Below are 144,179 nucleotides of genomic sequence, written 5' to 3' on the forward strand. Positions count from 1 at the left end.
ACTCTCTCTCGTCTGTGCAGTGGATAAATAAACATACATATATTAGGCTCCAGGACCGCGCGCGACACACACACACACACACACACACACACACACACACACACACACACACACACACACACACACACACACACACACACACACACACACACACACACACACACACACACACACACACACACACACACACACACACACACACACACACACACACACACACACACACACACACACACACACACACACACACACACACACACACACACACACACACACACACACACACACACACACACACACACACACACACACACACACACACACACACACACACACACACACACACACACACACACACACACACACACACACACACACACACACACACACACACACACACACACACACACACACACACACACACACACACACACACACACACACACACACACACACACACACACACACACACACACACACACACACACACACACACACACACACACACACACACACACACACACACACACACACACACACACACACACACACACACACACACACACACACACACACACACACACACACACACACACACACACACACACACACACACACACACACACACACACACACACACACACACACACACACACACACACACACACACACACACACACACACACACACACACACACACACACACACACACACACACACACACACACACACACACACACACACACACACACACACACACACACACACACACACACACACACACACACACACACACACACACACACACACACACACACACACACACACACACACACACACACACACACACACACACACACACACACACACACACACACACACACACACACACACACACACACACACACACACACACACACACACACACACACACACACACACACACACACACACACACACACACACACACACACACACACACACACACACACACACACACACACACACACACACACACACACACACACACACACACACACACACACACACACACACACACACACACACACACACACACACACACACACACACACACACACACACACACACACACACACACACACACACACACACACACACACAGATACGTGCGATGCCGAAAGCTAAATATCTAAATACAGTGGACTGCGGAGACGTCTCCGGCGAGGGAAAATACACCAGTCAGGAATAGCAGGACTCAAGATAGAAGAAAGCACTCCCGTCCGGCAAAAAAGGCGCCAAAACTACGCCCGAGGTTATTTAAAAGGGCCTGACTCCTTTGTTCGCTTATTCCTGCATGTGATAGTCTCCCATTCCGTGCCGTTGTTTCTGCACCATCTCGGAGCTCGAGCCACAACATTTGAGACTCTCAAGGATATTGCTACATTGCCTGACATAAGCTGCATTTGCTGTGTAAACCGTGAGCATATTTATATTTAAAATACGTCAACCTTTGCTGACTGATTTTCTTTGCTAACCGACGAGAAGATTGCCTTCCTTTTTTTTTCTTAAAGCATTGCTTCCCTCATGTGTCCTGTCTCTTGTGAAATGTTTTTAGCTACATTCATATTATAGTGACATCTGTAGCGGACTGTTCAGTTTGTATAGGTAACAGCAATATACATTCTAATGACGCGGTGTTCTGACTGCACAAATTTTGTTTCCGAATGTTGCGTATGGCAGTGTGTAATAAAATATTTTATGTTCGCATTATTGCCCTTTTCAAAACGAACTGCCTTTATTTTTTTTTTTTTTTTTTCAGTAAAGCTAGCAGCTAGCGTAACCGGGGGCGATGCGGTTGACTGCGATAGCATGAAAAGAGACCTATTCCACAGCTTCGAGTGCCTCCTGTAAAAGGTATACAGTAGAATGAAACGTAACTTTCAGAGCTTGAAATGTGTGTAAATCAAAATTATGCGCGTTTTATTTATAATAAATAATCTATATGTGCACTAATTCTAAACATGCTTATTTTTTGTGCATGAAAAAGTTTAAAAGTTGTGCGTCAAGAACTTTAATTTTCACAAATTTGATTGTGCGGCTAGGTTTCGCTTTGTTTGCGAACAGCGGCCACGTTGGAAAGTGTTTTTCCGCTAAAATAAGGCCAGAATAATATTCATCATCGTAGTGCAAAATGCCATAATTTTGTAAAACGAAATTGAAGATGGTCGAGTGCAAAGTCTGGATGAGTTGGCTTGGAATGACCCCGTAGACTCTACAACCCGCATTGCGCACTGAGCCTTGCGCAGGGAGTGCAATGAAATTAGGCAATACGTTTTTTAGTTAATATGGAAGCTGATGTATAGGAGAATATGTGGAGAAATGTTAAGAAATACAAAGTATTTTTATTGTTGTCCGAATTTTTCATTGCGCAGCGTTTGTTGAAGTTAACACGATCATAACGCTTAATCGGAAACGTTAGATAGGAGCGCTGGCAGTTTGATAGATAAGTTTCAAGGGAACATAATGCGCATTACTGCTTCTTTGTAGTAACCTTTTTTTTATTTAGATACGCAAAATAGCAAAAAAAGACGTTTCCTTGGGATGATTTTTTTTTAAGATTTCGCTATAAAACAAAACAAATATAAAAATAACTTAGTGGAAATAAAAGCATTTTGATATGTAGTCGAACGATTTTCATTTACATATCTCTAACATTTTATGTCATTCATAAAAACTTGGCCAAACAGCAGAGCATTTAATCTTGACGCTAGACCTCTTGGCCATTAATTATACCTGGTCCTTATAGAAAACAAAAATGGATTAAAACCAGTTGCAGATCTTTTTTTTTATTTAAATATCAGGAAACATCACATAAAAATTTCGACCAGCCACGCTTCGATCCATCTGATGTGGAATCACCCAACCATCTCTTCTGCGTAACTACCCACTGCAGGCGCGCTGTTTCATATGCGAGTCGACTCAGGTTACACATAAAACGACCCCAGGAAGCTGCATGATTAAATCTATGCCAGATCGACGCAAACCATTTTAATCAGCATATGTTAGGGTACCTAAAACCGGGAATCATTTTCGATATCTATCCGCGTTACGGCGCTATACTGCTTCAAAGTCTGAAAAAGAGGGAAATTTTGGTGCCTTGCCATAGGAAGCAATGCATAATATTCAGACGCGTTGGGAAGCTCGTGTAATAAGAGCACAGAGCTGAAACTTCGGCTTACTGTATATTATATAAATCCCGGAATCAATTTGCGTACGTGCTTTTGTCCACATTTTAAGTATTTTTTGTACACGTAACGGTAACGCACCCTATCGCCGCCACCTGCCGGTAGATGGCGTGAGTAGTCATGTCCCAGAAAGCTAGGCATAGTTTCCGGAAAAACATGGTTACGATATGGTGTAAGCATGTTAGCTGAGAGGATAAATGAGGCCCTTTGAGAGTATATTTTGACCGCTGTATGCTTAGCGTAGGGCAGTTAAATGCTCTGCAATGTGTTCAGTTAGGCTTATGGTATTAGTGCTTCTGCCCTTAACTTTATTGTTCATATTTCCTCAGGTCGTGCAAAGTTTACAAATTTGCAGCAGTGCTCTAGTCGCACTACTCTTTAGATACCAGTTTCCATGCCGATGCAAAGGCTTTATATAAATAGATTATTTTTTCACTTTAGCGGTATAGGCGCACATACGGAAGTGACAAAGAGAGCCACTGCCGACGGCGGACTTGATCCCCTGTTCGCTCCTAGCGCGCACAGGAACTTCCAGAGTGCTTCGCGATGAGCGAATGCAGCGGTCGACTGACGCTGCGATGGCTGCGACTGCCCGGCGAGGGCGAGGAGTTACTGGCCGAGAACAGATCTCGGACAGCACCGTCAGTGGATATGCGTTTGTTCGCGCGCCGTAAGAAGAGTCGGCTGACACATAAGCGGCGTTTACATGGACCTGACAGGAGTGGGTTGAGTTGAGTTATCGGGTGGAAAACTGGTTACTGCGTTCATGTAAACTCCGTCTGGTCGGGTCGACAAGACGACGGGTAGAGTCCAGTCAAATCGCGCGGCGCGCGGTTGGGTTGACTTGACTCGAGCCTGCTGCAGGAAGCTTGCAAACGCTGTCGGGTTGAGTGGGGGCGCAGTGGGAGCGGAGAACAGTACAGAAAACGCTACAATGAGCAGGGGAAAAAACCGGAATCAGGTGCTTTCTGCTAGTTCTTGGCCTCGACGCGAGGTGCTGCCGTAATCGCCGATCGCCCAGATCCGGTTCTGCTCTCGTCGGGTCGGGTTCATGTAAACCCGGTAGGAAAGTCCACTCAACTCAGCTCACCAAATCAACTCTTTGCTGTAGAGTTCATAGCCCTATTTACATGGACCCGTTAGCGGAGGGTCGAGTTCGGGAGTTGAGTTGGGGAGTTGGGGAACTGTCAACGCTGAATAAATCTCAATTCCATTTCATTGAAGTAGAAGACCATTCGCATAGAAAACGTTCTAATGTTGGCCCTTCCGGCAGAAAGAAAACTAGCAGCAAAATCGATTCAAGAATGACATCACTTCTGAAGTCGGCCTTAGATGCACTTGTTACGAACTCAATCTGCCTCACGCGTAGCGTAGGTTCCTTTTTGCCCATTAACTAGCACGCGATCTTTGCGATTAGGTTCGGCAACCTAAAAATAAAAGAAAAATATAATTGGTATTCATAAAGAGTTCAAAGACCAAGGCATCGGTATAAGTGACTACGAACTCAGCCTGTACCTACTTCACTCGCAAAAATCATTGGTTGTATTGGCACAGCCAAGAAAACTCTTCCAAGTTTATGCTACGGTAGAATATGCTGCTTTAAAATCATAGGTACTATGCTTATGGTTCTATTTCTCAAAGCGTTAAGTACAGCAAGGTTTACGACAGTGGCGTATATACCGATGCTAGTTTGCATAATGACGCCTGTATGGAAGAGAGAGAATGGCAGTGATTCTTAAACAAAAGTTCAGTCACTTTATAATATAACAGGCGTGATTATTAGTGATTAATAACTATCTCTCCACAGCATCACCAGTCGACTGTTCAATTTCAAGTTAAACTTTATTGCCTTTCTTACAAAGGAGGAGTCGGGACTGAAAGCTTTTGTACAAGCTTGAATAAAAGTCCCGGCACCTAGAGACAGCGGCAGTACAGAAGGAAGGCACCTTTCCCATCATTTCATACCATCATTGTTAGCTCATACAGAGCTACACTTAGGCTAAGCGCGAACACACTTGCAAGAAACAACACAAAAAGAGAAACCACATGTAGCGAAATCAACTAGAATATAAACAGTACAGGTCTCACAGGAACAATCAACAAGGATTTTATGTCTGCTTCCTTCACATACGGAAATCGTCACGGCAGTAACCACGGATTTTGTTTTTTGAATTGCTGGTGATATCAAAATTATCCTGGCCTAAATTGTTTAGCAAGACGAGAAGGTTGTAACTTAAGGACTGATTCATAAAGTAAGTTCTGGGTGCTGGTGTGATCCAAGTTTCTCTGTGTCTAGTGTTACATCAGCTTATGTTTTCTTTTAGTTGTCCAAGTACAGTGAATGGACTATCGCCTTGCTGGGAATGGTATTTATAGGATAACATGAACCTGTAAAAGTATAATGCAAAGATCGGAAGGATATCGTACTTTATAAATATATCTTGTGTGGGGAAAAGATATGGAACATTCGCTATAGACCGGACAGCTTTTTCCTGAAGTACATGCAACCTATGCAGATTCGTTACCCCTGTTGTTGCTCACACCAAGCTGCAGTATTGAATATGAGTTTGTACTAAGGCATTGTAGAGCAACATCTTTACTCTTACTGGAAAAATATGTCTAGAGCGCGAAAGCATCTAGAGCTGAGGAAAATTTCGAACAAATGTGTTCTATGTGCGCATTCTAGGTTAGATTGGTTGAAAAGATTTCTGCTAACGTTATTACAGAAGAAACAAGCTCTATTTGATGGCTATTTAACAAGTGCAGTTGATTAAGTGTATCACTTGTTTTGCGTTCAACGTCGGCTTCAGAAGTACCTGTTACTAACAAGATTCCGTCATCCGCAAATGACACAACCTGAGCATCACTCGCGGTCTGGACGATATAAGTTATATAAACTATAAGAACAGTAACGGCCCGAGAATTCTTCCTTGGGTCACTCCATATGATATATGGAGGGTAGAAGAGGTTGCTGTGCTTATATCTACATATTGTGTTGTGTGAGATAAGTAAGATTGTAATAAAGTTAGCGCTAAGCCCCGGACACCATACCAGTGTAACTTAAAAAGTAGAATCTGATGATTAATGAGGTCAAAGGCCTTAGTGAAACCTACGAAAATATCCACGGTGGCTTATTCTACTAAATGCCGTAATTATATATTCTTTTTGAGTTAGAAGCGCTGTTCTCCGTTGATTGTTTTTTCCTAAATTTATGTTGAAAATCTAGAAATAAGTGGTTTTTATCAAAATAAGAATTTACTCTTTCATGTATTATTGTCTCGATACCTGCTACACACACACACACACACACACACACACACACACACACACACACACACACACACACACACACACACACACACACACACACACACACACACACACACACACACACACACACACACACACACACACACACACACACACACACACACACACACACACACACACACACACACACACACACACACACACACACACACACACACACACACACACACACACACACACACACACACACACACACACACACACACACACACACACACACACACACACACACACACACACACACACACACACACACACACACACACACACACACACACACACACACACACACACACACACACACACACACACACACACACACACACACACACACACACACACACACACACACACACACACACACACACACACACACACACACACACACACACACACACACACACACACACACACACACACACACACACACACACACACACACACACACACACACACACACACACACACACACACACACACACACACACACACACACACACACACACACACACACACACACACACACACACACACACACACACACACACACACACACACACACACACACACACACACACACACACACACACACACACACACACACACACACACACACACACACACACACACACACACACACACACACACACACACACACACACACACACACGCACACACACACACACACACACACACACACACACACACACACACACACACACACACACACACACACACACACACACACACAGATACGTGCGATGCCGAAAGCTAAATATCTAAATACAGTGGACTGCGGAGACGTCTCCGGCGAGGGAAAATACACCAGTCAGGAATAGCAGGACTCAATATAGAAGAAAGCACTCCCGTCCGGCAAAAAAGGCGCCAAAACTACGCCCGAGGTTATTTAAAAGGGCCTGACTCCTTTGTTCGCTTATTCCTGCATGTGATAGTCTCCCATTCCGTGCCGTTGTTTCTGCACCATCTGGGAGCTCGAGCCACAACATTTGAGACTCTCAAGGATATTGCTACATTGCCTGACATAAGCTGCATTTGCTGTGTAAACCGTGAGCATATTTATATTTAAAATACGTCAACCTTTGCTGACTGATTTTCTTTGCTAACCGACGAGAAGATTGCCTTCCTTTTTTTTTCTTAAAGCATTGCTTCCCTCATGTGTCCTGTCTGTTGTGAAATGTTTTTAGCTACATTCATATTATAGTGACATCTGTAGCGGACTTTTCAGTTTGTATAGGTAACAGCAATATACATTGTAATGACGCGGTGATTCTGACTGCACAAATTTTATTTCCGAATGTTGCGTATGGCAGTGTGTAATAAAATATTTTATGTTCGCATTATATTGCCCTTTTCAAAACGAACTGCCTTTATTTTATTTTTTTTTCAGTAAAGCTAGCAGCTAGCGTACCTGGGGGCGATGCGGTTGACTGCGATAGCATGAAAAGAGACCTATTCCACAACTTCGAGTGCCTCCTGTAAAAGGTATACAGTAGAACGAAACGTAACTTTCAGAGCTTCAAATGTGTGTAAATCAAAATTCAGTTCAGTTCAGGCGTTCAGTCGTGTCCGACTTTTCGTGACCCTATGGACCATGTCACGCCACGCTTTCCGGTCTCTCACTATCTTCTTAACATCACATAGCTTCATCTGCAATGCCTCGAGAATGCCATCTAACCATCGCGTTCGCTGCCTACCCCTTCTCCGGCGACCCTCAACCTTTCCCAACATCAAATCTTTCTCCAGCGACTCCTCTCTTCTCATCAGATGACCAAAGTAGCTGAGCTTTAACTTTAGAATTTGACCCTCCAATGAGCAGTCAGGGTTTATGGTCGACAATATCGACTGATTTGATCTTCTGGCAGTCCAAGGAACTCTTAAGAGTCTTCGCCAGCACCACAATTCAAACGCGTCAATTCTTCGGCGGTCAGCCTTTTTCACAGTCCAACTCTCGCATCCATACATCACAACTGGAAAGACCATAGCACGGGTTATACGGATCTTGGTTGGCAGACTAATGTCTCTGCTCTTTACTAGGCGGTCAAGGCTAACCATTGCTCTCTTTCCCAGAAGCAGGCGTCTCCTAATTTCATGGCTGCAGTCTCCTTCCGAGGTAATCTTGGCGCCCAAGAACAGAAAATCTGTCACAGCTTCCACTTCTTGTCCATTGATGCTCCAGGACTTGATAGGGCAAGACGCCATGATCTTCGTCTTTTTAATGTTCAGTTTAAGCCCAAACTTCTCACTCTCTTCTTGTACGCGCATCAGAAGTCTCTTGAGTTCCACTTCACTTTCTGCCATTAAAGTGGTATCATCCGCATATCTAAGGTTGTTGATACGTTTTCCAGCAATCTTCACTCCAGCTGAAGACTCGTCCAGACCGGCCTTCCTCATGATGCACTCTGCATATAGGTTAAATAGGCAGGGCGACAGTATGCAGCCTTGCCTCACCCCTTTCTCAATCGGAAACCAATCAGTAAGACCATGCCCAGTTCTGACTGTGGCCTCTTGCCCTTCATACAGGTTCCTGAGGAGACAGATTTTCTCATAGGAGACTGGAATGCTAAGGTCGGGAGTGAAGAAATATCCGGAATTACAGGCAAGTTCGGTCTTGGTGAGCCAAATGAAGCTGGGCAGAGGCTAGTAGAGTTCTGTCAAGAACAGAGTTCTGTCTGAGAACAGAAAATTATGCGCGTTTTATTTATAATAAATAATCTATATGTGCACTAATTCTAAACATGCTTATTTTTTGTGCATGAAAAAGTTTAAAAGTTGTGCGTCAAGAACTTTAATTTTCACAAATTTGATTGTGCGGCTAGGTTTCGCTTTTTTTGCGAACAGCGGCCACGTTGGAAAGTGTTTTTCCGCTAAAATAAGGCCAGAATAATATTCATCATCGTAGTGCAAAAGGCCATAATTTTGTAAAACGAAATTGAAGATGGTCGAGTGCAAAGTCTGGATGAGTTGGCTTGGAATGACCCCGTAGACTCTACAGCCCGCATTGCGCACAGAGCCTTGCGCAGGGAGTGCAATGAAATTAGGCAATACGTTTTTTAGTTAATATGGAAGCTGATGTATAGGAGAATATGTGGAGAAATGTTAAGAAATACAAAGTAATTTTATTGTTGTCCGAATTTTTCATTGCGCAGCGTTTGTGTAAGTTAACACGATCATAACGCTTAATCGGAAACGTTAGATAGGAGCGCTGGCAGTTTGATAGATAAGTTTCAATGGAACATAATGCGCATTACTGCTGCTTTGTAGTAACCTTTTTTTTTATTTAGATACGCAAAATAGCAAAAAAAGACGTTTCCTTGGGATGATTTTTTTTAAAGATTTCGCTATAAAACAAAACAAATATAAAAATAACTTAGTGGAAATAAAAGCATTTTGATATGTAGTCGAACGATTTTCATTTACATAACTTTAACATTTTATGTCATTCATAAAAACTTGGCCAAACAGCAGAGCATTTAATCTTGACGCTAGACCTCTTGGCCATTAATTATACCTGGTCCTTATAGAAAACAAAAATGGATTAAAACCAGTTGCAGATCTTTTTTTTTTTATTTAAATATCAGGAAACATCACATAAAAATTTCGACCAGCCACGCTTCGATCCGTCTGATGAGGAATCACCCAACCATCTCTTCTGCGTAACTACCCACTGCAGGCGCGCTGTTTCATATGCGAGTCGACTCAGGTTACACATAAAACGACCCCAGGAAGCTGCATGATTAAATCTATGCCAGATCGACGGAAACCATTTTAATCAGCATATGTTAGGGTACCTAAAACCGGGAATCATTTTCGATATCTATCCGCGTTACGGCGCTATACTGCTTCAAAGTCTGAAAAAGAGGGAAATTTTGGTGCCTTGCCATAGGAAGCAATGCATAATATTCAGACGCGTTGGGAAGCTAGTGTAATAAGAGCACAGAGCTGAAACTTCGGCTTACTGTATATTATATAAATCCCGGAATCAATTTGCGTACGTGCTTTTGTCCACATTTTAAGTATTTTTTGTACACGTAACGGTAACGCACCCTATCGCCGCCACCTGCCGGTAGATGGCGTGAGTAGTCATGTCCCAGAAAGCTAGGCATAGTTTCCGGAAAAACATGGTTACGATATGGTGTAAGCATGTTAGCTGAGAGGATAAATGAGGCCCTTTGAGAGTACATTTTGACCGCTGTATGCTTAGCGTAGGGCAGTTAAATGCTCTGCAATGTGTTCAGTTAGGCTTATGGTATTAGTGCTTCTGCCCTTAACTTTATTGTTCATATTTCCTCAGGTCGTGCAAAGTTTACAAATTTGCAGCAGTGCTCTAGTCGCACTACTCTTTAGATACCAGTTTCCATGCCGATGCAAAGGCTTTATATAAATAGATTATTTTTTCACTTTAGCGGTATAGGCGCACATACGGAAGTGACAAAGAGAGCCACTGCCGACGGCGGACTTGATCCCCTGTTCGCTCCTAGCGCGCACAGGAACTTCCAGAGTGCTTCGCGTTGAGCGAATGCAGCGGTCGACTGACGCTGCGATGGCTGCGACTGCCCGGCGAGGGCGAGGAGTTACTGGCCGAGAACAGATCTCGGACAGCACCGTCAGTGGATATGCGTTTGTTCGCGCGCCGTAAGAAGAGTCGGCTGACACATAAGCGGCGTTTACATGGACCTGACAGGAGTGGGTTGAGTTGAGTTATCGGGTGGAAAACTGGTTACTGCGTTCATGTAAACTCCGTCTGGTCGGGTCGACAAGACGACGGGTAGAGTCCAGTCAAATCGCGCGGCGCGCGGTTGGGTTGACTTGACTCGAGCCTGCTGCAGGAAGCTTGCAAACGCTGTCGGGTTGAGTGGGGGCGCAGTGGGAGCGGAGAACAGTACAGAAAACGCTACAATGAGCAGGGGAAAAAACCGGAATCAGGTGCTTTCTGCTAGTTCTTGGCCTCGACGCGAGGTGCTGCCGTAATCGCCGATCGCCCAGATCCGGTTCTGCTCTCGTCGGGTCGGGTTCATGTAAACCCGGTAGGGTCAAGTCCACTCAACTCAACTCACCAAATCAACTCTTTGCTGTAGAGTTCATAGCCCTATTTACATGGACCCGTTAGCGGAGGGTCGAGTTCGGGAGATGAGTTGGGGAGTTGGGGAACTGTCAACGCCGAATAAATCTCAATTCCATTTCATTGAAGTAGAAGACCATTCGCATAGAAAACATTCTAATGTTGGCCCTTCCGGCAGGGAAGAAAACTAGCAGCAAAATCGATTCAAGAATGACATCACTTCTGAAGTCGGCCTTAGATGCACTCGTTACGAACTCAATCTGCCTCACGCGTAGCGTAGGTTCCTTTTTGCCCATTAACTAGCACGCGATCTTTGCGATTAGGTTCGGCAACTTAAAAATAAAAGAAAAATATAATTGGCATTCATAAAGATTTCAAAGACCAAGGCATCGGTATAAGTGACTACGAACTCAGCCTGTACCTACCTCACTCGCAAAAATCATTGGTTGTATTGGCACAGCCAAGAAAACTCTTCCAAGTTTATGCTACGGTAGAATATGCTGCTTTAAAATCATAGGTACTATGCTTATGGTTCTATTTCTCAAAGCGTTAAGTACAGCAAGGTTTACGACAGTGGCGTATATACCAATGCTAGTTTGCATAATGACGCCTGTATGGAAGAGAGAGAATGGCAGTGATTCTTAAACAAAAGTTCAGTCACTTTATAATATAACAGGCGTGATTATTAGTGATCAATAACTATCTCTCCACAGCATCACCAGTCGACTGTTCAATTTCAAGTTAAACTTTATTGCCTTTCTTACAAAGGAGGAGTCGGGACTGAAAGCTTTTGTACCAGCTTGAATAAAAGTCCCGACACCTTGAGACAGCGGCAGTACAGAAGGAAGGCACCTTTCCCATCATTTCATACCATCATTGGTAGGTCATACAGAGCTACACTTAGGCTAAGCGAACACACACCCCGCCGGGGTGGCGCAGTGGTTACGGCGCTCGACTACTGTTCCCAAGGGCGCGGGATCGAATCCCGGCCTCGGCGGCCGCTTTTCGGTGGAGGCGAAAAGCAAGGCGCCCGTGTGCTGTGCGATGTCAGTGCACGTTAAAGAACCCCAGGTGGTCGAAATTTCCGGAGTCCTCCACTACGGCGTCTCTCATAGCCTGAGTCGCTTTGGGACGTTAAACCCCACAAAACCAACCAACCAACCAACTTGCAAGAAACAACACAAAAAGAGAAACCACATGTAGCGAAATCAACTAGAATATAAACAGTACAGGTCTCACAGGAACAATCAAAAAGGATTTTATGTCTGCTTCCTTCACATACGGAAATCGTCACGGCAGTAACCACGGATTTTGTTTTTTGAATTGCTGGTGATATCAAAATTATCCTGGCCTAAATTGTTTAGCAAGACGAGAAGGTTGTAACTTAAGGACTGATTCATAAAGTAAGTTCTGGGTGCTGGTGTGATCCAAGTTTCTCTGTGTCTAGTGTTACATCAGCTTATGTTTTCTTTTAGTTGTCCAAGTACAGTGAATGGACTATCGCCTTGTTGGGAATGGTATTTATAGCATAACATGAACCTGTAAAAGTATAATGCAAAGATCGGAAGGATATCGTACTTTATAAATATATCTTGTGTGGGGAAAAGATATGGAACATTCGCTATAGACCGGACAGCTTTTTCCTGAAGTACATGCAACCTATGCAGATTCGTTACCCCTGTTGTTGCTCACACCAAGCTGCAGTATTGAATATGAGTTTGTACTAAGGCATTGTAGAGCAACATCTTTACTCTTACTGGAAAAATATGTCTAGAGCGCGAAAGCATCTAGAGCTGAGGAAAATTTCGAACAAATGTGTTCTATGTGCGCATTCTAGGTTAGATTGGTTGAAAAGATTCAGCTAACGTTATTACAGAAGAAACAAGCTCTATTTGATGGCTATTTAACAAGTGCAGTTGATTAAGTGTATCACTTGTTTTGCGTTCAACGTCGGCTTCAGAAGTACCTGTTACTAACAAGATTCCGTCATCCGCAAATGACACAACCTGAGCATCACTCGCGGTCTGGACGATATAAGTTATATAAACTATAAGAACAGTAACGGCCCGAGAATTCTTCCTTGGGTCACTCCATATGATATATGGAGGGTAGAAGAGGTTGCTGTGCTTATATCTACATATTGTGTTGTGTGAGATAAGTAAGATTGTAATAAAGTTAGCGCTAAGCCCCGGACACCATACCAGTGTAACTTAAAAAGTAGAATCTGATGATTAATGAGGTCAAAGGCCTTAGTGAAACCTACGAAAATATCCACGGTGGCTTATTCTACTAAATGCCGTAATTATATATTCTTTTTGAGTTAGAAGCGCTATTCTCCGTTGATTGTTTTTTCCTAAATTTATGTTGAAAATCTAGAAATAAGTGGTTTTTATCAAAATAAGAATTTACTCTTTCATGTATTATTGTCTCGATACCTGCTACACACACGCACACACACACACACACACACACACACACACACACACACACACACACACACACACACACACACACACACACACACACACACACACACACACACACACACACACACACACACACACACACACACACACACACACACACACACACACACACACACACACACACACACACACACACACACACACACACACACACACACACACACACACACACACACACACACACACACACACACACACACACACACACACACACACACACACACACACACACACACACACACACACACACACACACACACACACACACACACACACACACACACACACACACACACACACACACACACACACACACACACACACACACACACACACACACACACACACACACACACACACACACACACACACACACACGCACGCACACACACACACACACACACACACACACACACACACACACACACACACACACACACACACACACACACATTTTTGACACAGGTGGTCGAAAATCTCCGAGCCCTCCAACACAGCGTCTCTCATAGCCTGAGTCGCTTTGGGACGGTAAATCCTAAAACCAAACCACACCAAATATATTCGAGGAGGTCTACAACTTTACAACTTTTGTAATGGCTATTTTGTCTCAAGTAAAATTAAAAAAGCTAATTAGTTTACTAACAATGAACTTTAGTGAACAAAAAACCTGCAGGTTAGCATAGCCGACTAAGAACAGCGCTGACCGTATATTTTGAAACCTTGACTGCATTTAGCTGGGACACCCAGTATATAGAGTTATCTATAGTTTTAGAGAGTGCGCGGGCGTTCGTTATCTAACGTTTTGGAGTGTGTGCGCGTGGTCATGGTAACGCTGTGGTCGAAATTGCCGCCGTTATTAGGGCGTCCTTATTGATATCCAGTTCGATACAAATCTAGAAATTGTGCGGGTACTGTTATAATAGGCCATCTAAATAGGATCTTCAATGTACGTTATCGGTCTTGTTCACATCCCTCCGCATCCAATAAGGACCCTTATGAGTTATTTAACACGATTTGTACGTTACACGATTTGTACGGCGGCAGCGGTGGCGTAGCCGTAGAATATCCGCCTCGCATGCAAGAGGACCGGGGTTCAAATCCCGGTGCCGCGCAATTCTCCACCGGATGAAAAAAAAAAAAAAAATCCGCGTGTCGATGGAATTGCATATACAGGTTTGGGGTGCGACCTGATGCCGGTGAACACATCCGGCAACGCACTCCCTCACCAGAACAGGATTTGGCCACCCTGGTGCAGTAATTGGCCACAACCTCCTATGATAAGCTCCATAAAACCCCGGCCCTCAGTCAACAGCGGCTGCGGAACAACTGACCACGGCGGCGGTCAGACCTGTGACGCAGCAGGGGGTGCTAGGAAAGCCTGGCTCCGCTGGACAGGCCGCCATTGGAAACTGACCCTGCCAACGTTTAATGCTAGAACTCTAGCTAGTGAAGCTAGTTTAGCAGTGCTGTTAGAGGAACTAGAGGGCATGAAATGGGATGTCATAGGGCTTAGTGAGGTTAGGAGGCCGAATGAGGCATATACTGTACTGAAAGATGGGCATGTACTGTGTTATCGAGGTTTACCAGAAAGGCGACAACTAGGAGTAGGTTTCCTTGTCAATAAGTATATAGCGGGTAATATAGATGAATTCTATAGTATTAATGAGAGGGTTGCAGGCATCGTAATTAGGCTTAATAAGCGGTATAAACTGAAGGTTGTACAGGCCTATGCACCTACATGTAGTTATGATGACCAGGCAGTTGAAAGCTTCTATGAAGATGTAGAATCCGCAATGCGAAAAGTAAAAACGCAGTATACTGTACTAATGGGCGACTTCAATGCCAAGGTAGGGAAAAAACAGGCAGGAGACAAGGCAGTAGGTGACTATGGCATTGGTTCTAGGAATAGCAGAGGGGAGTTACTAGTTGAGTTTGCAGAGCGCAATAACTTACGAATCATGAATACCTTCTTCAGCAAACGGAAGAACCGAAAATGGACATGGAAAAGTCCTAACGGAGAGACTAAAAATGAAATCGACTTCTTAATGTGTTCAACCCCCGCCATTATGCAGGATGTAGAGGTAATCGGGAAAGTTCGATGTAGTGACCACAGGATGGTGAGGTCCCGAATTAACCTAAATCTGAAGAAGGAACGCAATAGATTAGTAAGAAAGAAACCCATCAACGAATTAGCGGTGAGGGGGAGGGCAGAAGAGTTCAGGATCTCGCTACAGAATAGGTATTCAGCTCTAACTGAGGATGGCGACACTACCCTAGAGGCAAGGAACAATAATTTCAGAGATATCATTACTGAGTGCGCGATAGAAGTAGGCGGTAGGATAGTTAGAGAGGATACCGGTAAGCTGTCTAAGGAGACGAAAGATTTGATTAAGAAACGGCAGAGTATGAAAGCTTCCAATCTAACAGACCAGATCGAATTGGCCGAGATATCAAAGCTAATCAATAGGCGCAAGGTGGCCGATATAAGGAAGTATAACATGGAGAAAATTGAGCATGCTGTAAAGAACGGGGGAAGCCTTAAAGCGGTAAAGAAGAAATTGGGCATAGGCAAAAACCAGATGTATGCGATAAGGGACAAGGCGGGCAACGTCATCACTAATATGGACAAGATAGTCAAAGTAGCCGAGGAGTTCTATACAGATCTCTACAGTAGCCAAAGTAGTCAGGACCGTAATGAGATTGGCGGTAGGGAAAAACAGTCAGACGTTCCACCAGTGACGAAGGACGAGGTCAAGAAAGCACTAGAAACTATGAAAAGGGGGAAATCAGCTGGAGAGGATCAGATAACTACAGATTTGCTGAAGGACGGGGGGGATATCGTGCTAGAAAAACTAGCCGCCCTGTATACGCAGTGCCTGGTGTCATCGACGGTACCGGAAGCATGGAAGAATGCAAACATTATCCTCATTCACAAGAAAGGGGACTCTAAGGACCTTAAAAATTACAGACCAATCAGCTTACTGCCTGTTACGTATAAGGTATTTACTAAGGTAATCGCTAATAAAATCAGGAAAACCTTAGACTGCAATCAAGCAAAGGATCAAGCAGGGTTTCGGAAACGGTACTCTACTATCGATCATATCCATACCATCAATCAGGTGATAGAAAAATGCTCGGAATATAACCAGCCCTTATACATAGCATTCATTGATTACGAAAAAGCATTTGACTCAGTTGAAACCTCGGCGGTGATGCAGGCATTGCGAAATCAGGGGGTAGACGAGCCGTACGTGAAAGTGCTGGAAGATATATATAGTGGCTGCACAGCAACCATAGTTCTACATAAAGAAAGCAACAAAATTCCCATAAAGAAAGGTGTTAGGCAAGGAGACACAATCTCCCCAGTACTATTCACAGCTTGTTTAGAGTAAGTATTCTGAGACTTGGAATGGGAGCAGTTAGGGATAAGGGTAGATGGAGAATACCTCAGTAATCTTCGATTGGCTGATGACATTGCCTTGCTAAGCAACTCGGGAGATGAACTGCAAATAATGATTGATGACCTAGACAGGAAAAGTAGAAAGGTAGGCTTGAAAATCAATATGCAGAAGACTAAGGTAATGTTCAACAGCCTCGGGAAGGAACAGGAGTTTACATTAGGTAGCGAAATACTGGAAGTAGTAGGCGAATATATCTACTTAGGACAGGTAGTAACCGCAGATCCGGATCATGAAAAGGAAATAACAAGAAGAATAAGATTGGGATGGAGCGCATTTGGCAAGCACTCGCAGATTATGACTAGCAGCTTACCGGTATCGCTCAAGAGGAAAGTATACAACAGTTGCATCTTGCCTGTACTCACCTATGGGGCTGAAACGTGGAGGCTAACCAAGAGAGTTCTACTTAAGTTGAGGACAACCCAGAGGGCTATGGAACGAAAAATGGTAGGGGTAACATTAAGAGATAGAAAGCGTGCAGAGTGGGTCAGAGAAATAACTCAAGTTAACGACATTCTAGTGGAAATTAAGAAGAAATGGACATGGGCAGGACATGTAGCGCGAAGAGAGGATAACCGATGGTCGCTGAGGGTAACAAACTGGATTCCAAGGGAAGGAAAGCGTAGCAGGGGGCGGCAGAAAGTTAGGTGGGTGGATGAGATTAAGAACTTCGCAGGGGTCAAGTGGATGCAGCTAGCACAGAACCGGGTTAAGTGGAGAGATATGGGAGAGGCCTTCGCCCTGCAGTGGGTATAACCAGGCTGATGATGATGATGATGATGATGTACGTTATATTATATGCCACCTGCCTTCTTACCGGACGATTCCAACTAACAACATAGAACAGAACGCTTTCAATCTTGTTACCCCTTTAAACCCAAGTCAAAGACTTTTAACGTGGGCTTTGTTATTTGCTTAACACGGTTGGTATCCCGCTCAAATGTTGCAGACACCCTGCATTTAATTCTAACTAATCAACTGATAAAAATCGCTTCAGATGTCACTATTGTATCCGGTATAAGTAACCACTTCTTACCTAGCTTTTCTGGAGTGGAACAAAACAAAAAAGAGAGAATTAATCGCATGGTTTCAAAAACGCCAGCGTTGAGGTATATCAATGGAAAATAATTTTCTGCCCTTTCGGAAACTTTTATAACTAATTTTCACCATCGTATAGTTCAGGCTTGAAGGGATACCTTCGCAACCAAAGTAAAACATGTAACGAACAGATACGTTTCGAACCGAACCTTAACATAGAATTCTCCCGCCCCGTTGTACAGCACTCTACAGACACCTTTATAATAGCTATAGTACAAAACGCTCCTATAGTGAAGGTAAAGCATCGCCTACTAACGTACGCTGGACGATATAAGGCCAGCTTGCTCCGGTTACGTAAACGGTTAAGAACGCTCAGCTTCGTTTTCTTTTCAATAATTTGTCACTCATGGTTCAAGCTAACCTGTGTAAATTCTGGTTCATAATTCCCCTTCCTCTCAAAAACTTAATTATATTACAAAAGTCCTTTGATCAACAGGTTTCGAGCTATCTGTGTGTATCTTTTTCAAAACGATATATTTTGAATATTTGTTTATTCGAGACAAAGTTCTTACCTAGAGGGAGGAAAGAATTATAAATCGTCGACCTAGTTCCCAATTTTTGTGGACATAGCTGGTGTTTTTATACTGATCGAAAACTATTATACTTCTTCCAGGTTTGACTCTGTTCTTACAAAATGTTTGAAAAGCACTTCCACGTATATATTTTCCGCATAGATTCCTTCAGCAAGTTCTTAACGCATGTACAGACTTTGACAAAAATGTACAACCTAAGCGCATTGCTTCTATGTCCCGTAACGAGGCTCGTGTCGCATCTCCAGCATTCGAAATCTCGTAGATGGCAAATCCCGTACTCTCTCTCCTCTAAACTATTGCTTCCTGCAGCGCAGTAACAGAGCTTAGAAGCGAGCCCGTTGGATCGTCGATTAATATTTGACAAATACTGCATCTTCCCTACGCAATGGGGGATTGCGGCTGGGGTTCTTCTACACTATTCGCGAAGCAAAAACACTAGCAAAGAATACAGCTCCTCTACTCTAGGAAATACGTGCTCTAAGCTACTAGAGCGCTGACAACATTACTCAAACTCGGTCTTTGAACTGGCACAATACGGTTTCCGTAGGTCGAACTACCTTGTAATTCTGTTCGTATCTTGCAATCTTGAACTCCACTGCATTCTTGACCGATCGTCACTCGCTCATTGCATATGTTTTTTATTTTTGAACACTTTCGACATGATTTGTAATACGCTGCCACTCCGCAAGTTCAGTCATCCTAAGATTCAGGCAACGTTTTAGAAACGAATTGAATGATTTGTTACTAACGATTCCAAACTCGTCTCAGTTATTTGCCATATAGCTCTCCGCTTTTGATGCATACTTCTGTGTACCTTAAGAATCTATATTATGTACTCCATTCCTTTTCATTTATATTATATTACCTCGAATCTCAGATATATTCTACATTGTTTCCCAATGATCGGTTTACTTTCAGCGAAATTTGATGTTTTAATGATAAAAGCAATCTTAAGATGAGTCTCTTTGAGATTGTTGACTTTGTCAAAATTGCCTTAAGCGACTCAACCTTAGTGAGGCTACATTCGTGCCAACAGATTGAAGTAAACTGCCCCGCGTATTTTCTTCTTGAATACGTTCTATTAGGACTATTAAATTTATAACAAAATATGAACAGATTTTTTGAAATAATCTCAGGATTATACTAATGACGTAATTCTTGCAGATCTCCATCGTCGTTAACGTTCTTGAGGCATAAAACACTAATGCACCGAAAATTAGGGTGTGCATCGCCCCTATGCGATACAGGTTATTAAAAACTTAACATTGCCATTGAAGGCTTTTAAAGTGATCTTTCGTTTCACTTATTCCGGTTAAATTCGCACTGAAAGTACTGCAGACAAGAAATCTGACCTTCAGCTTCCATCAGCAACGAATTGTGTTTTCAACCTCATTAAGGATTCCATCCTGCGGAAGGGCAGAAATTCGTTTTGTTGCTCTCGGTGGTCAGCTTCTCATTAGTGTATCCTAATAAACTATCATATTCCATACATATTCATTATACATTCGGCCTTCGTAGGTATAATACACTCGCCTCCCAGCAATATTTCATACCTCGAATATTGAGTCAATGTAAGCACCTTCCAAATATTGTTCCCATTAACAGTAATTGGCATTCTCTTATTGTTTTAGCTATTTGTATATATTGACAGGACTATAGCGCTTCTTTTTACTTCATATATAATTGTGTATATATCGTATTTAAGTTACTATTATTGAAATAATGCCCCTGTAAATATACAGTTATGTATTTATTTGTTTATTTCTTGTAACCAACTCTCTTCTTGAATGCTTTTAATGACCCTGAAGGTATTCCAGCAAAAATAAAAAAGCTAACAAAAAGCAAATGTTAGAAATGAAGACTGCAAGATTCAATTACTCTTAGACATGCTCAGAAATGCTGCTTTGAAGCTTGGTGCTTTGCCTTATCCCAGCACAATGCTGGGATATGGCAAGGGCGCCATTAGCCGAAAATATGCTAAAAGCGATCACAAGAATGACGAGTCCTGTCACCCTAAAAATGCACGAGCACAGAATTTACGCAACAAACCAAAACCATGAAGCGTGGTCGCAATGCCGCAAGCCTCTTAGTGTTACAGAGCGACAGGCGAGCAGTCGGGGCCGCTACGCCGCTACAGGGACTGCGTTAATGGCAAAAAAAAAGAAAAAAAAAAAAGAAGAGGCTCGTCACGGCATAGCCACCGACATCCGCAGCCCCGTGAGAAAATCACGTTAGGCATAGAGATGAAGAAAGAAAAAACAGCTTACCTCCTTTCTCACGAGGACCAGCACTTGTTGCATGCAGTCAGGGAACTTGTATAAAAGCTGGCTGCAGCGTAGTGGACGTCGCATTTCCAGCTCGGATTCAGTGGGCTCCAGTTTGTGGTTACACGTCCCATGGATATGATATCTAAGGTAAGAAGTCAACCGGACATCAGTTCCGGAATGCGGTCACTATCTAAAAAATATGGCTGTTATATAACTGTGTGTTACTGTATCGTTAAATAACGAAGTACTGTAACATATTACTCGGATATAAGAATAAAGGTGTTGAAACACAAATAACATTGCTAAGAATCACTTTTGAGAAAAAGAGTTTATTTTCGCGAGCTAACACATTTACAGTGAGCTTAAGCGCCACCGATTCCGCCATAGCTTTATCTTCTGATTCAATATTCCTCACTTGTTTGAGGAAAGGAATAGTTCGAATATGCATTAGTATAAACATCTAGGTACTTGATGGATTCCAGTATTACTATGCCAGGAATAACTTGTAGAGCGTCGATTTCACGTATCTACGAAGACAGAAATGTGGGTCACTAACAAAAGGCACAAAATCATGTTAAAACACAACAATGTAATTAGCATGCTAACCGTTCATTTAGCCCAAAGGTTTTTGATCGCAGCTTGTGTCCGTGGCTCGTTCAGAAGAGTGAATGATCCTCAAATGATCGTCCAAGAGGTGTTGAAGTTATCTTCATTCTCATAGGGTCAGCAAAAATTTAATATATACAGATTTCTGGCTGAATCCACGATCTCTTAGCAGCACATTAGAGATGCATTGGCGATAAATGTATTTCAAGATTTTCCTGCCGGTATATTTGAACTGCGCAAGTCATTAACTAATACGATTGGATGTAACCTGTTTAAGTGAATGATCGTGCAACGTTACGTATGGAAACTGTGTCGAAAATTGTTTGTCAATGACTCGGCGCATTGACTGTACTGGCGTAGTATGTGTCGCCGATGTCAGAGTTCGTATTTTGTATTCTTGTCCTTTATAGCTGGTAAACCCGGATGGTTCGCCATACCGGTCGTCCTTTCGTGATTAGAGCACTGCCTGTACAGTCCAACTGCTATTAAGTCTCAAGCTCCATAAACAAAACACCAATTATTGTCTGAAATCAGGTTGCGCAATCTATATTCGCCTGCTATATGTAGTGGAAATCAAGAAAAAGAAATGGGCATGGCCATATAGTGCGAAAAGAGGATAAGCGATGGTCACTGAGGGTAACAAACTAGATTCCAAGTAAAGGAAAGCCTAGCAGGGGGCGGCAGAAAGTTAGGTGTGCGAATGAAGTTAAGCAGTTCGCAGGGGTGAAGTGGATGCAGCTAGCGCAGGACAGGGTTAATTGGAGAAACATGGAAGAGGCCTTCCCCTTGCAGTAGCCGTATAGTGAGGATGCTGCTGCTGATGATGATGATATTTCTTACAGCATTGCTTTCAATGTGAGATAATTTATTTGCTTTCGAAATCAAATTTTTCTTCCTCAGGGGATATGAGCATGTTGTCATCCAAGAATGCTTTGTCCTTATGGTAACCGCTGTGATGTAATATTGAGAAAAAAAAACATATATGTTTTACCAATGAAACTGTACGTAGCGCTGCATGCGGTAGAAAATGATGTGCTAACTGCTTCCGACGTCCACAATAGAGGCGAAACTCAGATGCTGGTAGCTAAATGCGGTAAGTAATGGAGTTTTGACCACAGTCACGTTATCGCATGAGCGGCGAGTTGACGCAGAGGCTGGGAAAAGGCAACCCAGCCAAGCTGAAGCATAGCCTGCTATATTTTCCACGGCTAGTCATAGGCGCCAAGAGCCCAGAACGCTGACCGTTGCCTTAAGCCGCGAAGCGGCGAGATGGCAGCCACTCGTGTGCGTGGCTAGTGGCGGTATATTGTTGGGTGTGTTGTTGGGGGGGGGGGGGGGGGGGATGGGAGGCTGCACTTTCTACCGATGCTGCTTGCATTCTTGCAGAGAAACGGCATGTACGAAATCACGTCATCTGTTCCGACAATATAAATGCTGAAACATTGCAATACGCCACTTATGCTAAAATGTCTATTGCCAAGAAAGTAGAAGCTCTCCTGCCTCTTAGTGCTTTGCCAATTGTTTATTTTTCTAACGCAGAGAGATGCAGAGAGATGCGTACTCTCTTCGAAAAGCGCTGTAGAAGGCACCAGTGGCAGGCTGGTGAGGTCTAGTAACTGTTTAGTAACTTCCTGTCGCCAAGCACAAGTAGTCGTTGCTTAATCGGCCACTCATGTGACAGGGGTATTGTGATATGCAGGCCTGACTCGGTATTCTCTTCAACTGGAACTGCCGATACGTGCCTTGATCCCTTTTGTTGAATACGGTGCATATTTATACACTGAAAGAAGTGCATAATTATGCGCTCACTGCAAAAGTGCTTCCTACGTTGCTGCAGTCGCGGCTAAGTGCCGCGTAGAGAGAGGGTATTTGTTGCCAGCGCTCCTGAAGACAGAATTCGAAACCCAAGGCTAAAAGCGCACTTGCCTCGAGCCTTAAAAATGTCGTTAAAAACACTCGAACAAAACATATGCATAAAACATAAGCGCATGTGGCAAGCGCCGCCACTGAAAACACTCTCTCCAGTACTGGTACTTGCCCCTCACTGCCGCAGAGTACAGAGGTACTGGGAGAACGAGAGTCGCGGCGCTTTCGGACCGCCTCTTCCAATGAGCGTTAGGCAGTCCGAATGTTTGTAGTAGTCGGGTGGTCGAGTGGCAAGCGCCACTTTGCGTACAGCGGTAAAACTAGCCGTTCGCCTCTATGAATGAACGATTAAGATGCTTCTTTGCCATATGGCTAACGCATCGGATGCCGAGAACAGCAAGCGCAGATCGCAGCGCATGAAACGAGAGTCCTGCAGTGCGAACGCGGCTTTGCTGAAAATTGCTTCATCGAGGAGAACACGTTGTCGCAGACCTCATGAAGCGGCGCTAAAAAGCCGAGGTTTAAATAACAATCTTGAACGGCTGCACTGCAGCGAATGACCAGGCCATGACTCTGAAGAGGAATGACATCATTTGTTGTCTCATCATGTTAACCCAAGTTTGCCCAAAATGTGGGCATAGAAAATGACGTTAACAACCCACGACATCACCAACACAAGTGTCATAACAACGTTGTGATGACACGGCACAGGGCCAGAAAATTCCGGAATTGAGCAAAATATTTCAAAAATCAATCATGATCCGCAAAAAATTTGGACAGACGTCGCTATTTCAACAGTCTGTATGGCCAACAACTCATGTGACCGACACACAACATTGAATCACAGCATGCAATCGTCCTAAGTGATCCCCGTACGTTTCGGATCAATGCTTTCGATTGCCAACAAAGGACACTATTTCCGGGTCTCAGCATTCTCACGATATCCCATGGAAACAATTTATGGGTTCATACCAGGACCTTGTAGCAGGCATTCGAATGAACTCCTTTATTTGCGAAGGACAGACTTTCACGTCATGGCACCAGGTAGACACGAAAAGGGAGTGATTACATGTGCAATTAAAATTAGTCGTAGTGAACAGGCAATCTTCATTTATTTGAAATGTTTATCGCTCTTTCTCCAGGCTACCCTACTACTCCCCATGGTCGCCTATGTGGGCGCGGGGAATGTGTTCGGCGGCGGTGGACGATATGGATTCCAAGGCGCAGGTTTCCAGGGCCCTATCTTTGCGGCGGCAGCTACTCCTGGCTTCTCCACTGCTGGACCCTCTTTCGTGCGTAAAACCCAGTCATATGGTCCTTGTGCTCCTTTGATCAAACTGTTGTCAAGCTTGCTTACATTACATGCAGCCTAGTAAATTGCCATAGTTTATAGGCAGAACGCAATTAGTGCAGTTTTATCACACGTTTCCTCAAGCGACAGTTTTTTTTACGCATTCGGTAAGCTAGCAATAAATGGGAAGCCCATGTGCTATTTTCGAATTCGGCCAACTACGAATGAAAGTACTTCCTCTCCTCTCATAGTAACATTATCCGTAGAATGTCAGCGGTGCCTGCATTGCAGGTTGATAAGTCCCCATGTGCAAATGATTCAAATATTTATCACTCGATCCCCGAAATTCTAGCCTTCTATAAAGACTGCTGTGTTCTAACCTGGCAGACCCTTTCTGCTCTGTTACCAGAACTGAATATTCTGAATTTATGACTGAGCTAAGCAAGAACGCGTTAATCCTCAACGCTGAATGCACCAATCAGCGGCCACGCTTTTGCTTGCACAGGGCTTTCAAGAGAAAATGTTGACCTTATTCTATACCGGACATTTCAATAAATCAACCTTCACATTAAACATTTTGTAAAAAGAAGAAAACGAGTGATTGGAGCGAGCTCTGCGCAGTTGTTTGGCTTGGTTTATGGAGTCTTTCTTCCCAAAATTACTCAGACCTTCACAGGCGTTGTAGTGGAGGGTTACGGATATTTCGGCCACCTGGGGTGTTTTAGCGTACGCTGACATCACACACCACACGGGCGCCTTGCCTTTTGACACCATCGAGAAGCGATCGCAAAGGCCGCGATTCGATCCCGCATCCTTGGACATAGCAGTGGAGTGCCCTAACCACTGCACCACCGTGCCGGGTATTTGAGGTTCTCTTGGTCAAGTAAAACTGATGTCAATGGAAGTACCTAGTAAGCCACTATGGCGATTACACAAATAGGTTCTGCTCACGTTCGTTTCTTTTCGTTTTGGGAATGTACTCCGATATTTCTTGCGCAAAATTTGTTCAAGATAACCCTCTTGCTCATCCAAGTGAAGGCAGTTATGGATCGGTGCGATTTGCGCACACTACCACCGTGAAACTAGAGCACATTTGTGAGATTATTGCACCGTTTCGTTTGCTCTTTTTCAAAAAATAAAAAGCTGTTTCAGTAAATGAAGCACTGACCAACTGCAGACGAAAGAGAGAACATTTAGGATTTGAAAAGCGCAGCTCATGCGTGCTTGTAATTGTACTGGTGGGAAGTCCCGAAGGAAAAACATTTTTTGTACTCCTGTCTGTCTGAAATCAATGAATGAATTGATAGAATAGCCGCCAAACCGAGGTGTCGACTCAACTTATACAGCAGTGATAGGTTAATGAAGCTAAAGATGTGCACTGTTCTGTACTGATATTTCGTCTGTTAGGCTCACTTTAAATGGGCGCTCCACACAGCTCCAGCAGCGTCTCAAAGCCTTACAAGCGGGCGCTGAGATGCCACTATTCTTGTATTGTACCACTTGTGGACCTCCTTGTCGCATCCGATAACAAGACCCGCAAACTAGATGGATAGGGCACTCGATTCCTGAGCACGAGGGCGCGGTTTCGATCCCCATCGCGGCAGTAGCTTTCAACTCGACTCGAAACTCTAGCCTTCCATGCATGGCGTGAAAGCAGTGCACGTAAAAAAAAGCTTGTAGTCGATAATACTGATGAAACCTCTAATGTGGCGTTTTTCATAACGAATACAGTTTGGAACTCTAACTCTAATGTACAACACAATACCACGCAATAGAGTATATGATGATTGGATGATCTCAGTGTTCACAACAGACTACATTCAGTGTTGTGGCATAATACTATAGGAAGCCTCTCTTGTCGTTTCTCCAGCCTCCCCAACCGTACAGCTTCGGATACGACACCACTGACGAGTTCGGGACCCGTCTGTATCAAAAGGAGCAGGGAGACGCCAGCAACGAAAAGACCGGCACGTATGGCTACCGGGACGCCAACGGCCTTTACCGCACCGTGAGCTACGTGGCTGACGCCGGAGGCTTCCGTGCCACAGTGGACACCAACGAGCCGGGAACTGCGCCTGGTGCCAGCGCCGACGCCGTCTTCAACGCCAAACCCATCGCGGCTCCAGCCGTAGCTCCGGGTGCGGGCAGATATGCAGCCGGTCGCTACGGGGGAGCCGGACCGTGGGCTTCCGCTTCTGCAACCATTGCACGCGGATTCGGAGCCGGTGGTTCCTGGGCAGGATAGTCAAACTCCCCGTATGAAGCGCGAGCATGCTGTCCGGAGTTGCATCCTCTAGTCCAAGCTGGATGCAAGTGGAGTGCAGAAATTCTTAAACTTCGTTATAATAAAGAATGTTTTGTTCTGTTATGACCGGCGGTAGCGTGCTCTGTGCTTATTGCCCACTCTCAAACGTCGTTATTGAAGGATGTGTTGAGGTGAATTGCAATACTGAATTGCCACAGAAAGTTGAAAATAACTCGTACATTGCGTCACATAACTAAAAAGAAAAACGGATGATTAGCCAACATTCGTGAAAAAATAGATTAATATCAGTGATAGAAAGCACAGATGTTCTGCCGGAACCAACATTCTTTAATAAATCGCCTTGTGTAGGTTAGAAAGCAGAATATTCGACACAGAAACATGCTGTTGGGGCTCGAAGGCACTTGTTTGTCGGCAACAACGAAGACACGCTGAAACTACTAACACAGGAGAGAAAGTCTCGGGCTAAACCAAGCTGTTATGGATCAAATTGACAGCTTCAAAAGGGTGTAATGGATCAAATAAGGGCCAATATTTGCTAACTACTTGTGAAGTGCAGGGAGAAAAAATTATAAAAAAAATGAAATTGATAAACTACATGCCATCTGCACAAGTGTTCCCCTAAGAAGCCGCAGATATGAGAGCCAAGGAGCCCATTCCAGAAAAAGCCATCAGGCTGCCCAGATTCTAAAACGTTACAGGGGTAGTTAAGTGTTCATTGCCTAGTTTCGTTAAACGTTCTGCAGTTCTTTGGTCAAATATGTTGCTTAGTTGCCATTGCTTGCGGTCATATTCCGACGTATTCAGATTTTGAGTTTCATGGGACCAAAATTGTTGGGTAACCCGCAAAAAATATAGGGGCCGCTTTAAAATGAGCAATACCAAGATTATGTTAGACACCAATCTTAAACAAATTCGGCGAAGTCCACTTTCGGGCGTTGAGGGGGCCACATTTTGGAAGTGGCTCATCGCAATTTCATTTCATTTATTTTACCCTCTGTGTAATGGCTACATTAGAGAGGGGAGGGTCAATGCAACACAAAATATCAGAAATAGCTCACACGAATAAACGACGCAAATGAAAGAGAATGCAAGAGATTGAGCCGAAAATGATGACAATACGCATAAAAATCCATAATGCAGAGTGCCCAATGAGAAGTTTGCATATGTAGCGAATAAGTAGGTCAACAGTTCTGTGAAACTTGTTGCTTATATAATTAAAACACAACCAAAATGTTAAAGAAAAACAGTGAAGAGAAACTAACACTCGATATAGATGAACGAAAAGCATGTTAAAACGCGGGTATAAACATATCAGGGTTAGTTACCGCTATAAGTAAAGGCGACAACTTGTTCCAGGTCTTGCTCGATTAGGAAAAAATTGAGTTAGAACGAGTGACGCAGTTAAAATTCGTTCTACTAACCTTCTGAATATCATCTTGGCGAAAATAAAGAAACGGTGTCGGCACGATATAAAGATTGTGTAAAATACTGCATCAACAATAAATTCTGTGCAAAAGACAAATGCGGGAGAGCTTTTCACGATCTTATTAGGATCTCGCTACAGAATAGATATTCAGTTTTAAGCGAGGATGGCGACCTTATTGAAAAAGCGATAAATGATACAATCAAAGGCATCAATGCTGAATGGCGGGAAAAATAGGCGGTAGGATAGCTAGAGAGGAAACCGACAAATTATCTGAAAAGACGAAAGGTTTTGGTAAGAAAAAAGAAAGCATGAAAGTCTCGTGCGCAACCGACAGAATAGAATTGGCAGAGCTATCAAATGTAATTAATGGCTGCAAATTGTCCGATTTAAGGAAGTACAACGTGGAGAAAATCGAGCATTCTCTAAACAACGGCGGCAGCCTTAAAGCGGTCAAGAGGAATTTAGGCATAGGCAAAAAATCAGGTGTATGCGCTAAAGCACAAGGAGAGCATAGCCATCAAGAAAATGGACAAGATAGTCTAAGTAGACAAGGAATCCTGTACTGATCTATACAACAGCTGATGTAGTCAGGACAATAATGAAATCGGAAATAGTGAATAGCAGCCAGTGATGAAGGACAACGTTGAAAGCTTTTGAAGCTCGTAGCGATCGTAGCCGATTTCTCAGGGTCAGGACGAACACCTTCCTTGCTAAAAAAAAAAGACCCGGAAACCCCTGTTCCTATCACGCAAAGTTGCACTTCTCTATTATCAAAGTTAACCCGGATGACGTGATACCCTCTAGCACTGTCCGAAGCATTTCTAGGCGGCCTTCAATGTTAGAGGAGAAGACAAGTACATCATACAAGTATGCCAGAGAAATCTGCCACTTCATGCCCACCAGCAGAGTTTCCATTACTCGATGAAATGTCGCTGGTGAGGAGCAGAATCCACATGGCATCACCTTGAGCTCAAAAAGGCCTTCCGGTGTGATGAATGCGGCCTTCTCGCGGTCGCTTTCTTCTACCTCAATTAGCCAATAGCCGCTGTTCAGGTAAATCGAAGAAACGCACCTTGCATTACAGAGCCGGTCGAGTTTGTTGTGGATGTGAGGAAGAGAATAAATATCTTTGTTCGTTATGCTGTTTAGGTGGCGGTTATCTATGCTGGAGCGAAGTGCCCCGTCTTCTTCACCAGAACGACAGATGCCGCCCAGGTTTTCTTTGATGGCTGGATAACGTCGTCACGAAGCATTGCATCGACTTGCTCGCGGGTGGCTTGGCGTTCTAGCGGCGATACACGATAGGGGCTTTGTCGCACAGGTCGGGAGTGTTCGTCGACTATAAGGCGTTGATTGGCCAGTGGTGTTGGTCGTCCGTTGATGATGACGAGAAGCATACACTGAAGCTTCGAAGAAGACTGCGAATCTGGTCTTTTCTGCGGGGGTTAATGCCGGGTTGATGTCAAATGTCGGCTCACGAAATTGGTCAGGTGCGTATTACAGAGATTCGTCGTGGAGACCGAATCCATCTCGGAGGTCCGATAATTCGTCGAGAAAAGCAATCGTCGTGCCCTTTTTGAGATGCCGGCATTCTTCGGTAAAGTTTGCTACCATCACCTGAGCTTGTTCTTTCTGCAATTTCGCGATGCCCATTTAGATACCGACACGTCGTTCCAAGAGCAATTGGATATTTCCTTCGCCGATGCCTTCAGCGGTTTCGATGTCTGCGCTTCCCACGCAGACTACGACGCTTGATTGGGGCGGTACGGTCAATTCTCTGCTGAGGACGTTCAGCGCGACGTGTTGCGTCGAAGTCGTCGTAGCAGGTGTGGTTTTGCCTGCAGAGAGCTTGATGAGCTTGCATCGCAGGTCAATGCTCATTTTAGAAGTCTATGCCTGAAATCAGGTCGCGGGAACGCTGCTGCAGGACTACAAAGCTGGTGAGATCGGTACGCTCATTTGCGGGTACTCTTGCAGTGCGTCGTGCCGATGGAGTAATCAGGTTACCAAACTCGGTACGAATCAGCCGGCCATCCCAAGCGGTTGTAACTTTCCTGAGCTGGAAGGCTAACGGTTCACTAATGACTGAATAATCAGCTCCGGTGTCTACTAAGGCGGTGACTCTGTGACTGTTGACACCAACTTAAAGGTCGGATGTTCGCGGCCTCGTATTGCATGTTGGCTTGGGTGTTTGATCTGTGCTTCGTCCAGTATTGAGGTCGCGGCCGGGGCACGCCATTGTCACTTCGCTGGGCAGTGGTGGCAGCTTGGAGTCTGGTCGCGTCGTCTTGGATGTTCATGTCGTACGTAGCGGTGGTGTCACTTTGAAATATGGGCGTGTCGAAGGAGTCTTCAGATGTAATGTCGGCGTCGTAGCGGCATCGTCGTTACTCGTTATCGACGGCGGAGGATGTTCGTTATTTCGCCGTATAGCAACCTCACCACCCAAGGTTGCTACCTTTAGTTTACCATACGTGTCAATTGTGGACCTTCCTCTCACAGTGTCATTGTAGCAGTTGCCTGACGACGAAGACCGGACCCTGTACGGCGATGGGGACATGAACCGACGGCTTGGTTGCGCAAACTTACCCATACGCAGGTAGTTGTAGATTTTTTGCGGTCGTTGAACGGGGCGGAGTCGTGGAGCGTCTACTGCAAATCCGCGGAGGCGATTCGTCAGTACGAGCCATGGCGTCGAACATGGCCGGCCGCTCCGCAGTGAAAGAATAATGGCCGGTTGTTTGCAGACCTCCAGGCGTCGCACTTCCTGGGGCTTGAGAGACGTTGATAAGCATGGCGGGTGGGGGCCGAGGAGCGGCTTTAGGAACAGGATGCAGCGTCGAGGGCTTGGAAAGTCATGTCGGGGCGTATGATGGCGAAATACAATAGCGTAACTCATCGCTATCATTTCTTGTGCTGATGCCGTCGGAGCTGTAGCTTGAGGAACACCCAGCGCCTGCTGCAATTCTTCACGGATGACGTCCTCGAGCGTCGCCACCTGTGGTTTCTGAAATGATGGCGGCAACCAGCGAATTTGCTCTCCGAAGATCTCACGAATGAGGTCCCAAAATCTTTCCCCGCTCCTAAATGCACTGCTGTAGGGGCTTGCGCTGAGGGGTTGCAGTGTTCGATCATATTGGCGCATCCAGGTGTGCATCGTCTTCTTGAGGGTCGACGCTACACTTTCGATTTCGTCCAAAGTGTTCAGCCGATTCCGGACATGTTCTGCAAAAAAGCGACTCTTTAACGCCTCGCATTAAAAATTTCACTCATGTTAGTGTCGGCGCGGCGAAACAGGCACTTCACCTATTCAACGTAAACAAGCACAGGTTCATTTGGGAGTTGAAGTTCTGATTGAAAGATGGCCTTGGCTCTTTCCTTCTGAACGACACTTGCAAAGGCAGTCAAAAACTCTTTCTTGAAAATCTCCTAACCCTCCAAACCAGCGTCGTGATTTTCGAACCATATACGGGCAGATCTTTTCAAGAGCAAAACAGACATGCCTTACTTTCGCTTCGCGCTTCCAGACGTTGAATTCTGCCACATGGTCGAAAAGGACCATCCAGTCTTCCACATCTTCAGCGGGCCGTCCTTGGAAAATGAGGGGGGGGGGTGATGCCTTCCGGGGTCGAAAGGCGTCCGGCAGCAGCTCATATTCTGGTTCGAGCCCTTGAAGTCGGCCGCTGGCTCGGTGACCTGTAGATTCCCCAGGGTGACAGGAACAAGGTTGGGGTAATCGCTTGATGGGTCAAGGGCAGCACCTCTATCAGATGTCACGTGGTGGCGAAAAGGTCGATGACACAATTGAAGAGGCTGTGAGTGCATTGAAGAAACTTCTTATTGGGCTGAGCTGAGCCCGCAAAAGAACTAAGCATTTCGGCGACGGCGGTAGCAACAATCGTGCTCGGCGGTTGTCGAAAAAGGAATGGCTGTCACACACGTCAACACTCAATTTAAAGGAGGCTGAAAATCATCTAGATAAAGACGCAAACTCTTTCTAGCACAACCTGGAACACTGTAGAAACATAAGCGAGTGGCTGGAATCTTCGAAACAGATCTCGGCGCATCTCGCGCGACAAATAAACTGATGAAGATGCGTCTCGTGACATCAATCATCAACACAGATTGCATGCCGCAATCAGAGTGATAAGGCCGCACGCCGTCGGCTGCTAAAAGCCAACAAATACAGTTTTGAAGCTTTCGCGGTAATACGATTTCGATGGAGCGTATATAGCAAGTACTCGTAGGTTACGACTAGTAGCGTACCAGTATCGCTCAAGAGGAAAGAATATAACAGCTGCATCTTACCTGTGTATACCAATGGAGCCGAAACCTCGAGGCTAATGAAAAGACTTCTACTTAAATTGAAGACAACGCAGAGGGCTATGGAGCGCAGAATGGTAGGTATAATGTTAGGAGATAGGAGGCGTCCAGAGTGGCTCAGAAAAATGACTAGAGTGATTGATATTGTAGTGGAAATAAAGAAAAATAAATGGACATGGGCATGCATGTAATGCGAAGACAGGACAATGGATGGTCGCTTAGTGTTACTAATTAAATTTCAAGGGAAGGAAAGCGTGGCAGGGGGTGGCCGAAAGTTCGATGGGCCGATGAGGTTAAGATGTTCGTAGTGGTGAAATGTATGCTGCTACCACATGACCGGGCTAATTTGAGAAATGTGGGAGAGGACTTCCCCTTCCTGTGGGTATAGTCAGGCCGGTGAGGATGATTCATTTGCCACTCATGGCACCACTCAGTTTATTTAGATCCAACTACGTTTTGGTGAATAACACTGAATCAGAGAACAAAAATATCTTCGAGGAAATAGTAGTAGAGTCGCTAATATATACCAAAAACCAAAGTGGGCCCATGACACACCCTTGAGGGACACCTGAGCTAACTGTGGCTGAGGAGGAGTTAGATTCATTAGCAAAAACAAATTGTACGCGAGACAAGAGAAAGCTCCGGATGCAGTTAGTTATCGTAAGGTTTATATTTAACATGCTCAGCTTGAGCATGAATAGTGACTGACACACAGCAGTGAATGAAACACAGAAACACAGAGTCCGTCAGAAAACCTGCGCCGAGATTAGCGAGTAAGTCACATTTAAACGTGAAAAGCATGTTTCTGTAGAGTAACCCTTTCCTATATACATGCTGGTTTGTAGCTAATAAGTAGTTTCGATAAGTAAAATAGGAGATGAGTGTAGATTATATGGTTACCTGGAAACGCGGGACCAAAGTGAAGTGCTCAATGACGAAGACGACGACCGAGGAACACGGGCACGACAAAGCGTTGAGAAAGAGAACGACGCAGACAGAGTGGACACTGCACGGCTACTGAAGTCTCAGCGTAGAGTTCAGCCCATCGCAGTGCTGTTACATTAAGTACATCCCCGTAACGTCGTGGTGGAGGTGCGGGGTAGCGAGGCCCATACACATGCCGGGCATCAAGGGTGGACTCGAGCGAGGAGTGGAAGGCACCGAGTCGCCACCGCTCAAACGTCCTCCGCTGTTACTCCCCCTCCGGTGCGGCGCGTGGTCCCTCTGGCGTCTGTTCATGAACCAGTTGCTGACTTGGGTGAGCGTGAGGCCCGTCTTATTGGCGAGCGTGCGCTTCTCATCAGGTTTCGGGTGACGGTTCACTTTGTAGCACTCCTTGAGCGCGATGCGGAACTTCTCCTTGAAGCAGTACACCGTGTCCTCGCCGTCCCAGATCGGAACCGTCACGATGACAACCGACGCGGCTCCATCTACCTCCGCAACTCCAACTGTCGTCGTAGCCGACCCCCGTGACCCTGGCCCATTCTGCGGTACAGATGAGGTCGATGTCGAGGACTGGCTTTCGCTTTATGAGCGTGTTAGCCAGCACAACAGGTGGGAGGCCACGCTGATGCTGGCCAATGTCATCTTCTACCTTACTGGCACGGCACGCGTTTGGTTCGAAACGCATGAAGCAGAGATACCCTCCTGGGATATTTGCAAACAAAAACTCCGTGACCTGTTGGGAAAACCGGTTGGCCGTCAACTCGCCGCCAAGAGGGATCTCGCCAAACGTGCCCAGACGTCTACCGAGCCTTATATTACGTATATACAAGACGTTCTGGCCCTCTGCCGAAAAGTTGATAAAGACATGCCAGAACCTGATAAGGTGGGGCACATCCTCAAAGGCATAGCCGATGATGCCTTCAATCTTCTACTCTGTCGGGACTGTGCTACGGTTGACTCCGTTTTGCAGGTTTGTCGACATTTCGAGCAGGCCAAACACAGACGTATTGCACATCGCTTCGATCGGCTCCCCAACACTGCCCCTACCTCCACGTGCGAGGATCTGCCGACCCTGAGGCAACCTTCCAATACTGAAAATGTGACACGCATCGTGCGTCGTGAACTCGAAGCGCTCGCTCCTGCTGCATCCAACCTGCCCTCCTCAGACAGCAACCTAGCGACGATATCCCTCATTCAAGCCGTCGTTCGTCAAGAGATTGCCAACTTGGGCGTCCCCTGTAGCCACACCGCGGAACACCACAGTTCGAGCCCCATCCCTCCCATGGTCGCCACCGCTACACCCCGCAACACCTACACGCCACGCTACCGATACCGCAATCCTGATGAGTGGCGCACCCCTGACGACAGGCCGATCTGTTTCACGTGCTCGCGTATTGGCTATATCGCTCGCACCGCCGCAGCCGCTGGGCATCACCACACCGACGTTTTCCTTACGTTGACCGCTACTCCGATTACGGTCACCGCCGTTTCACGCCTCGTTATGAGCCGCCCCGCACCGATACCACTCCGCCTCCTCCCGTGTCCAGTCGCTCTCCTTCCCCGCCAGCCCACCGTTCCCGTTCACCTCTTCCTGGCCGCAGTTCCTCGCCGTCCTCTGCCGGCCGCTTCACGGGAAACTAGCCAATGCAGCTCCCGGAGGTGACGCTGCATTGGTACCCCGACCTGGAAATCCTCTACTGCCCATTTCTTCGCCCTGTAACCTCCTCTCCCTGTTCGTGGATGGTATTCTCGTCTCCGCCCTCATTGACACTGGTGCCCAAGTCTCGATCATGAGCTCATCGTTTTGCCGCCGCCTCAAAAAAGTACAGACCCCCGCCGCTTCACCCACCGTTCGTGTTGCCGATGGCAGTACTGCTGCCGTCACTGGGCAGTGCACTGCCCGAGTCATCCTTGCCGGTCATCACATCCCTGTTTTGTTCACTGTCCTCAACCAGTGCCCTCACAATGTGATCCTCGGCCTTGACTTTTTAACGGCCCACTCTGCCCTTATCGACTGCTCCAGCGGCCTTCTTCGTTTGGACCTACCTGTCTGCTAAGAACATCCTCCATCTGCACCCCACCTTAGCTCCACTGAGTTCGCTCGCCTGCCCCCTGACACTGCTGTTTACCTACCCCTGTCACCTTTCCCGCCTGTGCCTGACGGTGACTATCTTGCTTGCCCTATCACCGAGGTCTTTCTTGACCGCAACGTCGTTCTTCTTCATCTCATCGTACGCGTTACACAGAACAGCACCTACCTTCCTATCCTGAACTTCAGTCTGTCACCCCAAGTTCTCCCCGAAGGAATACCCCTTCCTACCTTGTCCCCTCTCACAGACTGCACCATTTGTGTACTCACTCGTGGCCCACATTCAAGCGTCCTTCCAACACCCGTACTCTCCACCACAACTACCGACCCTATTTCCGCAATGATTGCCTCTGACCTCAGCCCCGAACATGCTCAGGACCTGCACAACCTTTTGTTATCCTTCTCCGACATTTTTTACTTTGCCGCCGGTTCTCTGGGCCAGACATCAGTTGTGACTCACCGCATTGACACCCGGCGATGCAAAGCCTGTACATCGGAGACCATATCGTGTGTCCCTTTCTGAGCGCCAAGTCATCCAGCAGGAGGTCGACAAGATGTTGGGCAACGATATCATCGAACCTTCGAACAGCCCCTGGGCATCTCCTGTCGTGCTCGTTAGAAAGAAAGACAACAGTTGGCGCTTTTGTGTCGACTATCGACATCTGAACAAGATTACAAGGAAAGATGTTTGCCCACTGCCGCGAATAGACGATGCCTTGGACTGTTTACATGGAGCCCGCTACTTTTCCTCCATCGACCTTCGTAGCGGCTACTGGCAGATCTCTGTTGACGAACAAGACCGCGAGAAGACAGCTTTTGTCACACCCGATGGACTTTACCAATTTAAGGTTATGCCTTTTGGACTTTGCAACGCCCCTGCCACGTTCGACCGAATGATGGACTCCTTACTCCGCGGCTTCAAATGGACGACTTATCTATGTTACTTGGATGACGTGATTGTCTTCTCGCCCTCATTCTAAAGCCATCTTGGTCGCCTTTCTTCCATCTTGGCACTTTTCCGCCGTGCCGGACTTCAACTGAACTCAAAGAAATGCAGTTTTGGTCGCCGCGAACTTAAAGTGCTTGGCCATTTGGTGAATGCCACCGGCGTGCAACCCGATCCCGACAAAGTTCGCGCTGTCAGTGCGTTTCCATGTCCCCGTTCACCCCGTGATGTCCGCAGCTTTATAGGACTGTGTTCTTATTTTCGCCGGTTCGTCCCAAACTTTGCCGCTGTTGCTCCTCCTCTCACCAATCTGCTGAAGAAAGGCGTTCCTTTCTCATGGGGACCAGAGCAGGCTAAGGCATTCCCCACCCTCATCGCTATTCTCACCAATCCTCCTGTGTTGGCCCATTTCAACCCGTCAGCCCCGACGGAACTTCCCACCGACGCCAGTGGCCACGGGATTGGTGCCATCCTTGCACAGCGACAACGCGGCCAACATTGCGTTATTGCTTACGCCAGTCGTCTCCTGTCATCAGCAGAACAGAACTATTCTATTACGGAACGGGAGTGCCTGGCTGTCGTTTGGGCCGTTGGAAAATTCAGACCCTACTTGTTTGGCCGACCTTTCACTGTAATTACCGATCACCACGCCTTATGTTGGCTCTCTTCTCTCAAGGATCCTGCTGGCCGCACGGCCGCTGGGCACTGCGCTTGCAGGAGTATACCTTTTCCGTTGTATACAAATCCGGTCGGCTTCACCAGGATGCGGACTGTCTGTCCCGTTATCCCGTCGATCCCCCCTTCCTCTACTGACCATGAGTCGGACCCCTGTGCCTTCTCTATATCGGAATTTTCCCACATAGCCGACGAACAGCGGTTGGACCCAACCCTCAGTTCTCTTATCGACCGCCTCCGCACACACAGCCGTGACTCTTCCCTCGCCCTGTTCTTCCTTCATGGGAATACGCTATACCGCCGCAACATGCGACCTGATGGCGCTGAGCACTTGCTGGTCGTTCCCCAACACCTACGCCCTGCCGTTCTAGAACAAATGCACGACGCCCCTACAGCTGGTCATCTTGGCCTCTCACGCACATACGACCACGTGCGCCGGCGTTTCTTCTGGCCTGGACTCTACCACTCTGTCCAACGTTATGTAGCCGCTTGCGACCTCTGTCAACGCCGGAAGAAACCCCATGTGCTACCACCAGGACACCTGCAGCCGGTTGCTATCCCGACTGAGCCATTTTCTCGTGTTGGTCTTGACCTCCTAGGGCCCTTCTCCGAGCCCTTGTCAGGAAACAAATGGATCGCTCTGGCCACCGATTATGCCACGCGGTACGTGATCACTCGCGCCATTCCAACCAGCTGCGCCACAGACGTTGCTGACTTCCTTTTGTACGACGTCATACTACACCATGGTGCTCCCCGTCAACTACTTACCGACCGTGGCCACTGTTTCCTTTCCCGAGTTGTTGAGGAAATACTTCGTTCTTGCTCCGTTCGGCACAAGTTCACCACTGCGTATCACCCTCAGACGAACGGCCTTACGGAGCGTTTTAACCGCACACTCACCGACATGCTCGCAATGTACGTATCCGACAGTCATCGCGACTGGGATATTAGTCTGCCATTTGTCACCTTTGCATATAACTCTTTGCGTCATGACACTGCTGGGCACTCTCCATTCTATCTTCTCTTTAGAAGAGACCCCTTACTGCCCTTCGACACTTTGCTTCCCGCCGCTGGCTCCGTCACAACCTATGCCCGCCATACCATCGCCCGAGCCGACGCTGCTCGCCAGATTGCTCGTCACAATCTCACCATCTCTCAAGAAGCTATAAAACGCAGTACGACGCTCACCACCGCGATGTGCACTATCCTCCCGGATCTCTGGTGTTGCTCTGGCTTCCGTGCCGTCGTGTGGGGTTGTGTCCAAAACTTCTGCCCCACTACACAGGTCCTTACCGTGTACTACGCCCAGTGACCGACGTGACCTATGATATTTCACCGCTCCACCCACTTCCGAAATCGTACATGTCGGCCGCCTAAAGCCATATTACCCCCCCCTCCACATCGCATGCCTAATACGCACCGGGACGTTGCCTTTTGCCGAGGGGGGTAGTGTTACCTGGAAACGCGGGACCAAAGTGAAGTGCTCAATGACGAAGACGACGACCGAGGAACACGGGCACGACAAAGCGTTGAGAAAGAGAACGACGCAGACAGAGTGGACACTGCACGGCTACTAAAGTCTCAGCGTCGAGTTCAGCCCGTCGCAGTGCTGTTACATTAAGTACATCCCCGTAACAATATGTTAAATTATTTTGCACATTGGTGTATAAACAAAATGAATCTGAGGATAACCGTATTTGTGTATTGGTATTATTTTCCCCCATTTCCAATCGTAGGGAAGCAACCCAGAATTATATTGTAACGGCGCGGCAAGCCGATGAACACAGGAGGCGGAGAGGAGAAAAACATAGGAGGATTGCAAAAATAGGGGAATTGATAGAAGAATATTAAACCGTATTGAGTAAATACTATATAATGGCTGCTAAAGGATGCAATTTTCAGGTTTTTGATTGAAGTTTTATTACTTGGTGCTTCAAAAATAATGGAATCCATATTTTAAATGTTAGTGCACGGTAGAATGGGCAGGTTGCTGTTAGACACGACTGAAGAAGATTGTGAAAATGTGGTCCTTAGGACGCCTGCTCAAAGATTCTTTGGCACCCAATCACTAGCCCGCGTTAATGAAATCTCATTTTCACTGTTCGGTTTAACTACACTCCAAAAACGTTTGTGGTTTGTTTTGAGCAGGGAATTAGGAGTTTTATAAAAATATGTGCATTTGGTATTTTTCCAGCGAATGCCACCTACAGCCAACAACTCCACTCCAGACTTCCATCTCCTGCCAGGTCATCCCTCAATTGACCGTACTCCAGTTAGGTTAGATATCAATTCTGGTCAAATTGTGACGAGGTAAGACTTTGGGTGTTAAGATGGACTAAATATTTACGGTGCACTTCTTGCCAATACGGTGTGTCACAGGCCCTGAATGGGCGCTCTGTCCAAGCCACTAGGGAGTGAAGAAACATCTTCGCAATAAATAGAAAACAACAAATAAGAGGAGCACTAAAATGGACGAGAAAATCCGCATAGTACGAGTACTTCAAATAGTGTAATTCAATTGTTACAATAAAAAGTGGTATCGAACATCGAGAACATCTGTGTTCCGAACGGCCACACCATGCACAGGTCACGAATTCTAGAGGAAAGCCTAGAAAAAGCAATGCGAACTTTTGTGACGTATTGGCTTGAATATATCTTGCATAAAACATAAGTGCACACAAAAAAGAAATAAAACGCTATTGTCTTTCACTCTCAGATCGAAGGTGCCACAACTTCCAGCTTATCGAGGAAAATGATTAAGCATGGGAAGGATTTTAAATATGTCTTGAACTTCAACTGCTTCAACCACTACAAATGCATGACTAAGCGCTCATTCTACATGCTGATGCCAAAGTTGCTTTCGGCAAGATGCGACGTAAAAACAGTACCGGTAGTGAATGCTCACGCAAGAAAAACATGTTATTGGCTGCCGAAAAGTCCTCTGATGCGAAGCGTGAACCTGATGATGGGAAGGTAGGAGGCGGCGGCCAGTACCTGCACCTCGCGCAGCGAGTCTCAACCAATAGTGGCACGATCACATAACCCCCGTTCACAGAGCCTGTGCCTCGCATTTTCGGACAGTTTACCATAACCCACAGGTGCATGAACGCTCAGATGAGAACACAAATATATAAAATAAATAATTGAATACTGCCGGGTATGCTTTTGACCACAATGGAAAGAATAAGGACTGGAAAGTTGTAAAAGGGCTTCTGAACGGCGACCAGTGTTTATAAAAGAGTACTACAATATCCTAAGCCTTTCCCCATAGCATTTTACGTTTACAAAACGTACGGTGAGAAGATAGAGTGAGTGCGAGCTTTTTATAATGTCGAAGGAAGTAAGATAGTTTACCTTGGAGGACTACTTATAACATATTATTAACCTCATGGTTCACCGCTTGTTTACTAAAGATATCCAGAAAGACGATAGAAAAAGTCGGGGTGAGAGCTAATAAAGAATTTACCTTAAATATCTCCGGTTCATGGGTGGCATTGCCTGACTGCACATGTGAGATGATTGATAACAAAACATGGCTCTATGAAATAGGCAGGCATAAGGGTACATCTGGTAAATATTATGCAAAAAACTAAATTAAGAACAGCAGCTTCAGCAATGAATAGCAGTTTGCCAGTTTTAGCGAATCGGGAATGCGCTGAAAGAATACATATGCTTGGGAGTGCTATTACCCGCAGACCCATTGCACTAGGTTGAAATAAAGAGAAATGAATGGGATGAAGAGCACTTAACAAGTACTCTCTGATTATGAATGGCAGCTTACCAGGAGCCCTAAAAAAATGCACTGCAGCTATATTTTACCTCCACTCAATTATGTGGCTGATACGGGGCGGCTAACGACTACTGTTCTACTTAAGTGGAGGACAACGAAATAACTATTGAACGAAAAATGGTAGGTACAACGTTAAGAGACCGAAAGTGCGCACATGAGATCTGGCAACAAGCGCGAGTCACTGACAAGTTTCTCAGATTGAAAAAAATAAATAAATGGTCATTGGCAGGGCAAGTAATGCGAATGAAGAATAACTGATGGTCCCTAACGAAACATGACCGAATTTCAGGAAAAACATGGTTACGATATGGTGTAAGCATGTTAGCAGAGAGGATAAATGAGTCCATTTGAGAGTATATCTTGACCTCTGTAAGGTTAGCGTAGGACAGCTAAATGCCCTGAAATGTTTTCAGTTAGGCTTATGGTATTAGTGCTTCTGCCCTTAATTTTATTGTTCATATTTCCTCAGGGCGTGCAAAGTTTACAAATTTGCAGCAGTGCTTCAGTCGCACTGCTCTTTAGATACCAGTTTGCATGCCGATGCAAAGGCTTTATATAAACAGTTTATTTTTTCACTTTTGCGGTATAGGCGCACATACGGAAGTGAGAAAGAGAGTCACTGCCGACGCCGGACTTGATCCCTTGTTCGTGCCTAGCGCGCAAAGGAACTTCCAGAGTGCTTCGCGACGAGAGGAGTGCAGCGGTCGACTGAAGCTGCGATGGCTGCGACTGCCCGGCGAGGGCGAGGAGTTACTTGGAGAGAACAGGAGATCTCGGACGGTGCCGTCAGTGGATATGCGCCTGTTCGCGCGCCGTAAGAAGAGTCGGCTGACACATGGACCCGACAGGATTGGGTTGAGTTCAGTTATAGGGTGGAAAACTGGTTACCGTGTTCATGTAAACTGTGGCTGGTCGGGTCGAGAAGACTACATATACAGACAAGTCAAATCGCTCGCCGGGTGTGTGATTGACTTGACTCGAGCCCGCTGCAAGAAGCTTGCAAACGCTGTCGGGTTGAGAGGGGCCCAGTGGGAGCAGAGAACTGTACTGAAAACGCTAGCAATGGGAACGGGAAAAAAACGGAATCGGGTGCTTTCTGGTAGTTCTTGGCCATGAAGAGAGGTGCCGCCGTAATTGCCGCTCGTCCAGAGCCGGCTCTGTGCTCGTCGGGTCGGGTTCATGTAAACCCGGTGGGCTCAAGTCCACTCAACTCAACTCCCCAACTCAACCCTTTGCTGTCGAGTTCATAGCGCTGAGGCTGAATGAGGCTGATAAAACTTTATTCACAATAAGTGGGAGCAATAGGGGAAGTCAGCTAGCGTGCCGCAGGCCGTGGAGACTTTTGGCAACGCCGGCCCATTCGACGGTCTTGAACTGAATGCCAGGGTCATCGCTGGACCTTAGCTTGTCCCAAGCTTCCTTAGAGGGATCAGGCAAGAGTTCTGAGAAAGGCTTATAGGCTTTGCACGCTTAGATCATATGCTCGAAGTTGTCTTTCTTCCCGCCAAACCGGCATAAGGGATTCATATCCTTATTTATGAATTTTGACATGTAGTTTGGATTGCGGAGGGTCCCCGTCTGTAGCTGTCTCCATATTACTTGTTGTCTGGTCAGTGTTTTATGGGGTGGTGGGAGTGTTCTTCTCATTGCTTTGTAATGTGCAGTGAGTTCGTGGTATGATACGGCTGGCTCACCGAAGGGTTCCGGTTCCTGATTTTGCGCCACCGCTCCGCCGGCTAATTCTCGAGCGTATTGGTGGGCAGCCTCATTTCCCGGATTCCCCGCATGAGCTGCGGTCCATATTAATTCGATATCTCTCTCGAGAGGAGATTCTCTCATTTCACCGAGTGTTTGTGAGGCGACTTTGGAGACTCTACCTCTAGCAAAGCTACTGATTGCCAGTTTGGAGTCGCTTACTATGGTCGTTGCATTAGTAAAAGCGACGGCCGCGGCGATGGCGGCCTCCTCCGCCACTAGGGGTCTGGATGTGCAAACACTCTCCGCCCTAACGAGTCTCGCTGGGTTATAGTGTTGGGCTGTGTGACTCCACACATAAAATATTTGTTAGGGTCTTCCGCGTCTTCTGCGGCGTCGACGTAGAATACATCTTGTAGCCGGCTCAGGGTTTTTATGCGGGCTCTTAGCTCGTGCTTTTCTTCGGCCTTGATGGGCGTGGGGGTTCATGTTCCGAGGAAGATTTTTGATGGTGATCCTCTTTCGGATATCGCGTGGAATAGTTTGAGGGAGGTCTTGTAGGGGTTCGCCCTCAATACCTAATCTTTCAAGTATTGTCCTACCGGCGGGCGTGCTGGATAGGCGCCTTATTTAGGCAGTTCGTTGTGCTTCTTTGAGTTTCTCGTAGGTATTGTGGACCCCGAGCTTGAGAAGCTCTTCTTTGGGAGTCGAGCAAACCAGGCCCATTGCTTTTTATTAAGCCATTCTAATGATGGCGTCGATTCTCTCAACTTCGTTTCTTTGGAGTTTTAAGTACGGGAGGGAGTATGTAATTCTGCTTATGATGAAGGCGTCTATGAGTTTGAAGAGGTCGGTTCTTTCATGCCTTGTTTTCTATTAGTGATTCTTTGTATTAATCTGGCTGTTTGGTGAACCGCCCATTTCAGTTTGTTGATTGCTGGCGCGTTTCCAGAGTTTTTGTAGCCTGAGCCTCAGAATCGTGATCTCTTGAACCTCTGTTACTTCCACACCCTTTATAATGACTGTCGTCAAGAGCGCATTTAATTTGCCTTTATGAAACACTATAAGCTCCGATATTTCAGGGGAGCATTCTAGGCTCGCTCTCCTGGCCTCTTCATCGATGACGTCTGCAGCTGCTTGAAGCGCGGCCTCGATTTCACCATGAGAGCCCTTAGTTGCCCACATCGTAATATCGTCCACGTATAGGCTTTGCTGTACTCCTTGTATTTTGACGAGTTTATCCGGGATCTTGGTTAATGCCAGATTAAAGAGGAACGGAGAGAACAGCCCCCTGATGGGTGCCTCCGTTTCCCAGCTTTATCAAGTCCGATTTCAAATTGCCTACGTGCAAATCCGCCGAGCGCTCACTCAGAAAGGCCTTGAGGTAGTTGTAAGCCTTTCGTCCAGGGTTAATTTTGTTTAGGTGCTCTAGTATAGTATAATAGGAGACATTGTCTAATGCTTTCTTTAGGTCGATAGCCAGGATAGCCTGCGTATTTACCTTTTTAGATTTTTTAATGATGTCATGTGACAGTTGAAGCATCACATCCTTTGTAGAAAGTCTCCTTCTGAAGCGCACCATGGTGTGTGGTAGAAGCGAGTATTCTTCGGCATAGTCCTGCAGTCTATTAAGCGCAACATGCTCCATTAGCTTACCTAATGACGAGGTAAGCGAGATTGGCCTTAGGTTTTCGAGGTTTACCATCTTGTTAGGTTTTGGAATAAAAATCATCTTGGGGTGCTTCCAGGATTGGGGTATGCTACCACTTTCCCAGCACTAATTCAAGTAATCCATGAGCGCTGTGACCGACTTTAGATCTAGGTTCCGCAGCTTATTACTATTGATTTTATCTGGTCCAGGCACAGATTTCGTCTTGAGTTGAGACAGTATGGCCCAAATCTCTGCGTCCGAGAAAGGCTCGTCAAGATTTCGGTTGTCGCGTTCCGTGTAGTCCGGGTACAAATCTCCATCTTTGATGGAGTACATATTTATCTTGCAGTGATGATAAGAATTGTTCACCGCTTCCGGGATATGCATGGTTGATCTGGTTTATAGCATTTCTGCTGACTGTCTTGGACTGGGCTGGCGGAAGAAGATGGCGGAGAAGGTTCCATGTGCTCTTGTTTCCAAGCTGCCCGTTAAGTTCGTCGCATGCCTGATACCAGTTCTTGCATGTAAGGTTAATGGCTTGTTCTTCAATTTCCTTCTCAAGCCGTGCAATGTGTAACTTGAGCTTCCGATTAATTCTCTGCTTTTTCCATTTCTTCATGAGCAGGTGTCTGGCTTCCCACATGTGCGCTAGCCTGGAGTCTATGATGGTTTGCCCCCGTCCGTTTCCATGCTACTGGTGCGCTTAAGGGCGTCTACGCATCCCACTTCCTACGCATCCTACGCATCCCTGGACCCACTTCTCTAAGTCCGAGATGCTACAGCCATCGGCCCAATATTGGGGATTGATTTAGGATTACTGGCCCACAAGTGGCCCAATGGTGCCAATGAGCTACCAATAATGCGCAGCCATGCTATGACATAAGCATTATTGGCCCAGTGAACTTCACCCATATCCGTTATTGGCATTCAACCAGCTAACAGCGGTCAATAATGCCCACGCATATTGAACCGCTTGCCAATTATTGTATACACAATGAGACAATCTGGTCATTATTGTCCAACCAGCAACAATGGTTTGCCAATATCTTCCACTCCATGGTATAACCTGGTAAATATTGTCCGGTCAATAACAACGCCTTCGAAATATTGAATATATCTAGGCATACAGTGGTCAATAATGTCCAACCAACTCTGGCGGCTTCCTAACATTGTAATATTTTGGTTTCTACTGGTCGATATTGTCTATTGTGCCTTGATGGCTGGCCAGTATTGCACATATCATGGCATAGGTTGGGCAATAATGTTTTGCCAATATGTCTGCCTTGTCAACATTGAATATATATTGGCATGCATTGGTCAGTATTGTTCTGACAGTCATGGTGGCCTGCCAACAATGTATACAGATTGGCTTATGGGGGTCAATATTGTTTGATGGACTTTGATGGCTAACCAGCATTGGACATATCATGGCATAGCTTGGTAATATTGCCCGTCCATTATGGTTGTCTTGTTAACATTGAATATGTCTTGACATGCGTTGGTCAATATTACCCCCACCAGCTTTGGTGGCATACCAACATTGCATATATCCTGGGTTATAATGGTCAATATTGTCTAATGAGCTTTGATGGCTGGCCAGCATTGCACATATAATGGCATAAATTGGTTACTATTGTCCGGACATTATGATTGTCTTGTCAACTATAAATAAATCTTGGCATATATTGGTCAATAGTGACCCGCCTGTCATGTCGGCCTGCCAGCATTGTATACATATTGCAATATATTGTTCAATATTGTTCGATGGACCGGGATGGCTAGCCAGCATTGCACTCTAATGGCATAGGTCGGACAATAATGTTCTGCCAACATGGATGGCTTGTCAACATGGAATATATCTTGACATACATTGGTCAATATTGTCCCATCAGATATAGTGGCATCCTAATATTGTATATATCGTGGTTTCTAGTAGTCAATATTGTCTAGCGAGGTTTTATGGCTGGTCACCATTGCACATTTCAGGCTGCGGTGGCGCTAAAAAAAACAGTAGAAGCAGGTCTGACCGACACAGCCATTTTTCAATATGCATGTATCCCAATATGACAGTGTTTTTGGGCTAATTTCGTCCCAACTAAATTTTTCGCTGGCCCGGACATCAGTTTACGTTCAACTGTAGAAGATATTCATATGCCATACGTAATTTGGGCCACTATATATATAATGTTTTTTGGGATTAATGTACAGATTGTCTTAGAATTGTTTGACTGAGCTGACCACACAAAATGTACAGAGGCGCCTATCACGAAAATGTAGAATCTATTTTTCTGAATATATTTTCCTTGATTTACTAATTGTTGCGGATGACCTGTGATTATATTTGACGATTTTGGTAGAGTACTCTTTTACTTACGATTTTAGGCACGATTAATTGTTATGTAAAATTCTGCATATAATACCTTCGAGACAATTCCTGCAGACTAGAGGGCCGGATGTCGATCACGCGTGGATGTAGCTAACACAGATAGTGTTCCAAACTTTAGCCAAGTACTGAAAAAATTCTGACAGCATGTGGAATCTACACTGCAGAAATTTGCGAAGGCGAGATTAATGATGCTGCATACTGTGCATCACGTATCATTATCGTTATCAACTAAACACAGCGTCATTACCATTGATACTGTCATCATTGTCATTACCACTAATTTCGGCGTCATTCTCGTCGCTATCATCACGGTAGACAAGGAGAATTATATATGCTGCTTGTTTCGCGATCCAGGGTTTAGCGCAGTTTGTTAAAGCGCTAGCTAGGCTAGGAGTCCGATTTCCTGTGGAGACAATTTGTTTTTTCTCATCTCGTCCAACCAGGATAATTGAAAGTGATAGAGACATCAGTGCACAGATCCTGAACACATCTCGGCAACAACTCTCGCGCATGGAATTTCGTTCCATGGGCCTCTATATATGCATACGGGTGCACAAGCAGGCGCACACGCTCGAGCACACATCTGACAAGCAAAATTTTAATATATGTGTGTCCGCGAAAAAACTCCTGCGCAGTCAAGAAACGCAAGGTACTCGAATTTAAAAGAACGCAACAGAACGTGTGAGTCGCTTGAGCAAACACCAGTGGCTACGTTTCGATAGTAAACGCAAAAACGATCGAATATATCGGTGAATCCACATCCTGTAAACGTTTGCCTATGATTGAAAACATGCACGCGTAGCGTCATTATTTCCGTCTTTTTTTACGCGATAGAAAGAAACCTTACATATGTTCAAGCGATAGCAGAGGTGGGAGAGATCGATCGTGCTAGCCAATCAAACACTCACTGCATGATTCGCCATTACGCTAGCTATTTTCCGGCATACAGCATCAGCGCCGACTATATCACGCCTCAGCACTAGCTGTTCTTATAGGCAGATATGTTTGGCTGCTTTCAAGGCCTTCGAGTTCTAATATCTACTAAACACAAATTCGCATCTTATTCTTGTACTCGTTAGCGCTCTGCTGTGGGCTTCAGCAACAGACAGATAAAGACTGAACGACTTTGGCCATCGGTGTAGCAACGCATAAAATATTTCAGCTCAAAGAAAAAAATACAAGCAACATATATTCTACGCTATGTCTAGCTAATTCACTTGACAAGAAAAGAAATCTTAACTGTACTGGAATGGTTTGTATTCTAATGCGACGTAAATCGCACACTGCCGAAACGCTGTGTGCATGTGGAAGATAAAAAAAATCAACAGCACTACATTTGGCAAGGCAAACGAAAAAAAATAAAAATTTATAACAATTACCTACAGTGCAATGAATGCGAGCTCATGTGTCGCCAGCATATATGGTAACAAAATTGAAATTGCATAATAACGATGCTCTCTATGGAAGGTATTTTTATTCAAAAGCTGCAATACATGGCTTATAATGATGCATTTGACAACAGCTTTCGACAGCGTTCTCCTAAGCACTGATCAGAAACTATTCTTCAGGCATTCTATGCCTTATTATCCAACCATATAATCACCGCACCGAAGGCGTTTCCCTCCAGAGAACTAAACAATTCTATCCCATCGTGTCAACCAGGTAGCTAATGGAAATTCCTATATATTAAAAGTAATGCGAGTGCGTTATTTAGGCAGTTTTGGGGCATTTTTAGAGAACACCACTCTCGAAGAATTTAACACATGATTGAGAATTATGTTTCCTCTCTGTAATATTCTGCCGCTTTGACAAGCGCAGCTTCCGCGGGCTGAAAGATGATTTTACCGCGCTTCTTCCTGAGGACTACACCTTGTCCCAAGTTCATAGATATAGTTTCAATGTGGACCCTTGCTTTCTTTCTATTCTTTCTTTACTGCCAATTTAGTTCTTCAGAGCTTAGCTCGTCGAGTATTTTGTATTTCTTGCTGCTTCATATGCCCACGCTTAGTTCTATGCGGATTTTTTCTTGTTAAACGTCGACCTTATTTGAAAAATAAACTAAAAATTAATAACATGGGAATTTTAACCTTCAAGTACTCGTAGTTATGGTCGTTTTCGCTTTTCTTTTCCTTAATAGGAATACAGCGAGTATACGGGCTGCTGCATCGCTGAGGTGCGCGTCATGACGTTTCAAGAGCACTCCGTCATGAACGTGTGGGCCATCGTTAGTAAAAAAATATGTGCATTTGTTCGAACCGAGAATGATTCCGTGAAAACTGAAGATTGTTTTACGTATGCGATTATTACTGAAACACATAGGTAAAACGCATTTTGCATTAACAATAAAAGTGTAGCGAAATTATCGTGCCACTGAAAACGTTACCGAGCCAACAGTCGAGGCGACCAAAGAGCTCCGAACGCACTTCTCGTTGTTTTAGCGAAGCCGAGGGCAAACCTCTGCGCATTCCTCCTCACAAGCTTGGCGCAAAGAACATATGGTTTCCATTCTCTCGTCCTTTCGTCGCCTCTCCGCCCGAGGACCTTGACTAAAGCAATTATCCAAACCGCTTTCAACTTCACACCTTGTAGCCTTTTCTCCCCGTGAAGCAGTCATCGCGGAAGGACAGCGACTTTCGCTGCCCTTTCTTCCCGGCTAGGCATGCGTTGCTCACAATGCCCCCCCTCTACTCCCCCGCACTCTTCCCTTCCTTCCCGCCAAATTCTTCTTCTTTTATGATCTGTGGGATATTCTTGGGGGGGGGGGGGGAGATACCGGACGCTGGTTATACTGGCCTAATGTCGCGGCGGCACTCTTGGCGTCCGAGGGAAGGGGAGATGGGACGTGGGGAAAGGGGGGGGAGCCAACTTTCTTGGCCGGCAGCCTTCTGGGCTCGCGGGGTCCTACGGGACCTCTTTCATTTCTCTCACCGCCTTTCGAGCTTTATGCCTTCTCTTTCGACAGATCTCAAGCAAACAAAAAGAGAGAGAGAGAGTGAAAACATCCCGACCCTTCTGCCCTCTTCCAACCGTGCCTCGAAACTCGACACAAGCGGCTGATTCAGAGGCATCCGGTCGGCCACACAATCCCCACCCGCTCGAGCTGCTCGAGGACAGCAGAACCGAAAAACCAAGCATTGTGAAAGTTCCAATTCGTTTTAATGACCATGCCTGAAAGAGGATATCCGTGAGTACCACCAGCAGTTTAAGTTGCGCTCTGTCTGCGCTCTGTCTGTCTCCTTGGCTTTTTCCTGTGGCTGTCTTTTTATAGCGCATCTTGGTTCCTTTAAAGCAGTTTAAGTTGTTTGCTCATAACTGAGCTTTTTGAGATTATTTCTTGCTTTGTCTCGTCGTAAGATCGCTACTTTTTCTTACCAGGTGTAATAAAGCATCAGATCACTGGGATGTGCTTTGCGTGGCAACATTCATTTTGGATTGTTGCAACTGAGGTCTGGGAAAATGCGGTAGCCGTACGGTAAGATACCTTTTTTTGCATATTTGGTGCTGTATGTTGCAAGCCTTGATCATCATGTCAATAAGCGATATGCTTGCGAGAACAGAAAGCCATTTATTTCGACCACACCACGCCAGTCAGTTCTGAACTGTATTTTCAGCGCACTATTTGCAATGCATAAACCCTGGTCACAAAGACAAACTTTACGGCGCAGAGGTGGCCAATTTGTATTGCAAAAGAAAAATTGGCCCTGTAAAACATGATGCGTGTTTTGAGTGATTTTCAGGTTAACACTTCATCGCGCATGTTGTGTGTCTGAAGTGATCAATTTCTTTTACATACTATATTCAAAGCTCATGGTTAAGTTGAGCTTTCTGGAACACGATTTTAGTTGCGAGCGAATATTTATTATTGTAATTTGCCGTTATGAATGCGCGTTTGGAATGGTCTAAACGACGTGTAGCTTATTCACGTGTTTGATATTTCTCCTGCGCTAATCCCGAGTAGTAGAAGTGTCATATAATAGCCACCAGGTGCAATTTTTCTATCAATTGTAGAAATCTAAAAGCGTCCGGAAAGAAGATCTGCCGACGCACTTATTCTTACTGCTAAATTTATTTTTTCGCAGAAAAAAGGAAAAAATAATTCGTTAAAAAATGTACTTATCCACAATTATTGATTCTTATATCGAGCAGAAAACAGGGGCTTGCCTGAAACATGACACATTATCTTCTACGTTCAAGAGCTTCTACTGTCCGTGCGAAGAACTCTATGAAAAAAAAAATTCTGAAAAGGGGATTCTTATTTACAGTTGCTAACATAGGTCTTATACTTTGCCACACGTACAAACTTGTTTCTACAACAAACGTGATGCTAAGCTACGGATTTCTTTATTTTTTCAATTTGAGTATATCATACAAACCCCAAAGCATCTGTGTAGTACGTTGTTTTGGCTGCAGCTTTGACAAATTTTAAAATGTCCTGTTTGCAGTAATGATGCGGTGTACACTATTTTAGCAGCCGCGATCGGAGTGCGGCTGCCATTTTTTTGCGTCTCTTTTTTCTTTGTAGTTTCTTTTAGTTCTTGCGGCAACCTACCCTAACGAAAACTATTAAAAAAAAAGCCATTGATCTGAAGCATGCAGTTATGGCGACGTCTTTCTTCTACCGGTGTTCGATCACAAAGGCACTACAAGTAGAAGGGGGAAAGCACTGACTACCGTTTAACGAATAGATAACGGAATCATTTGTTTTAGTTTTCAGCGTCAACAACACATCCACATGGGCAGCCGTGCACTGCCAGATGTCGAAACCAATGTAACCAAGTTAATATGGCCGGCCTCACCGAGTATGCAGCTTATTTCAACCTGAGTAAACAAGACAAGAAAGTTGTCTGAGGGCCAACAGGTGGTGCTTTATTTTGCATTTTTACTCCACGATCTAGCTGTACTTCCACTTTCCAAAAGTTTTCTCTGTTAATGGGATTTATGAATGTTACTTTTATTTCCAGGTGCCATCTACGAAAGGAAATACATTGTTATGCACGCTGCTTAAGTCCATATCCTTAATGGCTGCTGGGAGCTGCTGCCCCTACAACCTACCACAAAAGAAGCTGCGATGAACTCAGCGCCTTCCTCCAACCTGGGACCTGAGAACACCTTGCCAAGGGACGCAAAAACAGGAGGAGCACTGAATTCTAAGAGTTCTGCCTAAATATTTCCATGCCCTGTAACCCGTGCATAGCTATTAAATCACCATGCAATGAACCTTTCAGCTGTATTATTTTCTGTGCAAGGATATTCTCAGCATGCTTTATTTCAATAAAAAGCTACATGGAAAATATCAGCACTGCATATGCATGGGATGGCTTTGTAGTTGCCTATTAGCCATAGCACGAAATAGCAACTAGCCGTGGTACTGATTATTGCAACATTCAGCACTACAATGTGCCGGATTGCCAATTGCTGTGGCTGGATGCCACTAATGCAAAACCACTGGGCAAGATTGGATTGGAAATATTGGGTAGCCGATAAAACTGGCTGGATGCCACTTGTAAATATCCAGTGAATAAGCATGGAAACAAGATATTGGATGGCCAGTGAGCTTGGCGGGATAGCCGTGATACAACAACCAGTGAGTGAGCTTGGGTGAAAGATATTGAGTAGCCATTGAGTGCTATTGAATGGCAGTAAACAAGGTAGTATGTCAATACTGGTTTTGATAGGAGAGCCAAACAAATTGGTTGGCATATATCTTGGCTCTTTGTGCGCCCCAATCAGACGCCAATATTGACCAATATTGGGACCAATATATCACAATATTGGACGAGTGGCGGTCCATTGACGGCCTGCTGCTTGGGGCTGCGCTCCCAATCGCCTGAAATAGAGTGGCCCATCCTTTGAGAGGGGAGCGGAGCGGAACTTGCGGTCTGAAGACAACCTTGAAATGATCGGTAGGCAGCTGTGGGAGCTGGATCTGCTTCATGAATGGCACGCTAGCTGCCGTTTATCCGCCTGAGCGTTCATGTTGTCTCCATCGGAGTTCTTTCCCGATGCGGACGAGACGCCGTCACCATCGGGGTTACAGCTGCCGCTCGGGCCAGCTGCATTAGGCTTACGGTAGAGCCCCTGGTACTTGAATGGGGTAATCCAGGAGCCGTCTTTCAGCTCTTCAGGGATGATGGGTTGCCCTTCCGTAAACACTTGCATAGCCATGGGTTCCGCGGCTTGCGCGAGACCGAGAACTGTCACAATGACGGCGGGTCTCGCCGCGTTCCTCGCCTTCGTTCGCTACACCAGGCGTGAGACGCACGGTGTCGACGCACAGAATGCCATAATGTCTTCCAAAAATTTCGCACACTCCCAAATTTTGGCTCTGACAGGTACGGGCGCACTCAAGTATCTTGTGAGGCAAAAATAAGGAATGTGATATAAACAATTACGGGTCGAGAGGCCAGAATTCACAGAGTCCATGCGAAGCACGTCCGCTCTCGTTGGCGCTAGAGTGGCGCCCCCGGTTCATAGCCCTATTTACATGGACCCGACAGCGGAGGGTCGAGTTGCGGAGCTGAGGAAATGTCAACGCCGAATAAATCTCAATTCCATTTCATTGAAGCAGAAGACCATTGGCATAGAAAACATTCTAATCTTGTCCCTTCCGGCAGGGAAGAAATCTAGCAGCGAAATCAATTCAAGATTGACATCACTTCTGAAGTCGGCCTTAGATGCACCTGTTGCAAACTGAATCTACCTCAAGCTTAGCGTAGGTTCTTTTTCGCCCATTAAATAGCACGCGATCTTTTCGATTAGGTTCGGCAACTTAAAAATAAAAGAAAAATATAATTGGTATTCATAAAGAGTTCAGTGACCAAGGCATCGGTATAAGTGACTACATCTCAGCCTCTGCCTATCTCTCTCGCAAAAATAATTGGGTGTATTGGTACAGCCAAGAAAGCTCTACCAAGTTCAGACTACGGTGGAATATGCTACTTCAAAATCATAGGTACTATGATTGTGACTCTATTACTCAAAGCGTTAAGTACAGCAAGTCTAACGACAGTGGCGTATATACCGATGCGAGTTTGTATAATGACGCCTCTATGGAAGAGAGAGAAGGGCAGTGGTTCTTAAACAACAGCTACTAGTTCAGTCACTTTATAATATAACAGGCGTGATTATTAGTGATTAATAAATACCTCTCCACAGCATCACCAGTCGACTGTTCAATTTCAAGTTAAACTTTATTGCCTTTCTTACAAAGGAGTCGGGACTAAAAGCTTTTGTACCAGCTTGAATAAAGGTCCTCACACCTTGAGACAGCGGCAGTACAGAAGGAAGGCACCTTTCCCATCATTTCATACCATCATTGGTAGGTCATACAGAGCTACACTTACGCTAAGCGCGAACACACTTGCAAGAAACAACACAAAAAGAAAAACCACATGTAGCGAAAGCAACTACAATATAAACAGTACAGGTCTCACAGCAACAATCAACAAGGATTTTATTTCTGGTTCCTTTACATACGGAAATCGTCACGGCGCTAATCACGGATTTTGTTTTTTGAATTGCTGGTAATATCAAAATTATTCTGGCCTAATTGGTTTAGCAAGACGACAAGGTTGTAACTTAAGGACTGATTAATAGAGTAATTTCTGGGTGATGGTGTGATCCAAGTTTCTCTCTGTCTCGTGTTACATCAGCTGATGTTTTGTTTTTGTTGTGCAAGTACAGTGAATGGACTATTACGTTGTTGTGAATACTGTAAAAGTATAATGCAAAAGTCGGAAGGATATCGTACTTTATAAATATATGCAGATCAATCAAGGGGAAATGAGGGTGCTCGCTATAATACATGAAGGAAAGAAGCCAACAGTCGGCGATGCCAAGGAAAGCGTTGGGGATGGTACTTTGTCTTTTTTTTTTAATGTTTACGTGGATAATCACAGAAATTAGTAATGTAATCTGTTTAGGGGAAAGATAGTTAGACACAAAGTAGAAGAAAAAATACAACGTGCCGATGGTGGGATCCGAACCCATGACCCCCGAATAACGCGTCCGGTGCTCTTCCAACTGAGCTACATCGGCCGCTGTCCCCCGTGCTACTTTCTTGGGTATTTATGTTGTCTGTATACGAACCTTGAGAGTGTTCACCAGCGCTACCCTCAGCCATAGCGGCGGACGTGGGACGTCCTTTGTTACCGCCAGCGTCACGTAGAACGTGATCAAGAGCGAGGGCGAAAGCTGTGCTAGAACCCTCTTACGCTACCTATGGCTTCAAGACTGCCAGAACCGAGAGCCCCGTAAGCTGCAAGCAGATCAATCAAGGGGAAATGAGGGTGCTCGCTATAATACACGAAGGAAAGAAGCCAACAGTCGGCGAGGCCAAAGAAAGCGTTGGGGATGGTACTTTATGTCTTTTTTTTTTTAATGTTTACGTGGATAATCACAGAAATTAGTAATGTAATCTGTTTAGGGGAAAGATAGTTAGACACAAAGTGGAAGAAAAAAACAACGTGCCGATGGTGGGATCCGAACCCACGACCTCCGAATAACGCGTCCGGTGCTTTTCCAACTGAGCTACATCGGCCGCTGTCCCCCCTGCTACTTTCTTGGGTATTTATGTTGTCTGTATACGAACCTTGAGAGTGTTCACCAGCTCTACCCTCAGCCATAGCGACGGACGTGGGACGTCCTTTGTTACCGCCAGCGTCACGTAGAACGTGATCAAGAGCGAGGGCGAAAGCTGTGCTAGAACCCTCTTACGCTACCTATGGCTTCAAGACTGCCAGAACCGAGACCCCCGTAAGCTACAAGCAGATCAATCAAGGGGAAATGAGGGTGCTCGCTATAATACATGAAGGAAAGAAGCCAACAGTCGGCGAGGCCAAGGAAAGCGTTGGGGATGGTACTTTATGTCTTTTTTTTTAATGTTTACGTGGATAATCACAGAAATTAGTAATGTAATCTGTTTAGGGGAAAGATAGTTAGACACAAAGTAGAAGAAAAAAACAACGTGCCGATGGTGGGATTCGAACCCACGACCTCCGAATAACGCGTCCGGTGCTCTTCCAACTGAGCTACATCGGCCGCTGTCCCCCCTGCTACTTTCTTGGGTATTTATGTTGTCTGTATACGAACCTTGAGAGTGTTCACCAGCGCTACCCTCAGCCATAGCGGCGGACGTGGGACGTCCTTTGTTACCGCCAGCGTCACGAAGAACGCGCATTTCGGCATACGCTCGTCGTCTTTGTCACCGTCGACAATCACCGAGCGTTGGTGTGACACTACAATATCTACATATTGTGTTGTGTGAGATAAGTAAGATTGTAATAAAGTTAGCGCTAAGCCCCGGACACCATACCAGTGCAACTTAAAAAGTAGAATCTGATCATTAATGAGGTCAAAGGCCTTAGTGAAACCTACAAAAATATCTACGGTTAGCTTATTTTACTAAATGCCGTAATTATAATTTCTTTTTGAGTTCGAAGCGCTGTTTTCCGTTGATCGTTTTTTCCTAAATTCATGCTGAAAATCTAGAAATAAGTGCTTCTTATCAAAGTAAGAATCTACTCTTTCATGTATTATTTTCTCGATACCTGCAATACACACACTCACACACACGCGCGCGTACACGCGCGCACGCACACACACACACACACACACACACACACACACACACACACACACACACACACACACACACACACACACACACACACACACACACACACACACACACACACACACACACACACACACACACACACACACACACACACACACACACACACACACACACACACACACACACACACACACACACACACACACACACACACACACACACACACACACACACACACACACACACACACACACACACACACACACACACACACACACACACACACACACACACACACACACACACACACACACACACACACACACACACACACACACACACACACACACACACACACACACACACACACACACACACACACACACACACACACACACACACACACACACACACACACACACACACACACACACACACACACACACACACACACACACACACACACACACACACACACACACACACACACACACACACACACACACACACACACACACACACACACACACACACACACACACACACACACACACACACACACACACACACACACACACACACACACACACACACACACACACACACACACACACACACACACACACACACACACACACACACACACACACACACACACACACACACACACACACACACACACACACACACACACACACACACACACACACACACACACACACACACACACACACACACACACACACACACACACACACACACACACACACACACACACACACACACACACACACACACACACACACACACACACACACACACACACACACACACACACACACACACACACACACACACACACACACACACACACACACACACACACACACACACACACACAGACAGACGCACACATTAGCCTGAACCGAAAAGCGGCCGCCAAGGCCGGAATTCACAGCAGAATCCTTTGGCTACTCGAGCGCCACAACCGCTGCGCGGCCCTCCAATATATGTATATATATGTGTAACCTTAGGCACACTACTCGGGCTTCACAACCGCTTCGCCAGTCTGGCGGGGCCCTGGAATATATATATATATATATATATATATATATATATATATATATATATATATATATATACATATATATATGTATATATATATATATTTGAGGGCCCCGCCGTTATTGCGCAGTGGTTAGGGCATTCTTCTCATGTGCCCAAGGACTTGCAATCGAATTCCGGCCTCGGCGGCCGCTTTTCGGCTGAGTCGATTTGCTAGGCGTACGTGTGCTGTGCGATGTCAACGCACGTGTAAGAAACCCAGGTGGTCAAAAATCTGCGAGCCCTCCACCACAGCGTCTCTCATAGCCTGAGTCGCTTTAGGACATTAAACCCTAAAACCAAACCAAACCAAATATATTCGAGGAGGTCTACAACTTTGCAACTTTTGTAATGGCTATTTTGTCTCAAGTAAAAATTAAAAAACTGATTAGTTTAGTAAGTTTAGTAAGTTTAGTGAACAAAAAACCTGCAGGTTAGCATAGGCGACTCAGAACAGCGCTGACCGTATTCTTTTAAACCTTGACTACATTTAGCTGGAAGACTCAGTATATAGAGTTATCTACAGTTTTAGAGAGTGCGCGGGCGTTCGTTATCTTTTGTTGTGTGTACGTGTGGTCATGGTAACGCTGTGGTCGAAATTGTCGCCATTATTAGGGCGTCCTTATTGATATCCAATTCGACACAAATCTAGAAATTGTGCGGGTACTGTTATAATAGGCCATCTAAATAGGATCTTCAATCTACGTTATCGGTCTTGTTCACATCCCTCCGCATCCAATAAGGACCCTTATGAGTTATTTAACACGATTTGTACGTTATATTATATGCCACCTGCCTTCTTACCGGACGATTCCAACTAACAACATAGAACAGAACGCTTTCAATCTTGTTACCCCTTTAAACCCAAGTCAAAGACTTTTAACGTGGGCTTTGTTATTTGCTTAACACGGTTGGTATCCCGCTCAAATGTTGCAGACACTTTGCATTTAATTCTAACTAATCAACTAATCAAAATCGCTTCAGATGTCACAATTGTATCCGGTATAAGGGACCACTCGTTACCTAGCTTTTCTTGAGTGGAACAAAACAAAAAAGAGAGAATTGACCATTATTTTCAAAAACGCCAGCGTTGAGGTATATCAATGGAAATAATTTTCTTCCCTTTTAGAAACTGTTATAACTCATTTTCACCACCGTACAGTTCAGGCTTAAAGGGATACTTTCGCAACCAAAGTAAAACATGTAACGAACAGATACGTTTCGAACCGAACCTTAACATAGAATTCTCCCGCCCCGTTGTACAACACTCTACAGACACCTTTATAATAGCCGTAGTACAAAACGCTCCTATAGTGAAGGTAAAGCATCGCCTACTAACGTACGCTGGACGATATAAGGCCAGCTTGCTCCGGTTGCGTAAACTGTTAAGAACGCTCAGCTTCGTTTTCTTTTCAATAATTTGTCACTCATGGTTCAAGCTTACGTGTGTAAATTCTGGTGCATAATTCTCATTCCGCTCAAAAACTTAATTCATTACGAAAGTCCTTTGGCCAACAGGGTTCGAGCTATCTGTGTGTATCTTTTTCTAAGCGATATATTTTGAATAATTTTTTTATTCGAGTCGAAGTTCTTACCTTGAGGGAGGAAAGAATTATAGTAACACCGATGTTTGGGCCAGTTGGTAATGATCCATATTAAAACCCATTCGCAGCACGAATAAAACAACGACAGGAAGGAAACACACTCGACAGGACGAATGCTGCACTTCCAACTAAAGTTTATTATGAAAAACCCAAGCTTAAGTACAGAGCTACTATCACCTTCTGACAGTCAAACATGTGTGTCTAAAAAAACGCCACTTCATTATCATGTAGATAGAGGGATGGGGTGCTGACACATTGATCGCCTGCTTTTCTGATGTGATATGCCTCAATTATTTCTCTTTCTACCTGATCCCATCCCCGCCCAAGCAACTTTGTTTTCCGAAAAATGGGTTTGCACTTACAGTCTCGGCAGTGAATTGCGAGATTGCTGCCTTTTCCTTCTTTTACCTGATCGTGGTGTTCTTTTGCTCTCTGATTAAAACAGCGTCCAGTTTGACCTATGTACACACAATTACAGGTGAGTGGAATGCTGTAAACTATCTTAGTACTGCACCGAGTGAGCCAAAGGTGGTGCTTGACCGAACAAATCGGCTTTTCTTTTCTCACCAACATAGGACAAATTTTTGAAAGCTTACTCGGCGCATCATATCTTTTGGCAACTTTCTTAAGATTGTGAGATAATTTATGAAGGTACGGAATTACTTGAGTGACCTGCCTCTGATCGTGCTTATCTTTCTTTTTAATACCCTTGTTCTTCTGAAGCAGGCTCTCTGCAACTGCAGATAAAGCATCAGAAGGAAAGGCAGACATACGCAATCGCTCTGTTTGCATTTTGATACTTTCGGTCATTAGATGTGTACATGATTTTTCTAACTCGGAATTGAGGCAATTCATGGCAATTGCTCTTTTGATTATTTGATTAATTTGATTTGATTAATTTGCGATTTGATTAATCGCTGTGACCACATACCAGTGCCGGACTCTTTCTTTCTGCATCAAGCAAGGGGTGGTTCCCTTGGAAGTTCAAGCATTACTAGGTGTTGTGTCGCCGTCCCTGGGCCATGCAAGAAGAATGTGTAGAATACTCAAGTCCGAAGGTTGGCGCCAAGTTCGTCTGTATGAAGACTGGCTTCGTGTGCTTCTCCAGGAAGGAAAGAATCCATGCGGAGCGGCTAGGCTGTTCCGCGACTAAAAAAAATTGGCAGCACAAAGTACAGAGTTCTTGTGGCATCGAGTTCGAGTTTCCCAACCGAAAAGGAGGAGCAACCACACTGCACCAAGCAAGGTCGACGTCGTGGACGACATCGAGCTCTCGGGTGAAATTGGCGGCATCCTTGAAAAAGGGCCAAAATTCTGCTTTGAACCCGCTGCAGGGAAGCCGGAACCTCTGGCCATGGCTCGACGTATAGCAGGAAAAGCAAAGGAGCGAGACAAGGACAGAGCCGTTTGGGATGGAGCCGAAGCTGTGGCCGTGAGTCACTGTTCTAAGCGCTAGCCTCAGCAACGAAAGGTGGTCAGCTACTTAAAACAGCATGGCTTAATGGTAGTCCAGTCTGACAAAGAGGCTGGGTTTGTGGTGCTACAGCAAGGAGCGTATGAGCAGAAAGACACTCCAGCTGCAGAGAAGAATTTCAAGAAAACTAACTTCAAGAAGAGAATACGAAAGACCACAGCAATAAGGATGCTCCAGGATCTACACCTTGATTCGCTTGCAAAGAGTGTGAGGAATTCGGAAAGTTGCACACTAGAAGCATTCTTCTCATACAAAACGCACACGCCTGATTTCCCATTCAGAGTGATAGTATCGGAGAAGGGTAGTTGGCAGTCGGTTTATAGGAAAGTTTCTCCAAAAGCAGCTGTCGACATTGAAGACAGAAGACCCATTCCTCGTCAGGAGCTCGCACCAGATTGTTGAAGAACTGAAGCAAGGGCTCGGCAGCACCACATCAGCCACCTTTGGATTCTCTATTGACATTTAAGATTTGTATTATTCCATACCGCACGAAGGTTTGTTTTATCTACAATCCACTGCCATTAACTTTAACAACAGGTTTTACACGCAAAAAGCAGGTATTTGCATGGGCTCGTGTGTTGCGCCAGTTCTGTGTGACATATTTTTTATCTCGCGTTGACAAGAGTTTGTTAAACTCGCTTCCTGACGTGCGTATTTTTAGGTATGTAGACGACTATCTAGTGATAATGGACAAGCCGCACACTTCATCTATTGACGAGAATGTTGCTGACGTTCTTGACTCATTCAGATCGGTCTCAAAAAGTTTAAAGTTTACCCATGAGCTCCCACGTGACAATAGCATACAGTTTCTTGACCTAACAATTTCATTTTTAGAAGGACACATATGTTGGATGTACAATCCAAGGTCACAAAAGGCACTCCTCCCCTATAGTAGCGCTCATTCTAAAATAATCAAAAGAGCAGTTCCCATGAATTACCTCAATTCCGCGTTAGAAAAATCGTGTACGCATCTAATGTTCGAAAGTGTCAAAATGCAAACAGAGCGATTGCGTATGTCTGGCTTTCCTCCTGATACATTATCTGCAGCCTGCTTCAGAAGAAAAAGGGTATTAAAAAGAAAGATAAGCAAGATCAGAGGCAGGTCACTCAAGTAATTCCGTACCTTCATAAATTATCACACAATCTTAAGAAAGTTGCCAAAAGATGTGATGCGCCGAGTAAGCTTTCAAAAATTTGTCCTATGATGGTGAGAAAAGAAAAGCCGATTTGTTCGATCAAGCACCACCTTTGGTTCACTCGGTGCAGTACTAAGATAGTTTACAGCATTCCACTCACCTGTAATCGTGTGTACATAGGTCAAACTGGACGCTGTTTTAATCAGAGAGCAAAAGAACACCACGATCACGTAAAAGAAGGAAAAGGCAGCAATCTCAGAATTCACTGCCGAGACTGCAAGTGCAAACCCATTTTTCGGAAAACTAAGCTTTTTGGGCGGGGATGGGATCAGGTAGAAAGAGAAATAATTGAGGCATATCACATCAGAAAAGCAGCCGATCAATGTGTCAGCACCCCATCCCTATATCTACATGATAATGAAGTGGCTTTTTCAGACACACATGTTTGACAGTCAGAAGGTGATAGTAGCTCTGTACTTAAGCTTGGGTTTTTCATAATAAACTTTAGTTGGAAGTGCAGCATTCGTCCTGTCATGTGTGTTTTCTTCCTGTCGTTGTTTTATTCGTGCTGCGAATGGGTTTTAATATGAAAGAATTATAAATCGTCGACCAAGTTCACAATTTTTGTGGACATGGCTGGCGTTGCTAAACTGATCGAAACCTACTATACTTCTTCCAGGTTTGACTCTGTGCTTACAAAATGTTTGAAAAGCACTTCCACGTATATATTTTCCGCATACATTCCTTCAGCAAGTTTTTAACGCATGTACAGACTTTGAGAAAAATGTACAACCTAAGCGCATTGCTTCTATGTCCCGTAACGAGGCTCGTGTCGCACCTCCAGCATTCGAAATCTCGTAGATGGCAAATCCGGTACTCTCTCCCTCTAAACTATTGCTTCCTGCAGCGCAGTAACAGAGCTTAGAAGCGAGCCCGTTGGATCGTCTATTAATATTTGACAAATACTGCATCTTCCCTACGCAATGGGGGATTGCGGCTGGGGTTCTTCTACACTATTCGCGAAGCAAAAACACTAGCAAAGAATACAGCTCCACTACTCTAGGAAATACTTGCTTTAAGCTACTACAACGCTGACTGCATTTCTTGACTCAAACTCGGTCTTTGAACTGGCACAATACGGTTTCCGTAGGTCGAACTCCCTTGTAATTCTGTTCGTATCTTGCAATCTTGAACTCCACTACATTCTTGACCGATGCTCACTCGCTCATTGCATGTCTTTTATATATTTGAACACTTTCGACTTGGTTTGTAATACGCTGCCACTCCGCAAGTTCAGTCATCCTAAGATTCAGCCAACGTTTTCGAAACGAATTGAATGATTTGTTACTAACGATTCGAAACTCGTGTCAGTTAACTGCCATAGCTCTCCGCTTTTTATGCATATTTCTGTGTACCTTAAGAATCTATATTATGTACTCCATTCCTTTTCATTTATATTATATTACCTCGAATCTCAGATATCTTCCACATTTTTCTCAAATGATCGTTTTACTTTTAGCGAAATTAGATGTTTTAATGATAAAACTACATTCAGATGGCTCTCTCTGCGATTGTTTACTTTATGAAATATGCCTTAAGCGACTCAACCTTAGTAAGGCTACATTCGTGCCAACAGATTGAAGTAAAATGCCCCGCGTATTTACTTCTTGAATGACGTTCTATTAGGACTAGTAAATGTATAACAAAATATGAACATATTTATTTGAAATAATCTCAGGATTATACTAATGACGTAACTCTTGCAGATCTCCATCGTCGTTAAAGTTTTTGCGGCATAAAATACTAATGTGGGGTCTGCATCACCCCTATGCGATACAGGTTATTAAAAACTAAACATTGCCACTGTAAGCTTTAAAAGTGATCTTTCGTTTCACTTATTCCAAATAAATTCGCACTGAAAGTACTGCAGACAAAACATCTGACCTTCAGTTTCCATCAGCAATGAATTTTGTTTTAAACCTCATTAAGGAGTCCATCCGTGAGGAAGGGCAGAAATTCGTTTTGTTGCTTTTGGGTGGTCAGCTTCCCATTAGTGTATCCTAATAAACAAGCATATTCCATCCATAGTCGTTATAAATTCGGCCTTCGTAGGTGTAATACACTCGCTTCCCAGCAATATTTGATGCCTCCAATATTGAGTCAATGTAAGCACCATCCAAATATTGTTCCCACTAACAATAACTGGCATTTTCTTATTGTTTTAGCTATTTGTATATAGTGACAGGACTATAGCGGTTCTTTTTACTTCATATGTAATTTTGTATATATCGTATTTAATTACTCATTTAAGTTGCTATTATTGAAATAATGCCACTGTAAACATAGAGTTATGTATTTATTTGTTTATTTCTCATAACCAACTCTCGTCTTCAATGCTTTTAATGACCCTGAAGGTATTCCAGCAAACATAAAAAAGCTAACAAAAAGCAAACGTTAGAAATGAAGACTGCAAGATTCAATTACTCGTAGACATGCTCAGGAATGGTGCTTCGAAGTTTGGCCATAGCACAACGCTGGGATATTGCAAGGGCGCCATTAAGCGAAAATATGCTAAAAGCGATCACAAGAATGACGAGTCCTGTCACCCTAAAAATTCACGAGCACAGAATTTACGCAACAAAACGAAACCATGAAGCGTGATCTTAATGCCGCAAGCCTCTTGGTGCTACAGAGCGAGAGGCGAGCAGTCGAGGCCGTTACGCTGCTACAGGGACTGCGTTAATGGCAAAAAAAAAGAAAAAAAAGAAGAGGCTCGTCACGGCATAGTCGCCGACCGCAGCCCCGTGAAAAAATCACGTTAGGCATAGAGCTGAAGAGAGAAAAAACAGCTTACCTCCTCCCTCACGAAGACCAGCACTTGTTGAATGCAGCCAGGGGACGTGTATAAAAGCCGGCTGCAGCGTAGTGGACGTCGCATTTCCAGCTCTGATTCAGGGGGCTCCAGTTTGTGCTTACACGTCCCATGGATATGATATATAAGGTAAGAAGTCAATCGGACATCAGTTCCGCAATGCGGTCACTATCTAAAAATATGGCGGTTAGATAACTTTGTGTTGCTGTATCGTTAACTAACGAAATACTATAACATATTGCTCGGATATAAGAATAAAGGCGTTGAAACACGAATAACATTGCTAAGAGTCACTTTTGAAAAAACAGTTTATTTTCGCGAGCTAAGACATTTACAGTGAGCTCAAGCGCCACCGATTCCGCCATAGCTTTATTTTCTTATTCAATATTCCTCACTTGTTGGAGGAAAGGAATAGTTCGAATATGCATTACTATAAACATCTAGGTACTTGATGGATTCCAGTATTACTATGCCAGCAATAACTTGTAGCGCATCGATTTCACGTATCTACGAAGACAGAAATGTGGGTCAGTAACAAAAGGCACAAAATCATGTTAAACCTCAACAATGTATTCAGCATGCTAACCGTTTATTTAGCCCAAAGGTGTTTGATCGCAGCTTGTGTCCGTGGCTAGTTCAGAAGAGTGAATGATCCTCAAATGATCGTCCAAGAGACGTTGAAGTTATCTTCATTCTCATAGGGTCAGCAAAAATTTAATATATGCAGATTTCTGGCTGAATTAACGATCTTTAGCAGCGCATTAGACATGCATTGGCAATAAATTTATTTCAAGATTTTCCTGCCGGTATATTTGAACTGCGCAAGTCATTAGCTAATACGATTGGATGCAATCTGTTCAAGTGAATGATCGTGCAACGTTACGTATGGAACCTGCGCCGAAAATTGTTTTTCAATGACTCGGTGCATTGACTGTACTGGCGTTGTATGTGTCGCCGATGTCAGAGTTCGTATTTTGTATTCTTGTCCTTTATAGCTATTAAATCCGGATGGTTCGCCATACCGGTCGTCCTTTCGAGATTAGAAAAGTGCCTGTGCAGTCCAACAGCTATTAAGCCCCAGGCTCCATAAACAAAACATCAATTACTGACCGAAATCAGGTTGCGCAAACTATATTCGCGTGCTATATTTCTTATATATCTTTTTATATTTTTTATATCTAGTGGAAATCAAGAAGAAGAAATGGAATGGCCTTATAGTGCGAAAAGAGGATAAGCGATGGTCGCTTAGGGTAACAAACTAGATTCCAAGTAAAGGAAAGCCTAGTAGGGGGCGGCAGAAAGTTAAGTGTGCGAATGAAGTTAGCAGTTCGCAGGGGTGAAGTGGATGCTGCTAGCGCAGGACAGGGTTAATTGGAGAAATATGGAAGATGCCTTCCCCTTGCAGTAGCCGTACAGTGAAGATGCTGCTGCTAGTGCTGATGATGATGATATTTCTTATAGCATTGCTTTCAATGTGAGATAATTTATTTGCTTTCGAACTCCATTTTTCGTCCTCAGGGGATATGAGAATGTTGTTATCCAAGAATGCTTTGTCCTTATGGTAACCGCTGTGATGTAATATTGAGAAACAAACACATATTTTTACCAATAAAACTGTACGTAGCGCTGCAGGCGGTAGAAAAATGATGTGCTAACTGCTTCGGACGTCAACAATAGAGGCGAAACTCAGATGCTGGTAGCTAAATGTGGTAAGTAATGGAGTTTTGACCACACGCCACGTTATTGCATGAGCGGCGAGTTGACGCAGAGGCTAGGAAAAGGCAACCCAGCAAAGCTGAAGCATAGCCTGCTATATTATCCACGGCTAGTCATAGGCGCCAAGAGCCCAGGACGCTGACCGTTGCCTTAATCCGCGAAGCGGCGAGATGGCAGCCACTCGTGTGCGCGGCTAGTGGCGGCATATTGTTGGGTGTGTTGTTGGGGGGGGGGGGGGGGGGGGCTGGGAGGCTACACTGTCTACCGATGCTGCTTGCATTCTTACAGAGAAACGGCTTGTACGAAATCACGTCAGCTGTTAAAACAATATAAATGCCGAAACATTGTAGTACGCCACTTATGCTAGAATGTCTATTGCCAAGAAAGTAGAAGCTCTCCTGCCTCTTAGCGCTGTGCCAATTGTTTATTTTTCTAACGCTGAGAGATGCAGAGCGATGCGTACTCTCTTCGAAAAGCGTTGCAGAAGGCACCAGTGGCAGGCAGGTGAGGTCTAGTAACTGTTTAGTAACTTCCTGTAGCCAAGAAGAAGTAGTCGTTGCATAATCGGCCACTCATGTGACAGGGGTATTGCAGTCCTGATTCGGTATTCTCTTCAACTGGAACTGCCGATACGTACCTTCATCCCTTTTGTTGAATACGGGGCATATTTATACACTGAAAGAAGCGCATAATTATGCGCTCACTGCAAAAGTGCTTCCTACGTTGCTTTAGTCTCGGCTAGGTGCTGCGTAGAGAGAGGGTATTTGTTGCCAGCGCTCCTGAAGACAGAATTCGAAACCCAAGGCTAAAAGTGCATATGCCTCGAGCCTTAAAGATGTCGTTAAAAACATGGTTTGTGGAGTTTAACGTCCCAAAGCAACTCAGGCTATGAGAGACGCCGTAGTGGAGGACTCCGGAAATTTCGACCACCTGGGGTGCTTTAACGTGCACTGACATCGCTCAGCACACGGGCGCCTTGCTTTTGGCCTCCATCGACAAGCGACCGCCGAGGCCGGGATTCGATCTCGCGTCCTTGGGAACAGTAGTTTAGCGCCGTAACCACTGCGCCACCCCGGCGGCGTATGTCGTTAAAAACACTCGAACTAAACATACGCATTAAACATAAGCGCGTGTGGCAAGCGCCGCCATTGAAAACACTCTCTCCAGTACTGGTACTTGCCCCTCACTACCGCAGAGTACAGAGGTACTGGGAGAACGAGAGTCGCGGCGCTTTCGGACCGCCTCTTCCAATGAGCCCCCGCCGGGGTGGCGCAGTGGTTACGGCGCTCGACTACTGTTCCCAAGGATGCGGGATCGAACCCCGGCCTCCGCGGCCGCTTTTCGTTGGAGGCGAAAAGCAAGGCGCTCGTGTGCTGTGCGATGTCAGTGCACGTTAAAGAACCCAAGGTGGTCGAAATTTCCGGAGTCCTCCACTACGGCGTCTCTCATAGCCTGAGTCGCTTTGAGACGTTAAACCACACAAACCAACATACCAACCATCTTCCAATGAGCGTTAGGCAGCCCGAATGTTTGTGGTAGTCGGGTGGTCGAGTGGCAAGCGCCACTTTGCGTACAGCGGCAAAACTAGTCGTTTGCCTCTATGAATGAGTGAGTAAGACGCTTCTCCGCTATATGGCTAACGCATCGGATGCCGAGGAAAGCAAGCGCGGATCGCAGCGCATAAAACTGGAGTCCGGCAGTGCGAACGCGGCTTTGCTGAAAATTGCTTCATCGAGGAGAACACGTTGTCGCAGACCTCATGAAGCGGCGCTAAAAAGCCGAGACTTTAAATAACAATCTTGAACGGCTGCACTGCAGCGAATGACCAGGTCATATCTCTGAAGAGGAATGACATCATTTGTTGTCTCATCATCATGTTAACCAAAGTTTGCCCAAAATGGCATAGAAAATGACGTTATCAACCCATGACCTCATCAACAGAAGTGCCATAACAACGTTCTGATGACATGGCACAGTGCCCGAAAATTCCGTAATCGAGCGAAATATTTCAAAAATCAACCATGGTCCGCAAAAAATTAGTACAGACGTCTCTATTTCAGCAGTCTGTATGGCCAACAACTCATGTAACCGACACAAAAAATTGAATCGCAGCATGTAAGCATGATAGGTGATCCCCGTACGTCTCGGATCAGCGCTTTCGATTGCCAACAAAGAGCACTATTTCCGAGCCTCAGCACTCTCACAATATCCCATGGAAACAATTTATGGGTTCATACCAGCACCTCGTAGCAGGTATTCTAATGAACTCATTTATTTGCGCAGGACAGACTTTCACGTCATGGCACCAGGTAGACACGAAAAGGGAGTGATGACATGTGCAATGAAAATTAGTCGTAGTGAACAGGCAATCTTCATTTCATTTGAAATGTTTATCGCTCTTTCTCCAGGCTGCCCTACTACTCCCCATGGTCGCCTTTGTGGGCGCGGGGAATGTGTTCGGCGGCGGTGGACGATATGGATTCCAAGGCGCAGGTTTCCAGGGACCTATCTTTGCGGCGGCAGCTACTCCTGGCTTCTCCACTGCTGGACCCTCTTTCGTGCGTAAAGCCAAGCGGAAATATGGTCCTAGTGCTCTTTTCACCAGACTGTTGTCAAGCTTGCTTACATTACATGCAGCCTAGTAAATTGCCATAGTTTATAGGCAGAACGCAATTAGTGTAGTTTTATCACACGTTTCCTCAAGTGACAGTTTTGTTTACGCACTCGGTACGCTAGCAATCAAATAGGAAGCCCATGTGCTATTTTCGAATTCCACCAACCACGAATGAAAGTACTTCCTCTCCTCTCATAGTAACATTATCCGTAGAATGTCAGCGGTGCCTGCATTGCAGGTTGATAAGTCCCCATGTGCAAATGATTCAAATATTTATCACTCGATCCCCAAAATTCTAGCCTTCTATAAAAACTGCTGTGTTCTAACCTGGCAGAACCTTTCTGCTCTGTTACCAGAGCTGAATATTCTAAATTTATGACTGATCTAAGCAAGAACGCGTTAATCCTCAACGCTGAATGCACCCTGCTGCGGCCACGCTTTTGCTTGCACAGGGCTTTCAAGAGAAAATGTTGACCTTATTCTATACCAGACATCACAATAAATTATCCTTCACATCAAACATTTTGTAAAACGAAGAAAACGAGTGCTTGGAGTAAGCTCTGCGTAGTTGTTTGGCTTGGTTTATGGAGTCTTACTTCCCAAAATTACTCAGACCTTGACAGGCGTTGTAGTGAAGGGTTACGGATATTTCGGCCGCCTGGGGTGTTTTAGCGTACGCTGACATCCCACCCCACACGGGCGCCTTGCCTTTTGACACCACCGAGAAGCGATCGCAAAGGCCGCGACTCGATCCCGCATCCTTGGACATAGCAGTGGAGTGCACTAACCACTGCACCACCGTGCCGGGTATTTGATGTTCTCTTGGTCAAGTAAAACTGATGCCAATAGAAGTACCTAGTAAGCCACTATGGAGATTACACAAATAGGTTCTGCTCACGTTCGTTTCTTTTCGTTTTGGGAATGTACTCCGATATTTCCTGCGCAAAATTTGTTCAAGATAACCCTCTTGCTCATCCAAGTGAAGGCAGTTATGGATCGGTGTGATTTGCGCACACTACCACCGTGAAACTAGAGCCCATTTGTGAGATTACTGCACACTTTCGTTTGCTCTTTCTCAAAAAAAAAAAAAGCTGTTTCAGTAAATGAAGCACTCACCAACTGCAGACGAAAGAGATAACATTTAGGATTTGAAAAGCGTAGCTCCTGCGTGCTTGTAATTGTACTGATGGGAAGTCCCCAAAGAAAACATTTTTTTTTTGTACTCCTGTCTGTCTGAAATCAATGAATGAATTGATAGAATAGCCGCCAAACCGAGGTGTCGACTCAACTTATACAGCAGTGATAGGTTAATGAAGCTAAATATGTGCACTGTGCTCTATTGATATTTCGTCTGTTAGGCTCACTTAAAACGGGCGCTCCACACAGCTCCAGCAGCGTCTCAAAGCCTTACAAGCGGGCGCTGAGATGCCACTATTCTTGTATTGTACCACTTCTGGACCTCCTTGTCGCATCCGATAACAAGACCCGCAAACTAGATGGATAGGGCACTCGATTCCTAAGCATGAGGGCGCGGTTTAGATCCCGATCGCGTCAGTAGCGTTCAACTCGACTCGAAACACAAGCCTTGCATGCATGGCGTGAAGGCAGTGCACGTAAAACAAAAAGCGTGTAGTCGATAATACTGATGAAACCTCTAATGTGGCCTTTTTCATAAGAAATAACGTTTGGAACGTTAATGTACAACACAATACCACGCAATAGAGTATATGATGATTGGATGACCTCAGTATTCACAACCGAGTGCGTTCAGTGTTGTGGCATAATACTATAGGAAGCCTCTCTTGTCGTTTCTCCAGCCTCCCCAACCGTACAGCTTCGGATACGACACCACTGACGAGTTCGGGACTCGTCTGTATCAAAAGGAGCAGGGAGACGCCAGCAACGCCAAGACCGGCACGTACGGCTACCAGGACGCCAACGGCCTTTACCGCACCGTGAGCTACGTGGCTGACGCCGGCGGCTTCCGTGCCACAGTGGACACCAACGAGCCGGGAACTGCACCTGGTGCCAGCGCCGACGCCGTCTTCAACGCCAAACCCATCGCGGCTCCAGCCGTAGCTCCGGGTGCGGGCAGGTATGCAGCCGGTCGCTACGGGGGAGCCGGACCGTGGGCTTCCGCTTCTGCAACCGTTGCCCGCGGATTCGGAGCCGGTGGTTCCTGGGTGGGATAGTCCAACTCCCCGTATGAAGCGCGAGCATGCTGTCCGGAGTTGCATAGTTGCATCCTCTAGTCCAAGCTGGATGCAAGTGGAGTGCAGAAATTCTCAAACTTCGTTATAATAAAGAATGTTTTGTTGTGTTATGACCGGCGGTAGCGTGTTCTATGCTTATTGCCCACTCTCAAGCGTCGTTATTGAAGGATGTGTTGAGGTGAATTGCAATACTGAATTGCCACAGAAAGTTGAAAATAACTCGTACATTGCGCCAAAAAACAAAAAAGAAAAACGGATGATTAGCCAACATTCGTGAAAAAATAGTTTAATATCAGTGATAGAAAGCACACATGTTCTGCCGGAACCAACATTCTTTAATAAATCGCCTTGTGTACGATAGAAAGCAGAATATTCGGCACAGAAACATGTTGTTGGAGCTCGAACGCACTTGTTTGTCGGCAACAACGAAGACACGCTGAAACTACTAACACAGGAGAGAAAGTCTCGGGCTAAACCAAGCTGTTATGGATCAAATTGACAGCTTCAAAAGGGTGTAGTGGATCAAATAAGGGCCAATATTTGCTAACTACTTGTGAAGTGCAGGGAGAAAAAATTATAAAAAAAGAATGAAATTGATAAACTACATGCCATCTGCACAAGTGTTCCCCTAAAAGCCGCAGATATGAGAGCCAAGGAGCCCATGCCAGAAAAAGCCATCAGGCTGCCCAGATTCTAAAACATTACAGGGGTAGTTAAGTGTTCATTGTCTATTTTCGTTAAACGTTCTGCAGTTCTTTGCTCAAATATGTTGCTTAGTTGCCATTGCTTGCGGTCATATTCCGACGTATTCAGATTTTGAGTTTCATGGGACCAAAATTTTGGGGTAACCCGCAAAAAATATAGGGGCCGCTTAAAAGTGAGCGATACCAAGATTATGTTAGACACCAATCTTTAACAAATTCGGACGAAGTCCAATTTCGGGCGTTGAGGGGGCCACATTTTGGAAGTGGCTGTGTAACGGATACATTAGAGAGGGGAGGGGTCAATGCAATACAAAATATCAGAAATAGATCACACGAATAAACGACGCAAATGAAAGAAAATGCAAAAGATTGAGTCGAAAATGATGACAATACGCATAAAAATCCATAATGCAGAGTGCCCAATGAGAAGTTTGCATATGTAGCGAATAAGTAGTTCAACAGTTCTGTGAAACTTTTTGCTTATATAATGAGAACACAACCAAAATGTTAAAGAAAAACAATGAAGAGAAACTAACACTCGATATAGATGAACGAAAAGCATGTTAAAACGCGGGTATAAACATATCAGGGTTAGTTATAGCTATAAGTAACGGCGATAACTTTTTCCAGGTCTTGCTAGATTAGGGAAAAATTGAGTTAGAACGAATGACGCAGTTAAAATTCGTTCTACTAACCCTCTGATTATCATCTTGGCGGAAATAAAGAAATGGTGTCGGCGCGATATAAAGATTGTGTAAAATACTGTATCAACAATAAATTGTGTGCAAACAACAAATGCGGGAGAGCTTTTGAGGATCCTATTATGATCTCGCTACAGAATAAATATTCAGTTTTAACCGAGGATGGCGACCTTATTGAAAAAGCGATAAACGATACCATCAGAGGCATCAATGCTGAATGGCGGGAAAATTAGGCGGTAGGATAGTTAGAGAGGATACCGGCAAATTATCTGAGGAGACGAAAGGTTTTGTTAAGAAACTCTAAAGCATGAAAGTCTCGGGCGGAACCGACAGGATAGAATTGGAAGAGCTATCAAATGTAATTAATGGGTGCAAATTGTCCGATTTAAAGAAGTACAACGGGGAGAAAATTGAGCATACTCTAAACAACGGCGGCAGCCTTAAAGCGGTCAAGAGGAATTTAGGCATAGGCAAAAACCAGGTGTATGCGCTAAAGCACAAGGCGGGCAATGCCATCACGGAAATGGGCAAGATAGTCTAAGTAGACGAGGAATTCGGTACTGTTCTATACAACAGCTGATGTAGTTAGGACAATAATGAAACTGGAAATAGTGAAGAGCAGCCAGTGATGAAGAACGACGTTGAAAGCTTTTGAAGCTCGTAGCGATCGTAGCCGTTTTCTCAGGGTCAGGACGAACACCTTCCTTGCTAAAAAAAAAAAAGACCCGGGAACCCCTGCTCCTAACGCAAAATTGCACTTCTCTATTATCAAAGTAAACCCGGATGACGTGATACCCTCTAGCACTGTCTGAATCATTTTTAGGTGGCCTTCAATTTTAGAGGAGAAGACAACGGCATCATACAAGTATGCCAGACAAATCTGCTTCTTCACGCCCACCAGCACAGTTTCCATTACTCGTTGAAATGTCGCTGGTGCGGAGCAGAATCCACATGGCATCACCTTGAACTGAAAAATGCCTTCCGGTGTGATGAATGCGGTCTTCTCGCGGTCGCTTTCTTCTACCTCAATCTGCCAATAGCCGCTGTTCAGGTAAATCGAAGAGAAGGACCTTGCATTACAGAGCCGGTCGAGTTTGTTGTGGATGTGAGGAAGAGGGTAAACGTCTTTGTTCGTTATGCTCTTTAGGTGGCGGTACTCGACGCTGGAGCGAAGTTCCCCGTCTTTCTTCTTCACGAGAACGACTGATGCCGCCCAGGTGTTCTTTGATGGCTGGATAACGTCGTCACGAAGCATTTCATCGACGTGCTCGCGGATGGCTTGGCGTTCTAGCGGCGATACGCGATAGGGGCTTTGTCGCAGAGGTCGGGAGTGTTCGTCTGTTATAAGGCGGTGATTGGCCAGTGGTGTGGGTCGTCCCGTCGATGACGACGAGAAGCATACACTATAGCTTCGAAGAAGACTTCGAATGTGGTCTTTTCGGCGGGGGGTTAATGCCCGGTTGATGTCAAATGTCGGCTCACGAAATTGGTCAGGTGCGTCTTACAGAGATTGGTCGTGGAGACCGAATCCATCTCGGAGGTCCGCTAATTCGTCGAGAAAAGCAAACGTCCTGCCCTTTTTGAGATGCCGGTATTCTTCGGTAAAGTTTGTTACCATCACTTGAGCTTGTCCTTTCTGGAATTTCGCGATGCCCATTTCGATACCGACACGTCGTTCCAAGAACAATTGGATACTTTCTTCGACGATGCCTTCAGCGGTTTCGATGTCCGCGCTTCCCACGCAGACTACGACGCTTGATTGGGGCGGCACGGTCAATCCTCTTGCCGAGGACGTTTAGCGCGACGAATTGCGTCGAAGTCGTCGTAGCAGGTATGGGTTAGTCTGCAGAGAGCTTGATAAGCTTGGATCGCAGGTCAATGCTCATTTTAGAAGTCCATGCCTAAAATAACGTCGCGGGAACGCTAAAACAGATGCTTGGGCAAGTGGGTCTAAAAAAAGGGCCACATAATGGGCTGTTGCCGCGCAAGGCGGACTTATTGTTGTCCGATGGCGGAACGAATCACTGCCACATCGGCGCAACTATTTGGGCCGTGACCCCTTTTCCCAAGCATTTCACCCCAGAAGAGCCGAGCACCAGGCCGGGGGAAAGCTTGTACCCATTTAAAAACCGGTGGGTAACCGGCGGCACCAGGGATCGAACCCGGTACCTCCCGAATGCGAGGCGGATGCTCTGCCACAAGGCCACCGCTTGTTCCGGTCAAAGCGGGAACGCTGCTGCAGGACCACAAAGCTGGTGAGATCGGTACGCACATTTGCGGGTACTCTTGCAGTGCATTGTCCCGATGAAGTAATCAGGTTACCAATCTCGGTACGAATCAGCGGGCCATCCGAAGCGGTTGTAACTTTCCTGAGCTGGAAGGCTAACGGTCCACTAATTACTGAATAATCAGCTCCGGTGTCTGCTAAGGTGGTGTCTCTGTGACTGTTGACACCAACTTAAAGGTCGGACGTTCGCGGCCTTGTTTTGCATGTTGGCTTGGGTGTTAGATCTCTGCTTCGTCTAGTACTGAGGTCGCGGCCGTGCACGCCATTGTCACTTTTCCGGGCAGTGGTGTTATCTTGGAGTCTGGTCGCGTCGTCTTGGATGTTGATGTCGTGCGTAGCGGTGGTGTCACTCTGAAATGCGGGCGTGTCGAAGGAGTCTTCACATGTAATGTCGGCGTCATAGCGGCGTCGTCCTTACTCGTTATCGGCGGCGAAAGATGTTCGTTATTTCGCCGTACAACAACCTCACCTCCAAAGGTTGCTACGTTTAGTTTACCATACGGAAAAATTGAGGACCTTCCTCTCACAGTGTCATTGTAGCAGCTGCCTGACGACGAAGACCGGACCCTGTACGGCGATGGGGATCTGAACGACGGCTTGGTGGCGCAAACTTACCCCTACGCAGGTAGTTCTAGATTTCTTGCGGTCGCTGAACAGGGCGGCGTCGTGGAGCGTCTACTGCTAATCCGCGGAGGCGATTCGTCAGTACGGACTGTGGCGTCGAATATGGCTGGCCTCACCGCAGTGGAAGCATAATGGCCGGTTGTTTGCAGACCTCCAATCGTCGCACTTATTGGGGCTCGAGGGACGTTGATAAGCATGGCGGGCGGGGGCCGAGGAGCGGCTTTCAGGAACAGGATGGTAGCGTCGAGGGCTTGGAAAGTCATGTTGGGGCGTAGGATGGCGTAATACAGTAGCGTAACTCATCGCTATCATTTCTTGTGCTGGAGCCGTCGGAGCTGTCGCTTGAGGAACACCCAGCACCTGTTGCAATTCTTCACGGACAACGTCCTCGAGCGTCGCCACCTGTGGTTGCTGAAATGATGGCGGCAACCAGCGAAGTTGCTCTCCGAAGATCTCACGGATGAGGTCCCAAAATCTTTCCCCGCTCATAAATGCACTGCTGTAGGGGCTTGCGCTGACGGGTTGCAGTGTTCGATCATATTGGCGCGTCCGGGTGTGCATCGTCTTCTTGAGGGTCGACGCTACACTTTCGATTTCGTCCAAAGTATTCAGCCAATTCAGGACATGTTCTGCAATAAAGCGACTCTTTAACGCCTCGCATTAAAAATTTCACTGATGTTAGTGGCGGCGCGGCGAAACAGGCACTTCATCTTTTCAACGTAAACCAGGACAGGCTCACTTGGGAGTTGAAGTTCTGATCGAAGGATGGCCTTGGCTCTTTCCTTCTGAACGACATTTGCAAAGGCAGTCAAAAACTCTTTCTTGAAAATCTCCTAACCCTCCAAACCAGCTTCGTGATTTTCGAACCATATACGGGCTGATCTTTTCAAGAGCAAAACAGAAATGCCTTACCTTCGCTTCGCGCTTCCATACGTTGAATTCTGCCACACGGTCGAAAAGGAGCATCCGGTCTTCCACATCTTCAGCGGGCAGTCCTTGGAAAATGAGGAGGGGGGGAGGGGTGAAGCCTTCCGGGGTCGGAAGGTGTCAGACAGCAGCCCGTGTTCGGGTTGGAGCCCTTGAAGTCGGCGACTGGCTCGGTGACCTGTAGGTTGCTCCCACAGGGCGACAGGAACAAGGACGGGGTCATCGCTTGAAGGATCAAGGGCAGCACCTCCATCAGATGTCACGTGGTGGCGAAAAGGTCGATGATACAATTGAAGAGGCTGTGAGTGCACTGAGTGCATGTAATGCGATGACAGGACAATAGATGGTCGATTAGTGTTACGAATTGAATTCCAAGCGAAGCAAAGCGTGGCAGGGGGCGGCAGAAAGATGTGCCGATGAGGTTAAGAAGTTCGTAGGGGTGAAATGTATGCTGCTACCACATGACCGGGCTAATTGGAGAAATGTGGGAGAGGACTTCCATTTCCTGTGGGTATAGTCAGGCCGATGAGGATGATTCATTTGCCACTCCTGGCACCACTCAGTTTATTTAGATCCAACTACTTTTTGATGAATAACACTGAATCAGTAAACAAAGATATCTTCGAGGAAATAGTAGTAGAGTCGCTAATATATACCAAAAACCAAAGTGGGCCCATGACACACCCTTGAGGGACACCTCAGCTAACTGTGGCTGAGGAGGAGTTAGATTCATTAGCAAAAACAAATCGTAGGCGAGACAAGGAAAGCTTCGGATGCAGTTAGTTATCGTGGGGTCTATATTTAACATGCTCAGCTTGGGCATAAATAGTGACTGACTCACAGCAGTGAATGACACACAGAAACACAGAGTCCGTCAGAAAACCTGCGCCGAGATTAGCGAGTAAGTCACATTTAAACGTGAAAAGCTTGTTTCTTTAGGGCAACCCTTTCCTGTATACATGCTGGTTTGTAGCTAATAAGTAGTTTCCGATAAGTAAAATGGGCAGATGAGTGTAGATTATATGTTAAATTATTTTGCAAGGCACTCAAGTAATAAAAATTGGTGTATAAACAAAATGATTCTGAGGATAACCGTATTTGTGTATTGGTATTATTTTCCCCCATTTCCAATCGTAGGGAAACAACCCAAAGTTATATTGTAACGGCGCGGGAAGCCGATGAACACGGGAGGCGGAGAGCAGAAAAACATAGGAGGATTGCAAAAATAGGGGAAATGATAGAAGAATATCCAACCGTATGGAGTAAAAAGTATGTAATGGCTGCTAAAGGATGCAAGTTTTAGTTTTTTGATTGAAGTTTTATTGCCTGGTGCTTCAAAAATAATAGAATCCATATTTTAAATGTTAGTGCATGGTAGAATGCGCAGGTTGCTGTTAGACACGACTGAACAAGATTGTGAAAATGTAGTCTTTAGGACGCCTGCTCAAAGATTCTTTGGCACCCAGTCACTAGCCTGCGTTAATGAAATCTCATTTTCACTGTCCGGTTTAACTACACTCCAAAAACGTTTGTGGTTTGTTTTGAGCAGGGAAATAATAGTTTTATAAAAATATGTGCATTTGGTGTTTTTTCCAGCAAATACCACCTCCAGTCAACAACTCCACTCCTGACTTCCATCTCCTGCCAGGTCGTCACTCAATGGACCATGCTCCAATTAGGTTGGATATCAATTCTGGTCAAATTGTGACGAGGTAAGACTTTGGGGGTTAAGATGGGCTAAATATTTACGGTGCACTTCTTGCCAACACGATGTGTCACAGGCCCTGAATGGGCGCTCTGTCCAAGCCACTTTGGAGTGAAGAAACATCTTCGCAATAAATAGAAAACAACAAATAATGGGAGCACTAAAATGGACAAGAACATCCGGATAGTACGAGTACTTCAAATAGTATAATTAAATTGATAAAATAAAGAGTGCCATCGAACACCGAGAACATCTGCGTTCCGAACGGCCACACCATGCACAGTTCACGAATTCTAGAGGAAAGCCTAAAAAAAGCAAAGTGAACTTTTGTGACGTATTGGCTTGAATATATCTCGCATAAAACATAAGTTCACACAAAAAGGAAATAAACCGCTATTGTCTGTCACTCTCAGATCGAAGGTGCCACAGCTTCCAGCTTATCGACGAAAATGATTAAGCATGGGAAGGATTTTAAATATGTCGTGAACTTCAACCACTCTAATGCATGACCAAGGCTAATGCCTAAGTTGCTTTCGGCAAGAGACGACGTAAAAGCAGTACCGGTAGTGAATGACCATGCAGGAAAAACACGTTAATGGCTGCCGAAGCGTCCTCTGATGCGAAGCTTGAACCTGATGATGGGAAGACAGAAGGCGGCGGCCCGTACTTGCACCTCGCGCCGCGAGTAACAACCAATAGTGGCGCGATCACATAACCTCCCGTTCACAGAACCCGTGCCTCGTATTTTCGGACAGTTTACCATAACCCAAAGATGCATGAACGCTCTGATAAGAACACAAATATAAAAAATAACAATTGAATACTGCCGAGTATGGCTTTGACCACAATGGAAAGTATAAGGACTGGAAAGTTGTAAAAGGGCTTCTGAACGGCGACCAGTGTTTATAAAGAGTACTACAATAACCTAAGCCTTTCCCCATAGCATTATACGTTTACAAAACGATAGATAGATAGATAGATAGATAGATAGATAGATAGATAGATAGATAGATAGATAGATAGATAGATAGATAGATAGATAGATAGATAGATAGATAGATAGATAGATAGATAGATAGATGGATAGATGGATAGATGGATAGATAGATAGACGGATGGATAGATAGATAGATAGATAGATAGATAGATAGATAGATAGATAGATAGATAGATAGATAGATAGATAGATAGATAGATAGATAGATAGATAGATAGATAGATAGATAGATAGATAGATAGATAGATAGATAGATAGATAGATAGATAGATAGATAGATAGATAGATAGATAGATAGATAGATAGATAGATGGATAGATAGATGGATGGATAGACGGATGGATGGATAGATAGATAGATAGATAGATAGATAGATAGATAGATAGATAGATAGATAGATAGATAGATAGATAGATAGATAGATAGATAGATAGATAGATAGATAGATAGATAGATAGATAGATAGATAGATAGATAGATAGATAGATAGATAGATAGATAGATAGATAGATAGATAGATAGATAGATAGATAGATAGATAGATAGATAGATAGATAGATAGATAGATAGATAGATAGATAGATAGATAGATAGATAGATAGATAGATAGATAGATAGATAGATAGATAGATAGATAGATAGAGAGATAGATAGATAATGTTTATTTGAGTGTGCCTCAACAGCCAAGTGGCCTTAAGGAGCGCACACTAGGTCAGATACATCAGAACACTTAATAGCATTTAAAACCAGGCATGAAAACAACAATTAAGCAAATATGTCTGTGTCAATAAAAGTTTTGTTATACAAGATTTCTATACGAGTCGTTGGACAGTTGGCGTGCAAATCTGGATAAAATGTGTCAAAACATTTTGCAGCATTTGCATGCGGCACACTAAAATTCAGTGACATCAGTAAGGTCTCACAGTTAATGAAACCGCGCACAATTTTTTGCAGAAACTGCACGTCACGTATGAGTCGCCTGTCGCCAAGAGTACACATATTGAGGTCTGCCAAGAGAGAATCGTAGTCGTAGAAACGGCGGCGTCCAATATATCTGTCATAAAAGATGCGTATGAACTTACGCTGGACATTTTCAATTTTTGCGCAATAGGTGGCAGATACGTTATTCCAGGCTACTGACGCGAACTCAAGACGCGGTCTCACAAGGGCACAGTATAGAGTGCGTACCCATTGGTACCGTTGAAATATTTTTTTAGTCTAGAGATAAGGCCGATATGTCTCAATGCTCGTAACACAATTGAATTTACATGCAATTTAAAATCAAGCCTTGAATCAACAACACCAAGGTCTCGTACATGGGCCAAACAAGAAATAAGATCCCCCAAAAGTGTAAATTCAAACACAACTGCGTCGCGTTTCCTAGTTAGAGACAAGACGGAAGTCTTAATATTCAACTTTAAGCGATTCAACAAACACCATTTCTCGACGTTGCTAATATCAGCTTGCAATTTGCGGCAGTCCTCAATATCTCCAATATTACGAAATAATTTGAAATCATCCGCGAAGAGCAAAATTCTGGAGTTCTTGACATGTAACGGCAAATCATTAACAAACACTAAAAACAACAACGGTCCTAAGTTGGAGCCTTGAGGCACTCCCGAAGATGATAGAAATTCGTTGGACACACAGCCCGAAAATCGGACCATGTTACAGCGGCTGCCAAGGTAGCTTTTGAGCCACCTACAGTACTTGAGGCAAAGTTCGTATTTTTCTATCTTCATCAGAAGTACCTCATGGGAAACCGTATCGAAAGCTTTAGTCATGTCAAAGTAAGCCCCGTCTACCTGACCGCGATTAAATACATTTGGGCCAGTATAATCAAGAAAGCAGCATAAATTCGTTTCCAAAGATCGACCTTTTAAAAACCCGTGCTGCAGAATTAAGATCTTCTGCTTAAAGTATGAGCCCATGCGTTCGTACATAACCATTTCAAAAACTGTCGCAAAAGAACAAATCAGCGACGCAGGTCGAAAGTTGTTCACATCACAAGCATCGCCAGACTTGAATACAGGAACAACTACTGACAATTTCCAATGACAAGAAAAAACACGAGTTCGCAATGATAAGTTGAACAAATGCGCTAAAACAGGGCCAAAGATGTCAGCGCATCCTTTGATTACGAAGCTGGGAATTTCATCAACTCCTGTTGAAAGTTTTGGCTTAAGTTTCTGAATCGCCAAAAGAACCTCATGCTCGGTAACATTATCATAAACCAAACAGTCAGCGCTGTCTTCAGAAGTGATAATAGCAGGTGCGTTATCATGGCGCACAAAACAAGAGCTGAAGTGATCAGCAAAAGCTTGGCACACATCTTGAGGTTTAAAACAGATACCATCGCGCGTCTTTATCACAGCAGCACTAACCTTATCATTTCGTTGCTTGCGCACAAAATCCCCAAACCTGTTTGGTTCCTTTTTAAAGCTCTGTTTAAGAAGTTTGGGGTGCTCGGCTACATCACGTGCAATCAGTTTTTTCACAATTTGTCTGCGCAATGAATATCTTTGGTACCAATACTCACTTTCTGATTTCACGTAGAGTTTATGATACTTCTGTTTTTTCTTCAAGTAATGTCTCAAATCACGCGAGAACCAGCAAGGAAATCCATATTTCTTCGATTTACGGCGTGGTATACATGTTTTCATTATACCCTGTACAACTGATGTAAGTAGCTCGACGCCTGTGTTTACAGCACCAATCTCAAGCAATTCTGACCAGTCATAGGCCTGAAGATCATTGTACAGCTTCAGGTAATTGCCATCGCGTACCTAAATTTTTCTGGCACCATCTCACGCACTGGACGAAAAGACAAAAAGAACGACAAGGTAAACGGGCAATGATATTTGTGTATCAGAACAAGAGGATCGCGCACCGCTTGCACGCCAAAAAGAGGCACATTACATAGAATTAGGTCTAAAATGTTTCCAGCACAGTTCTTCACTGCATTGCATTAATGTAAACCATGGAAATTACTAAAATCAATTAAACATTCGGCTTTTTCTCGAGTTGCTGTGCAGTCACTAGTGACCAAACCAGAGGAATGTGAACCTTGTATTTCGAAAAATCGACTTTTTCCCCAATATCTAAGAAATGATCAGTAAAAACGTTAGGAGCAGAGTTTGGTGGAAAATAGTAACAGCCAACTTGATAGTGCGATTTGTCACACGTTGGGATTTCCAACCACACACATTCTTCGTATATCTCCAGGTCTGGTCTCCTAAATGCATTTAGAACAGAACGGCAGGCTATCAGAACTCCACCCCGTATTTAATCTTGTCAGAATAGACCCTGTCGGCCCTGAAGACAGCATACTCATCTGAGAAATAAGACGCACTTGAACATGATGAGTTTAGCCACGTTTCTGTGAGGCATATAATGTCATACTCACATTCGTATGCATTCGCGAAGAAAGCTTCCGTTTTAGTTCGCAGCCCTCTCGTGTTTTGTAATACAGCTTAACTTCCTGTGCCGTTTTCGGATGTAGTTAGAGCACCGTTAGGGTCATCGAAGCGCCGTGAGGACCACAGCTTTCCATAGAAAGGGCGAAATACACAACCATCAGGCCACACTTCCGGGTTGTTCACAAGCTCAAATAAATGCTCATCCAGAGAAACGTGAAATGAGCAATATGTATCGTACTTTGTTTTGAGGTTCGTGCAAGTAACAACTTTGTCACCTACTGTATTCGCCAAACGTTCCTGTATGTCCGACGCCGTTGTTGTCGGGTCCAGGCGAGAAACAAATAAGCTTTTCTTCGCCGGTAGTTTGGGCGCTACTTTAACCATGGATTGCTTAGCATTGCCAAACGTTGCTCGAGGCCGAGAGGGTTGGCTCACCGCTTTCAACGGGCCTGGCAGATGAGTACTCCGGTCCCGAGCAGGAGGCTTCGGAGGAGGGGCCGACATTCCAGCGGGAAGATTTACCGCCACAGCTGAAGCGTAGTTGCGAGATTCCGAGCAGTCAGAATTCGAACACTCACACTGGCTGGCGGTACGGACAGATGCACTCAGGCCACTCAAAGATTCACGCAGGAGCGCGTTTTCGGCACGAAGCCGTCGCACCTCATCCGTCAACGCAACCATTCGACTAGCCATTTCCCGTAGCATTAAAATAACACTTGAGGAAGCACTGACGGAATCTGAATCTTTAAAATCCAGGGAAGAGCGTTGCGCTTCGGGGGGCGTTTCCGTGTTGCTAGTTAGCAGATAAGGCCTTCCGCCGAAGGATCACGCCGCTTCACGCAATAAACACATTTGTACTTGCTGGCCCCGGATTCCATTAGGATGTTGTATTCCTCAGCCTGTATGTTGATGCATTTGCAGTGAAAACGCTGCTTGCAAGACGCGCACGGCAAAAATTGCTGACTACCACAAATGGGCTGGGAGCAGCGCGCACATGCGTCCGCATCGGGCGCCATCTTGAATGTGTGAGGAGAGGAGATAGAGTGAGTGCGAGCTTTTTGTAATGTCGAAAGAAATAAGATAGTTTACCTTGGAGGACCACTTATAACATATTATTAACCTCATGCTTCACCGCTTGTTTACTAAAGTTATCCAGAAAGACGATAGAAAAAGTCGGGGGTGAGAGCCAATAAAAAATACCCTAAATATCTCCGGTTCATCGGTGGCATCGCCTGACTGCACATGTGATATGATTGATAACAAAACATGGCTATATGAAATAGGCAAGCATAAGGGTACATCTGGTAAATATTATGCAAAAAACTAAATTAAAAACAGCAGCTTCAGCAATGAATAGCAGTTTACCAGTTTTAGCGAAGGGGGGATGCGCTGAAAGGATACATATGCTTGGGAGTGCTATTACCCGTAGACCCATTGCACTAGAGTGAAATAAAGAGAAATGAATGGGACGGAGAGCACTTAACAAGTACTCTCTGATTATGAACGGCAGCTTACCGGCAGCCCTAAAAAAATGCACTGCAGCTATATCTTACCTCCACTCAATTATGGGGCTGAAACGGGGCGGCTAACGGATATTGTTCTACTTAAGGAGAGGACAACGAAACAATTATTGAAAGAAAAATGGTAGGTACAACGTTAAGAGACCGAAAGTGTGCAGATGAGATCTGGCAGCAAGCGCGAGTCACTGACAAGTTTCTCAGATTGAAAAAATAAATAAATGGGCATAGGCAGGGCAAGTAATGCGAATGAAGAATAACCGATGGTCTTCAAAGAAACCTAACCGAATTTCAGGAAAACATGTTTATAATATGGTGTAAGCATGTTAGCAGAGAGGATAAATGAGTCCCTTTAAAAGTATATTTTGACCGCTGTAAGGTTAGCGTAGGATAGCTAAATGCCCTGAAATTTTTTCAGTTAGGCTTATGGTGTTAGTGCTGGTGCCCTTAATTTTATTGTTCATATTTCCTCAGGGCGTGCAAAGTTTACAAATTTGCAGCAGTGCTTCAGTCGCACTGCCCTTTAGATACCAGTTTGCATGCCGATGCAAAGGCTTTATATAAACAGTTTATTTTTTCCCTTTTGCGGTATAGGCGCACATACGGAAGTGAGAAAGAGAGCCACTGCCGATGCCGGACGTGGACCTCTTTTCGCACCTAGCGCGCACAGGAACTTCCAGAGCGCTTCGCGACGAGCGGAGTGCAGCGATCGACTGACGCTGCGATAGCTGCGACTGCCCGGCGAGGGCGAGGAGTTACTCGGCGAGAACAGGAGATCACGGACGGCGCCGTCAGTGGATACGCGCCTCTTCGCGCGCCGTAAGAAGAGTCGGCTGACACATAAGCGGGGTTTACATGGACCCGACAGGATTGGGTTGAGTTGAGTTATAGGCTGGAAAACTGGTTACCGTGTTCATGTAAACTCCGGCTGGTCGGGTCGAGAAGACTACATGTACAGACCAGTCAAATCGCGCGCCGGGGTGGGTTGACTTGACTCGAGCTCGCTGCCGGAAGCTTGCAAACGCTGTCGGATTGAGTGGGAGCACAGTGGGAGCAGAGAACTGTACTGAAAACGCTAGCGATGGGAAGGGGAAAAAAACGGAATCGGGTGCTTTCTGGTAGTTCTGGGCCTCGAAGCGAGGTGCCGCCGTAATTGCCGCTCGTCAAGAGCCGGTTCTGCGCTCGTGGGGTCGGGTTCATGTAAACCCGGTAGGCTCAAGTCCACTCAACTCAACTCCCCAACTCAACCCTTTGCTGTCGAGTTCATAGCCCTTAGGCTGACTGAGGCTGATAAAACTTTATTCACAATAAGTGGGAGGAATAGGGGAAGTCAGCTGGCGTGCCGCAGGCCACGGAGACTTTTGGCAACGCCGGCCCATTCGACGGTCTTGAACTGAATGCAGGGTCATTGCTGGACCTTAGCTTGTCCCAAGCTTCCTTAGAGGGATCAGGCAAGAGTTCTGAGGGAGGCTTATGGGCTTTGCACGCCCAGATCATATGCTCGAAGTTGTCTTTCTCCCCGCCAAACCGGCATAAGGAATTCATATCCTTATTTATGAATTTTTATATACAGTTTGGTTTGTGGAGGGTCCCCGTCTGTAGCTGTCTCCATATTACTTGTTGTTGTCTGGTCAGTGTTTTATGGGGTGGTAAGAGTGTTCTTCTCATTGCTTTGTAATGTGCAGTGAGTTCGTGGTATGATACGGCTGGCTCACCGAAGGGTTCCGGCTCCTGATTTTGCGCCACCGCTCGGCCGGCTAATTCTCGAGTGTATTGGTGGGCAGCCTTAATTCCCGGATTCCCCGCATGAGCTGCGGTCCATATTAATTGGACATCTCCCTCGAGAGGAAATTCTCTCATTTCAATGAGTGTTTTTGAGGAGGGTTTGGAGACTTTACCTCTAGCAAAGCCACTTATTGCCAGTTTGGAGTCGCTTACTATGGTTGTTGCATTAGTAAAAGCGATGGCCGCGGCGATGGCGGCCTCCTCCGCCACTAGGGGTCTGGATGTGGAAACAGTCTCCGCCCTAACGAGTCTCGCTGGGTTACAGTGTTGGGCTGTGTGACTCGACATATCAAATATTTGTTAGGATCTTCCGCGTCTTCTGCGGCGTCGACGTAGAATACACCCTTTTAGCCAGATCAGGGTTTTCTGCAGGCTCTTAGCTTGTGCTTTTCTTCGGCCTTGATGGGCATGGGAGTTCATGTTCCGAGGAAGATTTTTGATGGTGATCCTCTTTCTGATATCGTGTGGAATAGTTTGAGGGAGGTCTTGTAGGGGTTCTCTCTCAATACCTAATCTTTCAAGTATTGTCCTACCGGCGGGCGTGCTGGATAGGCGCTTTATTTGGGCAGTTCGTAGTGCTTCCTTGAGTTCCTCTTAGGTATTGTGGACCCCGAGTTTGAGAAGCTCTTCGTTGGGAGTCGAGCGAACCAGGCCTATTGCTGCTTAGTAAGCCATTCTAATGATGGCGTCGATTCTCTTAACTTTGTTTCTTTGGAGTTTTAAGTACGGGAGGGAGTATGTAATCCTGCTTATGATGAAGGCGTCTATGAGTTTGAAGAGGTCGGTTCTTTCATGCCTTGTTTTCTATTAGTGATTCTTTGTATTAATCTGGTTGTTTGGTGAACCGCCCATTTCAGTTTGTAGCCTAAGCCCCAGGATCTTGATCTCTTGAACCTCTGTTACTTCCACACCCTGTATAATGACTGTCGTCAAGAACGGATTTAATTTGCCTTTATGAAACACTATAAGCTCCGATATTTCAGGGGAGCATTCTAGGCCCGCTCTCCTGGCCTCTTCATCGATGACGTCTGCAGCTGCTTGAAGACCGGCCTCGATTTCACCATGAGAGCCCTTAGTTGCCCACACCATAATATCGTCCGCGTATAGGCTGTGTTGTATTCTTGGTATTTTGACGAGTTTATCCGGGATCTTGATTAATGCCAGATTAAAGAGGAACGAATAAAGAACAGCCCCCTGAGGGGTGCCTCCGTTTCCCAGATTTATCGAGTCGGATTTCATATTGCTCACGTGCCGTTCCACCGAGCGCTCACTCAGAAAGGCTTTGATGTAGTTGTAAGCCTTTCGTCCAGGGTTAATTTTGTTTAGGTGGTCTAGTATAGTATAATGGGAGACATTGTCTAAAGCTTTCTTTAGGTCGATAGCCAGGATAGCCCGCGTATTTACCTTTTTAGATCTGTTAATAATGTCATGTGACAGTTGAAGCATGACATCCTTTGTAGAAAGTCCCCTTCTAAAGCGCACCATGGTGTGTGTAGAAGCGAGTATTCTTCGGCATAGTCCTGCAGTCTATTAAGCACAACATGCTCCATTAGCTTACCTAAGCACGAGGTAAGCGAGATTGGCCTTAGGTTTTCGAGGTTTATCATCTTGTTAGGTTTTGGAATAAAAGACATCTTGGCGTGCTTTCAGGATTGGGGTATGCTACCACTCTCCCAGCACTCATTCAAGTAATCCGTGAGCGCTGTGACCGACTTTAGATCTAGGTTCCGCAGCATATTATTATTGATTTTATCTGGTCCAGGCGCAGATTTTGTCTTGAGTTGAGACAGTACGGCCCAGATCTCGCGTCTCGATTTGGGTTGTCGCGTCCCGTGTAGTCCGGGCACAAATCTCCATCTGTGATGGAGCTTACATATTTATCTTGTAGGGACGATAAGAATTGTTCACCGCTTCCGGGATATGCATGGATGATCTGGTCTATAGCGTTTCTGTTGACTGTCTTGGACTGGGCTGGCTGAAGAAGATGGCGGAGAAGGTTCCACGTATTCTTGTTTCCAAGCTGCCCGTTCAGTTCGTCGCATTACTGATACCAGTTCTGGCCTGTAAGGTTAATGACGTGTTCTTCAATTTCCTTCTCAAGCCGTGCAATGCGTAACTTGAGCTTCCGATTAATTCTCTGCTTTTTCCATTTCTTCATGAGCACGTGTCTGGCTTCCCACATGTGCGCTAGCCTGGAGTCTATGATGGTTTGCACCCTGTCCGTTTCGATGCTACCCGTGTGCTTAAGGGCGACTATGCATATATCCTGGACCCACTTCTCCAAGTCCGAGATGCTGCACGGCGCATTACTCTCCCTGTCTTTCCTGAATTTATCCTAGTAGGTGTGCTTACAGTTCCATGCCCTCTTATTACGTGAGTTGGTTTGTATAGTAATGGCGAGAATGTAGTGGTCGCTGTTAAGGTCTTCCCCAGTATTGAGGCATGTGGGATTGATCGCGTTTCGAGCTAGTGACAGATCAGGATTAGTGTCCCTCGATATACTGTTGCCGGTTATCGTGGGTTTGGTAGTGTCATTCAGTTGCGTGAGGCCCAGCTCCTGAATCTTCCCAAGAATTGCTGTACATTTACCATTAGTCTTCGGGTAACCCCATTCAGGGGTATGGGCGTGGAAGTCCCCAGCTATGATAAGGTGATTCCTTCTGGCCTTTCTCACAATTTTGTCTAGGAGTTTACTTGTTTCCCGGGTGTGATCCTTGGGAGAGCTCTAGTCGTTGAGGACGTAGGTGCTGCACTGTCCTTTCTCGGCGGGAAGGATTTCAACAAGCGTATAATCTAGGTTTACGTCCTCAGTTTCATGCTGCACATAGCCGATGTCCCTTTTGACCAGTACAGTCGTTGCTGGATATCTGCGGCTAGTTCGCAGTTGCGTAACAGTAACATAGCCAGAAAGAGCAGCCACTTTGGAGGGTTCTTGTAGTGAGATATTGTCTGCTTTGACAGTGGTATGCTGGATGTGGATCTTTAGGTTGGCCTTCTTGCTTGCTTACCCCCTACAGTTCCACTGCCAGACTATAATTATTTTCCGTTTGGCGGAATCCATGTTTTACTTTGGCTTGTCCCCTACGCGCCGGATGGAGATACGGTAATTTGCTGCTAACCCCATCACGCCATGCAATACCGATCCTAAGTGCTTAATCTGCTGATCTGTGCTCTCATGCACAATCTTAAGTTCTCGCAGAATCTGGGTGGCCTCCTGCTGCCTACGTCCGAGGCCAGCAATGGAGTTCGCAAGTTCTGACACTTTGTCATTTAAGCGCTCTTCTATCTCATTCATTTTTTTAGAGACCGGGACTTCTGGGGTATCCCCTGGGAGCATTCTTCAATCTTTTTCTTAGCGGTAGGGGTCTCCACCACCTCATTGGGCGCTGGTCTTTTAGTTCTGGAGATGTGATCTGTTTAAATGGGTGGGTTATCTGAACTTTGCATAAACAGTTCTTTTTGAGATGTTTCACTTTTGAGGGATTGAATGAGTTTTGTTTCTTTCTACCAATTTTTCTAGTTTATCTATGCGTGAAAGAAGCCTCTCAATAACTCTTGCCTGATCCCTCACCTTATCATCGTTGTCTTCTTTCTTCCAGAGATGGTCTTGTCATCCGCGACGTTCCAGACATTATTGGAGCCCCTCTTTTGGCTGGGGTCTCTTGACCTACGCCAGGAATCGCTCCTGCTTTGGTTGGACTTGCTCCTATGCCTTTGCAGAGGCAGGAAAGAAGATGAGGAGTCTATCTGGTAGCCAGCTGCGTTCCCGGTCTCTGGTCTTCCTCTTGGCTGTTAGGAATTGTCAGTGTCGGTCTTCTTGGAGCTTGTCTCTGGTGTTCCGAGTTTGACAAAGCGGAACTTGCAGTTGCTGCTGCTTGTAGTGTGGGGCCCTTTGCATACAATGCATTGGGCCTTGTAGGTCGATTTTTGGTCTTCCGGGGGTGGCGGGTGGTTATCTCCGCATCAGTGGCATATATGTCACTTATTATAGTTTTGGGACATACGTCCTGTCTATGTCCTTTTCTTCTACAGTTGAAGCATGCTTCCACCCTGTTGAGAAACAGAGCCACTTTATGTAGGGCTCCCGGATACCGAAGCACCCTGGGAAGCGTTGTACCAGACACGATGACAACAATGTGGTTGGATTTCCCATACCGTCCTGCGGATATAACATCAACATCCGGATTCATGTGTCTGTAGTTGAGTCTCAGCTGCTCGTCCGATTCCCCGCTGTATTCATAGTGAACTATGCCCTTGACAGAGAGATCCGGAGATGGTACGTAGGTTTTGACAGGGTACGTCTTTCCGTTGAGGGTAAAGGCCACTACTTTCCTAAAGGATTCTCAACGAGCACTGCTTGGGGTGCTGATAGTAATCGTTTGGTTCACTGGGTGTCGCTGGGCAATATCTTCTTCGAACACTGGGCTTCCTTGATGCCAGCTGCGCTGCCAATCGTCTGAAGTAGAGTGGCCCCTCCTTTGAGAGGGGAGCCGATCGGAACTTGCGGTCTGAAGACAACCTTGAAATGCTCGGTAGGCAGCTGTGGAAGCTGGATCTTGTTCATTAATGGCGCCCTAGCCTTTGTCTGCCGTTTTTCCGCCTGGGCGTTCATGTTGTCTCCGTCGGAGTTCTTTCCCGATGAGGACGAGACGCCGTCACCATCGGGATTACCGCTGCCGCTCGGGCCAGCGGCATTAGGCTTAGCTCCTGGTACTTGAATGCAGTAATCCAGGAGCCGTCTTTCAGCTCTTCAGGGATGATGGGTTGCCCTTCCGTAAACACTTGCATAGCGATGGGTTCCATGGCTCGTGGGGGACCGAGAAATGCCACAATGACGGCGGGTTTCGCCGCGTTCCTCGCCTTCGTTCGCAACATCAGGCGTGAGACGCACGGTGTCGACGCACAGAATGCCATAATGTTCTCCAAATGTTCGCACACTCGCAAAATTTAGCTCTGCTAGGTCCGGGCGCACTCAAGGATCTTGTGAGGCCAAAATAAGGAACGTGGTATAGACAATTACGGGTCCAGAGGCCGAAATTCACAGAGCCCATGCGAAGCACGTCCGCTCTCGTTGGCCTCCGGTTCATAGCCCTGTTTACATGGACCCGACAGCGGAGGGTCGAGATGGGGAGTTGAGTAGGGGAGTTGAGGAACTGTCAACGCCGAATAAATCTCAATTCCATTTCATTTAAGTAGAAGACCATTCGCATAGAAAAAATTATAATCTTGTCTCTTCCGGCAGGGAAGAAGACTAGCAGCAAAATCGGTTCAAGAATGACATCACTTCTGAAGTCGGCCTTAGATGCACCTGTTGCAAATTGAATCTACCTCACGCTTAGCGTAGGTTCCTTTTCACGCAATAACTAGCACGCGATCTTTTTGATTAGGTTCGGACGTAAAAATAAAAGAAAAATATAATTGGTATTCATAAAGAGTGCAAAGACTAAGAAATCGGTATAAGTGACTACGTCTCAGCCTCTACCTATCTCACTCGCAAAAATAATTGGGTGTATTGGTACAGACAAAAAACCTCTACCAGTTTAGACTACGGCGGAATATGCTGCTTCGAAATCATAGGTACTATGCTTATGACTCTATTTCTTGAAGCGTTAAGTACAGCAAGTCTAAAGACATTGGCGTATATACCGATGCTAGTTTGTATAAGGACGCCTGTATGCAAGAGAGAGAAGGGCAGTGACTCTTAAACAAGAGCTACCAGTTCAGTCACTTTATATTATAACAGGCGTGGTTATTAGTGAATTATAAATACCTCTCCACAGCAATACCAGTCGACTGTTCAAGCTCAAGTTAAACTTCATTGCCTTTCTTACAAAGGAGGCGTCGGGACTAAAAGCTTTTGTACCAGCTTGACTAAATGTCCCGGCTCCTTGCGACCGCGGCAGTACAAAAGGAAGGCACCTTTCACATCATTCCATACCATCATTGGTAGGTCATACGGCGCTAGTTACGCTAAGCGCGAACACACTTGCAATATTTCTTGCAAGTGTGTTCGCGCTTAGCGTAACTAAATCCATATGTAGCGAAAGCACCTAGAATATACACAGTACAGGTCACACGAAATCAATCAACGAGAATTTTATGTCTGCTTCCTCCACATAAGGAAGTTGTCACGGCAGTAATCACGGATTTTGTTATTTGAATTGCTGGTAATATCAAAATTATCATGGCCTAATTTGTTTAGCAAGACGGGAAGGTTGTATCTTAAGGACTGATTCATAGAGTAAGTTCTGGGTGTTGGTGCGATATAAGTTTCTCTGTCTCGTGTTACATCAGCAGATGTTTTGTTTTAGTTGTCCAAGTACAGTGAATGGACTATCACCTTGTTGTGAATTGAATTTATAGGATAACATGAACCTGTAAAAGTATAATGCGAAGATCGGAAGGATATTGTACTTTATAAATATATGTTTTGTGGGGAAAAGATATGGGCACATTCGCTTTAGACCGAACAGCGTTTTCCTGCAGTAAATGCAACCTATGTAGATTTGTTACCCCTGTTGTTCCCCAAACCAAGCTGCAGTATTGAATATGAGTTTGTACTAAGGCATTGTAGAGCAACATCTTTACTCTTATTGGAAAAATATGTCTAAAGCGCGAAAGCATCTAGAGCTAAGGAAACTTTCGAACAAATGTGTTCTATGCGCGCATTCTAGGTTAGATTGGTTGAAAAGATAACTGCTAGCGTTATTTCGGAAGAAACAAGCTCTATTTGATGGCTATTTAACAAGTGCAGTTGAATAAGTGTATCACTTGTTTTGCGTTCAACGTCGGCTTAAGAAGTACCTGTTACTAAGAAGATTGTGTCATCCGCAAATGACACAACCTGAGCATCACTCGTGGTCTGGACGATATCAGTTATATAAACTATAAGAACAGTAACGGCCCGAGAATTATTCCTTGGGGCACTCCAGAAGATATATGGAGGCTAGAAGAGGTTGCTGTTTATATCTACATATTGTGTTCTGTGAGATAAGTAATATTGTAATAAAGTTACCGCTATGCCCCGGACACCATACCAGCGTAACTGAAAAAGTTGAATCTAATAATTAATGAGGTCAAACGCCTTCGTGAAACCTATGAAAATATCCGCGGTGAGCTGCCGTAAAAATGCCGTAAATTACGGTGAAATGCCGTAATTCTAATTTCGTTTTGACTCAGAGGCGCTGTTTTCCGTTGATCGTTTTTTCCTAAATTCATGTTGAAAATCTAGAAAGAAGTGGTTCTTATCGAAATAAGAACTTACTCTTTCATGTTTATTTTCTCGATACCTGCTGCACACACACACACACACACACACACACACACACACACACACACACACACACACACACACACACACACACACACACACACACACACACACACACACACACACACACACACACACACACACACACACACACACACACACACACACACACACACACACACACACACACACACACACACACACACACACACACACACACACACACACACACACACACACACACACACACACACACACACACACACACACACACACACACACACACACACACACACACACACACACACACACACACACACACACACACACACACACACACACACACACACACCAGCCTTCACCGAAAAACGGCTGCCGAGGCTAGAATCATCTGGCACACTACTCGAGCACCATAACCACTGCGCCACTCTGGCTGGGCCTCATATATATATACATATATATATATATATATATATATATATATATATATATATATATATATATATATATATATATATATATATATATATATATATATATATATATATATATATATATATATGTGTATATATATATTGTGAAGAGGAAGTAGTGCACAAGGAACATGCCAGTCAGTGGCATCGTGATCGCTGCGCATGCTGGATCTGACTGGGTTCGCTGCCGCTGTATTCGCCGCTGATCTGCTCAGTCCTGCTGATCAAGTCCTGTTGATCTTCTGAATAAACCCCTCATTCTTACATTTGGTGGAGGTGTCGGTCAAGATCTATCCTCTCGCCCTGGAACTCCGCAGCCGTACATTACCACCTCCTGCGATGCCTGAGGACGTCAACCACCAAGCCGTACAAGTTGGCTCAGCCATCATCTGTCCCGGCTGCCTCCGCCAGCGAGACCCCGCCATCTTCAGCGGCACTGACGACCACGATGTCGAGGACTGGCTCACATCCTATAAACGAGTGAGCGTTTACAACAAATGGGACGCGGAAACAAAGTTAAGCAACGTCATTTTCTATCTCACCGGCATATCAAACCTATGGTTTCGAAACCATGAAGCGGACATTCCATCATGGTCCGCGTTTAAAGCCAGCTTCTCTGAAGTTTTCGGCCGACCAGCTGTGACGAAACTCCGCGCTGAACAGCGCTTGCGTACGCGGTCTCAGCGAGTTGGCGAAAATTTCACGAGCTATATCGAGGACGTCGTCGACTTGTGCAAGCGCGTTAACCCACACATGTCAGAGGCCGAGAAGATCAAGCACATTCTGCAAGGCATCGATGACGATGCCTTTCAGATGCTGTCGGCTCGAGATATCCGCACCGTCGCGGAAGTGGTCACACTGTGCCAAAGTTATGATGAACTGCGGAAACAAAGGGCCATAACTCGCGCGAGCACCATGCACTCTGAGTCCCTAGCTGGCCTGACAGATGCAGGCGAATATTCTGCGCTCCTACCACAAATTAAGACCTTCATTCGTGAAGAAGTTGCTCGACAGCTCTCTCTTATATCCTGACATCAAGAACCTTCCTCACACCTAGCTCCCAGTTTGCGCCACATTATTTAAGAACAGGTAGCTGAAATGAATCTCTTCCTCCGGCCCCTCAACCCATGCCTGTTACAGCGCCGTTAACATATGCGGCTGTTCCGGCCCGACCGCCACCTACATATGCTCCACCGCCACCAGCCTACGTTCAGCCGCCTCCTGCGCCTGCGCGAGAACCTGCGCAGTTTATGCGACCGGCTCCAAGGCCACGTAATCCCTGGCGCACGACGGATAACCGGCCAATTTGTTATACTTGCGGGCTTGCTGGACACATTTCTCGTTATTGCCGCAACCGTCTCCCGGTGTCGGCACCACCTACTCATGGTTCTGCATACTGGTCTCCGACGCCTCAGTATTCCACGCCTACTGAGCCTCCAGCCCGCCCTCAGTTCTCCCCAGACCGCTCAGCCATGTCCGACCGCCGTTCACAGTCGCCGCGACGCCGCTCTGTCTCTCCGATGCGACGTCGACAGAACACTTCACATGAGGAAAACTAGAGGCCGCAGTTCCTGAGGCGAGAACTGCGACCCAGTCGAACTTCCCAAGTCCTCATCTGTCGCCGACAAACCTAATTGAAGTTTTTGTCGAGGGTGTTGCTGTCATGGCCCTAATTGACACTGGTGCCGCGATTTCGGTAATGGACGCGAAACTATGTCGCACTTTAAAGAAAGTGAAGACGCCAATTGCGGGACTTTCGTTGCGAACGGCCAGCGCTTAGCATATCAAGCCTTTCACAGAGTGCACCGCTCGAGTAGTTATCCAGAATTCCCTTTATACGATTGAGTTCGTCGTGCTGCCAAGTTGCTCGCACGCTGTAATTTTAGGCTGGGATTTCCTGTCGCGTCATGCTGCTGTTATCGATTGTGCTCGAGCTGAAGTTGGGTTCTCGACAGTGCCCGGTGCCTTCCCAGACGCTGATCAATCAAATTCCGGTGCTAAAGCCCTCGTCGGCGAAGATATCGACCTTCCTCCCTGCTCTTCAGTGCTTGTTCGTGTCGCTTGTGCATCTATTAGCGATGACACCGTTCTCTTCACACCAGCCAATACTCTCCTACGCCGCAAGTGCCTTCTATTGCCCTACGCAGTGCTCGCTATTTCCGCTGGCCTTTCCATGTTATGGGTCTCTAACCCATTTAACTCCCCTACTGCATTGCGCCATGGCGAATGCCTCGGAAGTATCCAGCCAATCGCATCTCTTCTTAACTCTGAGGAACCTGACGACGCGGCGCACTGTGCCGTGACTGCGCTCAGCCCCCCTTCACCTGCGCCCGCTCCCCCCTCTACAGACTTGTTCCTCCGTTCCATCGATGCCGATCTTCCTCCAGAGCAGCGCATTCAGCTTTTGAACCTACTACATCACTTTCGCTCCTCCTTCGACTCTCATCAAAGTTCTTTGGGTCAAACTTCTACAGTCACTCATCGCATCGACACCGGCACCCACGCACCACTACGACAGCGCCCCTATCGTGTGTCTGCGACCGAACGCCAGGCTATTGAAGAGCAAGTCGACCTAATGATCCAGAATGGCGTGATTCAGCCCTCAAGCAGCCCTTGGGCCTCACCTGTTGTCCTTGTAAAAAAGAAAGATGGTTCTATCCGCTTCTGTGTCGATTATCGCCGCCTTAATAAGATTACGCGAAAGGACGTCTATCCTCTCCCACGCATCGACGACGCTCTCGATTGTTTGCAAGGCGCCGAACTCTTTTCTTCCCTAGATTTACGTTCCGGGTACTGGCAAGTCCCCTTGGAAGCGGCTGATCGCCCCAAAACTGCCTTTGTAACTCCCGACGGCTTGTAAGAATTCACAGTTATGCCGTTTGGCCTTTGTAATGCTCCGGCAACATTTGAGCGGATGATGGACACCATTTTGCGTGGCCTAAAGTGGAAGACATGCCTCTGCTACCTCGATGACATTGTCGTCTTTTCTCCTGACTTTGACACACACCTCTACCGTCTGAAGCACGTTTTGACCTGCCTATCTGATGCCGGACTGCAGCTGAATTTGAAAAAAATGTCGTTTTGCCGCCCGCCAGCTCACCATTCTCGGCCACGTTGTTTCCAAAGAAGGTGTATCTCCAGACCCTGCCAAACTTCGTGCCGTAACAGCCTTTCCCAAACCGACTTCCATCAAAGATCTACGTAGCTTCCTCGGACTGTGCTCTTACTTTCGCCGCTTTATTAGGAATTTTGCTTCCATTGCTGCTCCCTTGACAGAACTTCTGTCCGGCAGTTCCGACCTTTCGTCGTGGTCACCAGCGTGCGACGATGCCTTCAATGCTTTACGACACATCCTCACGGCACCGCCTGTCCTACGTCACTTCGACCCCACAGCGCCTACTGAGGTCCACACAGACGCCAGTGGTATTGGTCTCGGCGCTGTGCTCGCTCAGCGCAAAGCAGGTCATACTGAATACGTGGTCGCCTATGCTAGCCGTACACTCACGAAGGCTGAATCCAATTACTCTGTCACTGAAAAAGAATGCTTAGCGATTATTTGGGCTCTCACTAAATTCCGCCCTTGCCTCTATGGTCGCCCTTTTGACGTAGTGACGGACCACCGTGCGCTTTGCTGGCTTTCCTCACTGAAAGACCCGTCCGACAGACTGGCAAGATGGGCTGTTCGCCTTCAGGAATATGATGTCCGCGTTGTTTACCGCTCTGGCCGCAAACATCACGATGCCGATGCAGTTTCCCGCTGCCCCCTTACAGCTGAGGTCGCGAGCCTTTCCCCTTCCGACGATTCCCCGCCATCGCTTCACATCAATGACATGCCGTCAGCGCAGCGGGAAGATCCTTGGATAAACTCTATCCTCGATTTTATCTCCAATCCTACAGCTGCTTCTCCATCGCGTGCTCTCCGCCGCCATGCTTCTCACTTCGCCATTCGTGATAACCTCCTCTACCGCCGCAACTACTGTGCAGATGGCCGCAAGTGGTTGCTAGTTATTCCCCGGCAGCTACGTTCGCAAATTTGTGACTATTTCCACGCTGGCCCACAATCCGGTCACGCGGGCGTCTTCAAGACATACACTCGTCTCCGGCTGCGTTACTACTGGCGGGGTATGTACACCTTTGTACTCAAGTACGTTCGCTCATGCCTCACCTGTCAACGTCACAAGCCATCTCCTCAACGTTCTGCTGGAGAGTTGCTGCCGTTACCCAGCCCACCACGTCCTTTCGACCGCGTCGGCATTGATTTTTACGCGCCGCTTCCCTACACTGCGGCAGGCAACAGCTGGGCTATCGTAGCCGTTGATCATCTGACGAGGTATGCAGAAACCGCCGCACTTCCATCTGCCACAGCGTCAGAAGTAGCTTCCTTCATTTTGCAGCGATTTATTCTTCGCCATGGCGCACCTCGAGAGCTGCTCAGCGACAGAGGACGCGTTTTCTTGAGTGACGATGTGAAAGCCTTGCTCACCAAGTGCATATGAATAATGGTTCTATGAATGTACATTATTCATAGAACCACCTCTGCCTATCATCCCCAGACTAATGGCCTCACTGAGCGTTTCAATCGTACCCTTGGCGACATGCTCTCTATGTACGTCTCCTCCAACCACTCAAACTGGGACCTCGTCCTTCCGTATGTCACGTACGCACACAATACCGCAACGCAGTCTACTACTGGCTTCTCTCCTTTTTTTCTCCTCTACGGCCGTCACCCCTCTGCTACAATCGACACCATACTCCCGTATAGCCAGACATATCAGAGTATACACCTGCGTCTCAAGCAGCCCAGCATGCGGAAGACTGTCGACAAATCGCCCGCGCATTCACGGCTAACACCCAGTACCGCCATAAATTCAACCATGGCAGCCAACACTCGACACCGCACTTCTCGTCTGGCGCTCTTGTGTGGCTATGGATACCTTCCAATGCCCCTGGACTGTCTTCAAAACTTCTTGCTAAATATCATGGCCCATACCGTGTTCTGGAGCGCACCTCTCCGGTTAATTATGTGGTGGAACCTGTTACGCCGTCCCATGATCTACGCCGGCGCGGACGCGAGATTGTTCACGTCCAGCGCCTCAAACCCTATTACGACCCTGCCGTCTTGTTCACGCCGTAAGTCGCGGATGTCTCCTCTTCGTTCCGCGGGTAATTGTGAAGAGGAAGAAGTGCACAAGGAACATGCCAGTCAGTGGCATCGTGATCGCTGCGCGTGCTGGATCTGACTGTGTTCGCTGCCGCTGTATTCGCCGCTGATCTGCTCAGTCCTGCTGATCAAGTCCTGTTCATCTGCTGAATAAACTCCCCATTCTTACAATATATATTTTCAAAGACAACCGAACTATACGTGGCTAAAACGACGAGACGAAGCTGCACCAGCAGGCAAAGTTCTGCGCACAGCACGCGAGCCAACTTCGGCGTCCTTTTCTGCCAGGCGCCCCCTAAGAACATCAGGGACACGAGGTGGCAATATATCGTTGACCAGGGAAATGATCGAGGCGTATAAGCTGGCTAAGAAAGAAAGATTGTGTGTCAGCAATCCATCCCTGCTCCTGCATGACTGTAAGGTTGCATATCTGGATATCACACAGTAACACGGGCGTTCTAGTTATGGTGTGTTATTGTTTTCTGATACCTTATATAAGCGTGTTTGCTGTGATTAAACTTTAGTTGAGAGTCAGCGCTTATTCCTGTGGTTACTTCCTTTCGTCCTTGTTTGTTCGTGATGTTTTTTTGGATAATCCACTGCATTCTTGACCGATCTTCATTCACTCATTGCAAATCTTTTATATTTTTGAGCACTTTCAGCATGGCTTCTAATACACTGCTACTCCACAAGCTCAGTCTTCCTAAGATTCAGGCAAAGGTTTCGAAACGGATTGAATGATTTGTTACTAACGACTGGAATTTCGTCTCAGTTAACAGTCATAGCTGTCCGCTTTTGATGCATACTTCTGTGTACCTTGAGGATCTATATTATGTCCTCAATGTTTTTTTACATTATTATTTTTATTACATTTTTATTTACATTATATGACCTCCAATCTCAGATATATTCTACATTTTTTCCCAATGATCGGCTTACTTTCAGTGAAATTAGATGTTTTAATAATAAAAACAATCTTAAGATGAGTCTCTCTGAGATTGTTTACTTTATGAAATACGCCTTAAGCGATTCAACCTTAGTAAGGCTACATTCGTGCCAACAGATTGAAGTAAAATGCCCCGCGTATTTACTTCTTGAATGACGTTCCATTAGGACTAGTAAATGTATAAAAAAATACGAACATATTTATTTGAAATACTCTCAGGTATATACTAATGACGTAACTCTTGTAGATCTCCATCGTCGTTAGAGTTTTTGAGGCATAAAACACTAATGCACCAAAAATTATGGTCTGCATCACCCCTATGCGATACAGGTTATTAAAAACTAAACATTGCCACTGAACGCTTTAAAAGTGATCGTTGGTTTCACTTATTCCAATTAAATTCGCACTGAAAGTACTGCAGACAAGAAATCTGACCTCCAGCTTCCATCAGCAACGAATTTTGTATTCAACCTCATTAAGGATTCCGTCCCTGCGAAATTGCAGAAATTCGTTTTATTGCTTTTGGGTGGTCAGCTTCCCATTAGTGTATCCTAATAAACTTTCATTTTCCATCCATATTCATTATAAATTCGGCCTTCGTAGGTATAATACACTCGCTTCCCAGCAATATTTCATACCTCGAATATTGAGTCAATATAAGCACCTTCCAAATATTGTTCCCACTAACAATAACTGGCATTTTCTTATTGTTTTAGCTATTTGTGTATACTGACAGGACTATAGCGCTTCTTTTTGCTCCATATATAATTTTGTATATATCGTATTTAAGTTACTATTATTGAAATAATGCCCCTGTAAATATTTCGGATATGTATTTGTTTATTTTTGATAACCAACCCTCGTCTTTAATGATTTTAATGACCCTGAAGGTATTCCAGCAAAAATAAAACAGCTAGCAAAAAGCAAATGTTAGAAATGAAGACTGCAAGATTAAATTAGTGTTAGATATGCTCAGGAATGGTGCTTTGAAGTTTGGCCATAGCACAACGCTGCGACATGGCAAGGGCGCCATTAAGCGAAAATATGCTAAAAGCGATCACAAGAATGACGAGTCCTGTCACCCTAAAAATGCACGAGCACAGAATTTACGCAACAAAACGAAACAGTGAAGCGTGGTCGCAATGCCGCAAGCCTCTTGGTGTTGCAGAGCGAGAGGCGAGCAGTCGGGGCCGTTACGCCGCTACAGGGACTGCGTAATGGTAAAAAAAGAAGAAAAAAAAAAGAAGAGGCTCGTCACGCCAAAGCCACCAACATCCGCAGCCCCGTGAGAAAATTACGTTAGGCATAGAGATGAAGAAAGAAAAAACAGCTTACCTCCTTTCTCACGAGGGCCAGCACTTGTTTCATGCAGTCAGGGAACTTGTATAAAAGCTGGCTGCAGCGTAGTGGACGTCGCATTTCCAGCTCGGATTCAGTGGGCTCCAGTTTATGGTTACTTGTCCCATGGATATGATATCTAAGGTAAGAAGTCAACCGGACATCAGTTCCGGAATGCGGTCACTATCTAAAAATTATGGCTGTTATATAACTGCGTTACTGTATCGTTAACTAACGAAGTACTGTAACATATTACTCGGATATAAGAATAAAGGTGTTGAAACACAAATAACATTGCTAAGAGCCACTTTTGAGAAATACAGTTTATTTTCGCGAGAAAAGACATTTACAGTGAGCTTAAGCGCCACCGATTCCGCCATAGCTTTATTTTCTTGTTCAATATTCCTCACTCTGATTGAGGAAACGAATGTTTCGAATATGCATTACTATAAGCATCTAGGTACTTGATGGATTCGAGTATTACTATGCCAGGAATATCTTGTAGCGCAGTGATTTCACGTGTCTACGCAAAAAGAAATGTGCGTCAGTAACAAAAGGCATAAAATCAAAGTAAAACTCAACACTGTAATTAGCATGCTAACCGTTTATTTAGCCCAAAAGTGTTTAATCGCAGCTTGTGTCCCTGGCTCGTTCAGAAGAGTGAATGATCATCAAATGATCGTCCAAGAGACGTTGAAGTTATGTTCATTCTCATGGGGTCAGCAAAAATTTAATATATGCAAAATTCTGGCTGAATTCACGATCTCTTAGCAGAGCATTACAGATGCATTTGCGATAAATTTATTTCAAGCTTTTCCTGCCAGTATATTTGAACTGCGCAAGTCATTAGCTAATACGATTGGATGCAACCTGTTTAAGTGAATGATCGTGCAACGTTACGTTTGGAACCTGTGCCGAAAATTGTTTGTAAATGACTCGGCGCATTGACTGTACTGGCGTAGTATGTGTCGCCGATGTCAGAGTTCGTATTTTGTATTCTTGTCCTTTATAGCTGTTCAAGACGGATGGTTCAACATACCGGTCGTCTTTTCGTGATAAGAGCACTGCCTGTACAGTCCAACTGCTATTAAGTCCCAGGCTCCATAAACAAAACACCAATTTTGTCTGAAATCAGGTTGCGCAATCGATATTCTTCTGCTATATGTAGTGGAAATCAAGAAGGAGAAATGGGCATGGCCATATAGTGCGAAAAGAGGATAAGCGATTATCGCTTAGGGTAACAAAGTAGATTCCAAGTAAAGGAAAGCCTAGCAGGGGGCGGCAGAAAGTTAGGTGTGCGAATGAAGTTGATCAGTTCGCTGGGGTGAAGTGGATGCACCTATCGCAGGACAGGGTTAATTGGAGAAATATGGAAGAGGCCTTCCCCTTGCAGTAGCCGTATAGTGAGGACGTTGCTGCTGGTGTTGATGATGATGCTGTATCTTATAGCATTTCTTTCAATGTGAGATAGTTCGCTGGGGTGAAGTGGATGCACCTATCGCAGGACAGGGTTAATTGGAGAAATATGGAAGAGGCCTTCCCCTTGCAGTAGCCGTATAGTGAGGACGCTGCTGCTGGTGCTGATGATAATGCTATATCTTATAGCATTTCTTTCAATGTGAGATGATTTATTTGCTTTCAAACTCCATTTTTCGCCCTCAGGGGATATGAGCATGTTGTCATCCAAGAATGATTTGTCCTTATGGTAACCGCTGGGATGTAATATTGAGAAAAACAGACATCTATTTTTTACCAATAAAACTGTACGAGCGCTGCATGCGGTAGAAAAATGATGTGCTAACTGCTTCGGACGTCAACAATTGAGGCGAAACTCAGATGCTGGTAGCTAAATGCGGTAAGTAATGGAGTCTTGACCACAAGTCACGTTATCGCATGAGCAGCGAGTTGACGCAGAGGCTGGGAAAAGGCAACCCAGTAAAGCTGAAGCATAGCCTCCTATATTATCCACGGCTAGTCAGAGGCGCCAAGAGCCCGGGACGCTGACCGTTGCCTTAAGCCGCGAAGCGGCGAGATGGCAGCCACTCGTGTGCGCGGCTAGTGGCGGCATATTGTTGGTTTGTTGTTGGGGGGGGGGGGGAGGGGGAAGGGATGGGAGGTTACACTTTCTACCGATGCTGCTTGCATTCTTACGGAGAAACGGCATGTACGAAATCACGTCATCTGTTCCAACAATATAAATGCCGAAACTTTGCAATACGCCACTTATGCTAAAATGTCTATTGCCAAGAAAGTAGAAGCTCTCCTGCCTCTTAGTACTGTGCCAATTGTTTATTTTTCTATCGCAGAGAGATGCAGAGAGATGCGTACTATCTTCGAAAAGCGCTGCAGACAGCACCAGAATCAGGCTGGTGAGGTCTAGTAACTGTTTAGTAACTTCCTGTCGCCAAGCACAAGTAGTCGTTGCATAATCGGCCACTCATGTGACAGGGGTATTGTAATATGCAGGCCTGATTCGGTATTCTCTTCAACTGGAACTTGATCCCTTTTGTTGAATACGGTGCATATTTATACACAGAAAGAAGTGCATACTGGAAAAGTGCTTCCTACATTGCTGCAGTCGCGGCTAAGTGCCGCGTAGAGAGAGGGTATTTGTTGCCAGCACTCCTGAAGACAAAATTAGAAACCCAAGTCGAAAAGTGCACTTGCCTCGAGCCTTAAAACTGTTGTTAAAAACACTCGAACAAAACCTATGCATAAAACATAAGCGCATATGGCAAGCCCCGCCACTGAAAACATTCCAGTACAGGTACTTGCCCCTCACTGCCGCAGAGTACAGAGGTACTGGGAGAACGAGACTTGCGGCGCTTTCGGACCGCCTCTTCCAATGAGCGTTAGGCAGCCCGAATGTTTGTGGTAGTCGGGTGGTCGAGTGGCAAGCGCCACTTTGCGTACAGCGGCAAAACTAGCCGTTCGCCTCTGTGAATGAATGATTAAGACGGTTCTCCGCTATATGGCTAACGCATCGCATGCCGAAAACAGCAAGGGCGGATCGCAGCGCATCAAACGGGAGTCCTGCAGTGCGAACGCGGCTTTTCTGAAAATTGCTTCATCGAGGAGAACACGTTGTCGAAGACCTCATGAAGCAGCGCTAAAAAGCTGAGACTTTAAATAACAATCTTGAACGGCTGCACTGCAGCGAATGACCAGGTCATGTCTCTGAAGAGGATTCATATCATTTGTTGTCTCATCATTATGTTAACCAAAGTTTGCCCAAAATGTGGGCATAGAAAATGACGTTAACAACCCATCACGTCATCAACAGAAGTGCCATAACAACGTTGTGATGACACGGCACAGGGCCCGAAAATTCCGGAATCAAGCGAAATATTTCAAAAATCAGCCATGATCCGCAAAATATTTGGACAGACGTCTCTTTTTCAGCAGTCTGTATGGCCAACAACTCATGTGACCGACACACAACATTGAATCACAGCATGTAATCGTCCTAAGTGATCACCTATCGTTTCGGATCAGTGGTTTCGATTGCCAACAAAGAACACTATTTCCGGGTCTCAGCATTCTCACGATATACCATAGACACAATTTATGGGTTCATACCAGCATCTCGTAGCAGGTATTCTAATGAACTCCTTTATTTGCGAAGGACAGACTTTCACGTCATGGCACCAGGTAGACACGAAAAGGGAGTGATTACATGTGCAATGAAAATTAGTTGTGGTGAACAGACAATCTTCATTTCATTTGCAATTTTTATTGCTCTTTCTCCAGGCTACCCTACTACTCCCCATGGTCGCCTTTGTAGGCGCAGGGAATGTGTTCGGCGGCGGTGGACGATATGGATTCCAAGGCGCAGGTTTCCAGGGACCTATCTTTGCGGCGGCAGCTACTCCTGGCTTCTCCACTGCTGGACCCTCTTTCGTGCGTAAAACCAAGCGGAAATATTGTCGTGCATGGTGCTCTTTTCACCAGACTGTTGTCAAGCTTGCTTACATTACATGCAGCCTAGTAAATTGCCAAAGTTTATAGGCAGAACACAATTAGTGTAGTTTTATCACACGTTTCCTCAAACGACCGTTTTGTTTGCGCACTCGGTACGCTATGTGCTATTTTCGAATTCCAACAACCACGAATGAAATTACTTCCTCTGCTCTCATCGTAACTATCCGTAGAATGTCATCGGTAGCTACATTGCAGGTTGATAAGTCCCCATGTGCAAATGATTCAAATATTTATCACTCGATCCCCAAAATTCTAGCCTTCTATAAAAACTGCTGTGTTCTAACCTGGCAGAACTTTTCTGCTCTGTTACCAGAACTGAATATTCTGAATGTATGACGGAGCTAAGCAAGAACGCGTTAATCCTCAACGCTAAATGCACCCTGCCACGGCCACGCTTTTGCTTACACAGGGCTTTCAAGAGAAAATGTTGCTCGTCATCTATACCAGACATCACAATAAATCATCCTTCACATCAAAAATTATGTAAAAAGAAGAAAACGAGTGCTTGGAGTGACCTCTGCGTAGTTGTTTGGCTTGGTTTACGGAGGCTTACTTCCCAAAATGACTCAGACCTTGACAGGCGTTGTAGTGGAGGGTTACGGATATTTCGGCCACCTGGGGTGTTTTAGCGTACGCTGACATCACACACCACACGGGCGCCTTGCCTTTCGATACCATCGAGAAGCGATCGTAAAGCCGCGATTCGATCCCGCATCCTTGGACATAGCAGTGCAGGGCCCTAACCACTGCACCACCGTGCCGGGTATTTGATGTTCTCTTGGTCAAGTAAAACTGATGTCAATGGAAGTACCTAGTAAGCCACTATGGAGATTACACAAATAGGTTCTGCTCACGTTCGTTTCTTTTCGTTTTGGGAATGTACTGCGATATTTCCTGCGCATAATTTGTTCAAGATAACCCTCTTGCTCATCCAAGTGAAAGCATTTGTGGATCGGTGAGATTTGTGCACACTACCACAATGAAACTAGAGCCCATTTGTTAGATTATTGCACACTTTCGTTTGCTTATTCTCGAAAAAAAAAAGCTGTTTCAGTAAATGAAGCACTCACCAACTGCAGACGAAAGAGATAACATTTAGGATTTGAAAAGCGCAGCTCCTTCGTGCTTGTAATTGTACTGATGGGAAGTCCCCAAAGAAAAAAAAATTTTTTACTCCTGTCTGTCTAAATCAATGAATAAATTGATAGAATAGCCGCCAAACCGAGATGTCGACTCAGCTTATACAGCAGTGATAGGTTAATGAAGCTAAAGCTGTGCACTGTTCCCGATTGATATTTCGTCTGTTAGGCTCACTTTAAAGGGGCGCTCCACACAGCTCCAGCAGCATCTCAAAGCTTTACAAGCAGGCGCTGACATGCCACTATCAATATATTGTACAACTTATGAACCTTGTTGCGCAACCGATGGCACGACCAGAAAACTAGTTGGATAGGGCTCTTGATTCCTAAGCACGAGGGCGCGGTTTAGATTCCGATCGCGGCACTAGCGTTCAATTCGACTCGAAACACAAGCCTTCCATGCATGGCGCGAAGGCAGTGCACGTAAAAAAAAAATCCGTGTAGTCGAAAATACTGATGAAACCTCTAATGTGGCGTTTTTCATAAAGTTTGGAACGTAAGCTCTAATGTACAACACAATACCACGCAATAGAGTATATGATGACTGGATGACCTCAGTATTCACAACCGACTGCGTTCAGTGTTGTGGCATAATACTATGGAAAGCCTCTCCTGCCATTTCTCCAGCCTCCCCAACCGTACAGTTTCGGATACGACACCACTGACGAGTTCGGGACCCGTCTCTACCAAAAGGAGCAGGGAGACGCGAGCAACGCCAAGACCGGCACGTACGGCTACCGGGACGCCAACGGCCTTTACCGCACCGTGAGCTACGTGGCCGACGCCGGAGGCTTCCGTGCCACGGTGGACACCAACGAGCCGGGAACTGCACCTGGTGCCAGCGCCGACGCCGTCTTCAACGCCAAACCCGTCGCGGCTCCAGCCGTAGCTCCGGGTGCTGGCAGATACGCAGCCGGTCGCTACGGGGGAGCCGGACCGTGGGCTTCCGCATCTACAGCCATTGCACGCGGATTCGGAGCCGGTGGTCCCTGGGCAGGATAGTCAAACTCCCGGTATGAAGCGCGAGCATGCTGCCGGAGTTGCATCCTCTAGTCCAAGCTGGATGCAAGTGGAGTGCAGAATTTCTCAAACTTCGTTATAATAAAAAAATGTTTTGTTCTGTTATGATCGGCGGTAGCGTATTCTATGCTTACTGCGGGCTCTCAAGCGTTGTTATTGAAGGAAGCGTTCAGGTGATGTTTAATACTGAATAGGCACAGAAGGTTGAAAATAACTGGTACATTGCGCCACATAAAAAATATGAAAAACGGATGATTAGCCAACATTCGTGAAAAAAATAGATCAATATCAGTGATAGAAAGCACACATGTTCTGCCGGAACCAACATTCTTTAATAAATCGCGTTGTGTAGGTTAGAAAGCAGAATATTCGACACAGAAACATGCTGTTGGGGCTCGAACGCAATTGTTTGTCGGCAACAACGAAGACACGCTGAAACTAATAACACAGGAGGGAAAGTTTCGGGCTAAACCAAGCTGTTATGGATCAAATTGACAGCTTCAAAAGGGTGTAATGGATCAAATAAGGGCCAATATTTGCTAACTTTTTGTGAAGTGCAGGGAGAAAAAATTATAAAAAAAGAATGAAATTGATAAACTACATGCCATCTGCACAAGTGTTCCCCTAAAAGCCGCAGATATTAGAGCCAAGGAGCCCATGCCAGAAAAAGCCATCAGGCTGCCCAGATTCTAAAACATTACAGGGGTAGTTAAGTGTTCATTGCCTAGTTTCGTTAAACGTTCTGCAGTTCTTTGCTCAAATATGTTGCTTAGTTGCCATTGCTTGCGGTCATATTCCGACGTATTCAGATTTTGAGTTTCATGGGACCAAAATTTTGGGGTAACCCGCAAAAAATATAGGGGCCGCTTAAAAGTGAGCGATACCAAGATTATGTTAGACGCCAATCTTAAACAAATTCGGACGAAGTCCAATTTCGGGCGTTGAGGGGGCCACATTTTTGGAAGTGGCTGTGTAACGGCTACATTAGAGAGGGGAGGGGTCAATGCAATACAAAATATCAGAAATAGCTCACATGAATAAACGACGCAAATGAAAGAAAATGCAAAAGATTGAGTCGAAAATGATGACAATACGCATAAAAATCCATAATGCAGAGTGCCCAATGAGAAGATTGCATATGTAGCGAATAAGTAGTTCAACAGTTCTGTGAAACTTGTTGCTGATATAATGAGAACACAGCCAAAATGTAAAGAAAAACAATGAAGAGAAACTAACACTCGATATAGATGAACGAAAAGCATGTTAAAAGGCTGGTATAAACATATCAGGGTTAGTTATAGCTATAAGTAACGGCGATAACTTTTTCCAGGTCTTGCTAGATTAGGGAAAAATTGAGTTAGAACGAATGACGCTGTTAAAATTTGTTCTACTAACCTTCTGATTGTCGTCTTGGCGAAAATAAAGAAATGGTGTCGGTGCGATATAAAGATTGCGTAAATTACTGCATCAACAATAAATTCTGTGCAAAAGACAAATGCGGGAGAGCTTTTGACGATCCTATTATGATCTCGCTGCAGAATAAATATTCAGTTTTAACCGAAGATGGCGACCTTATTGAAAAAGCGATAAACGATACCATCAGAGGCATCAATGCTGAATGGCGGGAAAATTAGGCGGTAGGATAGTTAGAGAGGATACCGGCAAATTATCTGAGGAGACGAAAGGTTTTGTTAGGAAACTCTAAAGCATGAAAGTCTCGGGCGCAACCGACAGGATAGAATTGGAAGAGCTATCAAATGTAATTAATGGGTGCAAATTGTTCGATTTAAGGAAGTACAACGGGGAGAAAATTGAGCATACTCTAAACAACGGCGGCAGCCTTAAAGCGGTCAAGAGGAATTTAGGCATAGGCAAAAATCAGGTGTATGCGCTAAAGCACAAGGCGGGCAATGCCATCACGGAAATGGGCAAGATAGTCTAAGTAGACGAGGAATTCTGTACTGTTCTATACAACAGCTGATGTAGTTAGGACAATAATGAAATTGGAGATAGTGAAGAGCAGCCAGTGATGAAGAACGACGTTGAAAGCTTTTGAAGCTCGTAGCGATCGTAGCCGTTTTCTCAGGGTCAGGACGAACACCTTCCTTGCTAAAAAAAAAAAGACCCGGGAACCCGTGCTCCTAACGCAAAATTGCACTTCTCTATTATCAGAGTAAACCCGGATGACGTGATACCCTCTAGCACTGTCCGAAGCATTTCTAGGTGGCCTTCGAAGTTAGAGAAGACAATGACATCATACAAGTTTGCCAGACAAATCTTCTTCACGCCCACCAGCAATTTCCATTACTCGTTGAAATGTCGCTGGTGCGGAGCAGAATCCACATGGCATCACCTTGAACTTAAAAATGCCTTCCGGTGTGATGAATGCGGTCTTCTCGCGGCCGCTTTCTTCTACCTCAATCAGCCAATAGCCGCTGTTCAGGTAAATCGAAGAGAAGGACCTTGCATTACAGAGCCGGTCGAGTTTGTTGTGGATGTGAGGAAGAGGGTAAACGTCTTTGTTCGTTATGCTCTTTAGGTGGCGGTTATCTACGCTGGAGCGAAGTGCCCCGTCTTTCTTCTTCACTAGAACGACTGATGCCGCCTAGGTGTTCTTTGATGGCTGGATAACGTCGTCACGATGCATTTCATCGACGTGCTCGCGGATGGCTTGGCGTTCTAGCGGCGATACGCGATAGGGGCTTTGTCGCAGAGGTCGGGAGCGTTCGTCTGTTATAAGGCGGTGATTGGCCAGTGGTGTTGGTCGTCCGTCGATGATGACGAGAAGCATACACTGAAGCTTCGAAGAAGACTGCGAATCTGGTCTCTTCGGCGGGGGGTTAATGCCGGGTTGATGTCAAATGTCGGCTCACGAAATTGGTCAGGTGCGTCTTACAGAGATTGGTCGTGGAGACCGAATCCATCTCGGAGGTCCGCTAATTCGTCGAGAAAAGCAAACGTCGTGCCCTTTTTGAGACGCCGGCATTCTTCGGTAAAGTTTATTACCATCACCTGAGTTTGTCCTTTCTGGAATTTCGCGATGCCCATTTCGATACCGACACGTCGCTCCAAGAACAATTGGATATTTCCTTCGACGATGCCTTGAGCGGTTTCAATCTCTGCGCTTCCCACGCAGACTACAACACTTGATTGGGGCGGCACGGTCAATTCTCTGCCGAGGACGTTTAGCACGACGTGTTGCGTCGAAGTCGTCGTAGCAGGTATAGTTTTGCCTGCAGAGAGCTTGATGAGCTTCGATCGCAGGTCAATGCACATTTTAGAAGTAAGTCCATGCCTAAAATCACGTAGCGGGGACGCTGCTGCAGGACTACAAAGCTGGTGAGATCGGTACGCTCATCGGTACTCCTGCAGTGCATCATCCCGATGGAGCAATCTGGTTACCAATCTCGGTAGAAATCAGCGGGCCATCCCAATCGGTTGTAACTTTCCGGAGCTGGAAGGCTAACGGTCCACTAATGACTGAATAATCAGTTCCGGTGTCTACTAAGGCGGTGACTGTGTGACTGTTGACACCAACTTAAAAGTCGGACGTTCGCGGCGTCGTATTGCATGTTGGCTTGTGTGTTTGATCTCTGCGTCGTCTAGTACTGAGGTCGTGGCCAGGGCACGCCATTGTCACTTTTCTGGGCAGTGGTGTTAGCTTGGAGTCTGGTCGCGTCGTCTTGGATGTTGATGTCGTGCGTAGCGGTGGTGTCACTCTGAAATATGGGCGTGTCGAAGGAGTCTTCACATGTAATGTCGGCGTCATAGCGGCGTCGTCGTTACTCGTTATCGGCGGAGGAGGATCTTCGTTATTTCGCCGTATAGCAACCTTACCTCCAAAGGTTGCTAACTTTAGTTTACCATACGGGGCAATTGGGGACCTTCCTCTCATAGTGTCATTGTAGCAGCTGCCTGACAACGAAGACCGGACCCTGTACTGCGATGGGGACCTGAACCGACGGCTTGGTGGCTCAAACTTGCCCTACGCAGGTAGTTCTAGATTTCTTGCGGTCGTTGAACGGGGCGGAGTCGTGGAGCGTCTACTGCAAATCCGCGGAGGCGATTCGTCAGTTCGGGCAGTGGCGTCAAATATGGCCGGCCTCACCGCAGTGGAAGAATAATGGCTGGTTGTTTGCAGACCTCCAGGCGTCGAACTTCCTGGGGCTTGAGAGACGTTGATAAGCATGGCGAGGGGGGCCGAGGAGCGGCTTTCAGGAACAGGATGACAGCATCGAGGGCTTGTAAAGTCATGTCGGGGCGTAGGATGGCGAAATACAATAGCGTAACTCATCGCTATCATTTCTTGTGCTGGAGCCGTCGGAGCTGTAGCTTGAGGAACACCCAGCGCCTGCTGCAATTCTTCACGGACGACGTCCTCAAGCGTCGCCACCTGTAATTTCTGAAATGATGGCGGCAACCAGCGAAGTTGCTCTCCGAAGATCTCACGGATGAGGTCCCAAAGGCTTCCCCCGCTCCTAAATGCACTGCTGTAGGGGCTTGCGCTGACGGGTTGCAGTCGTCGATCATATTGGCGCGTCCGGGTGTGCATCGTCTTCTTGAGGGTCGACGCTACACTTTCGATCTCGTCCAATGTGTTCAGCCAATTCCGGACATGTTCTGCAATAAAGCAAATCTTTAACGTTTCGCATTAAAAATTTCACTCATGTTAGTGTCGGCGCGGCGAAACATGCACTTCACCTTTTCAACGTAAACCAGGACAGGCTGATTTAGGAGTTGATGTTCTGATTGAAGGATGGCCTTGGCTCTTTCCTTCTGAACGACACTTGCAAAGGCAGTCAAAAACTCTTTCTTGAAAATCTCCTAACCCTCCAAACCAGCGTCGTGATCTTTTCAAGAGCAAAACAGACATGCCTTACCTTCGCTTCGCGCTTCCATACGTTGAATTTCTGCCACACGGTCGAAAAGGACCTTCCAGTCTTCCAGATCTTCAGCGGGCAGTCCTTGGAAAATGAGGGGGGGGGGGGGGGTGATGCCTTCCGGGGTCGAAAGGCGTCAGACCGCAGCCCTTGTTCTGGTTGGAGCCCAAAAGTCGGCCGCTGGCTCGGTGACCTGTAGGTTCCCCCGTGGTGACAGGAACAAGGATGGGGTCATCGCTTGAAGGGTCAAGGGTAGCACTTCCATCAGATGTCACGTGGTGGCGAAAAGGTCGATGACACAATTGAAGGGGCTGTGAGTGCACTGAAGAAACTTCGTATTGGGCTGAGCTGAGCCCGCAAACGAACAAAGCATTTCGGCGACGGCGATAGCAACAATCGTGCTCGGCAGTTGTCGAAAAAGGATTGGCTGTCGCATATGTCAACATTCAATTTAAATAACGCTCAAAATCATTTATATAAAGACGCAAACTGTTACTAGCACAACCTGGAACATTGTAGAAACATAGGTGAGTGGCTGGAATCTTCGAAACAGATGTCGGCGCTTCTCTCGCGACGAAAAAACTGATAAAGGCGTGTCTCGTGACATCAAGTATCAACAAAGAGAGCACGCCGCAATCAGAGTGATAAGGCCGCACGCCGTCGGCTGCTAAAAACTAAGAAGTACAGTTTTGAAGCTTTCGCGGTAATGCGATTGCGATGGAGCGTATATAGCAAGTACTCGCAGATTACGACTAGCAGCGTACCGGTATCGCTCAAGAGGATAGAATATAATAGCTGCATCTTACCTGTGTATGCCAATGAGGCCGAAACTTCGAGGCTAATGAAAAGCCTTCTACTTCTTCTACTTAAATTGAAGACAACGCAGAGGGCTATGGAGCGCAGAATGGTAGGTGTTATGTTAGCAGATAGGAAGCGTCCAGAGTGGCTCAGAAAAATGACTAGAGTGGGTGATATTGTAGTGGAAATAAAGAAGAAGAAATGGACATGGGCATGCATGTAATGCGACGACAGGACAATAGATGGTCGCTTAGCGTTACTAATTGAATTCCAAGGGAAGGAAAGCTTGGCAGGGGCGGCAGAAAGTTAGATGGGCCGATGATGTTAAGAAGTTCGTAGGGGTGAAATGTATGCTGCTGCCACATGACTGGGCTAATTGGAGACATGTGGGAGAGGACGTCGCCTTCCTGTGGGTATAGTCAGGCCGGTGAGGATGATTCATTTGCCACTCATGGCACCACTCAGTTTATTTAGATCCAACTACTTTTTGGTGAATAACACTGAATCAGTGAACAAAAATATCTTCGAGGAAGTAGTAGTAGAGTCGCTAATATATACCAAAAACCAAAGTGGGCCCATGACACACCCTTGAGGAACACCTGAGCTAACTGTGGCCGAGGAGGAGTTAGATTCATTAGCAAAAACAAATTGTACGCGAGACAAGAGAAAGCTCCGGGTGCAGTTAGTTATCGTAGGGTCGATATTTAACATGCTCAACTTGAGCATGAATAGTGACTGACACACAGCAGTGACACACAGAACACAGAGTCCGTCAGAAAATCTGCACCGAGATTAGCTAGTAAGTCACATTTAAACGTGAAAAGCATGTTTCTGTACAGTAACCTTTTTCTATATACATGCTGGTTTGTAGCTAATAAGTAGTTTCCGATAAGTAAAATAGGCAGATGAGTGTAGATTATATGTTAAATTATTTTGCAAGGCGTATTTGATTATTGGTATTATTTTCCCCCATTTCTAATCCTAGGGAAGCAACCCAGAATTATATTGTAACGGCGTGGCAAGCCGATGAACGCAGGAGGCGGAGAGGAGAAACACATAGGAGGATTGCAAAAATAGGGGAAATGATAGAAGAATATTCAACCGTATGGAGTAAAAAGTATGTAATGGCTGCTAAAGGATGCAAGTTTTAGGTTTTTGATTGAAGTTTTTTTTACCTGTTGCTTCAAAAATAATGGAATCCATACTTTGAATGTTAGTGCAGGGTTGAATGGGCAGGTTGCTGTTAGACACGACTGAAGAAGATTGTGAAAATGTGCTCTTTTGGACGCCTGCTCAAAGATTCTTTGGCACCCAATCACTAGCCTGCGTTAATGAAATCTCATTTTCACTGTCCGGTTTAACTACACTCCAAAAACGTTTGTGGTTTGTTTTGAGCAGGGAAGTAAGAGTTTTATAAAAATATGTGCATTTGGTACTTTTCCAGCGAATGCCGCCTACAGTCAACAACTCCACTCCAGACTTCCATCTCCTGCCAGGTCATCCGTCAATTGACCATTCTCGAATTAGGTTAGATATCAATCCTGGTTAAATTGTGACGAGTAACACTTTGGGGGTTAAGATGGGCTAAATATTTACGGTGTGTCACAGGCCCTGAATGGGCGCTCTGTCCAAGCCACTAGGGAGTGAAGAAACATTCGCAATAAATAGAAAACAACAAACAAGAGGAGCACTAAAATGGGCGAGAAAATCCGCATAGTACGAGTACTTCAAATAATATAATTCAATTGTTAAAATAAAGAGTGCTATCGAACGCCGAGAACATCTGCGTTTCGAACGGCCACACCATGCACAGGTCACGAATTCTAGAGGAAAGCTTAGAAAAAGCAATGTGAACATTTGTGACGTATTGGCTTGAATATATCTTGCATAAAACATAAGTGTACACAAAAAAGAAATAAAACGTTAGAGTCTTTTACTCTCAGAACGAAGGTGCCACAACTTCCAGCATATCGAGGAAAATGATTAAGCATGGGAAGGATTTTAAATATGTCTTGAACTTCAACTGCTTCAACCACTACAAATGCATGACCAAGCGCTCATTTTGCATGCTGATGCCAAAGTTGCTTTCGGCAAGATACAACGTAAAAACAGTACCGGAAGTGAATGCCCATGCAGGAAAAACACGTTGATGGCTGCCGAAACGTACTCTGATGCGAAGCTTGAAACCGATGACGGGAAGGCAGGAGGCGGCGGCCCGTACTTGCACCTCGCGCCGCGAGTATCAACCAATAGTGGCACGATCACAAAACCTCCCGTTCACAGAACCCGTGCCTCGCATTTTCGGACAGTTTTCCATAACCCACAGATGCATGAACGCTCTGATAAGAACACAAATATAAAAAATATAACTGAATACTGCCGAGTATGCTTTTGACCACAATGGAAATTATAAGGACTGGAAAGTTGTAAAAGGGCTTCTGAACGGCGACCAGTGTTTATAAAGAGTACTACAATATTCTAAGCCTTTCCCCATAGCATTATATGTTTACAAAACTTACGGTGAGGAGATAGAGTGAGTGCGAGCTTTTTCTAATGTCGAAGGAAATAAGATAGTTTACCTTGGAGGACCACTTATAACATATTATTGTAACGTAGGGGTGACAAGGTCGACGACACAAATGAAGGGTCCATGATTGCACTGAAGAAACTCTTTATTGTGCTTACTTGCGCCCGCAAAAGAACTAAGCAACTCGGCGGCGGCGATAGCAAATGTGCTCGTAGGTCGTCGGACAAAGAATGCTCCTCACACTCGGCAACGCTCAATTTAAAGGCTGCACAGAACGATCTAGATAACGTCGCAAACAGCTACCAGCACGGGCTGGAACATTGTGTAAAGACACCCGAGTGGCCGGAACCTTCGAGACAGATCTCGGTGCATCTTGCGCTACAGCAAAACTGATAAAGGTGTGACTCGCGACGTCAAGCATTAACAAGCAAAGATTACGGAACTGATACGTGGTCCAGAATCAGAGTGATAAGCCTGTATGCCAGCGGCTGTTAAAAAACAACAAATACTGTTTTGAAGGTTACGCGGCATTACTCCCCCCTTAAAAAAACATCGCCTCGATGTTCCAAAACAAAGAAACTTAAACATAAACACTGCAAAGTTTAAACACCACAGATTCTTAAACGCACGTAATATGGCTTCAGTCGTACAACATGTACAATTTCTGGGCGTGCGCGTCGCCGTTGTGATGCTGACGTTCCGTCGGGAATGACTTCATAGTCCAGTGGTCCGACGCGGCGAAGGATTTTGTATGGCCCAAAGTATCGATGCAAGAACTTTTCACTTAATCCGCGACGGCGAATTGGTGTCCAAACCCACACTTGATCTCCTGGATTGTACTCTGCGTGGCGTCATCGTAAATTGTATCGTCGATTGTCGGTGCGCTGTTGGTCTTTAATACGCAGCCGTGCGAGTCGTCGGGCTTCCTCTGCACGCTGCAGGTAGGCGGCGACGTCAAGGTTGTCTTCGCTGGTTACGTGCGGCAGCATTGCGTCGAGCGTCGTCGTGGGCTCCCTGCCGTACACAAGCTTAAACGGGGTCGCTCTGGTCGTCTCCTGGACTGCTGTGTTATACGCGAAGATCACGTACGGGAAGATGGTGTCCCAGGTCTTGTGTTCAGCGTCGACGTACATGGCGATCATGTCCGCGATAGTTTTATTTAGGCGCCCCGTAAGGCCATTGGTCTGGGGATGGTACGGAGTTGTTCGTCGATGGCTTGTATGACTGTATTCCAGGATGGCTAGCGTCAACTCTGCCGTGAACGCCGTTGCCCTGTCCGTGATGAGCACTTCTGGGGCGCCGTGAAGCAGGAGAATTTGTTCGACAAAAAATTTGGCGACTTCTGCCGCGGTACCATTTGGTAGTGCTCTTGCTTAGGCGTAACGGGTAAGGTAGTCAATGGCCACTATGATCCACTTGTTACCCATAGACGAAGATGGAAAGGGGCTGAGGAAATCCATCCCAATTTGTTGAAAGGGCAGGATTTGGGGCGGAAACGTGTTTAGTAGCCCTGCTGGTCTGATCGGCGGCGTCTTGCGTCGTTGGCACTCACGACACGTCTTCACGTAGTGGGCAACTTCGGCGGGCAGTTGCGGCCAGGAATACTTCTCCTGGACTCGACGCAACGTGCGCGCAAATCCAAGGTGGCCTGCTGTAGGCTCATCGTGCAACGCCTGCAGAGAAGAGTTTTAGGCACTACAAGAAGCTGCGCGGTCTTGTTGGGTGCAAAGTTCTTCTTCACGAGGAGGCCATTGCTTAACGTGAAGGATGATAAATATCGCCTGAACACACCAGGAGGGGAAGCGTTCTTTCCTTCCAAGTAATCGGCTAGCGCTTTCCGCTCAGGGTCTGATCGCTGTTGTTCTGCGAAACTGCTGGCGCTTACCGGTCCCAAAAAGGCGTCGTCGTCATCGTCCTTCGGGGGAACATCGACGGGAGCGCGGGATAAGCAGTCTGCGTCGGAATGCTTACGGTCCGACTTATCGACTACAGTCATGTCAAATTCTTAAAGTCGTAGACTCCATCTGGCAAGGCGGCCGGAAGGATCTTTCACATCAGCCAGCCAGCAGAGCGCGTGATGGTCGCTTACCACCTTGAATGGTCGGCCGTATAGGTATGGACAAAACTTATAAGTGGCCCAGATGATTGCAAGGTACTCCTTCTCGGTCGTCGAGTAATTGACTTCGGCTTTTGTGAGGGACCTGCTAGCGTAGGCGATTACTTTCTCCTGTCCGGCACTCTTCTGGACGAGAACGGCTCCTAGGCCCACACTGCTCGCGTCGGTGTGAATTTCGGTCACGGCGTTTTCATCAAAGTGGCCAAGTACAGGAGGGCATTGCAGGCGGCGCTTAAGTTCATCGAAGGCTTCTCCTTGCGGTGTTTCCCATTTAAAAGGTACGTCAGCCTTTGTAAGCTGCGTCAACGGTTCGGCGATCCGCGAAAAGTTGCTGATAAATCGTCGATAATAAGCGCACAGCCCAAGGAATCGGCCCACATCTTTCTTGTCGGCAGGCGGTGGGAATTTGCGATTGCAGCTGTTTTCTCCGGGTCTGGGCGATAACCGTCCTTGCTTACGATATGACCTAGGAAACTATTCAGAAATATGGCGCAACAACTAGCCCCTCAAGCCGTTATTTTGAGTGACCTAGGAACCAGAATTCTACGTAGGCGAAGTGACACTTCTCTGCTTTTAGCGTTAGTCCCGATGACTTGATGGCTTCTAGCACTGTCTGTAGTCGTTTTAGGTGGTCTTCAAAGTTTGACGAGAAGACAACAGCGTCGTCTAAATATACCAAACAAATTTGCCACTTCAACCTTGCCAGGACTGTGTCCATTACTCGTTGAAACGTGGCTGGAGCGGAGCAGAGGCCAAATGGCATCACCTTCAACTAATAAAGGCCGTCCGGTGTGATGAATGCGGTCTTCTCGCGATCTCTTTCGTCGACCTCAGTTTGCCAATATCCGCTCTTCAGGTCCATCGATGATAAGTACCTTGCATTGCAGAGCCGGTCGAGAGTGTCTTCGATGCGGGGAAACGGGTAGACATCCTTCTTCGTTATGCTATTCAAGCGGCAGTAATCAACGCAGATGCGAAGTGGGCTGTCTTTCTTCTTGACCAAAACGACTGGTGCCGCCCAGAGGCTGTTCGATGGCTGGATTACGTCATCACGCAGCATTTCCTCAACTTGATCGCGAATGGCCTGCCGTTCTCGCGGCGATACACGATAAGGGCTTTAGCGCAGAGGTCGGTCGTATGCGTCCGTTATAATGTGGTGCATGGCCAGTGGTGTTCTTCGTACCTTCGATGATGACGAGAAGCACTCCCTGTAGTTTCGAAGCAGACTGCGAATCTGGTTTTTCTTGCTGTGGGTCATTACTGGGTTGATGTCAAATGTGAGCTGACGGAATTGGTTCGGTGCGTCTTGCAGTGGTTGGTCGTGGAGGGCGGATACGTCTTCGAGGCCCGCTAATTCGTTGAAAAATGCGATGGTCGTGCCCTTGTTGAGATGCCGGTATTCTTCAGTGAAGTATGTTACCAGCACCTGAGCTTGTCCTCTCTGGAATTTCGCGATGCCTCTTGCGATGCCGATACCTCGTTCCAAGAGCAATTGGGTATTTCCTTCGACGATGCCTTCAGCGGTTTCGATGTCTGTGCTACCTACGCTGACGGCGACGCTTAATCGGGGCGGCACGGTCAATTCTCCGTCGAGGACGTTTAGAGCGACGTGTTGCTTCGAAGTCGTCGTAGCAGGTATGGCTTTGTCTGCAGAGAGCTTGATGAGCTTGGATCGGAGCTCGATGATAGCCCTATTTTCATTTAGGAAGTCCATGCCTAAAATCACGTCGTGGGAACACGGCTGCAAGACCACAAAGTTGGTGGGGTAAGTACGCCCATTTACGGTTATTCTTGCAGTACATCGTCCCGATGGAGTAATCAGGTTGCCACCTGCGGTGCGAATCAGCGGGCCATCCCAAGCGGTTGTAACTTTTCTGAGATGGGAGGCTAACGGTCCACTGATGACTGAATAGTCAGCTCCGGTGTCTACAAGGGCAGTGACTCTGCGACCGTCGATATCAACTTCAAGGTCACTTGTTCGCGTCCTTGCATTGCACGTGGGCCTTAGTGTTTGATCTCGACTCCGTCGTTTCTTCAGGTCATGGGCGGGGCATACCGTTGTTACTTCGCTGGGCGGCGGTGTCTGCTCGCAGTCTGGTCGTGTTGTCGTCGATGTCGTCGTGTGGAGCGGCGATGAAATGGTTGTGTCGTCGTTAGTGGTCGTCGGCGGCGGAGGATCTTCGTCTTTTCGCCGTTGAGCAACCTCACCTCCAAAGGCCTCACCTCGCCTTTAGTTTCCCCTACAGGGGCTAGGAGAACGTCCTTGCACGTACCCGCGGCCCGGCGACGCCAATCGGGCACTGTACGGTGATGGGGAGCGTGGCAGACGCCTTGGCGACGAGTGCTCTCCGCCGCGCAGGAAGTCGTTGATTTCCTGTGGTCGCTCGCCAGGACGGGGTCGTGGGGCGTCGACAGCGAAACCACGGAGGCCGATCCGCCTGTAGTGATACCTGCAACAAAACAATACATCAAAACATCCCTTCGCAAAGACATGTACAAAAAATGGGCACAACATTGGCATAAAGAGGGAAAAAATTCAAACACATATAAATGGATCAAAAATCCATCACAAATTCCATCATACTTTCCTTCAAATTATTATACCAGTCAAGCAATCACAGAGCATGGACGCCTTCCACATTATCTTAAAAGATTTAACCTTACAAGAAACAACACATGTAAATGTGGAGCTCAGACAGATAACATTGACCACTACCTTACAGTCTGCCCACTCACAACAACAGAAAGACAACCCATCATAAGTAAATTTCCAAGAAACACTACAGAACATAAACCTGAAATCATCAAAAACGAAAAAACATACAAGGCGCTCGAAGCAATCATTAAAAAAGTAAACGACGAACTAGATCAAACATGACCACTCCACAGACATTCTTATCCATTTGTGTACGTTTGATTTCAACCCACTTGGTGTGGAATGACAACTTAATGCCACCGGACCCCGGCCCCTCTTTCCCCCTTTCTCGTTCCCTGTTTCTTCCTCTATTCTCAGTCATCACCAACTACAAGTTCTATTCCTAAAATCATCTTTTTCTCTCTTTCACTTTTTTTTTTAGTAAATTTTTTTTATTATTATTTCCTCCTCCTACCTCTTATCCAATTCTCTCACTCACTCAGATATAAAAAAAGGGAAAAGGGAGGAGAGAAGGGAAAAGGGAAAAAGGGAAAGTGAAAATAAATAATCCTCTCACCCCTACGCATCTTGTCATCTCACCAGAGACTAAAAGCAGCAGGCTCCCGCTCCTCTCTCCCTATTCCATCCCCTCAATATAAATTATATAAACACCACAAAATAACCTCCTAGCTGTCCCTAAAAAGGACAGTTCACGGGAAACTAAGACAGGGACGTTTGGGCAGAAGCAAAGAAGAACTGACCCCCAGGCCCAACGAAACTTCAGCACCAAAATCTGGGCAATGCCAAATAGTGCTACTTGATCAGGTGCCTAACCCTGAAAAACCAGCCCAATGCCCTATGAGGCATCAACCTTCACACCACCAGAGCGGGTTACCCTTGATGGGCCCCGCAAGTGGCACAGAGGTTTCCTACTCTTTCCTCACGTCTGTGCTGCGCACTCACTTAGCGCATGGCATCAGCGCGAGTGGCAGGACCTAAACTAGCTAGGTTACACCTGCTGCGCAGTACTGCTATCCGCCGGCCCCCCAACTACAACTAGGCTCGGCAAGGGCAATGACCAATCATCGTACCATGTACACTGGTTACCCCACTACAGGATAGCAGACGGGTGAGTTCGCTCAATCAACGACCGGTAAGCCGAGGGTGGTCAGTCGCTCAATGAAGCGGCTCCCGGGCGGAGGCAGTAACCACGCCCGGGGCCTACCAGAACTTCAATTCCGAACATCAAGGATGGGGGTCCCACCAATCAACCAAACATAGCCCAAAAGAATAAGCACTTTCTAAGGTGAGAGGATAAGGGACAAAAGACAAACTAAGTAACACACTCTCTCAAATAATTCCTAAGGAGATCTAGAAATCCGAATTAATATCCTCCCACTAACTTACTATATACTCATCATATAACCTAACTACATAGTATAAATTATACTCATAGTCAACGTTATTTACCTCCCTCACTCCTTTCACATCTCCTTCACATCTATCCTTCCATAACCTTTAAAAAAAAGGAAAAAAGAAAGAGGAAACAGGGGGGGAATGGGGGAGGGGCGGCCTTGGGATGGGGGAGCCCGGGGGGGAAGGGGGAGTAGGACGGGGAGCGATGGAAAGAAGGGAAAGAGAAAAAAACAAAAAAAACACCAATTCTCACTAATTCATTTAACACCAAACAAACCTCGCCTCCAGGACGTCTCCTTCCAACAACCAGCCCTTCTCATTATACCCAAGGATCATTGCCGATAATCAGCCACTATACACATGGAACAAAACCTTAGGGGACACCTGGGGAGGGGATGTATCCAGGTGACATTTGTTAGGCAGAACTCAAACGCGGGGGGGGGGAATCTAATCCTCACTAAATGATTTCAGAACCCAATTGAGCGGCAATAGGTGACATCCAAGGAGGACCCATCCCCAACTCAAGCGCCACCAAACAACTACAAGCAAGACATCTCCAAAACAAGTCTGGTCACCGGAAACCTCAAGCAAGCCATATTCATCCAACTAAATCAATATGTTAGCATCAAGAAGCATGTAAATATCTAAATCACAGTGTTAAGTGCAATAATCATGTAAATAGTAATCCAAGAAATCAAGCAATCAAATAAATCCGCTATTTGCTGGCCCGTTCCCGTGGCGGCGGTTGGGCTGGACAGTAGATAATATATATATTTTTTTATTTTCTCTTTTTTTTCTTTCTTTCTTTTTTCCATTTCTTCAATGCAAAATTATTTATTGGATTAATCCCTATTAATTTTATTCTAATTGGATTAAGCCCGTTATACTAAGTGGCACGGGCCGAGGCTCTTTATTTTTCTTTCCTTTTCTGCCTCAACATAACATATGTCCCATATGTAGGGGCAGTGACGGAGGATGTGTCCTGCCTCACCACAATGGAAGCAGAGCGGTCGGTTGTTTGCTGTCCTCCAGGCGTCGCACTTTCTGGGGCTTGCGGGTTGTTGGTAGGCTTGGCGGGCGGGGACCAAGGGGCGGCTTTCGGAAGCAGGATGGTAGCGACTAGGGCTTAGGAGGTCGCGTCGGGGTGCAGGACCACATAATGCAGCTGCATAGTCCATCGCTGCTGATTCATGCTTTGGAGCCATCGGAGTCGTCACTTTAGGAACTCCCAGCTCCTGCTGAACTTCTTCACGAACGACGTCCGCGAGCGTCGCCACCTGGGGTTATTGCGATGATGGTAGAATTCGGCGGAGCTCCTCTCGCACGATCTTCCGGATGAGGTCCGGAAGGTTCTCTTCGCTTGCAGATGCGGTGGGGTAGTGGGTTGAGCAGTCCGGCTAAAGTGGTCGCTCGTAGTGGCGCATCCGGGTGGTCACGTCATCTCGATAGTTGACGCCTCCGTTTCAAATTCCGCCACGGTTTTTGGCGGATTTCAGACAAGATTTGCAAAAACCGATTCTTTGACGCCTCGCATTAAAAATTTGACTCTCACCTTCGGTCATGTTAGGGTCGGCGCGGCGAAAGAGGCGCTTCATCTCCTCAACGTATGCCAGGACAGGCTCGTCAGTAAGTTGAAGTCTTGACTGAAGGAGGGCCTGGGCTTTTTCCTTTCGGACGATGCTTGAAAAGGCCATCAAAAACGCTTCCTTGAATATCTCCCAATCCTTCATAGTTGCCTCATGATTTTCGAACCAAAGTCGGGCATGTCCTTGAAGAGCAAAGTAGACTTGCCTAAGATTCGCAGCGTCGTTCCAGCTGTTGCAATCTGCCACACGGTCGAAAAGGTCCATCCAGTCTCCAGCATCTTCATCCGATCGTCCGTGGAAGTAGGGGGGCTCACGGGGTTGGACGAAAACGACCGGTACTGTAGTAGGCTAGGCCATTGTCAGCGTCGACGCCTTTTGAGATCGAATGGGGTCAGGCAGCAGACCGTGTTCGGGTTGTAGGCCATGAAGTCGGCGGCTGGCTCGGTTACCTGTAGGCTGGTCTTCCAGGGCGACAGGAACACGGCTTGGGTCTTCGCTTGAAGGATCAAAGGCAGCACCTCCAGCAGATGTCACGTAGGGGTGACAAGGTCGACGACACGAATGAAGGGTCGATGATTGCACTGAAGAAACTCTTTATTGGGCTGACTTGCGCCCGCAAAAGAACTAAGCAACTCGGCGGCGGCGATAGCAAACGTGCTCGTCGGTCGTCGGACAAAGAATGCTCGTCACACTCGGCAAACTCAATTTAAAGGCTGCACAGAACAATCTAGATAACGTCGCAAACAGCTACCAGCACTGGCTGGAACATTGTGGAAAGACACCCGAGTGGCCGGAACCTTCGTGACAGATCTCGGTGCATCTTGCGCTACAAGAAAACTGCTAAAGGTGTGAATCGCGACATCGAGCATTAACAAGCAAAGATTACGGAACTGATACGCGGTCCAGAATCAGAGTGATACGCCTGTATGCCGGCGGCTGTTAAAAAACAACAAATACTGTTTTGAAGGTTTCGTGGCATTATTAACCTCATGGTTAACCGCTTGTTTACTAAAGTTATCCAGAAAGACGATAGAAAAAGTCGGGGGTGAGAGCTAATAAATAATTTACCTTAAATATTTCCGGTTCATGGGTGGCATTGCCTGACTGCACATGTGAGATGATGGATAACAAAACATGGCTCTATGAAATAGGCAGATGGGTACATCTGGTAAATATTATGCAAAAAACTAAATTAAAAACAGCAGCTTCAGCAATGAATAGCAGTTTGCCAGTTTTAGCGAAGGGGGTATGCGCTGAAAGAATACATATGCTTGGGAGTGCTATTACCCGCAGACCCATTGCACTAGAGTGAAATATTGAGAAATGAATGGGACGGAGAGCACTTAACAAGTACTCTCTGATTATGAACGGCAGCTTACCGGTAGCCCTAAAAAAATGCACTGCAGCTATATTTTACCTCCACTGAATTATGGGGCTGCAACGGGGCGGCTAACGAATACTGTTCTACTTAAGTTGAGGACAACGAAATAACTATTGAACGAAACATGGTAGGTACAACGTTAAGAGAAAGAAAGTGTGCAGATGAGATCTGGCAACAAGCGCGAGTCACTGAGAAGTTTCTCAAATTGAAAAATATAAATATATGAGCATAGGCAGGGCAAGTAATGAGAATGAAAAATAACCGATGGTCCCTAAGGAAACCTGACCGAATTTCAGGAAAAACTTGGTTACGATATGGTGTAAACATGTTAGCAGAGAGAATAAATGAGTCCCTTTGAGAGTATATCTTGACCGCTGTAAGGTTAGCGTAGGACAGCTAAATGCTCTGAAATGTTTTCAGTTAGGCTTATGGTATTAGAGTTTCTAGGGTCACGAAGAGTCGGACACGACTGAACGCCTGAACTGAACTGATTAGTGTTCCTGCTATTAATTTTATTGTTCATATTTCCTCAGGGCGTGCAAAGTTTACAAATTTGCAGCAGTGCTTCAGTCGCACTGCTCTTTAGATACCAGTTTGTATGCCGATGTAAAGGCTTTATATAAACAGTTTATTTTTTCACTTTTGCGGTATAGGCGCACATACGGAAGTGAGAAAGAGAGTCACTGCCGACGCCGGACTTGATCCCCTGTTCGCGCCTAGCGCGCACAGGCACTTCCAGAGTGCTTCGCGACGAGCGGAGTGCAGCGGTCGACTGAAGCTGCGATGGCTGCGACTGCCCGGCGAGGGCGAGGAGTTATTTGGAGAGAACAGGAGATCTCGGACGGCGCCGTCAGTGGATATGCGCCTGTTCGCTCGCCGTAAGAAGAGTCGGCTGACACATGGACCCGACAGGATTGGGTTGAGTTGAGTTAGAGGGTGGAAAGCTGGTTGCTGTGTTCATGTAAACTCCGTCTGGTCGGGTCGAGAAGACTACATTTACAGGCCAGTCAAATCGCGCGCCGGGGGTGTGGTTGACTTGACTCGAGCCCGCTGCAGGAAGCTTGCAAACGCTGTCGGATTGAGGGGGGGGGGGCACAGTGGGAGCATAGAACTGTACTGAGAACGCTAGCGATTGGAACGGGAGAAAACCGGAATCGGGTGCTTTCTGGTAGTTCTTGGCTTTGAAGCGACGTGCCGCCGTGATTGCCGCTCGTCCAGAGCCGGTTCTGCGCTCGTCGGGTCGGGTGCATGTAAACCCGGTAGGCTCAAGTCCACTCAACTCAACTCCCCAACTCAACCCTTTGCTGTCGAGTTCATAGCCCTGAGGCTGAATGAGGCTGATAAAACTTTATTCACAATAAGTGGGAGGAAAAGGGCAAGTCAGCTAGCGTGAAGGCTGGCTCACCGAAGGGCGTCTATGAGTTTGAAGAGGTCGGTTCTTTCATGCCTTGTGTTCTGTTAGTGATTCTTTGTATTATTCTGGCTGTTTGGTGAACCGGCCATTTCAGTTTGTTGATTGCTGGAGCGTTTCCAGAGTTTTTTGTAGCCTGGGCCCCAGGATTTTGATCTCTTGAACCTCTGTTCCTTCCACACCCTTTATAATGACTGTCGTCAAGAGCGCATTTAATTTGCCTTTATGAAACACTATAAGCTCCGATATTTCAGGGGAGCATTCTAGGCTCGCTCTCCTGGACTCTTCATCGATGACGTCTGCAGCTGCTTGAAGAGCGGCCTCGATTTCACCATGAGAGCCCTTAGTTGCCCACACCGTAATATCGTCCACTTAGAGGCTGTGCTGTTCTCCTGGTATTTTGACGAGTTTATCCGGGATCTTGATTAATGCCAGATTAAAGAGGAATGGAGAGAGAACAGCCCCCTGAGGGGTGCCTCCGTTTCCCAGCTTTATCGAGTCGAATTTCAAATTGCCCACGTGCAGTTCCACCGAGCGCTCACTCAGAAAGGCCTAGATGTAGTTGTACACCTTTCGTCCAGGGTTAATATTGTTTAGGTGCTATAGTATAGTATAATGGGAGACACTGTGTAATGCTTCCTTTAGGTCGATAGCCAGGATAGCCTGCGTATTTACCTTTTTAGATTTGTTAATGATGTTTAGATTTGTTAATGATGTGCGAAGAGAGGATAACCGAAGGTCGCTGAGGGTAACAAACTGGATTTCAAGGGAAGGAAAACGTAGCAGGGGGCGGCAGAAAGTAAGGTGGGCGGATGAGATTAAGAAGTTCGCAGGGGTCAAGTGGCTGCGGCTAGCAAAGAACCGGGTTAAGTGGAGAAATATGGGAGAGGCCTTTGCCCTGCAGTGGGTATAATCAGGCTGATGATGATGATGATGATGAATGATGTCATGTGACAGTTGAAGCATGACATCCTTTGTAGAAAGTCCCCTTCTGAAGCGAACCATGGTGTGAGGTAGAAGCGAGTATTCTTCGGCATAGTCCTGCAGTCTATTAATTACAACATGCTCCATTAGCTTACCTAAGCACGAGGTAAGCGAGATTGGCCTTTGGTTTTCGAGGTTTACCATCTTGTTAGCTTTTGGAATAAAAATCATCTTGACGTGCTTCCAGGTTTGAGGTATGCTACCACTCTCCCAGCACTCATTCAAGTAATCCGTGAGCGCTGAGACCGACTGTAGATCTTGGTTCCGCAGCATTTTTTTATTGATTTTATCTGTTGCAGGCGCAGATTTTGTCTTGAGTTGAGACAGTACGGCCCAGATCTCTGCGTCCGAGAAAGGCTCGTCTCGATTTGGGTTGTCGCGTCCTGTGTAGTCAGGGTACAAGTCTCCATCATTGATGGAGTTTACACATTTATCTTGCAGTGACGATAAGAATTGTTCACCGCTTCCGGGATATGCATGGATTATCTGGTCTATAGCGTTTCTGCTGATTGTCTTGAACTGGGCTGGCGCAAGAAGATGGCGAAGAAGGTTCCACGTGTTCTTGTTTCCAAGCTGCCCGTTAAGTTCGTCGCATTACTGATACCAGTTCTGGCGTGTAAGGTTAAAGGCGTGTTCTTCAATTTCCTTCTCAAGCCGTGCAATGCGTAACTTGAGCTTCCGATTAATTCTCTGCTTTTTTTCATTTCTTCATGAGCAGGTGTCTGGCTTCCCACATGTGCGCTAGCCTGGAGTCTATGATGGTTTGCTCCCCGTCCGTTTCCATGCTACTGGTGCGCTTAAGGGCGTCTACGCATATATTCTGGACCCACTTCTCCAAGTCCGAGATGCTGCACGGCGCATTACTCTCCCTGTCTTTCCAGCATTTATCCTAGTCAGTGGGCTTACAGTTCCATGCCCTCTTATTACGTGAGTTGGTTTGTATAGTAATGGCGAGAATGTAATGGTTGCTATTAAGGTCTTCCCCAGTATTGAGCCATGTGGGATAGATCGCGTTTAGAGCTAGTGACAGATCAGGATTAGTGTCCCTCGATATACTGTTGCCGGTTTTCGTGGGTTTGGTAGTATCATTCAGTAGCGTGAGGCCCAGCTCCTGAATCTTCACTAGTACTGCTGTGCCTTTACCATTAGTCTTCGGGTAACCCCATTCAGGGTGATGTGCGTTGAAGTCCCCAACTATGATAAGCTGATTCCTTCTGGCCTTTCTCACAATTTTGTCAAGGAGTTTATTTGTTTGCTGGGTGTGATCCTTGGGAGAGCTGTAGTCCTTGAGGACATAGGGGCTGCACTGTCCCTTCTCGGCGGGAATTATTTCAACAAGCGTATAATCTAGGTATACGTCCTCACTTTCATGTTGCACATAGCTGATGGCCCCTTCGCCCAGTACAGTCGTTGCTGGATATCTGCGTCTAGTTCGCAGTTGCGTAAAAGTAACATAGCCTGAAAGAGTAGCCACTCTGGAGGGTTCTTGCAGTGAGAAAATGTCTGGTTTGACAGTGGTGTTCTGGATCTGGATCGGTAGGTTGGCCTTCTTGCGTGCTTACCCCCTACAGTTCCACTGCCAGACTGTAATTATTTTCCGTTAGGCGGAATCCATGTTCTTGGCTTGTCCCCTCCGCACCGGATGGATATACGGTAATTTGCTACTATCCCATCAAGCCATGCAATATCGATCTTAAGTGCTTAATCTGCTGATCTGTGCTCTCATGCACAATCTTAAGTTTTCGCAGAATCTGGGTGGCCTCCTGCTGCCAACGTCCGCGGCCAGCAATGGAGTTCGCAAGTTCTGACACTTGACCATTTAAGCGCTCTTCTATCTCATTCATTTTTTTAGAGAGCGGGACTTTTGGGGCACTCCCCTGGGAGCATTCTTCAATCTTGTTCTTAATGGTACGGGCCTCCACCTCCCCATTGGGCGCCGGTCTTTTAGTTGGGGAGATGTGATCTGTTTCCATGGGTGAGTTATCTGACGTTTACATAGCAGGTTCTTTTTGAGATGTTTCACTTTTGAGGGATTGAATGAGCTTTGTGTTTCTACCAATATTTCTAGTTTATCTATGCATGAAAGAAGCCTCTCAATAACTTTGCCTGACCCCTCACCTTATCATCGTGTCTTTTTTCTTCCAGGAGATGGTCTTGTCATCCGCGACGTTCGAGACATTATCGGAGCCCCTCTTTTGGCTGGGGTCCCTTGACATACGTCAGGAATCGCTCCTGCTTTGGTTGGAATTGCTCCTATGCCTTTGCAGAGGCGGGAAAGAAAATGAGGAGTCTCTCTGGTAGCCAGCTGCGTTCCGGGCCACTGGTCTTCCTCTTGGCTGTTGGGAATTGTCAGTGTCGGTCTTCTTGGCGCTTCTCTCTGGTGTTCTGCCTTTGACAAAGCGGAACTTGCTGTTGGTACTGCTTGTACTGTGGGGCCCTTCGCATACAATGCATTGGGCCTTGCAGGTCAGTTTTTGGTCTTCCGGGGGTGGCGGGTGGTTATCTCTGCATCGGTGGCATGTCACTTTTTTTTAGTTTGGGGACATACGTCCTGTCTATGTCCTGTTCTTCTACAGTTGAAGCATGCGTCCACCCTGTCGAGAAACAGTCACTTTATGTAGGGCTCCCGGATACCGGAGCACCCTGGGAAGCGTCGTACCAGCCACGATGACAGCAATGTGGTTGAATTTCCCTTACCGTCTTGCGGATATAACATCAACATCCGGATTCATGTGTCTGTAGTTGAGTATCAACTGCTCGTCCGATTCCCCGCTTGATTCATTGTGTACTACGCCCTTGACAGAGAGCCGGAGCTGGTACGTAGGTTTTGACAGGGTACGTATTTCCGTTGAGGGTAAAGGCCGCTACTTTCTTGTAGGCTTCTCAACGAGCACTGCTTGGGGTGCTGATAGTAATCGTTTGGTTCACTGGGTGTCGCTGGGCAATATCTTCTTCGAACACTGGGCTTCCTTAATGCCAGCTGCGCTGCCAATCGCCTGAAGTAGAATGGCCCCTCATTTGAGAGGGGAGCCGATCGGAACTTGCGGTCTGAAGACAACCTTTAAATGATCGGTAGGCAGCTGTGGGAGCTGTATATTCTTCATGAATGGCGCCCTAGCCTTTGTCTGCCGTTTATCCGCCTGAGCGTTCATGTTGTCTCCGTCGGAGTTCTTTCCCGATGCGGACGAGACGCCGTCACCATTGTGGTTACCGCTGCCGCTCGGGCCAGCGGCATTAGGCTTACAGTAGAGCTCCTGGTACTTGAATGGAGTAATCCAGGAGCCGTCTTTCAGCTCTTCAGAGATGATGGGTTGCCTTTCCGTAAACACTTGCATAGCGATTGGTTCCCCGGCTTGTGGGAGATCAAGAAATTCAACAATGACGGCGGGTCTCGCCGCGTTCCTCGCCTTCATTCGCTACACCAGGCGTGAGACGCACGGTGTCGGCGCACAGAATGTCATAATGTCCTCCAAAAAGTTTGCACACTCACAAATTTTGACTCTGCCAGGTACGGGCGCACTCAAGGATCTTATGAGGCCCAATAAAAAAATGTGGTGTAAACAATTACGGGTCCAGAGGCCGAAATTCACAGAGCCCATGCGAAGCACGTCCGCTCTCGTTGGGGCTACAATGGCGCCCCCGGTTCATAGCCCTGTTTACATGAACCCGACAGCGGAGGGTCGAGTTGGGGAGCTGAGGAAATGTCAACGCCATTAAATCTCAATCCCATTTCATTGAAGTAGAAGACTATTCGCATAGAAAAAATTCTAATCTTGTCCCTTCCGGCAGGGAAGAAAACTAGCCGCAAAATCGGTTCAAGATTAACATCACTTCTGAAGTCGGCCTTAGATGCACCTGTTGCAAACTGAATCTACCTCACGCTTAGCGTAGGTTCTTTGTCGCCCGTTAGTTTGCACGCGATCTTTTCGATTAGGTCCGGCAACTTAAAACTATAAGAAAAATATAATTGGCATTCGTAAAGAGTTCAAAGACCAAGGCATCGGTATAAGTGACTACGTCTCAGCCTCTACCTATCTCAGTCGCAAAAATGATTGGGTGTATTGGTACAGCCAAGAAACCTCTACCAAGTTTAGACTATGGTGGAATATGCTGCTTCGAAATCATAGGTACCATGCTTATGACTATTTCTTGAAGCGTTAAGTACAGCAAGTCTAAAGACAGTGGCGTATATACCGATGCTAGTTTGTATTAGGACGCCTGTATGCAAGAGAGAGAAGGGCAGTGACTCTTAAACAAGAGCTACCAGTTCAGTCACTTTATATTATAACAGGCGCGGTTATTAGTGAATTATAAATACCTCTCCACAGCAATACCAGTCGACAGTTCAAGCTCAAGATAAACTTTATTGCCTTTCTTACAAAGGAGGCGTCGGAACTAAAAGCTGTTGTACCAGCTTGACTAAATGTCCCGAATCCTTGAGACAGCGGCACTACAAAAGGAAGGCACCTTTCACATCATTCCATACCATCATTGGTAGGTCATACAGCGCTACAGTTACGCTAAGCGCGAACACACTTGAAAGAAATAACACAAAAAGAAAAACCATATGTAGCGAAAGCACCTAGAATATATACAGTACAGGTCTCACGGAATCAATCAACAAGAATTTTATGTCTGCTTCCTTCACATAAGGAAATTGTCACGGCAGTAATCACGGATTTCGTTATTTGAATTGCTGCTAATATCAAAATTATCATGGCCTAATTTGTTTAGCAAGACGGGAAGGTTGTAACTTAAGGACTGATTCATAGAGTAATTTCTGGGTGCTGGTGTGATCCAAGTTTCTCTGTGTCTCGTGTTACATCAGCTGATGTTTTCTTTTAGTTCTCCAAGTACAGTGAATGGACTATCACGTTGTTGTGAATGGTATTTATAGCATAACATGAACCTGTAAAAGTATAATGCAAAGATCGGAAGGATATCGTACTTTATAAATATATGTCATGTGGGGAAAAGGTATGGAACATTCGATATAGACCGGACAGCTTTTTCCTGCAGTAAATGCAACCTATGTAGATTTGTTACTCCTGTTGTTCCTTAAACCAAGCTGAAGTATTGTATATGAGTTGGTACTAAGGCACTGTAGAGCAACATCTTCACTCTTACTGGAAAAATATGTCTAAACCGCGAAAGCCTCTAAAGCTGTGGAAACATTCGAACAAATGTGTTCTATGTGCGCATTCTAGGTTAGATTGGTGAAAAGATAACTGCTAGCGTTATTTCAAAAGAAACAAGCTCTATTTGATGGCCATTTAACAAGTGCAGTTGATTAAGTGTATCACTTGTTTTGCGTTCAACGTTGGCTTCAGAAGTACCTGTTACTAAGAAGCATGTGTCATCCGTAAATGACTCAACCTGAGCATTACTCGCGGTCTGGACAATATCAGTTATATAAACTATAAGAACTGTAACGGCGCGAGAATTCTTCCTCGGGTCACACCAGATGATATATGGAGGCTAGAAGAGGTTGCTGTGTTTATATCTACATATTGTGTTCTGTGAGATAAGTAATATTGTAATAAAGTTAGCGCTAAGCCCCGGACACTATACCAGTGTAATTCAAAAAGTAGAATCTAATGATGAATGAGGTCGAAGGCCTTAGTGAAACCTACGAACATATCCACGGTGAGCTTATTTTACTAAATGCCGTAATTATAATTTCTGTTTGAGTTAGAAGTATAGTGCCTAGAATATACTGACTAGTGTGTCGAGCGCGCCGGCTGGGATGGCTCGCATAGCAATGAAAGCCGCCGGCGGCCGCATAGCGGCGCTGTGGTGCGAGAGGGTGCGAGCCGGTTTCTCGCGCACATTGCGCCGCGCTGCTGAGAGTTGGAAAGGGAGCTGCGCGCTGCTTTGGCTCACGTTTAATACTTTGTTTTAGAGCTCTTTCAGGAGCTTAGGATTGATATAACGTTTTAACATGCTAATGTTAATATCGAATTGCTTTGTGCAGATTGCTCGAACTTGAAAGCTCAATCGGTACGTGAGCCACACGCTAACCCGGTAAACGCACATGAGAGCTTTCGCGTTTGGAGGAATTCAAACTTAAAGAATACAAGTCACAAAACACAGATTCGGTTTAATAGAACGAAGGCAGCATGTTTAACCAAATGTGACAATGCGAGTGGATGGCAATGCTGGCATGTTCTTCCCACTTGTCCAGATATCCTAAAAAGTCTTCCAAGAAACGCATGTCTGGGCTACCCGGCTTAAGTGCACGCTTGGTTATCCTATAGGTCATTACTCGTATCAGGCGATTGATTAGCTTGACGAAGTCTTCTGTTGGTTGCACCCGAGTGTATATAGTCTCCACATGCCGCCGGTGCAAAAAAAAGTCCTTTAATAACCTCATCTCCAAAAAGTGGGAATGCAAGGTCAACCTTCATCTTTTCAAAGTTATTGGGTCTTAAGCATAAGCTAGGCTGTCATCCACGGAAGGTATTCGCATCCATGTAACCGGATTGAGAATGTTCTCAAACGGATGACGGCCTCCGTGGTGGTTAGGTGTCTGCAGTGTAGCCTGGCTGCCACTCTGTTCACCCACAATGCCCGCTTCACTGGAGCCGGAGGAGTCGTTGCAGTCTTGAAAGCCAGCTTCGAGAAAACAGGAGCCCTCGTTTATTTCCGAGCCCGAATCGCCGGGTCCAGTCCCTGCGTCCCGCTTATGGCGTTTACGAGCTGGTTGCTGCTCGCATATGTTTCTTTCCTTCCTTTTTGGTGCCGTCTTGGGCACCAGGTGTGGAGGGTATAATGTTAACGTTTTGAAAATAACGATGTTAAAATAACCATCTTCTACATGCTTCTCTTTCGCACCCCAGTTATATATAACCCCCCTCACATAATAACTCCAATCGGAGCCCGTGAGGTATTTGAATAAAAAAAATAAATAAAAAAAGAGCAGAACACAAACGAGGAACCTTTACTTACAGCGGCTAATTAAGGTACATCGCGGCCTGCGATTGCACAAGGTTTTGCCGAAGTCACCATCTTTTGAATGAAGAAGCTGACGAAGTTTTTTTTTTTTTTTCTCAGATACACAATATGCACGAGACGCGGCCGGTTAATCGCGATGAAGCTCGTTGGTAATGCCGCGCTTACGGTGAAACATGCGCCTAATATATAACTGCATCCCTATGACATATGTGTAGCGCAAAAGGACAATCGAGGGACCCAGAAATGGTACACAACACAGGTGCTGTCTGTAGCGCCTGTGTACACTCTTTGTGCTACACACTGCCATGGAGCACAGTTACCGACTCGCCCAGGTTTGCATCCTTGTGAATATAACTGCAAGCCCTAAAAATGTTTCTCGCCAACAAAAGCAGTTGCCGTTTACCTTCCGTCATTTCTATCGATGCTTCGTTCCCATTGTACAGAATGCGTACTTACGTAGCATCAGATAGCGCAGTAATACGTAAGCTCCTTGTTCTAGCGGTAGCCCCGTTTGCCAAAAAAGCGTCTTCTCTGTGCACCACCGCTTTCTCTTTGGCATTTTTCTCTGCAGTCTAGTGAGAGGCACTGGGGAAACAACAATCGGGAACCGCGCTTCACTACTGGCGACACAGTAAAAAAATAAGGGCTACAGGCGAGCACAGAACGCGCGCACAAAACGAGAAAAAAAAAACACCGATGCAATCGTCGCCGAGCAGGTAGAAGTGCGGAACGACTCGCATGAGCAAACACCTACACCGTAAATAAACTACTGCACCTTCGTGAAAGCAAAAGACGCGCAGAAACAGGTTTAACACGCACGCACAACACCAACAGATTGCCGTATTCTGAAGAGAGAAAACTGCGTCGTCTGCTCAGGTGGCACCCTCCTAGCACCCTCCCGACAAGCAGCGCCCTCTGCCGCTAACGATTGGCTTTCATTGCAAAGAGCGCCATCCTCGCCCATAGGGAAGCGCGGGCGCTCGTCACACTAGCCAGTATATTCTAGGCACTATAGTTAGAAGCGCTGTTTACCGTTGATCGTCTTTTCCTAAATTCATGTTGAAAATCTAGAAATAAGTGGTTTTTATCGAAATAAGAAGTTACTCTTTCATGTTTATTTTCTCGATACCTGCTGCACACACACACACACACACACACACACACACACACACACACACACACACACACACACACACACACACACACACACACACACACACACACACACACACACACACACACACACACACACACACACACACACACACACACACACACACACACACACACACACACACACACACACACACACACACACACACACACACACACACACACACACACACACACACACACACACACCAGCCTTCTTCGAAAAACGGCCGCCGAGGCTGGAATTCAAAGTAGTATCCTTTGGCACACTACTCGAGCGCCATATCCACTGCGCCACTCTGGTGGGGCCTCATAGATATATATATATATATATATATATATATATATATATATATATATATATATATATATATATATATATATATATATATATATATATATATATATATATATATATAAGCAGATCAATTAAGGGGAAATGAGGGTGCTCGTTATGATACATGAAGGAAAGAAGCCAACAGTCGGCGAGGCCAAGGAAAGCGTAGGGATGGTTGTTTAGGTCTTTGTTTCCTTTAATGGTTGCTTACGTAATTACAGAAATTAGTAATGTAATCTGTTTAGGGGAAAGATATTTAAACACAAGGTAGAAGAAAAAACAACGTGCCGATGGTGGGATCCAAACCCACGACCTCCGAATATCGCATCCGGTGCTCTTCCAACTGAGCTACATCGGCCGCTGTCCCCCCTGCTACTTGCTTGGGTATTTATGTTGTCTGTATGTTGTCTGGCGCTGGTGAACACTCTCAAGGTTCGTATACAGACAACATAAATACCCAAGCAAGTAGCAGGGAGGACAGCGGCCGATGTAGCTCAGTTGGAAGAGCACCGGACGCGATATTCGGAGGTCGTGGGTTCGGATCCCACCATCGGCACGTTGTTTTTTCTTCTACTTTGTGTTTAAATATCTTTCCCCTAAACAGATTACATTACTCATTTCTGTAATTACCTAAGCAAACATTAAAGGAAAAAAAAGACCTAAAGAACCATCCTTACGCTTTCCTTGGCCTCGCCGACTGTTGGCTTCTTCCCTTCATGTATCATAACGAGCACCCTCATTTCCCCTTAATTGATCTGCTTGTAGCTTACGGGGGTCTCGGTTCTGGAAGTTTTGAAGCCATAGGTAGCGTAAGAGGATTCTAGCACAGCTTTCGCCCTCGCTCTTGATCACGTTCTACGTGACGCTGGCGGTAACGAAGGACGTTCTACGTCCGCCGCTATTGCTGAGGGTGGCGCTGGTGAACACTCTCAAGGTTCGTATACAGACAACATAAATACCCAAGCAAGTAGCAGGGAGGACAGCGGCCGATGTAGCTCAGTTGGAAGAGCACCGGACGCGATATTTCGGAGGTCGTGGGTTCGAATCCCACCATCGGCACGTTGTTTTTTCTTCTACTTTGTGTTTAAATATCTTTCCCCTAAACAGATTACATCACTAATTTCTGTAATTACCTAAGCAAACATTAAAGGAAAAAAAAGACCTAAAGAACCATCCCTACGCTTTCCTTGGCCTCGCCGACTGTTGGCTTCTTTCCTTCATATATATATATATATATATATATATATATATATATATATATATATATATATATATATATATATATATATATATATATATATATATATATATATGAAGGAAAGAAGCCAACAGTGGGCGAGCCCAAGGAAAGCGTTGGGAATGGTACTTTATCTATTTTTTTAATGTTTACTTGGATAATTACAGAAATTAGTAATGCAATATATATACATATATATATATATATATTGTTACGGACAACGGAACTATACGTGGCTAAAACGACGGGACGAAGCAGCACCAGCAGGCAAAGTTCTGCTCACAGCACGCGAGCCAACTTCGGCGTCCTTTTCTTCCAGGCGGCACCTAAGAACATAAGGGACACCAGGTGGCAATATATAGTTGACCAGGGAAACGATCGAGGCGTATAAGATGGCTAAGAAAGAAAGATTGTGTGTCAGCAAACAATCCCTGCTCCTGCATGACTGTAAGGTTGCATATCTAGATATCACACAGTAACACGTGCGTTCTAGTTTTGGTGTGTTATTGTTTTCTGATACCTTATATAAGCGTGTTTGCTGTGATTAAACTTTAGTTGAGAGTCAGCGATTATTCCTGTGGTTACTTCCGTTCGTCCCCGTTTGTTCGTGATCTTTCTTGGATAATCCACTGCATTCTTGGCCGATCGTCATTCACTCATTGCAAATCTTTTATATTTTTGAACACTTTCAGCATGGTTTCTAATACACTGCTACTCCGCAAGCTCAGTCTTCCTAAGGTTCAGGCAAAGGTTTCGAAACGGATTGAATGATTTGTTACTAACGACTGGAATTTCGTCCCAGTTTTTTGTCATAGCTGTCCGCTTTTGATGCATACTTCTGTGTACCTTGAGGATCTATATTATGTCCTCAATTGTTTTTATATTGTTATATTTATTACCTTTTTATTTACATTATATGACCTCCAATCTCTGATATATTCTACATTTTTTCCCGATGATCAGTTTACTTTCAGCGAAATTAGATGTTTTAATGATAAAAATAATCTTAAGATCAGTCTCTCTGAGATTGTTGACTTTGTTAAATATGCCTTATGCGACTCAACCTTAGTAAGGCTACATTCGGGCCGACAGATTGAAGTCAAATGCCCCGCGTATTTACTTCTTGAATTACGTTCAATTAGGACCAGTAAATTTATAACACACTATGAACATATTTTTGAAATAATCTCAGGATTATACTAATGGCGTAACTCTTGCAGATCTCCATCATCGTTAAAGTTCTTGCGGCATAAAACACTAATGGACCGGAAATTACGGTCTGCATCACCCCTATGCGATACAGGTTATTAAAAACTAAACATTGCCATTGAACGCTTTAAAAGTGATCTTTCGTTCCACTTATTCCAATTAAATACGCACTGAAAGTACCGCGGACAAGAAATCTGACTTTCAGCTACCATGAGCAACGAATTTTGTTTTCAACCTATTAAGGATTCCATCCCTGCGGAAGGGCAGAAATTCATTGTGTTGCTTTTGAGTGGTTCGCTTCCAATTAGTGCATACCAATGAACAATCATATTCCATCAATATTCATAATAAATTCGGCCTTCGTAGGTATAATACACTCGCTTCCCAGCAATCTTTCATACCTCGAATATTGAGTCAATGTAAGCGCCTTCAAAACATTGTTTCCACTAAAAATAACCAGCATTTTCTTATTGTTTTAGCTATTTGTATATAGTGACAGGACTATAGCGCTTCTTTTTGCTCCGTCGTATTTAAGTTGCTATTATTGAAATAATGCCCCTGTAAATATTTCAGATAAGTATTTATTTGTTTATTTTCGGTAACCAACTATCGTTCTTCAATGCTTTTAATGACCCTGAAGGTATTCCAGCTATAATAAAAATCTAACAAAAAGCAAACGTTAGAAATCAGAACTAAGATTCAATTACTCTTAGACATGCTCAGGAATGGTGCTTTGTAGCTTGGCCATAGCACAACGCTGGGATATGGCAAGGGCGCCATTAAGCGAAAATATGCTAAAAGCGATCACAAGAACGACGAGTCCTGCCACCCTAAAAATGCACGAGCACAGACTTTACTCTACAAAACGAAACCATGAAGCGTGGTCACAATACCGCAAGCCTCTTGGTGTTACAGAGCGAGAGGTGAGCAGTCGAGGCCGTTACGCCGCTACAGGGACTGCGTTAATGGCAAAAAAAAAGAAGAGGCTCGTCACGGCAAAGCCACCGACCGCAGCCCCGTGAGAAAATCGCGTTAGGCATAGAGCTGAAGAGAGAAAAAAAAAAGCTTACCTCCTCCCTCACGAGGACCAGCACTAGTTGCATGCAGCCAGGGGACGTGTATAAAAGCCGGCTGCAGCGTAGTGGACGTCGCATTTCCAGCTCGGATTCAGTGGGCTCCAGTTTGTGGTTACACGTCCCATGGATATGACATCGAAGGTAAGAAGTCAACCGGACATCAGTTCCGGAATGCGGTCACTATCTAAAAATATGGCTGTTAGATAACTTTGTGTTGCTGTATCATTAACTAACGGAATACTATAACATATTACTCGGATATAAGAATGAAGGCGTTGAAGCACGAATAACATTGCTTTGAGTCACATTTGAGAAAAACAGTTTATTTTCGCGAGTTAAGACATTTACAGTGAGCTTAGCCGCCGACTCCGCCTTAGCTTTATATTCTTATTCAATATTCCTCACTCTGGTTAAAGAAAGGAATAGTTTGAATATGCATTAAATATAAACATCTAGGTACTTGATGGATTCCAGTATTACTATGCCAGGAATAGCTTGTAGCGCAGTTATTTCACCTGTCTACTCAGAAAGAAATGTATGTCAGTAACAAAGGCACAAAATGATGTTAAAAATTCACAATAAAATTAGCATGCTAACTCTTTATTTAGCCCACAGGTGTTTAACCGCAGCTTTAGTCCGTGGCTTCTTCAAAAGAGGCAATGATTCTCAAATGATCGTCCAAGAGACGATGCAGTTATCTTCATTCTGATAGGGTCAGCAAAAATTTATTATATGTAAATTTCTGGCTATATTCACGATCTCTTAGCAGCGCTTGAGAGAAGCATTGGCGATAAATTTATTTCAAGATTTTCCTGCCGGTATATTTGATCTGCGCAAGTCATTAGCTAATACGATTGGATGCGACCTGTTTAAGTGAATGATCGTGCAACGTTACGTTTGGAACCTGTGCCGAAAATTGTTTGTCAATGACTCGGCGCATTGACTGTACTGGCGTAGTATGTGTCGCCGATGTCAGAGTTCGTATTTTGTATTCTTGTCCTTTATAGCTGTTCAAGCCGGATGGTTCAACATACCGGTCGTCCTTTCGTGGTTAGAGCACTGCCTGTACAGACCAACTGCTATTAAGTCCCAGGCTCCATAAACAAAACACCAATTGTTTTCTGAAATGAGGTTGGGCGCTCTATATTCTCCGGCTATATGTAGTGGAAATCAAGAAGAAGAAATGGGCATGGCCATATAGTGCGAAAAGATGATAAGCGATGATCGCTTAGGGTGACAAACTAGATTCCAAGTAAAGGACAGCCGAGCATGGGGCGGCAGAAAGTTAGGTGTGCGAATGAAGTTAAGCAGTTCGCAGGGGTGAAGTGGATGCAGCTAGCGCAGGCCAGGATTAATCGGAGAAATATGGAAGAGGCCTTCCCCTTGGAGTAGCCGTATAGTGAGGATGCTGGTGCTGATGATGATGATAATTCTGATAGCATTTCTTTCAATGTGAGATAATTTATTTGCTTTCGAACTCCATTTTCGTCCTCAGGGGATACGAGCATGTTGTCATCCAAGAATGCTTTGTCCTTATGGTAACCGCTGGGATGTAATATTGAGACAAAAAAACATCTATTTTTTACCAATAAAACTGTACGCAGTACTGCATGCGGAAGCAAAAATATGTGACAACTGCTTCGGACGTCATCAACAATAGAGACGAAATTCAGATGCTGGTAGCCAAGTTCGGTGAGTAAGTAATGGAGGTCTGACCCCAAGTCCCATTATCGCATGAGCGGCGAGTTGACGCAGTCGCTGGTAAGAGGCAACCCAGAAGCATAGCCTCCTATATTATTCACGCCTAGTCATAGGCGCCAAGAGCCCAGGACGCTGACCATTGCCTTAAGCCGCGAAGCGGCGAGATGGCAGCCACTCGTGTGCGCGGCTAGTGGCGGCATATTGTTGGGTGTGTTGTTGGGGGGGGGGGGGGGGGGATGGGAGGTTACACTTTCTACCGATGCTGCTTGCATTTTTACAGAGAAACGGCATGTACGAAATCACGTCATCTGTTCCAACAATATAAATGCCGAAACTTTGCAATACGCCACTTATGCTAAAATGTCTATTGCCAAGAAAGTAGAAGCTCTCCTGCCTCTTAGTGCTGTGCCAATTGTTTATTTTTCTAACGCAAAGAGATGCAGAGAGATGCGTACTCTCTTCGAAAAGAGCTGCAGATAGCACCAGTGGCAGGCTGGTGAGGTCTAGTAACTCTTTAGTAAGTTCCTGTCGCCAAGAACAACTAATCGTTGCATAATCGGCTACTCATGTGACAGGGGTATTGTGAAATGCATGCCTGATTCGGCATTCTCTTCAACTGCCACTGCCGATACGTACCTTGATCCCTTTGTTGAATACTGTGCATATGTATACACAGAAAGAAGAGCATAAATATGCGTTCACTGAAAAAGTGCTTTCTACGTTGCTGCAGTCGCGGCTAAGTGCCGCGTAAAGAGAGATTATTTGTTGCCAGCGCTCCTAGACCGAATTCGAAACACAAGGATAAAAGCGCACTTGCCTCGAGCCTTAAAAATGTCTTTAAAAACACTCGAACAATACATATGCATATAACATACACGCATATGGCAAGCGCCGCCATTGAAAAAACTATCTTCAGTACTGGCACTTGCCCTTCACTGCCGCAGAGTAGATATGTACTGGGTGAACGAGCCTCGCGGTGCTTTCGGATCGCCTCTTCCAACGATCGTCAGGCAGCCCAAATGTTTGTGGTATTCGGGTGGTCGAGTGGCAAGCGCCACTTTGCATGCAGCTGCAAAACTAGTCGTTTGCCTCTATGAATGAACGATTAAAACGCTTCTCCGCAATATGACTAACGCATCGGATGCCGAAAACAGCAAGCGCGGATCGCAGCGCTTGAAACGGGAGTCCTGCAGTGCGAACGCGGCTTTCCTGAAAATTGCTTCATCGAGGAGAACACGTTGTCGCAGAATCTTGAACGGCTACCCTGCGGCGAATGACCAGGATGCGACTCTGAATAGGAATGACATCATTTGTTGTCTCGTCATCATGTTCACCCAAGTTTGCCGAACATATGGGCATAGGAAATGACGTTAACAACCCATGACGTCATCAACAGAAGTGTCATTACAACATTGTGATGACACGGCATAGGGGTCGAAAATTCCGGAATCGAGCGGAATTTTTCAGGTATCAACAGTGGTGTACAAAAACATTTGGACAGACGTCTCTATTTCAGCCGTCTGTATGGCCAAAAACTTATGTGATCGACACAAAAAATTGAATCGCAGCATGTAAGCGTGCTAAGTGATCCCCGTACGTTTCGGATCAACACTTTCGATTTCCAACAAAGAACACTATTTCCGAGCCTGAGCATTCTCACAATATCCCATGGCAACAGTTTATGGGTTCATACCAGCACCTCGTAGAAGGTATTCTAATTTATTTGCGCATGCAGGACAGAGTTTCACGTGATGGCACCGGGTAGACACGAAAAGGGAGTGATTACATGTACGATGAAAATTTTTCGTAGTGAAACAGACAATATTAATTTCATTTGCAATGTTCATTGCTCTTTTTCCAGGCTGCCCTACTACTCCCCATGGTCGCCTTTGTGGGCGCAGGGAATGTGTTCGGCGGTGGTGGACGATATGGATTCCAAGGCGCAGGTTTCCAGGGCCCTATCTTTGCGGCGGCAGCTACTCCTAGCTTCTCCACTGCTGGACCCTCTTTTGTGCGTAAAACCTAGCCGAAATATGGTCCTGGTGCTCTTTTCACCAGACTGTTGTGAAGCTTGCTTACATCACATGCAGCGTAGGATATTGTCAAAGTTTAAGGGCTGAACGCAATTTGTATAGTTTTAGCCTACGCGTCCTCAATCGTATGTTTGATTTACGCAGCCGATACGCTAACAATGAAATAAGAAGCCCGTGTGCGTTTTTTGAATTCCACCAACCACGAATGGAATGTAGTACATTCTTCTAGTTCTCTCATACTAAAATTATCAGCCGAGTGGCAGCGTTGACTAGATTGCATGTTGATAAGTCACCAAGTGCAAATTATTCAAATATTTATCACTCGATTTCCAACTTCTAGCCGCCTGTAAAAACTGCTGTTTTCTTACCTGGTAGAACTTTTCTGCTTTGTTATCAGAGCTGAATATTCTGAATTTTTGACTTACTAAGCAAGAACGCTTTAATCCTCAACGCTAAATGCACCCTGCTGCGGCCACGCTTTTGCTTGCACAGGGCTTTCAAGACAAAATGTTGATCTTATTCTATACCAGATATCACAATAAATCATCCTTCACAATAAACATTTTGTAAAAAGAAGAAAACGAGTGCCTGGAGTGAGCTCTGCGCAGTTGTTTGGCTTGGTTTATGGAGTCTAACTTCCCAAAATGATTCAGACCTTGACAGGTGTTCACAGCTAAAGATGTGCACTGTTCTCCATTGATATTTCGTCTGCTGAGGCTCACTTTCGTCCGTTAGGCTTAGCATGTCAAAGCCTTAAAAGCGGGTGCTGAAATTCCACTATCCTTGTATTGTACAACTTATGAACCTTGTTGTCGCAACCGATGACACGATCAGCAAACTAGATGGATTCGTGATTCGCATCTCGTGATTCCTGATCAAGAGGGCGCCGGTTAGATCCCGGCCGCGGGTCGAAACACAAGCCATCCATGTACGGCATGAAGGCAGTGCACTTAAAACAAAAGAGCCTGTAGTCGATAATACTAATGAAACCCCGCCGGGGTGGCGCAG

At 45.7% G+C, this 144,179-nt stretch overlaps 4 protein-coding genes and 1 non-coding gene across 5 annotated transcripts in view; 4 read left to right on the forward strand and 1 right to left on the reverse strand.

Annotated features, from left to right (window-relative positions):
• The first annotated feature begins 25,111 nt into the window (after window positions 1–25,111).
• On the forward strand, window positions 25,112–27,487 carry LOC146200888 (uncharacterized). Its single transcript, XM_084592462.1, has 2 exons — window positions 25,112–25,243; window positions 27,113–27,487. The coding sequence occupies exons 1-2, from the start codon at window positions 25,112–25,114 to the stop codon at window positions 27,485–27,487; spliced, it is 507 nt and encodes a 168-aa protein (XP_084448588.1).
• A 6,887-nt stretch (window positions 27,488–34,374) lies between these two features.
• On the forward strand, window positions 34,375–71,723 carry LOC146200889 (uncharacterized). Its single transcript, XM_084592463.1, has 3 exons — window positions 34,375–34,515; window positions 69,326–69,475; window positions 71,349–71,723. Exons 1-3 carry the CDS (start codon window positions 34,375–34,377, stop codon window positions 71,721–71,723), a joined length of 666 nt encoding a protein of 221 aa, XP_084448589.1.
• TRNAT-CGU (transfer RNA threonine (anticodon CGU)) lies at window positions 56,401–56,473 on the reverse strand. The gene has a single exon. It is a non-coding gene; the product is annotated as a tRNA-Thr (tRNA).
• Window positions 71,724–105,366: 33,643 nt separating the features above from the next.
• Window positions 105,367–107,720, forward strand: LOC146200891 (uncharacterized). The gene is made up of 2 exons (XM_084592464.1): window positions 105,367–105,498; window positions 107,346–107,720. Exons 1-2 carry the CDS (start codon window positions 105,367–105,369, stop codon window positions 107,718–107,720), a joined length of 507 nt encoding a protein of 168 aa, XP_084448590.1.
• Window positions 107,721–141,171: 33,451 nt separating this feature from the next.
• Window positions 141,172–144,179, forward strand: part of LOC146200892 (uncharacterized) — a 3,773-nt gene continuing 765 nt past the window's right edge. The window contains exons 1-2 of the mRNA XM_084592465.1: window positions 141,172–141,198; window positions 143,000–143,149. Of these exons, the coding sequence (XP_084448591.1) occupies window positions 141,172–141,198; window positions 143,000–143,149 (177 nt within the window). The remainder of the gene's footprint in view (window positions 141,199–142,999; window positions 143,150–144,179) is intronic.

Source organism: Amblyomma maculatum, chromosome 2, assembly GCF_055883805.1.
Source record: "Amblyomma maculatum isolate TAMU_Amacu chromosome 2, ASM5588380v1, whole genome shotgun sequence".
In the NCBI taxonomy this organism is placed as follows: Eukaryota; Metazoa; Arthropoda; class Arachnida; order Ixodida; family Ixodidae; genus Amblyomma; species Amblyomma maculatum.

Bases quoted from the DNA above. Each gene is read 5' to 3' on its own strand.
- LOC146200888 (XM_084592462.1), top strand. From the start codon at position 25,112: ATGGTCGCCTATGTGGGCGCGGGGAATGTGTTCGGCGGCGGTGGACGA. The intron at 25,244-27,112 runs GTGCGTAAAACC...TCGTTTCTCCAG, and splicing joins CCACTGCTGGACCCTCTTTC to CCTCCCCAACCGTACAGCTT.
- LOC146200889 (XM_084592463.1), top strand. From the start codon at position 34,375: ATGCCGGGCATCAAGGGTGGACTCGAGCGAGGAGTGGAAGGCACCGAG. The intron at 34,516-69,325 runs GTGAGCGTGAGG...CTCTTTCTCCAG, and splicing joins TGAACCAGTTGCTGACTTGG to GCTGCCCTACTACTCCCCAT. The intron at 69,476-71,348 runs GTGCGTAAAGCC...TCGTTTCTCCAG, and splicing joins CCACTGCTGGACCCTCTTTC to CCTCCCCAACCGTACAGCTT.
- LOC146200891 (XM_084592464.1), top strand. From the start codon at position 105,367: ATGGTCGCCTTTGTAGGCGCAGGGAATGTGTTCGGCGGCGGTGGACGA. The intron at 105,499-107,345 runs GTGCGTAAAACC...CCATTTCTCCAG, and splicing joins CCACTGCTGGACCCTCTTTC to CCTCCCCAACCGTACAGTTT.